Raw genomic sequence first — 121,896 nt, 5'->3', positions numbered from 1 at the left:
CAGTCTCCTCCCGTTTAATCATCATGTACATTCCCCCCCCCCCACAGAGCTATTTTGAGAAACATTTAGAAAATGGCTTTTATATGGCTAGATAGATATACCCCTTATTTATACCCCTCAGAAACGGTCTCTCTGTGTTTAGCAGCAGATGGGGAGGTGTTTTTGTTGTCTTCCTTCCCCTAGTTTGCTTTCCATCTCTGGATCGAAGTTCCATAGGAAGGAAGTCAGCCCGCTCCGCTGCCCCTGGGCGGAATGAACCCATCCCCTCCGTCCCCGGCGGGGCCAGACTCAGGCTGTGCCAGGCACAGTTCCCGAGGACCTGAGGGGCCACTGCAGCAGCAGGATGACCGCGGAGGGGCCGGCCCCTAGGCCTCACGTGTTGGGAGAATCAAATGTGAGGGCCCTGGTTTGCTTCTCCCAACAAGACCAACCAGGGCATCCCACTGGCCTCCAGTGAACAGAAGCTAGAGCAGAACCCCCAATCCATCGCCCAAGCAGGGCATCCTCTGGTCTTGCAGGATGCAGCCACCTGCACAGTTGCCACGGAGACTGCAGAGCCCGCAGCTCCGAAGGGCAAGGGGGAGGAGAAGGGAGCTGGAGAAGGCACGTAGTGATTGTTCTGGAAAAGTCCATCTGCTTCCATCCTCCCAGGAAACCAACCAGAAAAGGAAGGCAGGGACAGCTGGTGTCTGGGCAGAGAAAAGGCCTAAGATGCCCAAGGGTGGGCAGCTTTCCTGGCTTGCTGCGTGCTCCTTCCCGCTGGCAACCCAAGTCACTGACAAGGACAGAGCGCTGGCTGGCCTGGTGGGCAGCACCCACACTGGAGCCCCTGGGCAGGGTTCATTGAGGGCCCCAGGCCTCCGGCTCCAGAAGTAGCAGTCCAGGGAGGTCTCCTATCGGCCACAGCACGACGACTTCTTGGCACAGGTACTGACCTGGATGGTATCCTCCTTCACTGTGTCTTCTTGCTCCTTGAGGATCCTGGGAGAACAGTGAAGTAGGGTCAGGGGTCGAGAGGTGCTAGGTCCAGGACTACAGGCCCACTGGGAAATGAGGAGGGAACTCAGCCAGAGAGAGGAGTCAGCCTGCCCCGGGGGAGTCCAGGTTCCTCACTCTAACAGTAAGGCCAGAGAGTTCAGTCAATATGGCCCCTCCAGGACACCTCCTCCTGGAAGCCTGCTCTGATCCTCTAGGCTGGACAAAATGCCCTGTGCCCTCCCCTCTGTTACAGCCCTTCAGCCCGCATGGCAATGGGACCCATCCCTGGCTTCCTTCCCCACCAGAGCCAGCCGCCGCCTGCCTGAGGCCTGGGGCTGCATCCTTTGTCAGCTGAACCCACTAAGAAGCACACAGTGGAGGCTCCCGGGAGGCATGTGTCAATTGTTCATCCCAAGGGGGCGTGGCTCCAGATTAAAACTACGAGGTCAGGGATTCACTGTCACCATAAGCATCTTATCCCTGCTTGACCCCTGCCAGGCAGTGCTGTCACCTTCAGTACCCTCCTTGAAGCCCAGGACAACCTGAGAATGGGCCAGGGGATGCAGGTGTGACTGACAGGCCTATGAGACCAACCAAGCTCAGAGAAGCAGGGGGCTTTGCCCAGGGACGCTGTGACAGAGAAGAACCCAGAACTTTTCTCCAGGGTGCTCTGCAGCCCCACAGCCTCTCCAGGGTGGATTTGTTGTGAGTTCAAATACATAAATTGTCAAAAAGCATTTTAAATGTCTCCAAAAGAGTGCTGGGCGCAAAGTGGGCGCTATTCAGCATTAGTTGAGTGGGTGTTGGATGGGTGGATGCAGGGAATGCCCAGATGGATGGATAGATGGATGGATGGATGAAAATGGAGCTCAATGTGGTTCCCCCCAACCCCCTGAATTCTGGCATAGGGCTGCGGGAATCATTTTTCCACAGGGCCTGTCTTTTTGCAACGGTACCCTGAGTACGTCTGATTCGCACCACTCTTCCCACTGGCTGCTCGCTCCTGCCCCGCCCATGGGCTAGACCTGGGATTGGCAAACAGTGCTCCCTCCATACATTAAGTCCAATAAAAAAAGTAAAAGATATTATTCGGATAATGATGATTTCGCTTATTTGCAAAAATGTATTTATGGCTCTCAAATAATTCTTAAAATTGTTGCGAGGGACAGGAGCAACTTTTCTGACCCATGCTATTGCCCCATCCTGGCTCTCAGCTGGCTGCCAACCTATCCCAGGGAAGGCATTTCCTAGTGGCGAGGAGCCTGCAAGATGTATGACCTTTTCCAGGAGCATGTGTGTTGAAAGTGGGTCCCAGGGATAACGCCAAGCCTTAAGACTAAGAAGAAGGGCCCTGCCAGGAGAGGGAGACTGGTAGGGAAGACTTTCTTTTCAGTCTTTATTAGGTTGTCCCTAACCCCTAAAATCCCACACAAGCCACAATCTCCTGGGGTGCTGGACAAGAAGGTCCCGGGCAGAGGTGAAGGCAGGGTCTCCCACGGGACCTGGCCCCGCTGGATCCAGGAGCTGCTGCCCCTGGTCAGGTGTGTCTGTTTTACCTGGCTAGATGGAGCAGGGACTCCTGGGCATTGTGACCGGAAGAGGCACTGCATTCATAGAAGATCAGACTGTTTTCCTAGAATCGTGAAACACAGGGCTGAAAGGCGAGTACTGGGCTGTGGGGAGTAAGGTACACCCTGTGTGCAGCTATGCACCCCCCTACTTCCTCTCTCCCACCATGGAGTCGTCTCCGACTCAGCAATCTATAGACCTGCCCATAAATCTTTATGGGAACAGGCAGCCTTACCTTTCCCCCATGGGACGACTGGTGGATTTGAACCTCTAACTTTATAGTTCGCAGCTGTGATAGGTTTATTAGGCAAACCTAGCCAATAGAAGCATGTGGGATTAATCAGGTCGCCGTTTTATTGGAGGGCAAAGAGATAAATGACTTGGCAAGGCCTGCCCCTGCTCTCCTCTCTGGTGATCGGACCAGCCAGAGGCTGCGTTAGCTAGTTTTCTGCCTCAACTTGTGAGCTATACTACCTGTAGGACAGCCAACCCATGGATTGTGTCACTAGGGCTTGAGGTTCCTTTGAGACCTGCTTCCACACGTTGCTGGTGTGTGCATCGCTTGAGCTTGATGCTGGTGGATCCTGTCATCTTGCATTGCTTGAGTTCCTATATCCCATCTGCCCCTGCTTCGCTAAGCTCCTAAGCTGCTGATTGTTGGTGACCTGCCCTGCTGTTTGCTGCCTGTGGGCACACTCTGGCTGTATTGCCCAAGGGAAGTTCAGTTGTAAGGTGAGCAGATTTTCACATTGGTAAAGCAGGACATCATTGATAAAACTCACATCCTGGTGAAATAGCCACATGGCAGCCGAAAACCGTATACCTTAGCTTGTCGTGCATTCTTTCGAAAAAGCAGGACTTTTTTAAAATGCCGCGGGACGCAGGAAAAATTGTTAAAAATCGGGACTGTTCCAACAAAAGCGGGACGTCTGGTCACCTTATCTTTGACCTTGGACCTGGCAGCCATCATGAGTTGAAGGATTTCCAGTATATTAACTTCCACCGAAGTGAGTTGAACTGAGCCCCTCTGCACTGCTGTGTGGACTAATTAGCTGTTATATTCCTTCACGCTGTGTAACTCTATCCTCATAAAATCACAAGTGTCCTGGTTGTGTTTCTCTAGAGAATCCTGCCTAACATAGCAGCCCAGTGGATATCCCCCAGTGCCAATCCTCTCTGCCCAAACCTATGACCATTGGGTCACTTTTGAACCCTAGTGGCCTAGAGGATGGAGTAAAACTACCCTTTGCAGTTTGGAAGACTATCCATCTTTAAGGGAGCAGACAACTGCTGACCTTGTGGTGAGCACCCTAAGACATAACCCACCAGGCCTCCTACCCTCTCCCAGTCCCCCTTCATACCTCGACCCCCACCTCCAACTCTGTGCATGGTTGGCTTCTGTCTCCTCCGGCTTCCCAGAGAAGGTGAGCCAGACAACCCTCCCCCAGGGGAGCGGCAACAGTTGTCAATCAAGGACGCTGCCCACGGCCCTCAAGCTCTATAGTCCCACACCATTCTCAGGGTCAAGCGACCTCGCTTCATTTTTCACACCTGCCCTGGGAGGCAGCAAGAACGCACAGCCTGGGGCAGGCAACCCACTTTGTGCCGTATATCACAGTCAGGAGGCTGTGCATGGCTGCCCGGGTGGGCCACACTGTCCCTTAATGGCAGGATGCCGATGATGTCCATCCAGAGTCTCTCCTTTGGGAAATCTCCTCTCAGCAGCTCAGCAGCACTCGCTGCCCAGGTTGTCAGCACTGGTGCCCTAGAAACAGTGCCTGGCAGTTCATTCGGCTGGGGTTGGGCTGTGGGCATGCGGGAGCCCTGGCCTGGGCTCACTGTATTTCATCTCACTGCCCTGAATAGGCTTCCAGCTTCAAGGACAGCAAGGAGGCTGGCGCTTTGGGAGAGACGTGGGCTAGTCTGGCACGGGCCCACCCTCTGTGGCTGCAGATTAGGAGGTCTACTTCTCTGGTCCTTGCCCAAGAGGCCTGGCTGCAGCCTCCACCCCATCACCAGCCCCATGACCCACCTCTCTCCCCTGTCCACTTCTTTCAGAACCTGGCTGTGGAACAGAGTGAAGCTGGGGGCGGCAGGGGGCAGGGTGGAGGGATGGAGAATGCAGAGGGCCACAGCAGAAAGGTGAGAGTTGTCCTCTAGCCTCCAGTGCTGACCACATGAGTTCTGTGCTCTTTTGAATCAGCCACTAACTTCTCCAAACTCTACTCTTCCCTGTGCGGAACAACAAAAAAGAGAGGACAATGGGACCATAGCGACACAGGTCTCCACTTCCTGACCCCAACCCCCCGGACACAGGTGTGTTTTGCAATCCTGTACACTTTCGATCAGGGGTCCTCAAACGTTTTAAACAGGGAACCAGTTCACTGTCCCTCAGACCCGTTGCGGGGCTGGACTATAGTGTTTTTTTTTAAACACTATGAACAAATTCCTATGCACACTGCACATATCTTATTTTGAAGTAAAAAGGGGGGGGGGGCAAAAACACCCGGCGGGCCGGATTAATGTCCTTGGCGGGCCACATGTGGCCCGCGGGCCATAGTTTGAGGACCCCTGCTTTAGATTCAGGAAAAGCCAGATGTGAGCACACTGCAAATCAGAGGGCTTTGGTGGTACAGACAGCTGATGTACGTGGCTGCTAATCAGAATTGGGGATCTGAGTCCACCCAGAGGCACCTCAGAAGCAAGAGCTGGCATTCCTTTTCTGGAAGGTTGGCCATTGAGAACCCCTTGGAGCACAATTCTATTCTGACAGGCATGGCCACCATGAGGCACAGTGGATGTCTTGGGGACTGGCTTTACACTAAGGAGCCCTGGTGGCATGGTGGGTTATGCACTGGGCTGCCAACTGTGAGGCCGGCAGTTTGAAACCACTGGCCTCTCTATGGGACAGAGAGGAGGATTTCTGCTCCAGGAAAGAGTTACAGTTTCGGAAACCCATGTGGGTAATTCTTCCCTGTCCTATAGGGCTGCTATGAGCCAGAATCAAGCTGAAGGCAGTGAGTGAGGCTTTGAATTGTACTTTATCCAGCGTGCTTGGTGGATCTGGGGCAGCATTCTGAAATCCCACACATACATAGTCACAGACATGTAACACATACTTATACACATAGACATATCACAGGCATAGCCACACACACACAACACACTTCTATCAACATGCATATAACACATGCATATCCACATACATGTTCAGCTACATATAACACATAGATATTCACATACATGTAACACTTTTCATATTCACACAAAGTGAAATACATCAAAGCCATAAACGGGTGCATTTCTGTTCCGAGCTGATTATCATTATTATTAGTTTTTGCCAGCTGGATGGTGAAAAAGCTTTCTGTTTGCAGAGCTTTTTGGACTTAGGAATCATGGACGAGGTCTGGAGGACATGTCATTTCCTACAGACCAGAGGAACCCGGACACGTGAACGGCCTCCAGTCCCCTCTTCCTCCTTGTCCCTCAACTCTTCACGTGTGTGCCCGTCGCCCAGGGTGCTGAGGGCCTGTGCCGTCAAACTGCCAGGCTGGAACGTGCCCCTGTTCTCCTCAGTGCGATAAAAAACCCAGACCGCGGAGAAGGCAGAGAGCGAGCACTTCCGGTTGTGCCAAGTGCGATTTCCATTGAGCCCCAAGGCTCCATCTCAGGCAGGAGCACCCCTGTCACCCCGCCATGTAGCTCGTTTGGAGACCTCATCGTTATAGAAAGGGTGAACTTGCCCAAAGAACAAACTCCCTTAGAGGCAGGGAGCCTTTCTTCTCTGAAGTTGATTCAAGTACCAGATGAGGGCCAGGATAATTTACATTTCTGTGTTACACGTAAAGAGAGTTTGGGGCAACTCTCCAGGCCCAATGGGTCCTAACTGCCTCTATCTTGTAACTTGCTGCTTTCTGGGGGAAGTTCTGATTTCATCAAAGCAGAGTGTCTGCCCCCCGGGATGCAGGACACTCTACTTGCCCAGTTGCTCCCTTCCCGCCATCTTCCAGAGGAGGTTCTCACAAAGGTCCCTGGGCCTCACTGCCCCGGCAGAGTGCCACCCGCCTCAGATCTCAGTGCCCGCTCTTTACCTTGGCAAGCTGCTCTCCGAGGCCCCGGGGCACCTCACGCTCCTTCTCCTTGTCAGTTTTATTGCCCAGCAGAAGGACAGGGATGCGGTCGCCTACAGCTTCCTGCAAAAGAGAGGAGCCCCCACCTGAGAGAGGCGCCAGCGGGCACTCGCGAGCAGGGGCTTCACCATGCATCTTGAGAAGCCCTGGCTGCCCCCCCTGGGATTGGTTATCACAGAATCATCCAGAAAGCAGAGACGAGTGGTTGGCCCTCTCAGAGAATCTCCACAGCAAAATACAGCTTTAGAAAATTGGCCTGCCTTCAGGCTGCACCCCGTCCCCATTCAGGCTGCACCCCATCCCCATTCAGGCTGCATCCCATCCCCATTCAGGCTGCACCCCGTCCCCATTCAGGCTGTACCCCGTCCCCATCCGACACCTCTCTGTGGATGCTGGGGGAGCATGCAGGCTCTCCAGGTGTGCAGGACAAAGGGACAAGGGACATTTCTAAGCGATGGGCCCTTGGATTCCCTATGGGCATTCTGAAGTGCCCAGACTCCGTTTAGGTGGCCGGACTGCACCACGGGCTTCCTGCGGCGTGCTGGCCGCTTGGAGGCCGCTTTGATGCGAAGGAGCAGCTCCAGGTCCTGAGTTGATGGGGCTGGATTCTCAATACTAGCCCAGTGGGCGCTCGGTGGATGAGTGCCGGGAGCCTAATTGCAGGTCCTTCCGTGAGGCCCAACCGCTCCCTGTTGCTGGATGCCTGGCTCTGAAGAACAGTGCCCGTGAAGAGTTGTATGTGTGAGCCAGACCTTCTCAGCCCCCCAGCCTACTGATTCCTCCAAAGGCGTGGGAGCCTGCACTCCAGAGTCTTGGTCTTGTCAATGGGGTGTCTCTTCAGAGGGTGAACAGAGGGCCCGGGACACACAGCTGTTGCGTGTGTAAACATGATAAGGTTCACAGGTGAGTGGGTTGATACGTTTACGTGGTGAAATATTTAAGTAGGCCTTTGAATCATAACTTGCTAACAAAGATGTAGCCCCGGCAGCTAAATGATGTACCAAATGGAGGGGCCGTGGAATAACTGAAGCTAACATGCAGCGAGGGATTTGCCAATTCTTTAGCTTCTGTACTGCCCCGTGCCCAGTAACAGTACAATGCCCACTTGGAAGGGTGTGCCCATTTTAAGTGTAAATGGCGCTGTTTGAAATGAGCTCTGGGGATGGCACGATGCCGGGCAGTGCACTCAGGGTCACTGTGAGTCAGAACTGACTCGAGGGCAAAGACAACAGTGTGGGAAACAGAAAAGTGATTACCCAGGCGGTCCCCCCTCCCCAAGAACATACGCCAAACCTAAGGTGCTGTTTGCAAACACATGATCACAGAGCATACACTTGGAGGTCAACTGCTGAAAGGTTCTCTGCCTGAAGGTTATCAGCCATCTAGAGCCATCAGACCCAAAGTCTGTCCCTCCCTTCTGATAAGGATAATGGCTGGGTCCCCTGAAGGAGAGCCCAAAGACACCTCAGGTCCAGCCGACTCAGGGACGACCACAGTTAGGCTGCCATCTTGACTCCAGAGCCCGCCTATCTTGTTACGTGCATACCTTCCCGTCACGTGTATGTCTGTTATAACTCCTTCCTGTTCGGCACGTGTATATAAGCTTTGGTTGGACATATATTCTCTCTTTCTCTGTATGGATCTGGCTCCTCAGGTCCTGATGGTCCCGGAGGGGAACACGCACATGCTTTATCTTGTCTGATGTCTCTTTAATTTCACCCCTCAATTACACAGCCACCCCCCCGCACCCATTCGATTGGGGAGGCTGGTACCCCACACAACGGTATATGAGCCCACGCTCCACTAGCCTTTTTTCTCTAGATTCTTATTTTCCATAAAGGTTCTGCTATTTATTATCATAATAATCGGAACTTTCAACAAAAATGGTCGTCCCCGTGTCCATGGGAATTCATGTTTGCCGGATACAGCATTCCGGTACTCAGATCTGTTGACCCATTTTCACCAGAGAGATGTGGCCGTTGGCTCAACTGGATGGGGCAGTTCACTCCATCCTATCAGCTTACCGTGAAGTGGAATTGACACGATGGCAGGGAGTTTTCATGAAGACTCAAAGGCACTACAAGACCTTACTGTGTCTTCCGACCCATCAAAAGTAGATTACATGCTGTGTGCTGTGAAGTGAGCCGCACCTTGTTTCGATGATGTGGCATTGAGAAGCCCACTTGTGCTGTGTCTAGGGTGCCATTGCTCCTGATGAATCAGAGGGTTCCGTCTTGGGAGTCCCCCATCCCCTGCGTGTGCGGTGCAACAGAAAAAGGAGGGGGGAGCATGGAAATGGGCCAAGAGGCTTGTTTGGAGCACACGACGGAGGGATATTTGTAGACTGATGTGTGAGGCGTGACTAAGGCTTGTGGGATTTCTTGACATGGAAACATCTGAGAATAAGAGCAGCAGACTGGAGATCCCAGACAGAGTTCTACCCCAGATTTCAGTATTCTTTGGACTGGTGACGGATTCGGTTCCTCCTCTTACAGCTCTAGGGGGTGGTGGATCCTGCGTGGCGGGCTCAGCTGAGGGAGGCAATCTTCAGCGGCCTCTGCACCACAGGCAGCAAGGCTGCCGCGTGAGAAAAGAAGGGGCCGTCTTCTGTCTCTAGGAAAGCAATTCCCAGATATTCCAAGGCAAGCGCTTAGAAGGAGCGGGAAGGAAACCAAGTGAGGAGTTGGAGCTGTGGTTTCTCTTCCTGAAACTATTTTTCCTTTCACAACTCTGGGCAACCCCCTTCCCCTCTCGGGAGCTGCTCTGCCACCGAGCAGGGAGAATTAGGCCTCTATGCAAACATGTGACAAAAATAAGGGAAACACACATACGGCCGGGCAGAGGGAGTAATGACCACAAACGGCTAGCTGGCATCAGCCAGGCTCAAGCCCTGTCTCTGACCTGGGGGCATGGGGCTGAAGGATGGAGTGGGTGTCTCCTGGTCCACTCTTGACTTTAACCTCACGATTCCTCAGCTGGCCACTCTCTCACCTCACGAGGTTTTCATCATGTGTCACTTCTCACACACACCAAACCAGTCCACTCCAAGTGGGTTCTGACCCACGGAAGCCCACGTGTCTGCCCCAAGCCTTCCTTCATAGGAGCCTCTGGGTGGATTCAAACCACTCACCTTTTGGTTAGCAATAGAACACTTAACCAATCGCACCACCCAGGGACTCTCTGCACAAAGATGTTCATCGCGAGCCACTAGATGAGATGCAATGCTTCTTTTAAAGGGCCAGTGTACACCTCTGGTGTTTGGGCGCTGGAGTCGAAGGCGGTGACTACCAGTCTCCACTGCTGCTATCTTGATCGAGGCTGGTAAAATCCATGATGCACGTGGCAGGTCAGAGGGAAGAAAGCTTAGTTCCTGAGACACCCCCACCCCATTTCCATTAAGAGGACTCTGCTCTGGCTCTGCCACCATCTTGCGGGGGGCTCGCCCCGGTCACTTCTCTGCTACCCATCCTCTGATCTGTAAGCCAGGCCTCCCTCCTGCAGCTTGTGTCTGCTCTGTGCCTCTGACATTGAGGCCTCTCCACCCCTTCCATCATTTTAGTTGCCTTTCTCTGAACTCCAGCTTGTTGGAAGACAGACTTGTTGAAATTCAGAAGGTTACCCGTCTCTGACTTTCAATAACAAGTGCTGTCAACTCAGAACCGAGCGCTAGCATTCATTTCAGAGGGTGCAGCTGTGGGTTCGGCTGCTTGTCTCGTGTGTGTGTGTGTGTGTGTGTGTGTGTGTGTGTGTGAATATCTGTTTGCTGGGAGGCAAGCAAAAGCACTTAGCTGAGAGAGTGCCGCTGTTTCTCTGGAGGCAGAATGAAAAATTTCTCAGCACATTAAAGCATGCCGTGATGCTAAGGGGAAAAAGTGACTGCAAAATTATATCTTGGGGGGGGGGTTCCATATTTATCCACCCCCTGGACGATGAGTCAAAACAAGATTTATTTGTGTGGTTTGTTTTAAACTGCCAGCACTTCCAGCTCAACTTGGAACATGGGGGGGTAGGGGGGGAATCAAACTGCGATTTTTTTTGCTCTGGGCTGTGCATTGTCCCCAATGACAGCAGGAATTAGCTGGCAGCCCAGGGAGGCAGAGGGAGCGAGCCTGGCCCCTTGAGCTGGGAGGCTGTTTTCCTTCGAGACTGAAGGGAGAGCACTGCCCAGGAAGGGAAGGACCACCTTCTCGTGGGCAACACCACCGGGCCACGCGACCAGGGAGGAGCATCCTGCAGAGGCAGAGCCCTAGATTCTAGTGTTGGCTGTGCCACAATCAAGCTGCTGGGGCCCGGGAACCAGTCACTTCCTCTCGCTGGTGTTCTCATTTATAAATGAGAAAGTTCCCTTAGCTTAACCCCAAGTGCATTCCTAGTTCGAATGTTCTGTCACCCACAAAGAGGGTGTTGTTGGTAGCTGCCATCCAGCTGGCTGTGACTCACGGCGACCTCTGGGCAACAGGACTCTATGAAGCATGGCCCGGCCCTGTGCCATGCTCCCCATGGCTGTGAAGTGCGAGCCCATTGTTATAACTGCCATGCCAGTCCTCTTCTCCACTGACCTTCTACCCAGCATGGGGAGTCCGGCTGGGGCCGCAAGGTTACAAGTTGGGCTGCTAACCACAAGGGTAGCGGTTTGAGCCCATCAGCTACTCCGTAGGGAAAGATGAGGCTGTTTGTTCCAATAAAGGCTTCCAGTCTCTGAAACCCATCGGAGCAGTTTGACTTTGTCCTATGGGGTTGCTATGAGTTAGAAATGACTCCAAGGCGGTGGCTTCCGGTTTGATGCTACCAAACATGATGTCCTTCTCCAGGAACCGGTCCCCATTGATAAATGTTCCAATGACGAGAGACCACGTCTCACGATCTTCTCTTCTGAGGAGCTTTCTGGGCATATATACTTCTTCCAAGACAGCTTTGTTTGCTCTTCTGGCAGTATGCTCAGGATTCTTTGCCAGCCCCATCATTTAAATGCATCAGTTCTTCGCCAGTGGTCTTCATTCCTTGTCCAGGATGCACAAGGAGCGATGGAGAGCGACAGACACCGGAGGAGCTCAGTGTTATCAGCCAGAGCAAAGTCGGGGCCGACTGCAGAACAGACTGGCAGTTGCTCGTATGCAAGTTCAAGTAGAGCTGACACAAAATGAGAGCAAGTCCACAGAGGTAGAAAGGAATACAAAAACCTGAAACCATGGCTGTGGATTTGATGGCAACTCATAGCAACTCGAGAGGACGAACTACAACTGCCCCATAGAATTTCCAAGGCTGTAGATCTTTACAGAAGTGGGTCAGTGGGTGCCAAAATATGAACCCTCTATGAACATCCGTTTTAGGTGCTATGTCACAAGGACCCCTTTGAAAGGGTACAAAAGAGGCAAAATAAAAAATACCTTGGTCTATTTGGCCTAAAGAGCATCACTACCCCTAAGCCCACTCCAACATCCTTTGACTTATAGTCTTAACTGTAGACTGTTAGAATCACATGGAGGTCTAACAGAGCAATTCAGACCAGAGACTCTAAGGACCAAGAGTCTTAAGAGTCTAAAGCTCAAGGAAATGCTGCCTGCGTAGTTTTGTGCCAAATTCCATTTTCTCTACCCAATGCAGGCTCCAGAGCCCTCGGAGGTCCTGTTTGCCCTGTACCCTAAACATGGGAACCCTAAGGCCCCCAAGAGATTCTTCGCCAAATTGGACTGGTTAAGCCCAACTCACTCAACAGAGATTGTGAGGATGTGGGAGTCGGTGGGGGATACTGCGCTCACAGCAAAGATTCCCTTGATTCCTGGGAGATGGGTGTTGTTAGATCCTGTTAGTCCTGATTTATAGCGATCCTATGGACAGCAGAATGAAACACCGCATGGCCCTGTGCCATCTTCAGGCTTGCTCTTACGTTTGAGCCCGTTCTTGCAGCCACCGTGTCAATCCAGCTTGTTGAGGGCCTTTTTTTTTCTTTCCTTTTGACTGTCCCTCTACTTTACTAAGCATGATGCCCTTCTCCAGGGACTGATCTTTCCTGACAACATGTCTAAAGTACATGAGCTGAAGTCTCACATCCTTGTCTTTAAGAAGCATTCTGTTTGTACTTCTTCCAAGACATCTTTGATTCCTTGGCAGTGCTTTCAGTATTCTTTGGCCCGCACCACAATTCAAATGCATCCCTTCTTCTTCTTCGGCGTTCCTTATTATCATTGCCCGACTTTCACATGCATATGAAGTGATTGAAAATACCATGGTTTGGGTCAGGTGCGCCTCAGTCCTCAAAGAAACAGCCTTGCTTTTCAACATCGTAGTAAGTAGGTCTTGTGCAGCAGATTTGTCCAATGCAATGTGGCTTTTGATCTCTTGACTGTTGATTTCACTGATTGTGGCCCCAAGTATGATGAATTTCTTGATGGCTGCAACCTTTTCAGCATTTATCATGAGGTTAGCTGTCCATCCAGTGGTGAGGACTTTGGGGTTCCGTAGACTGAGTTGCAACCCATGCCGAGGGCTGCAATCCTTGGTGTCTATCAGCAAGTGCTTCAAGCCCTCCTCACTTTCAGCAAACAAAGTTGTATCCTCTGCGTATCACAGGTTGTTCATGATGCCACGTTCTTCTTCATTTCGTCCGGCTTCTTGAATTATTGGCTCAGCATACAGATTGAATAAGTAGAATGAGAAGATGCAACCCTGAAGCTACACTCTTGCTGACTGTAAAACATGACGCGTTCTCTTGTTCTGTTTGCACAGCTGCCTCTTGATCGTGCACAAGTTCTGTACGAACACAGTGAAGTGCTCTGGGGTCCCCATTCTTCTCAAGGCTCCCCGTTGTTTGTTATGCTCCACACAGCCGAGCGCCTTTGCGTGGTCAATGCAGCACAAGTCAACTTCTTTCTGGTCTCTGCTTTCAGTCAAGATCCATTTGACAACAGCAACGATAGCCTCTTCCGCATCCAGCCTGCACCTCGGGCAGCGCCCTGGCCATGGAGTGCTGCCACTTTTATTGGATGATCTTCAGCGAAAAACTTCACTTACATGTACTATCGATGATATTTTCTACCATTTGTGTATTCGGTTGGGTGACCTTTCTTTGGAATGGCTATCTTCTGATAAGTTGGCCAAGTCGCTGCTTTCCAAATTTCCTGGAATAGACCGGTGAGCATTGTCAGTGTCTCATCAGCTTGTTAAAACATTTCGATGGATACTCATTCCATCAGTTCCTAGAGACTTGTTATCCTGGAGCTTTTGGGGACAGTGACTGTGTATCTTTCCATCTTTTTTGGATGCTTCCTGCATCAGTCAATATTTTGCCCAGAGAATCTGTCAATATTGCAACTGGAGGCTCAACATTTTTCTTTAGTTCTTGCAGTTTCAGACACGCTGACCATGTTCTTCCATTTTTGGTTTCTAACTCTAGGTCTTTGCACATTTCATTGGAAGACGTATTAAACTTTCTTCTCGAGTTGCCCTTTGAAATTTTCTGTTCAACTCTTTGACTTAATCATTTCTTCCATTTGCCTGAGCTACGCTATGATTAAGAGCAGGTTTCAGAGTCTCTTCTGACATCCACTTTGATCTTTCCTTTCTTTCCTGTCTCTTTAATGAGCGTTTGCTTTCTTCATGAATGATGTTCTTGACGTCCTCCCACAGCCCTTCATGTCTTCTGTCATCAGGGTTCAGTGCAGCAAACCTGTTCCTGAGAGGTTCTCAGAATTCAGGTGCAATAGAGCCCAGGTGGTACTTTGGCTCTTTGGGACTTGTTTTCTCTTCAGCTTCAGCACGAGCTTACATATGAGTCTGTTCCAAGTTGACCCCTGGCCTGGTTTCAGCTGCTGATATTGAACTTCTCCTTTGTCTCTTCCCACAGATGTAATCAATTTGATTTCTGTGTATTCCATCTGGTGAAGTTCACGTCTTTTGTGTTGTTGATACAAAGTATTGCCTATGAACAACTTGTTGGTCTTACAAAATCCTGCCACGGAATCTCCAGCTTTGTTTCTATCACCAAGGCTGTGTCTTCCTGTGTGTGGTTTCTTCCTCTCTGTTTCCAACTTTTGCATTCTAATCTCCAACAAATATCCATGCATCTTTATTGTGTGTTTGATTAACTTCATGCTGATCATGTTAGTAGAATCCTTCACTAGCTGAATCACTAGCTTTAGTGGTTGGTATGTGTATTGAATATTAGTTGTATCGATTGGATTTCCTTGTATGAAGATAGATCTTTCCTATCAAAGACAGCACTGTGCTTGAAGATAGATCTTGCAATGTCCTTTGGACAATGAATGGGACATTCTTTTTGAATCTGTCATTCTGGCAGAGTTCACCTCAAAGCTCACTGCCGTTGAGTAGATGCCGACTTACCACTTGTCCTGGCCGAGTAAACAATATCATTTTCTGATTCAAAAGAACCAATACCAGTCCATTTCAGCTCACGAGCACCTAGAATATTGGTCTTGGTGCTTTCTGTTTCCTTTCTTACAACTTCAAAATTTCCTAGATTCATACTTCATATGTTCCAAGTTCTGATTACTGAAAAAAAAAATCTGCAGTTGTTTCTTCTCATTTTGGGTTGCACCCCCAGAGCACATGAAGACCCCAAGGCTTCGTTCCTCGGGCTTCACTCCATGCTCGTCGTTACGGTCAACTTCGCTTTGAAAAAGCTGTTCCTCCTCTGCCCTCCTTTGCGTGTCTTCCACCCAAGGACCAGCTTCTGGCACTGCCTCTGACGAGGTTCTGCTTAGATTCATGACGTTTTCAGTATCTGACAACATTTCGATGGTGTTCATAAAGTTTTCTGTGGATAATTCTTCACAAGTGGACAGCCCATTTTTTCTTCCAAGCCTGTTCTTCATTCAGAAGCTCTGCTGAAACCTATTCACTTTGAAATACCAGTGAAATTGTTTCCAGCATCCCAGCAATACCTAAGCCACCGCAGTGCGACAAACTCACAGACAAGTGTGTAAGAAACGTGGAGATGTCCAGGGAGTGTAAGGTGTTCAGAGAAGGAGCACAGAGTGTGCACAGGCCCAGCTTCAGCCTCTTCGGCCTCTTCTGTAGAATACCATGAAGCAGTGCTTCTCAATCTGTGGGTCACAACCCCTTTGGGGGTCTAACAACCCTTTCACAAGGGTCACCTGATTCATAACAGTAACAAAACTACAGTGATGAAGTAGCGATGAAAATAATTTTATGGTTGGGGGGGTGGTCACCACAACACAACGAACTGTATTAAAGGGTTGAGGCAGCAGGAAGGGTAAGAACCACTGCCATGAAGCTGCCTGGGTAGGAAAGGGACCGGGCAGGCGTAGTAGGAGAACAGTGTGGGGGGAGCAGTCTCACACTTCAAAGAGCAAAAAGTTCACTTGTGGCAAAGGATTTTGTGACTCGAATTGGGCTGTGATCCACAAGATCAGCAGTTCAAAACCACCAGCCACTCCTCAGAAGAAAGGCAGGACTGTCTACTCCCATTAATACTCACAGTCACAGGAGCAGTCCTGCCCTGTCCTATAGCATCACTATGAGTCAACATTTACTGGATGGCAGTGAGAACCTCATGGTCAACAGTTCAAACCCACCAGCCACTCCGTGAGAGAAAGATGAGGCAGTCTGCTGCCATAATGATTGACAGCCTCTGAAAACATATGGTGCAGTTCTATTCTGTTTGATAGGGTTGCTATGAGTTGGAACTGATTTAATGGCCAGGGGGCGGTGGTGGTAGTGTGCTAGAAGGACTGTCCCCAGGCTGCCTTATCCCATACAGCATAGAACTTGGAGATCAGAAAGACTCCTTGAGAATATCTGATCCCTTGCTTCACTGAGAGATGGGCCCAAGTTCCATGGTCAGCAGGGGTAACAACTTCCCTTTCAAGGAAACCCACTACCTCCCCGGGCACCTGCTCCTGCCCCCCTCTGCCTCTCCCAAGAATAGTCTTTCCCGTGTGTGACCCAGGGCGATTGAGGCCCTTTCTCCTGGTACTGCTTTTCAGGTTGAGGGAGGAAGGGGCACGGAGAACAGCCGGCCACCGTTCCCTTAATAACAAGGCATCGGAGTCTTGGAAACTGTTATTAAAGCTCTCCCTGCACCCTCCCTTCTCCAGGCGAGGGAGTTGGCAAAGGACTTGGAGCTTGGGGGGGGGGGGGGTAGGGAATAAGGTACTCCCCAGCTGTAAAGTACTTATTATCTTCAGACCCCTCAGCTCAAACGAGGTGTCAAGTTTTCATCTCACAACCTGACATCTCTGATTGCAGGTTGCCAAGGAAGAAGAACTTCGTGTTTTCAAGAATCTTCAGAATAATTGCATTTGTGACTTGGCTCTTCCACACCTTGAACACACACGCTGCCACCTGACACAGCCCCCCAGCCTCCTCCCCAACCCGTGCCACTGAGTGGACCGTGGGGCAGGCTGAGTGCCCGGCGAGCGCTAGCCATGGGGGTGGGTGCTCAAGAATTTCTCAGTCAGGGATCCCAGCTGTGCTGGAAAGGGATGGGAGATTTTCTCCTCTGAGTGTGGTCCCTGGTCTGGTGACCTTGGTTTCCCTTGCATATACCTTTACTTACAAGCAAGGCCCACTCTCCCGGCTCCAACCCAGACCTGCTCGATCAGAGTGTGCTGTTTTAACAAGCTCCCCCGGGAGACTCCCACACACATTTGCATCTGACGAGGACTTGTTAACATGATGAGAATCACCTCTACCTGAGGAGCTATTGCTTTTATTTATGTAAATCCTTCTCATCTCCAGGTCCATTCAAGAGGGAAAGCCCTGCCATCTGTTTGGCTTAAAAGCTTCACAGGTAGGTGATCCTGGCACCCACCCAGGTTTGGAGTCACTCTTTAGTTTGATCACAATGTGTGGCATCATTTTAAGAAAGGAAAAACTCTGTGGATTAAATGGAGAAAAAAAAATCCCACCCACTCTTCCTTTTAAGTGGTGGTGGCTGCACTACTGTGATATTTCAGATGGAGATCCTTTTGTTTAACAACGTAGTTAAACCTGAACCTCCAACATAGAAGGTGATAGAAGAAAGGAGAGGGTTGAGAGCCAGAATGAGGGTCACTAAGCATTTCCTTGGCCTGCCCCAGCTCCTGTTTGATCTTATACTTCAGGGAAGAGAATTCTGAAACCCACTGGATTAAGTAATCCCTAAAATCTTTTCTAGTATTTCAGTTCTGCTAAAAAAGAATGAAACACAGAAGCAGCATCATGCGTTTCAGAGTTTAAGCAGGAATCACTCCCAGGTTATCCATACCATTTGCTTCCGTTAAATTGGTTAGAGCTAATATGCTTTGTTTCAAGACTTACTCTACTAAAACACGAGTTCCGTGAAATTAAGAGCTCTCTCTCTTTACTCATTGCCGCAATCCTAGGGAGTAACCTGGGTGGTGAGAAATGAGAGACACACTTAGCTGCTAACTAGAAGTTCGGAGGCTTCAGACCACCCAGAGGCACTTGGGAGTTAGTCAACCAAGATCTGGAAGTAGAAAGTCAACAAGCTCAACATATCTTAAGCTGAAAGAACTGAGGAAAAAACCTCAAGCCTCAAGTTGCACTAGTAAAGGATTCTGTGGAAGAATATTGAAAGCTACAGAAAGGATCCAAAGAAAATAGAAGGAATACTCGCAGTGCCAAAAAGAACTGGTTGACCTTAAGCCATTTCAAGAGGTAGAATATGATGAAGAACTGATGGTATCGAAGGGGAAAAATACAAGCTGCACTAGCCAGATGCAAGGTCCCGGGAATTGATGGAATACCAACTGAAATGTTTCAACGAGCTGACGAAGCTCTGGACTCACTCACTGCTCTATGCCAAGAAATGTAGATGACAGCTACCTGGCCGACTGAGTAGAAGAGCGATCTATGTTTGCACACATTCCAAAGAAAGGTGAAAGAACAGAACGAGGAAATTATCAAACATTATTCATTTCACATGCAAGTAAAATGTTGCTGATTGTTCAACAATGTTTACAGCCCTACCTCAACAGAGAGTTGCCAGGAATTCAAGCCAGATGCAGACACGAGAGATATCATTGGTGACATCAGATGGATCTTGGCTAAAAGCAAAGAAGACAGGAAGGTCTGTACCAAGGCCTATGACTGTGTGCATCATAACAAACTGTGGCTAGTGCTGTGAAGAATGGGAATTCCAGCACACGTCTTTGTGCAAATGCAGCAACGATGCACAAACCAGGAGGCAGCCATTTGAAAAGAACAAGGGAACACTGTATGGCTTCATGGTTCAAAATCAAGAAGGATATGGATCAGGATTGTGTCCTCTCACCATACCTTATTTAGCATGTATGCTGAGCAAATAATCCAAGAAGCTGGACTAGATGAAGAAGAATGTGGCATCAGGATTGGAGGAAGGCGTGTTAAGGACCGTTGATTTTCAGATGACACGGTCTTCTTTGTTGAAAGGAAGCCTAGTTACTAGCTAAGTAGGCACTGTGGAAAAGCTTGCTTGCTTGGTGCTGGGTCTGGATCCTGCATCTGTCTCATCCACCTCCAGGTAGCTGATCTAGAGCCAAGGGTCTGCCATATTGCCTGCTAATCTTGGGAGCCATCAGCAGCCTGCACCTAACCTGCTGACCTTGGGTTCATTCTGCACCGTAGCCAGTGGTCTTCCTGCTGATCCTGGCTTCACCAGCCCCTGGAACTACACAAGGCAGGAGAAGTCTCCTGCTAAACATTGGACACAGGGACATGGAACCTGCCTGGACTTGAGAGCACCCCCAATTCTACAACCAGATGAGTCATTTTCATGATACAAATTTCTTTCTTTCTACCTATCCCTCCCCCCTCTCTGGTATTGTTCTCTAGAGAACACAGTCTAAGACAAGGACTAAAGTGGGCATTTCAGTCTCCTCATGTTCATGTGAAAGCTGCACAATGAGTAAGGAGGGCTAGAGGGGAATCAGCACATTTGAATAATAAATGGGATTGGTGACGAAAGCACCATGGACTTCCAGAAGTACAAACAAATATCTCTCGGAAGGAAGTACAGCCAGAACGTGCCCTAGACTGTGTCTTAAGTACTGTGGACATGTTATCAGGAGAGGCCAGTCCTTAGAAAAAGACATCGTGCTTGGTCAAGTAGAGCGAGACCCTCAATGAGATGGATTGACACAGTAGCTGAACAATGGGCCCAAGCATAACAATTGTGAAGATGGCACAGGACGGGGCAGTATTTTGTCCGAAGTACTCGGTGGCACCAAACAATCAAAGAGGTGCCTTGGAAGAAAAGCCTGGTGCTCTACTTCTGGGGGGAAAACCAGCTACGGAAAACCCTGTGGCGTACTGCTCAATCAGAAACACATGTGGTTGCCATTAATAGGAAAATAAAATCATTCCCAGAGCCTACAATAGTACCTTGCACAGTTTTGCTCCCCACCCCCACCCCCCCAATGGATGAATGATGGATTCTGCTGGTCAGAGTGATGGGCGCATGAGGCCCTGCAAAGAGAATGGCTTGTCCACCTTCTTTCTAGGCCATCAGAAGTCTACTTTCAAGTGGTAGAGGAAGCAAACTGTACTTAGGAGGGCAAACATTTGCAAGCCTGAATCAAGAAGCAGACTGGTGCAGATCATGTGGAGTTGAGAGGAACACGCAGTTACTCCTGCCACATGCCCTGGCCTTTGGCTTTGGGGTGAACCTGGAACTTGCACACCGTAGATCAACCTGCCCTTGTGTGAGGGGTTGTGACGGAGGCCTTAGAAACGAGGCACGGGGCAGCTCCTGGGGAGGGAAGAGCAGGGCCCATGGGGACTAAACAGATGTAGCAGAAGAGAGTAAGGAGCAGCGGTGGTGAGAATGCAAGGAGAATGTGGTTGAGGCTCAGTTGAAGCTAAGCCTTCCCGGCTGCCCACCGCATCCATCCCCAGAACATATCGGAATCGCAGTGGGCCAATAACCAGCGCAATCTCTGCTTCCCCTGCTGCCCTTCTCCTTGAGGACACCGAGCACACCCATCTCGTTTGCTTCTGGCCTCTCAGTAACTAGCCCAGCACTGGACCACCCGTTGAATGAATCGATGCTTGTGCCTGCAGAGGGGGAGTTCTGAGTCACGGGGTTGAAGTGGGGTGATGGTCAAGTGGGAGATGGGCCAAGAAGAAAGGGGAGCAGGAGTCAAGACTCAGAGTCCCCCGGAAGGCCATCAGCTCACCTCCACGCTGCTCAGCCACTGCCGGACTGACAGGAAGGACTGCTTGGCTGTGAGGTCGTACATGACGATGACACCATCAGCCTTCCTGAAAAACTGCTGGGTGATGCACCGGTACCTGCCACAGAGGGGCCACGGTCAGTGGATGCAGGGCCCTGGGTTGGGGTGGGGGAGGGGGAGGCACGGCTGCGACTGGAGCTGCTCACCTCTCCTGGCCAGCCGTGTCCCATAGCTGCAGGGCCACCCGGGACTCGTCCACAGTCACTGTCTTCACCCGGTAATCGATCCCTGCAAGGTGGAAGCAGACTGTCAGGGCTCCAGGTCAGAGACGTTATCTCCAGACCAGGAGCCGACACCTGCTATACGTCTGATCACATGAGGCCAAGGTCTGCCCTCCCTGTGCAGTTCTGGGAGGCAACCTGGGGTAATGGACAGAGTAGCAAGCAGGGAGGCATCTATCCTGAGATCAAGGTCAGTTCTTAGCTGTGAGACCTGACCAAATCACCTAACCCCTCTGAGTCACAGTCACAGTCTCCTCGCCACAATATAAGCCTGGTAGTTACATACTCTGGTGTCGATTTGAGGATTAATAGTGTAGGGGTGAAGTCTAGGCTGTCAATCAGGATATAGCCAATGAAGCCTCTGTGTGGGCATGGTCTTCCAGTAAGGATTCTGGGAATTCCTGTTTTCCTCCTTGGAGGCAGTAGACATTTTGCTCTCTCAGCTCGCTCCCTGGGAGACTCTGTACTGACAAGGTTGAGACATCCCTGAGGAGAAGCCACATGCACCTATCCTGATGTAGCCCTGGGTGCTGGAGGAGCCACATGGAGACCCCTGCCAGCGCTGAGATGCTTAAAACACCACTGGACCCAAAGACTTTCAACCCACTGGGCTGTGATCACCCTGTATTCGGCGTCATTGCATGTGTTTTCTGCACTCAGAAGAGGACTTTATAGAGTGGTATCAGATAGATGGGCTAATATAGGACTTATGGACTTGATCTGGACCGGGCTGGGATGTTTTCTCAATGCTCAATTCTTCTTGTACACAAACCTCTCTCTTAGATACATATGAGTTTCTCTGGATTTGTTTCTCTAGTCTATCCGGTCTAACACAAAGCCCTACCCCTGTGCGTTACTGGGTGCTCTAGTAAGGAACCAAAGAGCTCCCGTGGGTGAAGCCAACAGACCAATGCTTCAGACTCACCAGTTTCTTCTCTCATTGGGAACATGGAAGAGTGGCTGCCCCCAAATCAGTTTCTTTGTTAAAAATTTTTGCCTAAACACATTTCCAATCCCCCTCATAAAACTCAAGTACTCCTGTGAGTGGGTCGTACTTAAAGTCCCCTTCAACACGTCGAAGGGATTGAGCTATGGAGGGAGGGGTGGGGTGGCGAAGGCACCTGGGTTTCTAATGTACTCTGCATCGCAGGTCTTCACAATGAAAACCCAAGCCCACTGCCATCCAGTCAATCCCAACCCAGGGCAACCCTGAAGGACAAGGTAGAATTGACCCCATGGGTTTCTAAGACTGTCAATCTTTATGAAAGTAGAAAACCTCAGTTTTCTCCTACAGAGTGGCTGGTGGTTTCAAACTGCTGACCTTGTGGTGAGCAACCCAGCACACTACCCACTCCTCTACCAGGCCTCCGGAAAGCAGGAACAGGGGTGGCAAGTGAGTTCTATATCCTGGAACTCGCTGCCACTGAGTCAATGCTGACTCATAGCGACCCTGTAGGATGGAGCACTGCTCCTTCGGGTTTCCAAGGGCGTAAATCTTTGTGGGAGCAGGCAGCCTCAACATTCTCCCTTGGAGTGGTTGGTGGATTTGAACTGCCAACCTGGTGGTTAGCAGCTCAAGGCTTAACCCACTCTATCCTTAAAGACAAAGACCTGACAATTAGCCCCTTGATTGGGCATTCCTCTCTCCTACATCCTGTAAGAAGCTGCACAGATGTTTAAAGATGTTCAGAAGGTTCCCCCCCAAGGCTCAGACCTTGAGAGTACCCCCCTCCCCGCACCCACCCCCTCTCTCTGAGAGCCTGACCCTGGAAGAATCTGGAAGGGGAACAGAGAGAGCAGCGCGCTCAGGCAGCAGTGGAAGAGACGAGACACATCACACCGCGGCAGTAGATGTAAAGGTCACACCGACATTGTCTTGGACAAAGACGTGTGCATTCTGGGCGGGTGAGTGGAGGAGAGGTGGGGGGTCTTTCACTCTGCAAATGTCAGGGGCAGCGGGGCCTGGAGATGCCCTTTGCGTTACAGAGGAGGGCCAGAGAGAGGAAGGCAGCGACACCAAGTGACCGGCTCCCACCGGCAGGTAGATGGCTCCACATTCTCACCGTTTGCACACGCTCCCTCGCCCATGCACACGTGCACACATGCATGCACAATGAGAGGAAGAACCCCGTCCAGAGAGGCTGTGCCTGGCCCACACCAGCACCACTGGGCACAGGGAGGCGGCAGCTTCCTTCGGCTGAATCAGGCCTGAGTTCTCTGGGTGGTCTTCCTGGCCTGCCCTCAGGGAGCAGGAAGAGGTGGCCTGCTGTGAGCCAACACTCAGGAACACCAACACAGCCCCTCCACCTTCCAGTTGACTAGAGCGCCAGCCAGCCAGCGGATCTGCACAGAGCCCTCTCCTTGCTGGAGGGGCAGGCGGGCTCGGAAGGCTTGGCAGAGCCTGGGTCACCCTCAGCCTCCCTGCACTGCCTTGCTGGCTACTTGCTTTTGCCTGAGATTAGGGAGCTGTGTCTCTGGGAGGAGTGGGCGGAGCTAGGACCTTCTGGGCTGTGCTGAGCTGGCCAAGGGGCTCCCTACTGGCCATGGTGTTCCCTCCCCAGTCCATAGGCAGGTGCTGGGGAAACAGACAGAGGAGCCCACAGGGCCTGGGAACAGGAGGACAGGTGGGGCTACACACCAGGATGGAGGACCAGAGGGCCTGTGGTAGATATCTTTTTAAAACAACTGCCCGGGGGGCTAAGAGTCCAGACTGGGGATGGGGGGGGGGGAGGGAGGGGAACCTGTGTCCTGAGTTCCGGCCTCAGCTGGGTCACTGGTCAGCTGTGTGACCTTGATGGTACTGCTCCACCTCCTTCAGAGGGTCCTCATTTTCCTCCTCTGTCAAGTGAGGTGGGCAATGGGGGCCATCCTGGGTGGTGGACTCCGTGAATGAGCGCCACTAAGAGGAAGAAGGCTGGGGGCCTTGGAAGAAAGGCTTGGAGATCTACTTCCAAACAAGCGCAGCCAGGAACAGCTGTGCTGCCCAGAGCGATACTCAGACACGCCTGGGGTTGCCCGCGCTAGAATCGACCCCAGGACAAGTGGGTTTGGGTTTTGTCTTCCAGAGGCCAGGGAGGAGCCAAGTTGGGTGCTCGTCAACTTGACGATGAATTCGGTTGGAGCGTCGATGACATCCCCGAGGTGGTCCCCACTTGATACCCAAATGGCCGGCAGCCACCCGTCACCATGAAGGGTGCTGTGGAGACGGCTGATGGGCTGCAGGCAGCTGGCGCTGACCTCTCGGGCAAGACCGGGGCAAGCTGACTTCTGAAGGGGGCCTACGTTGGAGGGGGCAGTGCCAGCGAGTTGTCCTGAAGAAACAGCCTGCCGGGGCCCTCCACTGCAACCTCAGTGAAATGAGAAGTGGGTCAGAGGTGGGACTGGCTGGCGGCCACGGACAGGCAGAGGATGTTCTGTGCCATAAAGTTTGTGGGACAGACATCTTCCTCAAGGTTGTGACCCTAATTTCTCACCCCGGTTGGCTGCTCACATCAGACCCCAGCATGGGGACTGATTGCCTCATGTCAGAACTGCCAAGCCACATCATGCCAGAACTGCCAAACCACTGAGAATCGTGGCCCAAGGACAGTGACACGTATCTGGGGGAGGGACCAATTCGAGCCATGACACTTAGAGTCTAATTGAGTGTGGACCCCAATGACCTCCTTGACCAGGGGAAGGAGGTGAAGCACCACTCCCACGGTTCCTTCAGACTCCGAGGTTTTGCCCAAGCCATCATTTGATAACCTCAGGACACCCAAGGGCCCCGGCTCCTCGCTCTTGAAGGAATCAGCTGGGCCCTATGCACACACCACCTGGGGCCACTGTGATCTGCAATCAAAGGGGCAGCCACTGGGTGCCTGGCAGGGGTGCAGCAAGGGGTGAGAGGCCAGCTTCCAGGTCTTCAGAAGCCCCCAGCCCAGAGTGGGCCACTTAGCCACACCCCATGGTGGAACCATGCCCACCCTCTTCTTTGACGAAGGGTCCTGACAACGCAACCCCATTGATAGGTGAGGGGGGTGAGGCCTATGCCCACTGCTGCATTATAACAACTCACACGGTGCCCAACTGAGGACCAAGGACAATCATGGTCTGAGGGAGTGGGAAGCCAGGGCCAATGAGATTCATCAAGACCCTATAGGACAGAGCAGAACTGTCCCTTAAGGTTTCCGAGGCTGTAAAACTTTATGGCATAGACAGTTCCCTCCTTCTCCCAAGGAGCAACTAAGGGGCTCAAACTCTTGATCTTGTGGTCAGCAGCTCAACTATAGCCCCTTCAGCCATCAGGGCTCCTTTGGATGATGGAGGTCACTGTTTAAGGTCACTGTTTAAGAATCCAAGGAAACAGAGGAAAGTTCTAGGAAGCAAAGTTATAGATAGAGATATTAACAGAGGTGTGTGCGTATGTAAGTACATTAGTCCATAAAAACAGAGGTAATGGCCTATGTACGTATATTTATAAGGCAATACACTGAGGCTGCAGTCTGGCCTTGGGCCTCAGCTCATGCCCTCCCTCAATACAAGAACACTTAGTTCTAACAATATGGCATTCTGTGATGCTCCCCCCGCCCCCCACCGCTCCCCAACAAGATCACTGAAGACAAAATGGGTGCATAAGCAGATGTGGTGAAGACAGCGATGGTGCCCGGCTATTAAAAGATAGAGTGTCTGGGATCTTAAAGGTTTGAAGATAAATAAGCAGCCATCCAACAGTGAAGCAACAAGCTCACATGGAAGAAGCACATCAGCCAGTGCAATCATGAGGTGTCATCAGGACTGGGTAAACAGGCTTCAGAAGATTCATAACAAACAACAAACAAACAAAAATGCATTGGTGAGAATGAGGGCGTTGGAGCGGAAACCCAAGGCCCATCTGTGGATAATGGAACATCCCCTCACAGAGAGGTCACAGGGAAGGGATGAGCCAATCAGAGTGCAGTAGGGAACTAATGGGTCACACAATACTCCTCTGGTTCCTTGAGGCTTCCTCAACCCCCACTATCATGACTCCAGTGCTGGACTGGACAGGAACACGTACACGGGTATAGGTAAGCGATAAAACCCATGACACACAGAAGCCAGGAATAGGAATGGGAATAGCCATACCAAAAGGGTGGGGGAAGGTGGGGAGAGGAGGGGAGGAAGGGGAAACTGTTCGCAATGAATGTCACATAACCACACATACCCCTCAGGGGAAGAACAGAAACCAGAGAGGAAGGGAGACCGCGGTCAGTGTGAGATATGAAAATAGTAACAATCTATAATCTATCAAGGGGTCACGGGCGGGGGGAGAGGAGCTCATCCCAAGGGCTCAATAGAAAGTAAATGTCTAGAAAAGAACGATGGAATATAGGTACTAATATGTCTGACACAATTGATGTATGGGTTGTAATGAGTTGGAAGAACCCCTAATAAAATGATCTTTAAAAGAACAGCAGAATCCCTGCTCCGTGCCAGTGCCAGCGGGGCTGCTCTCCTGGTAGGCACGGTGTTTGGCCAGACCCCCAGCTGGGGTCGGACTGTTGGGTGCCCAGGAGCTATGACCCTGTGGCTCTGACCTCTTCAAAGGACACGCCTTTCCGGCGGGAGAGCCTGGCCCAGGAGCTAATGGGTGCTGCTGCCCCGGCATGTGGTGGAGGGCCTTCCCAAGGGGGAACCTTTGATTATTACCCGTTCCCTAAATGGTCAGCGTTTCCGTAATTGGCCTCCCGAGAAGTGCCAATCAGTCTGTGTTTTCTCTTTTGCTGCACTTTCCCTCTCAGGGCACAAGTGGCACATGTAAACGGACCCTGGTTTCATCGCCAGGGGAGGCACACAGCATGTGCTGCGCAGGCAGCTGTCTGAAGACCCCTCTCCCCCACCCCTCTCCCCACCCCTCAGGCCGTGTGGGAGCTGTGGGCTAAACGCTTTCCTGGGAAGGTGAGTCCCACCCCGCACACCGTGATGTCCTGAGCAAGGCCAGGCTCCCCTGGGCTCATCCTTCTCCTGGGATGCTCTCTGTGCTTGGGGGGAGTGGCAGAGACGGGATGGAGGGAGAGGGAGGAACGGCTCAGTAACATGCAGGGCACAGCCTGGGGGAAGAGACCCACCTGCAGGAGAGAAGGTGGAAGAAGAGGCAGTTTCAGATGAGAGAGAGAATGAAGTCTTCTGAGGCCGGGCTCCTTGGCAGGACCCTCTGTCTGCTGAGCCAGCTCGTCAGAGCCCAAGGCTGAAGGCAGTCAGCAGGCTTGGGAGAAATCTGGGGTTAGAAACCCAGTTAGTGACTGGTGGGACGGATTCTAGATCAGGGAGCTCTGATGTGGGCCCAGGTAGAGCTGTGTTCTGCAGGGCTACCTGTGGCTGATCTTTCAGAAGGAGGTCACCAGGCCTTTCCTCTGAGGTCCAATCAAACTTCCAACTTTTTAGCAGCTGGGCATGTTAAATTGTTTACATCACCCAGGGACTCCTAGACTTGAGTTACTCAACCCCCTTGTGCTTCTAACTGGAGCCCAACCAGAGAGCACTCCCCCCCCCCCCCCCCCCGCCCCAAGGCTGGGCAGTTGCTGGCGCAAGGCGGGATGAGGCACTGGGACTTCTGCCTGGAGCAGCCTGCCTGCGCCAACCTCTGCCCAGCAACTGAGGCAGGTGGCTCCTCACCACTCTACTCCTGGGGCACTAAGATCGTGTGGTTAGGGGTACTACACAGTGGCATGGAAGAAATAAGTAAGCATATTGGGGGAGGAATTAGCATTAACCAGCTGATGGGAAAGTGGGCAAGCCTTTAAGCTCTCTGGGCCTTGGTTTCCTGAGCGGTACACTGGGCTCACAACGATGCTTACCCCCCAGAGTTGAGGTGAAGACAGATTGAAGGATGATTATAAACGCCCTCTTGCATAGATACCTTCATGTGGCTTCTGAGGCTGTAAATCTTTATAGGGGTAGACGGCCTAGACCTTTCCCAAGAAGCTGCTGGTGGGCTCGAAGTGTCAGCCTGGCGGTTAGCGTCCAATGCTCACCTCACAGTGCCACCAACACTCCTTAAATGGTACCCTTAATGGACCTCACTTGTATCTGAGCGACTCAACTTCGTGGAAGCAGAAGGTCATATAACTAACTCCCGGGCATGGAGTGGATGCCGACTCATAGAGAATCCTCTGGGTTCCCGAGACCGTAACGGTTTACAGGAGCAGAAAGCCCCGCCTCTCTCTCATGGAGTGGCTGGTGGTTTCAAACTGCCGACAATGCAGATCACGGCCCAACGCATAACAGCTACATCACCAGGGTTCCTCCAAGGTCAGACCTTGAACTCAAACTCTTTCCCTCCTGGGTCTTGATGCGTATTCCGGTGCAATTTGAAAATTTGGATGAAAGAAGTAATGGTCTCCCTTTCCTTGGGAGAAAGAGGAGGCTGCCCGCTCCCATAAAGATGTGCAACCCCAGAAACGCACAGGGGCAGTTCTGCCTTGTCTGACCTAGAGGGTCACTGTGACTCAGAACTGATTTGATGGCGGTGAGTTTTGGGGGGGTACGAACATAAGCACATTAAGAGCATTTTCCCTCCTGGCCAGGGCCACACCTGCACATGCAAGGGGGCTTCAAAAAAGTTCAAGGGAAATCCCCAATATATTTCCATTCCATTTCTTGTGGAAGCCCCCCTCATAAAGGAAGAGGCAGGGCCGGGAAGCAGTTGGACCATTGTAGGAGTAGGGGATTGTGGTGAGCAGCTACAGGGAAATGTCATGGGTGAAACTGTGGCCCCCTTTCACCCACCAAAGATATGGTGAAGTCTAGTCCCTATAGCTGGGATGATACCTCTGTTTGGAAATAAGGCTTTTGTTACATTAATGAGGTTGTACCAGTGTAGGGTCAGTCCTAACCCTAATTCCTGTGGGAAAAGATGACATGGACATGGAGAGGGTTTCTCTCTCTCTCTCTCTCTCTCTCTCTCTCTCTCTCTCTCACACACACACACACACACACACACACGAACACAAACACGAACACTCATGGGAGGACCACCTACAAGCCATGGAAGGCCAAGAAACAGCCTGTCGTGCCCAGGGCCTTCCCAAGGCCAACAGCAATTGGGAGCTAGCCTGCTGGCTCTGTTATTAGTCAACACCCAATGGATCCCAGCCCTCGATTCAGATTGACAGACCCCCAGACTGGGAGGCAACAGCTCCCTCTTCTCTAAGGCATAGCAACACTAGGTAACTAGATCAGTGGGAGTCTGGTCAACCTGCTGAAAGTGGAGTGCAGAAGGGAGGCAGGTGCCCCGAGAGAGGAGAAAGGGGTCTGAAGTCCAGCAGTTTCCCCTCTGTACCATACAGGGCTGGTCATGAAGGGGTCAGAGGTCTCATCATATGGGGGATGAGTTAGCCAAGACTGTTATGAAGGACTTGAGCCTGCTTCTCCTAGCCTCACTCGTGACCCTGCCCTCTGGGCTCCAAAGACCCCCCTTCTCACCACTGCCCCCTGCCCCAGGGACAAGAACTCACCTACAGTGGCCGCCATGCCTGGGGCAAAGCGATTCTCACAGAACCTCCGCAGGAACGAGGTCTTGCCCACGCTGGAGTTGCCCACAAGCACAATCTTGAAGAGCCGGTCCGGGCTGGAGGGAGAACTTTCCTCCTGTGGATGGCAGAGAGGCAGCCCCTATACATCAGACTCACAGAAGCCAGGCCCTACAGGCATCTACAGAATTCGGGGTCCGGCTTGCAGACCTGCCCCAGGGAAAAGGTTCCAGTCTTTGAAGGTGGGTGACATTGGGCTTGGAGCTTGGAGGCCCTATTCCACATCAACAGGAAAAAGGGAGGAGGATCCATTTGACCTGCATCTATTGCCTGCCTACCAGGGGTATAAGGAGCACTGGTTGCGTAGTGGGTTATACATTGGTGAAGTAGTTAGTTTATGGTGCCAACCTGGCTGATAAACACATGTGGGGTTAACTGAAAGGCAGAGGGATAAATGGCTCGGTGAGCCTTGCCTTTCTAGTTCTTGGGTCTCTTGCTTTGTGATGGTCGCACCAGGGTGCAGCTGCCTTAGCAGTTCCCTGCTTCAGCTTGCAAGCTTGACTTCCTACAAGATATCCCCAAGGAGAAGCCACGTGGACCTACCGCGGTGTAGCCCTGGGTGCTAGTGCACCCCTGTGGAGACCCCTGCCAGCGCTGAGATGCTTACACATTCACTGACTCTGCTTTCCTCCTGCAGTCAGCATTATTGCGTCTGTTTTGTGAGATGGAGGACTTTGTGGATTGGTGTTGGACAAATGGGTTAATGTTGGACTTGTGGGCTTGGACAGCACTGGGTTGGGATGTTTTCTTGATGTGTACTTAACCTTTATACAAAACTCTCTTATACATGAGTTTCTGTGGATTTGTTTCTCTAGAGTACCCAGACTAACACCCTGGGTCACCTGGGAGCTGCGGCCAGGCTGGTGGAGGTCCTGTAGTGTGGATCCACAGTCACCGACTAGCCTTCCCGAACACTCTCAGCCCAGTGGAGCCATCTCAGGACTCCTGCCACACCTGCCGTCCGCCTATGCCAACCTGAGGTCAGCGGTCCCCCTCTCTGATCCTCCTCTGAAGGATTCTGTGCTCTGCCTTGCTGTGGATTTGTTTCTCTGAAGTACCCAGATTAACACAATTGGGTTGCCAACCACAAGGTCAGTGGTTTGAAACCACCAGTCACTCCTTGGGAGAAAAATGTGACTTTCCACTCCTGTGAAGAGTGATCGTGTCGGAAACCCATAGGAGCAGTTCCACCCTCACCTACAGGGTTACTGAGAGTCAGCATCGACCTGATGCTGTGAGTTTGGTCTTTCAGTTTGCTGTGATGCAGGTCCTGGGCTGGACCAGATGCCACCGTGAGAAGGAGGCAGGCCTGTAAACAAATGCTTCTGCTGGTGTAAGTAGGTTACACACTGGTTTTTCTCACTGAAAGATCGGTGGTTCAAACCCAACAGCTACACCTGGGGAGAAAGAGGAAGCTTTCTACTCCCATAAAGAGCTAACTAGCCTTTCAGAAACCCGCAGGGGGAGTTCTAGTCTGTCCTACAGGGTCACAATGAGTCGGAATCAACTCGATGGCAGTGAGTTTACTTTTGTATCAAGGGGCAGGGGCAGAGAGAGCCAGGCTGGGGCGCGGGCCTCTCATTCCTGCCCCATTGGTGCAGGATGCCTTCCCTCCCTCCATACTGCTCCTGTCTCCTCTCACCTGCTCTCACTTAGGCCCTTGATACCAGGCCCCTTAGCTGGCTTTTCTAGGGTAAATGGGTCACTTCTTTCTGCTGCTTCTCCTCCACCTGGAGGTTGGAGTGGGGGCCGAGAGTGGGGGTCATGCTGAAGCCCAGAAAGGAAAGGCACCAGGTCTACCTGGTACAGCAAGGGAGAGGCAGAGAAGGAGTCTGCCTTCCACCCTAGGGTCCTTTTGGTTAGACTGAAGGTTCTTTCCTCCCGAGAACTGCTGGCTGGCCCTAATGCTGCCTCCAGGCCCAGCCCGGCGCTGCCTGGACCAATGTGGGAGCTCCTTCTAATCTACTGAAAAGTGGATTTGGAGGACTTAGTTCTTCTCACTGAGCAAACACTGTCATAGAGTGGCCGCCGACATTAGCCATACTTGAGGTTCAGAGAAAAGCCATCAACAGTCTTTTGGAGAGGACTCAATTCCATGCAGTTTTTATGAGGGAGCCCAAGATCAACTCTAGGAATTTAGAGTAAACATAGAATTGCAACAAACCGCGCCCCCCAAGGGCCGGCCCCAACCCCAACTACTAAGTGGACACCTGCCCCTCCCCTCAGAAGAATTTATTTCAAAGGACGGCACTGAATCTACAGCTCCGGGAGAGGGATTTATCTGATAGGAGCACATGGGAGCAGATGAAGGGGGAGGAGGAGAGAGTGGAGCACATCATGGCCCACCAGGTCAGAAGGTCGATGTTTCCAATTAAAGCAGCCAGTTGACAGAGAGAACCACATGGCCGGCCCCACTATAAGACATGATGTCCCTCACTGACCCATAGCCCTACTGGGGACAACACCGGAGACACAGTGTGGGAATTGCACCTGATCTGATCCCGCCGCACTGAGGCATAACACTAAGAGGGTGCAACAGAACAGCAAGGGAATGGAGCGGTGAGATCCCCAGGGAATGCTGAAGGTGTACTTTGGGGTCAGGGCGTGGTGCCCCAACATACTAGACTGGAAAACACTCCTAAAGGCCAACAAACAATCCTTGAACTAACTATATGCTTTTCTTTCTTGTGTTTTGTTTTGTTTTTGTCATTGTTTTGTTGTAAATTGTTGCTTGGTTGTGCGCTGTCTTGTTTTTGTGCATGTTATTATCTCCACAGGTCTGTCTAAATAAGATAGGCTGGATGAACAATTGGAGGAGAAAACAATGGGACCGATAGTTCTGTGGGGACATGGGAGAAGGGGAGGTGGGGGGGAAGGTAGTGGTGTTAATAAACCCAGGGACAAGGGAACAACAAGCGATCCAAATCGGTGGGGAGGAGGGTGTGGGAGGCCTGCTTGGGCATGATCAAGGGTAATGTAACTAAGAGGAATTGCTGAAACCCTGGTGGGGACTGAGCATGATAGTGGGACAGGAGGGAAGTCAAAGGAAATAGAGGAAAGAGCTGGGAGGCAGAGGGCATTTATAGAGGTCTAGATAAAGACATGTACACATGCAAATATATTTATACATGAGGATGGGGAAATAGATCTATGTGCATATATTTATTCATTTAGTATTAAGGTAGCAGAAGGACATTGGACCTCTACTCAAGTACTCCTTCAATGCAAGAATACTTTCTTCTATTAAATTGGCATTCTATGATGCTCACCTTCCCGACACAACTGTTGAAGACAAAGAGGGTGAACAACTAAATGTGGTGAAGAAAACTGATGGTGCCCGGCTATCAAAAGATATAGCATCTGGGGTCTTAAAGCTTGAAGGTAAACAAGCGGCCATCTGGCTCAGAAGCAATAAAGCCCACATGGAAGAAGCACACTAGCCTGTGTGACCATGAGGTGCTGAAGGGATCAGTTATCAGGCATCAAAGTACAAAAATAATCACCCCCCTGATACGACTGCTGAAGACAAATGGGTGCATAAGCAAATGTGGTGAAGAAAGCTGATGGTGCCCGGCTATCAAAAGATATAGCATCTGGGGTCTTAAAGGCTTGAAGATAAATAAGCAGCCATCTAGTTCAGGAGCAACAAAGCGCACAGGGAAGAAGCACACCAGCCTGGGCGATCACAAGGTGTCAAAGGGATGAGGTATCAGGCGTCAACAGAACAAAAAATCTTACGATAGTGAATGAGTGGGACAGTGCGGAGTGGAGACCCAAAGCCAATTTGTAGGCCACTGGACATCCCCTTACAAAAGGGTATTGGGGAGGAGATGAGACAGTCAGGGTGCGATGTAGCAACAATGAAAAATACAACTTTCCTCTAGTTCTTAAATGCTTCCTCCTCCCCAATATCATGATCCCAATTCTACCTTAAATTTCTGGCTAGACCAGAGGATGGACACTGGTACAGATGGGAACTGGAAACACAGGGAATCCAGGGTGGATAATCCCCTCAGGACCAGTGGTGAGAGTGGCAATACTGAGGGGGGGGGCGGTAGAGGGAGTTTGGATTGGATAAGGGAGACCGATTTCAAGGATCTATATGTGACCTCCTCCCTGGGGGATGGACAACAGAAAAGTGGGTGAATGGAGACATGGGACAGAGCAAGATATGACAAAATAATAATTTCTAAATTATCAAGAGTTCATGAGGAAGTGGGGAGTGAGGAGGGAGGGGAAAAATGAGGACCTGATGCCAGGGGCTTGGGTGGAAAGCAAATGTTTTGAGAATGATGAGGGAAATGAATGTACAAATGTTCTTTACACAATCGATATATGTATGGATTGTGATAGGAGTTGTATGAGCCCCTAATAAAATTATTTAATTAAAAAAAGTGAAAGGATGATCTACAGAAAACACCCCCCAAACAGATGACTTTGCTCACCCCACCATTCATGCAACACCCAAAGCATGCACTGTGGGCCTCTCAGCCCGAGCCTCTAATGTCAGCCCCCTCCTATGGTCTCAAACTTGTGTGAGGTGGCAGGTGTGGATCCCAGCATGGGACCCAATGGCCCTGATGCCATGGTCCCTTTTTGGCCCAAAGGTAGTAGGTATGTTTTTTTTTCAGGCACAAAGGATACATACAGTTGTGGTCTGCTTTGATTGGTCATGCTGCGGGCCCACTGTCCCCTCTGAGCACAGCCCACCTGCCACATGCTCAGGAGATCTCCTCCTCCCTCCCTCAGCCTCTTTAGTAAGTCTTCAAACACTTGTATTCAGAAGTAATGATGCTAATTTAAAGAGTTCGGAAATGCAAAAGTACAAAGGAAAATAAAATTTATATAGAATCCTAAAACCCTAGCATTTTTCTTTATTTATATATAGCATTTTCCTCCACATATAAAAAATATATTTATATATAATAAAATGCTATATACATTGCATTTATATACATGAAGCACATATGAAGGAAATTATATATGTGTGTATATATATCACATTTTTCTTCACATGCACATAAGTATTGGACTGCTAACAATAAGGTCTGTAATTCAAATGCAACTACAGCCCCGCAGGAGGAAGACGAGGCCGCTTGCTTTCATAAAGATTTCATTCCGACCCCGATGTAGACAGGGTGGCGAATCTACTCAATGGCAGCGGGTTTGGGTGGTTATCTATATCTGAATCGATGCATCGATCTAAGGAGTCTTGTGACCGGCACTGCCGGGTAAGCTGTGGACTGCTGATTACAAGGCTGTTGGTTCAAACTCACCAGCTGCTTTGCGGGAGAAAGAGGAGGCTGTCTGCTCATAAAGATTTATAGCCCTGGAAACCCTAGAGGCGTGGCTCTAAGTGGAAACTGACTCAATGGCAGCGAGTTTGGTTTTGAGAAATACAGCTACAAGTATAGATGTAGACAGAGCTAGACCCCCCCCACAAAAAAACCAACACCATCACTGCCACTGAGTGGATGGCGACCCCTGGTGGCCTGGTAGGACAGGGCAGAGCTGCTCCTGTGGCTTTCCCAGACTGTCACTTTTCTATGGGAGCAGAGAGTCTGGTCTTTCTCCTGCACAGCGGCTGGTACTTTCCAGTTGCTGAATTTGCAGTTAGCAGCCCAACTCCTAACTACTGTGTCCCAGGGCTCCTAAATATACACAAAATACCTAAAATCTCTCCAAACTATCCTCTATCGATCCATCTATCTATCATCTATATATCCCTCCATCCATCTATCTACTCATCTACCTATCTATTGATTGACCGATAGATGAAAGATTATTGGGGGAGATTTTAGATATTATAGGTAACAATATCCTGCTTTTAAGAGTACTGGTAGCTATTTGCATGGCTCATTAGTGAGCAGGTCTCTGTGCGGTGAATGATGGTGTCCGCTGGATCCACAGCCCCTCATTCACTTTTGCCTGTTGTCAGACATTCCCCACCAGCCCTAACACTTGTCTATTTCAGACAACACTGACATTTGTCAGCTGAATTTTCATCTGCTTTTGATTATTCTCTGGCGGTGGGGGGGGGGGTAGGAAGGATTGCTCCAAGTGGAAGTGTAGGTTTAAAAGGGTGTGTCTTTAAGTGTTTGATTCATACAATGAAACCGCCACTGCTTTCTGCCCACCAGCCCCGACGAGCAGGTCAGACACAGTGGTTGCCACCGTGGACGCGAACATAGGAACTGATATAAAGAAGGCACGGGACCCGGCGGAGTGTCCTGACCCGGCTCGATGGCACCCAACAACAAGAGCCTCGTAGGAGAGGCTGCCTCACAGCCCCGAGAGCAAACCCTGGTTGGAGGCTTCCAGTCAACCCCACTCCCTGTCTGCGGCTGCGTCCACGAGCGGGAACATGGCGGCACAATACGGTGGAAAGAGAGGGCCCGGGGCCTCGACTTGCCCGCAGTGAAAGCGGAGAGTGAATTTCCGACAACTGTGAGGATAACACACTGTGGCAGGCCTTGGAGTGTCCTAGAGTATTTAAGATCCCTTCTGTAACAGGCTCTCTACTCCCACAAAGAGTTGCCATCTCAGAAACCCAGAGGCGTAGTTCTGCCCTGGCCTAGAGCCTCTGTGCGTCGGCCTCGATGGGATGGCAGTGCGTTGGCCCACTGCAGACAAGCGCAGGGCTGAGTGCTGAAGAGGAGGGCGATTGCACGTGGGAAGGCGGGGGTCCCACCATGCTGGGGCTTCGCGGGTCTCCATTCTCCCCTTGTGCTGGGAAGGCATCTTACGGGGCAAGAATCTTAAGCCAGGCCTAAGGAGCCAACCGTGTAGGGGCTGGGGAAGGCTTCCTGTCACACGGGCTAAGATGGCCGTTTGGAAATGGCCATTGGCCATGGCTCAAGTGTAAAAGGCTGTCACAGCACACCGGGGCCTCGCCCACATGGTCGTGGGCATTCTCAGAGCTGCTGCCGAAGGTCAGGTGCGGGGGGGGGGGGGGGGGCTTGGGGAAGCTGGGTCACCAACGGGGGAGGAGCACCATGACCAGAAGCCTCAGGAAGGCCCTTCAGGGGGGTCTTCTTTCCCCTTAGCAAGAAGACCCAGTGAGGAGTGCCGGCAGAGGGCGGGAGCCCAGGGCTACCCCAAAGGGGGGAGGAGCAGGGCCACATGGGAAGACAAGGGCGATCTTTTGGATTTGTTGATTAAGGAAGAACTGAGAAAAGCCAATGGTGTGCAGACTGGGTACAGCAGGATTGGCCCCGTGAAGAGCAGTTAATGGCAGGGAAGAAGTTCAATGTAAGAAGCAGATGACTTTTCAATGCTGGCAGCCTAGTGAGAGGGGGCCTCGCCTGAGCAGGGTGGTTAATAAATGCTCGCAGACATGGTTGGAGCAAGAGCCTGAGGGAGGGGATGGGGCCACCAGCCGCGGGGCCAGAAGGTTTCATCAGGAGCCTGTGGCCCTGAGCCACGAAGCACATGATGATCTTTGAAGGCCTTCAATGTGGGGATCACACAGCCTGAGCTACCTCTCAATTCCTGAGCTGTCTCGTGGGGTTCTGGGGCCCGATGCAGGAGACAGGGCATTCGGTTGATGTCTATTACCTTAGACAGGGCTTCTTTCCCAACAGGCTGCCCTCGGGGAGCTGTAGGGGTGGGTTCCAGGGGTGGGGCCTCCTGGGCTTGCCCTTCTCCCCGCTGCTCGGAGACTTCCTGCTCCTCCGGGCATCTGCTCAGCGGCCGCTGGACGCCGCCGTCCAGAAGCTGGGGCAGATGGTCTTCTTCAATAGAGATGATTCTGCGGAGCCGCCGAGGGGGCTGGACCCCAGGCCCTGGCTGCTCCCCGGCTCCCGGCTCCCCTTCTGAGAGGGGGCATCCACTCAGGCCCAGGGAGCTCCTCCTCCTTAGCATGCCAAACACATCCTCTTCCTCCTCCGATGGGCTGTTTGGGGTGGGGAAGAAGGAAGCAGGGGACGGGTCAGCCACCCCATCAGCATGGATGCAGAGGACTGCCTGAGAGCCAATGGAGTGGCAGCAGTGGGAGCAGACAGCGCCAGGCACAGGGCGAAGAAAACAACAACAAAACAGAGTCGGCACGGTCTGGCTCCCGAACCAACCCGCCACAGGTCCATGAAGTGCTGGATGGTGACGCGGCGGGGACGATGACCAGGCACTACACTAACGGCGTGGGCAGGAGTGGGCACTGTCCTCACGGAGAGTTTGGATGGCGGAGGAGGGGAGGCTAAAGCGACAATGACACCAAGAAAGACATTTTCCGCAGCCGTGAAGAGTGCTGAGAATCAGAAGTAGAAGGCATGAGGGAGGAACAACCCATCTTGGGGGGCAAAGCCGGGCTAACAAGGACCCTGTCCCTGGGGCCAGCGCTGGCACTAGCAGCCGTGTGTCCTTAGGCAAGAAGCTTCAACTCTCCAAGTCGTGGTTTCCTCGCCAATCAACCCCAGTCCATCTGCCCTGCTTGTAAGGCTTGATGGCAATGGGGTTACAGTGTGCCAGGGCTCATCGAAAGTGCAGCGGTTCAAACCCACCAGCCGCCCCGCTGGGAGACAGAGGTGACATGCTGCTTCTGTAAAGAACACTGCCTGGGTAACCCTTTGGGGCAATTTCAGTCTGCCCCCCAAGGTTATTCAACTTAGATTGACTTGACGGCAGCTGCCCACGTAAGTCGGGGTTGGGGCCTCGGGAGGAAGCCAGGGCTGCCTTGTCTCCCCTCCTCCTTCTCCTTCTCCTGGGGGGCAGGGCCAGGAAGAAGTGGCCACAGAGGCCCGGGAGCGTATTTGTCTCCAGCAGTACCTGAGCACCAGGTGTGAGGAGGAGAATCAGTCGGAGGTGCGGGGACTGGATGACTGGAGATAACACCAACACACAGGCTGTGCTTCCAAAACGTTGTGAGAGCCAAGAACCCATGGGTCCTGCCTAGCGAGGGAGCCCCCCTGGGTGCTTGATGAACAATGCAAGCCGAGCACAACTCCAAGGAGGGATCCCTGGTGGTGCAGTCTTTAAGTGCTCTGCTGCTAAGCAGGATGTCAACAGCGTGACCCCACCACTGCGCTGCAGGACACAGATGTGGCAGCCTGCTCCGGTGAAGATGTGCAGCCTGGAGTCCCCACGGGGCAGTTCTAGTCATTGCTTTAGGGTCACTAGGCACCACCGTGCAAGACGTCTTCTGGTTTATAATCTCACAGGAACAGACGTCGGAGAGGGAGAACATTCTGTCCAAAATGGGAAAAATGAAAACAGAAGTCCAACCAGCGGACAACAGCGACACTCCCTTAAGGATTAAGAAAAAGATGAAACCGGAATGGGCTGATGAGTGAGGGGATGGGGCCCGTGGAGAATGAGAGTGGAAGTGGTACCCTGTTATAATATGCATGACTCCGAAAGCCCAACAAAGGCCCCTGGGTGGCACACTGGTTAAGCACGTGACTCCTCCCTGAAAGGCTGGTGGTTCGACCCACCTACTCACTCTGCAAGGGACAGAGACCTGGGGCAAGACTGCAGCCAAGGACACACCCAGGGGCCGTTCAACTCTGCCACACTGGGCCACCCTGGCTTGGAACCCGCTCAGTGGCTCGAGCCACAGCAGAGGGGAATAAGCAGGAAATCCATGGATCCCCGTTCGGAAGTTGGCTGTGCTTGGTTCAGGTCCCCTGCCATCAAACCAGGTCCCCTGACATCAAACCAGGTCCCCTGCCATCAACCACACCAACACCTTGATGTTTACTCATAAACTCAATCGTTTTTAATAGAAGCCAAGTGCCTTATTTCCAAAGACCCTTCCCATGTATCTGTACGAGCCGGCCAGCCTTATCTCCTTCCGAAGGCACTTGGCTTTCCACCCACTCTGGCCTGCTCGCCTGCGGGAGGGCAGGTGTGTACGTGTCTGAGTGTGCCATGCACTGTAGCCCTTGTATGGTCTTGTAACCAGAAAGAAATGTCCCTGTCACTGGATCCTAAAAGGAAGCCTTTCTTGGGGGAGGAGGGGGGCTTTTATTGGGGGAAATGCTCAAGATCTATTGAGAACGGTGATACCTTCATCTTCGTGTGACTACATTCTTTTCTTGGTTTGGCCACCACGTGCTGTCTGCCAGTCCCCGAGGGGCCAGCCACCTCTGTCACTCTCTGAGTAGAAGTCAGGATTCATGGGGTGCTGCTGACTTGATGTCTCACGGGTGCCTTCACTTTGCAATAAGCCCCCTGAAGGTGAGGATGGGGTCAGTGGTGCTCACCGTTGAATACCCGGCATGCTGCGCAGGGCCTCGCCCGTAGGGGGCACCCCATGAATGCCTACTGAATGACATTTGAGACTGGATGGCAGGACCCGAGTCTAATTTGTCTTTGGAGACTGTACCAACTTCAGAAGATGACCCAAGGAGGTCTTCAACACACGCCTGTTGAGTGAATGAATCGACGTCTTCACTCCTGAGCGACCAATGGGCCTCCGCTGTTTAGACCTCGACCTTGACTCTGTAGCGGTGATTTGGGTTTTGGTTTTTGGTCCAGCTATTTAGAAAAGAATCCCTGGTGCTCTGGTCCAAAGACTTGACTGGCAAGCTGACTGGTGTCCCTTCTGCTTCCCTTGTCCTAGCCGGTTATGTCGTGCCTGCGGCCCCCAGAGTGTCCTAAATGCTTACCCATGTTCTCCCGCCCCCTCACTGCCAGTACTCTGGGGCCTGGCTGCTCTGCCTCTCTGTATCCATCTATTTGGATGGAACATGTGCCAAAAGGAAGAAGGAAGGAGCAGGGGGTCAGCTGGTCTTTCAAATGAACAATGAGCCAGCCCTTTGGGGAGCCAAAGTCAATCATGGCCTTTCCAAGAGCAGCAACACCTGTTATTGTTGAGGTCAATTAAATGCTAATGATTGAAACATCTTCCCCGAGCACAGGCCCCTTCTTGTCTGTAAAAGGAGTTCAACTATTGGAGAGTCCCTATGACACTTTAATTAACTTTCAAAGCCAACACAGCTGTGTCCCGGAAGAGCTCCACCTCCGTCTTCCTCTCTCCATTGACTGTCTCCTCCCCACTCTTTCCTGCTGTTCTTTAGCCTCCCTTTAATCCTTCAGTCCCTCTCAGTTGCCATCTTTTATCTAGAGTGGGCTGGCTTCCACAGACAGTAGCCTGTCTCAGGGGAGTTCTCTGCACAGGATGGAGCCGACAGAGAGGACATGCCTGTAAAATGTCAGGGCAGAGAGTGTGGCTGAATCCAGGCTTCCCCACCGAGGACCTGCTGCCCTGTAGGACAGTTGGCATCCAGCCTGGGTCCAGAGCAGGCTCGCGATGAGTGTGGGAGGAAGGAGCAGAAACAGAGGAGCACAGCGATGCTGACGTACCTTCTCAGAATCCCTCTGCCGTCCACATATTTGCCGATCACAGAGCCAGATCTCTGTTTCCAGCCTGCCTTGGAAGCAGCTGTGTTTGTCTTGGCTGCCTTATCTCTCTGTAAAAACACAACAAATACCCTCAGATCTATGCCGGCTGATTTGTTGCCCACCCCAAAGTCTAAGCAGAAAAGGACTCTACTTTCCCACCGAATTAAGCAAGCTCTAAACAAATCTCTGAAGTAGGCGAGTGGTCCCTAGCTTTTCCTCTTGCCGTGACCCTTCCTCCTTGAGAATTCCCCCATCTCCTCTCTAATCATCTCATCACATGAGTGCAGGCATCCTTTCGTGCCCGGGGTCCACTCCATTACCCTTCACAAGAGTGGCGACAATTGGCAAGAAGACAAAGATAGGCCGTCCGTGCTTAATGCAGAGGAACATATTTATGGGCATAAAAGACTTGGGGCATCTTTGACTCCAGCGCCTCTGAGTGGCTCCAATTCCTCTTTATCCCCAAAGTCTCAGATAAAATGAGAAAGAGCCGACTAACCAGGGCCCTGTGCATGGCTCCTAAGGCAGCTGAAGGTTTTTCAGATCTTTGGTGGAAGGAGCAGGGTGTAGATTAGTTGCTCAAACATCCGCAAGAGCGGGCCTGGGTGGAGTGGGACCTCACAATCCCCTGTGCCTGCGCCCCCTGATAGATGGCTTCTGGCAGTTGAGGGGTAATGAGATCACAGGAAGAATCTCTCATTAACCAGCCTTCTCCCCAATTCCCGGGGATCCTTCATGAGATGCGGAATAGCAGCAGAGCTCCCCGATCCCCTGAAGGTACGGCTATAATGATTCCCAATTAATCTTGAATTATTATTCAGCATGAACACGATTTTTATCACTCTTTCTTCTATTTCCCACTCGGTTTCTTCACTCCCTTCCCCTTTCAAAGCAAAATGTGTTTGGCAGGTGAAGGCAAGCGAGGTCGAGGGATTAGGATACCATTTGCCGGGAAGTTTTCAAATGAACTCAGTGTTGCTTCTAAAACAATTAAAATCATTATCATCATCAGACAAGCACATGTAGGCTTAAGCCGTGCTCTAATCGTACACACAGGTGGGCGGCAGCAATGGTGGCTGCCAGTGAGGAATATAGGAAGAATGATGTAACGAGGGCCGTGGGAGTCTGGTAGTCATAAACCAAGCTAGGCTTCATTGGGGACAGATGGACTGCCTTTTGCTGACTGCTGTTCAGGTAAAGGTCTAGCACAGACCACCCTGCTCCATTCAAGAGTTTCTGAAGCTTCCCTCTGCTGTAGAAAAGAATTAAAAATCAGGACTCCTGGTGGCATTGTTGGATGAACATTCCACTGCTAATTTCAAGGTCCTCTGTTCAAAGCCACCAATTGTTCCAAGAGAGAAAGATGAGGCTCTGTGCTCTTGCAAAGACTGACAGCTTTGGAAAGTCTGCATAGGCTCATGATGCATTGGAGTAGACTCAATGGCAGTAGTCTTTTTGGTGGGGTGGGGGGTGAAGGCAGTTATTCCGTTTACCAATTGGACAGTTGGGAGTCATTGTCCAAGGAGGTTAGTGACTTCTCCAAAAACACACCTAAAACCCTTGGCAGGAAAATTCTGAGAAGTAGGAAGTCCCATGAAGCAGCGAAGCCCCACTTTCCTGCCTCGTAGGGCATCTCTCAGCTACTGTTTAAAGGAACAGATGCACAGGGGACGTGGATGCTGTGGTTTTATGTAGTGCATCCCAAAGTGAAGATCTTTAAATAAATATTTTAAATAAGTGTAGGCTTTTTGTGCAAGGAGCGAAAGTATATAAGCATAACATCCAGGTATGGAAGGCGTGGAGCGCCCCAGAAGATGGGAAGAAAAAAGAGACGAACATCAAATCAACTATGTAAATTACAGAATCTACATTTTTGATTCGTTTTACGACACTGTAAAGAAAGGCAGACTTTTCATCAAGGGATAGACATTTCAATGAAGACGAAGAACCAAATCACGAGCATGTTGCTTGCAAGGTGACCATGGCATGTCAACCGTGCCATCTCCTGGCTAGAAAGACCATCGCCACATCTGCGGAATGTGTGCGGCCCTCCCTAGTCTGTAGTCGGGCCATGCCCAGAGGAGAGTCTCCTGTCTCCACGAGACTCCGTGGAAAAATCAGTGCACTGTCACCCAGCGGGCCGCCTGTGCATTTTGCTTGTTTTCAGAAAAGGACCGAGAGAACCCAGCGGCAGGACGTCCTTGGGTCAGTCCCAGCAGGCCTGCCCGGGGGAGGGAGCGTTAATTACCTGGAAACACATGTCCCGCTCATCTCGGAGGTGCTTGTTCCTTTCCCTGCGGACAATAAAGGGAAATCCGTTCAGACAGGAAACTTGTCTCTGCCGTTGGCCGTGGACCCATCCAATAGCAGCTAGTTTGTGGGTCCCCGGGAAGGCTTGGTGCAGAAGGACCAGGGAATGTGCAGAACTTCTTTCCTCGGGGATTGTGGTTAATGGCAGAGGGTGGTTTATATGTGGATTCACTGAGAGGAAGAAGGATATACAAAGCAGTCTGGAGATGCCCCAGAGCCTTCAGAATCCCCGAGCATCCTACACTACCTCGTTCATACCAGGAGAGGGTGTCCTCATAGATCAGGGCACTCCAGCTCCTCCAGTGGATCTGCTTAGCTGGCTCCCAAGGGACTCACTCCCTCACCCCCCACCCCCAGGATCCTTCTGTCACTCGTGCACTTAATCAGCAAATCTCTGCGGAGCACCAGATCTGTCCGATGCTGTTCTAGGTTTCAGGTGGCCTCAAAGAACACCACAAACATTCCCTACCCTCGTGTGTCTTAATGAAGGGGATAATTACTGCTGAGAACAATAAAGAAAGAACTTGGGATAAGGGGTGACAGAGAGGGTGGAGTGTTGCCTTAGTGAGTTGGAAAGGCTGACAGGTTGAGTTCACCCAAAGGGACTTTGGAGGAAATTCCTGTTGAGCGACTTGGGGGGTTGGGGGGGGGCACAGAAAGTAGCCACTGAAAACCCTATTGAGCATGATTCTACTCTGACTCAGTGGGTCACCATGAGCTGGCCGTGACCCCATGGCCACTGGCTTGATGGAGATAGCCTCCCGGACAGGGGGAATCTGAGCCGACGTGGAGTATCTCTCCGGGGAGGGGGTCTTCCAGCAGAAGAAGCGAGGGCAAAGCCTGCCTGCGTTGGGCCAAGTCCGGTGTAAGACTGAAGGTGAGGAGGGCAGGTGAGTGCTCTGTGGGAGTCAGGCAGGGAAGTAGAAGGTGCGGGGTTGGGGGGGACTGGCCGTGACCATTCACAGCCTCGTGGGCACTGTAAGAATTCTGATTTTACTCTAAATGAACTATGAAGCCACCTGCTCGTGGGGGTGGGGGAGAGTGCTCAGGCGCCTGGCAAGGGAGTGTTATGAGCTGACTCACCTTTTCCAAAGACCCTCTTAGACGCTATTCTGAGACTAGAAAGAGATGTGACCAATACTTTCAGCAGCAAGGGGCTCACTGGTGCCCTGAATAAGAGCTATGGGGAGGGGTTGGAGACAGCCCGAGCAGAGGGTGAGGAAAGGAACTGTGGACAGTGAGCATAAACAACTTGTCTGAGAAGTTCGAGGGACAGGGGCTACCGAAAGGGAAAGCAGAGCTGAGAGACAGGGCCTGCATTGCGGGGCTCTAGAAAGAGTGCGAAGTCTGCAGTTCGGCAAACCACAGAAATGAGGGTGAAGCGAGACAGTGGATGATCTAGGATATGAAAATAAAAATAATTTATAATTTATCAAGGGGTTCACGAGGGTGGGAAAGTTGGCAAGAGAGAGGGGAAAAGAGGAGCTGATACGAAGGGCTCAAGTAGACAGAAAATGTTTTGGAAATGATGATGGCAACATATGTATAAAAATGTGCATGACACAATGGATGGATGGATGGTTCTAAGAGCTGTGAGAGCTCCTAATAAGATTATTTTCATATACAAAAAAAGAGTATGGATTACAACTCAATGTAACAAAACCTCAACAGAACTGGTAACATCATGATAAATGGAGAAGAGATGGAAGTTGTCAAGGATCTCGTCTTGCCTGGATCCACAGTCAAAGCTCATGGAAGCCGCAGTGAGGAGATCAAAGGACGCATGCACTGGGTCAGTCTGCCACCCAAGACCTCTTTCACGTGTTGAAGAGCAAGGGTGTTATTTTGAGGACCGAGGGGCGCCTGCCCCAAGCCGTGGTGTTTTCAATTGTGTCACAATATGCATGTGACAGCCGGACAATGAATAAAGAAGATGGGAGAAGACTCGGTGCATCTGAATGATGGTAGTGCTGACGAAGAAGACCTCCAACATTCCAAACCTGTCCCGGGAGAAGCGCAGCCAGAATGCTCCTTAGAGGCAAAACTTCATCCCATGTACTTTGCCCCCGTTGTAGGAGAGACCAGGGCCTGGAGAGGGCCATCCTGGTTGGTAACGTAGAGGGGCAGCAAAACGAGGAAGCCCCTCAACCAGATGAATCGACACAGTGGCGGATACAGCAATGGACTCAAACCTGACAACAATTGTGAGAAAGGCACAGGACTGGGTGGTGGCTTGTTCTCTTTTGTTCAGGGTCCCCATGAGACGGAACTCACCTGATAGCACCAACAAGAATAACAAAGAGCAAACACGGAGGATGGAGATAGGGACCAAGGGCTGGCATGATATTCTAGAGGAAACAAGTTGGGGGTAGGGGTGGCCTTGGCTAGGAGCCTGCAGAGCCTCTCCATCATCCGGGAAGGCAGAGACGTAGATAGGGATAAGGGTGCTCTTGTGATGGTGAAGTAGTTTAAGAGTGAGGTGCTAGAGGCAGAAGCAGAGAGGGGTTTGGGGGCGTTAGTGGGCTCAGACTTGTTGTGACCCCAGGATGCATTGGAAGCTGATGGTTGAGAACTTCATCTACTGAAGCAGAGATGTTGAACAGGTCGACCAGATGACTTCAAAGCTCCTCCCCATCTGAGGCCAGGGGCCTCTGAAACAATCAGCACTTCCAAGGGGAAGGGAGGTAGTCAGTTTATTGTGCCAACCTGGCTGATAAACACATGTGGGGTTAATTGAAGGGCAGAGGGATAAATGGCTCAGTGAGCCTAGCCTTTCTAGTTCTCTGGTCTCTTGCTTTCTGATGGTCGCACCAGGGTGCAGCTGCCTTAGCCAGTTCCCTGGTTCAGCTGGCAAGGCTCACTTCCTGCAAGACATCCCTGAGGAGAAGCCGCATGGACCTACCCTGATGCAGCCCTGGGTGCTGGAGCAGCTGTGTGGAGACCTCTGCCAGCGCTGACATTCTTACACGCTCACTGATTCGGCTTTCCTCCTGCAGTTGGTATTATAGTGTGTGTTTTGTGAGATGGAGGGGGACTTTGTGGATTGGTGTTGGACATAGGAGTTAATGGGTTATGTTGGACTTGTGGGCTTGGGCAGCACTGGGTTGGGATGTTTTCTTGATGCACACTTAATCTTTATATAAAACTCTCATACATGAGTTTCTGTGGATTTGTTTCTTTAAGTACCCAGACTCACACAGGAAGGGAGGGCACAGTAGTGGTCCAGTCTCCTCATTACAGCGCAGCCATGTACAGATTCCCGTCACCGGCCGGACCCTTCCCTTAGTGATCCTTACATGGCAAAGGAACAGACACTGGGCCAGTCTGAGGTCTCATCCTAAGGGATTCTTTCGGCAACTCACCTTGAACACCCCACCCCACCACCCACTGCCATCAAGTCAACTCTGATTCTGAGTGACCCTATCGGGCAGAGTAGGATTGGTTTGCATTTCTGAGATTCTAATCTATGCTGGGGCAGGCAGACTCATCGTTCTCCCACAGAGTTGCTGGTGCACCACTTAATCCACTACACCAGTAGGGTTCCAAAACAATAGCCCCGTCTTACAGAGAATCCATAGGGATATGCTGAGGTTGCTTTGTGCCAATGCCCTGCTCCAAAGCCCGTGCTCCTGACTGAGTGCCCTGAAATGCCTTACATTTGCTTCCATAGCAGCACCCCCCTCGTCCTTGTCCCATCCCAGCCTCTGGCCCAATTGCACTGCCATCCTCCCCAACACTGCCGCGTCCCGATGCCCTCCCAGTCCACACCCAACTCTGGCCTGTGACTTCACTGGAGGAGAGAGTCTGCCTTGGTGGCCTTCCTTGCCATCTCCCCGGGGTTTTTATCCCGAGCCTGATAGCCACGAATACACAGGAAGGCTGCAGGCTTGAATGCTAGCCTCCCATTAGAAAGACCTGCAAGTGTTTGTAGAGTGCAGAGGGCTGTCATTCTCTGTCCGTTCGCTTAGAACCTACCCTTGTACATCTTTTTTCTAAGTAAGGAAAAGGAGAGGGAAATCCCACAGAAACAAAAATCGTGTTCTCTTCCTTCCACTAAAGGCTTCCTGAGAATCAAGACCTCTCAAATGGATTAGAACTGGGCCATCTCAGCAGGCCCTTCTCTCTCACCGTCTTCAGAGGGAGGCCTGTTGGAAGCACGCCCGGAGGGGGGTGAATCTGAAAGGCATTCAGTGGGAAGCAGCACTTTTCCCTTGGGTAGCCTCACAGATGCATGGCGCGGTGACCTTAGCTTGCTTTAGAAAGCAAAACAAAGTGAAACTTCCTTACAGACCTGGAATGTGATTCCAAACCACTTGGTGGTTTTTAAAGTCAGAACTCAAGTCCTGTTTCCTCACCATCACCCAAAAGGTGGTTCAGGGGCAGGAGATACCAGAATACAGGAAAGTCCATCTTGCTCCTCCCTCTCCTGGCTAGGCCCTGCCACCTGGGTGGGTTAGTTGGCTGGTTGGCTGGTTGGTTGCTGGTTGTTGGCTTGTTGGCTGGCTGGTTGGCTGGTTCGTTGACTGACTGGTTGACTGGTTGACTGACTGGTTGACTGGTTGGTTGACTGACTGGTTGACTGGTTGGCTGACTGGATAACTGGTTGGCTGATCAGTTGGTTGGCTGGGTGGTTGGATGGCTGGTTGTTGGCTGGTTGGATGGCTGCTTGTTGGCTTTTTGGCTGGCTGGTTGGCTGGTTCGTTGACTGACTGGTTGACTGGTTGGTTGACTGACTGGTTGACTGATTGGCTGACTGGATAACTGGTTGGCTGATCGGTTGTTTGGCTGGGTGGTTGGATGGCTGGTTGTTGGCTGGTTGGATGGCTGCTTGTTGGCTTGTTGGCTGGCTGGTTCGTTGACTGACTGGTTGACGGGTTGGTTGACTGACTGGTTGGCTGGTTGACTGTTTGGCTGGTTGACTGTTTGATTGGTTGGTTGGCTGGGTGGTTGGCTTACTAGTTGGTTTGAGCTTGCATGCATGGCAGTAAGGTTTAGAAGGCTGAAGATCATCCTTTATCAGTGCGTTCTTTGTGCTTCATGGACTCCTTCCACAGACAGCAACAGAATGTAACACAGTAAGAAGGACCAGCCAAAATCAGGTGTGAATTCTGGCTCCACCCACGGGTAGCAGCATCACTTCTGGTCAATGACTTAATTTCTCTAATATCAATTTCCTCATTTGTTAGTTTCCTGTCAATAATTGCCCTACTTGCCTGACAGTTTTGCTGGACATGAAAAATGTTCTAAATATGTCTGGCCTTGACATGACACTCAGTTAAGTTAGTCCCCCTCCTCTGGCTACCACTCCCCCAACAAGCCAAGGTCCTGAGAAGGGCCCTAGGGTGAATGAAGCAGAGCACACAGTAAAGAGAGGGAGGTGACAGGGGCATGAATGGAACAAACATCATGGCAGGGGTGTAGCTCAGGGGTCCAGACAGCATTGGGGCACTCTGGGGAACAAAGGTCTCTTTCCAGTAATGTGGTAGGGAAGACAGAGACACCTTAGATTGGGCCCTCCATGCTGAGGCAACTGGAATGCATGCTCACAAATACCCCCAGGCAGAATGACGCACCTCAGGAAATCCAGCTGCTTCAGGAGCCCAGACTTCTCCCGCTGCAGATTCTCCTTCACACGGTACACTTCCCTGCAAGGGAGGCAAGCACAGGAGTTGTGAGTGACAGCCTGGGGAGGGGAGGGAACTACCAGGGTGTGACGTGAACTTCCAGATCAGTTGCCCTGCATTGGGCACAGAAGGACTTACGGACAGTGGGCCATCATCTAGAGAACACCTAATATATGCAGGTTTTCCTATCTACCATCTTGGTAACCTCACAGAGAAGAGTTGGGAAAGGAAGGGAAGAGATAAAACAGGAATTGGATGACTTTAGGAAAGGAGGGGGTTGGTGGTATTACAGACATTTACAGACAATGACAGTCCAAAGGGGTGGATAGCTCTCCAAAGATTAGAGGCAGACCATGGCCATCCTGGGATGCTAATCAAAACCTCTCTTCCCAAATTCTCCTCAATCCATCACCACTGTGTCATATTGCCACCTGCACCATTTCCCCAGGTACCAAACAATCCTACCTTACCCAGACTTCAGGTGAGTCACAGTCAATGCTCTCCTCCAGCCTGATCTTCAAGGATGTGTGTAGAACTTCACACACACACACACACACACACACATTTTGTCCTCCCTCGCCCCAAGGTGCTGATTTTGTTTGTTTTCAAGAGCTCTGGAAGAATCTCTCCCCCTTCTCCAATCCCCCTCAATGTCCAAAATATCTTCACAGTTATCTGGAGTGTTCACTGTTAGGCATTCCTTTCTTTGACTTGTGTGGTTAGGTGCCATCCAGTTGGTTCCGACTCAGAATGATCTTGTGTACAACAAAATGAAACACTGCCCAGTGCTGTGCCTGCTCACACTGGTTATGTCTGAGCCCATTGTTGCAGCCACTGTGTCAACCCCTCATGCTGATGTTCTTGCTTGTATCCCTGCCCCTCCACTTTCCTGCCCATGCGGTCCCTCTCCAGAGACGAGACTCCTGATAAGATGTCCAATCACATATTTCTTTGAGGATGACTCATCTCTGGCCTGGTGTGTCATATGCACACACTCATTGAGATCATGGTGTGAACGCGTGATCATAGCAAGAATTTGGGGGAAGAGGAGAGAGAGACGCAGAGAGAACCTTCCGGGCTGACCACGGGGCAGCTTAGCCTGGGAGTCAGAGTCTGTGTGTTCCCTGTTTACATCTGTATCCTCAACAATGTGCTCAGCATGGGTTGTGTTGTGGAATAACTTGTGTTCCCTCAAGGTACATATCAGGCCAGACCTTCCATTTTGTAATGTGATGCAATTATCCTCTTGTGTTGTGAAGTCTACCCTCTATCCTGTTGACAATGTGCGGCTAGTGTCAATGATGCTAAAGACACAGGATGGAATCTAGAGGACTAGGTTGTCTCTTGAGTCCATCTCTTTTGAGATATAAAAGAGATTGAACAAGTGAGCAGAGAAGAGGAGGCTATACCGCCAAGGGAAAAAGGGTAGGAGTGAAGTGCACCCTTGGACCCAGCCTCCCAGAGCTGAGAACATCCAGACCCAGGGGAAATCTCTTATTAAGTCCCATGGAGACCTCTAGAGAATTCTGGGGCCGATGAAGACCCTCCTTCTAAACCGGGAGCCAACAGAGAGAAAGCCTGCCTCAGGAGCTGGCACCCTGCAGGTGGACGTCAAGCCAACACATATTTGAGAGAATAAATGTATGTTTGTTAAAGCCACTTACAGGAAGTCTAGACCACCCAGGCAGGGCTGTCATCAACATCCAGTCCCGGGGAGGGAGGGATGGAGGGAGGGAGGGCAAGAATGAGGAAGGAGAGAGAAAGGAATTCAGACAAAAAAAGACAGAAGGGGAGGTGCCCTGCACCACGGTAGAAGAAAGGAAAGAGACCAAGCAGGAGTGTGGTGACCTTGGAAAACTTACTTAATTAAGCAGACTTAATTTCCTAATTCTGTCACGATCCTCCCCCTGTATTCTTCATCGTGATTTAGAGAAAAATCAAATTGTCCCTGACTGCCAAAGTCCCACATGTCCAGCCACAGCCCGGTTTGCACCACACGGGGAGCATCTCCCAGCCAACGGCAACCCCACTTACTGTGGGCTGCTGGGGTAGCATGCCCACCAAGCTGGCCCAGGAGAGTCACCCCTGTGCCACCTCCTCAGTGACTTTACAGAGCTGGTAAACCCCCCGTGCCAGCACACCGGGTCTGTAGGACTCCTCCACCATCCTGGTAATAACCTGCTTCCTTCAGAGGCATCTGTGTGGTTTTCTCTTCCCCATACCAAATAATTATAAAATCCATTTGCAACCATCGCGGACTAAATCAAATTCTCAGTTCACCTCCGACAATCCTAATGAAGCAACAAAACTTCCCTGGCTCCTGCAGAGCTGCAAACTCCTAACATTTTATTACCAATTATATTTAATTTCAACTTGAGGGAAAACAATGTATTTCCCATTATCCAAACCAAGCTCCCAAAGCCCTACTGACAGCTCTGCTCTGATTGGTACTCCATAAGTGGGGCCACCTGGCTCTGACACTGAGGGGCTCCTGTCCCCAGCTTTAGGGTTCATCTGACTCAACCTTGGGCAGGCTTCTCTTGAGGGGCAGACAGCGTCTCTCCTGACACAGGAAACTGTTCATTGGTGACCAAACGTCCAGGTTCTCACAGGGTGTTGACTGAGTCACCAATTCCTACATAAGAAAGTGATCCGGTCTGCCTGGACCCTATCAATCAGCACCAACACCAAGGCAGCTACTGGAGCTAGACCAGCACTCACACTCACACAAATACGTTGTTGCTGTATGCTGATGCATCAATTCCAACTCGGAGGCTCCATGTGACAGAGCACCACTGCCCCATACGGTTAACTTGACAGTCATTGTGGTGGTTACAGAATCTGGTGCCAACTTGAGCTATGAAAAGTGAAGGGGTGGAGTCTAACCTGTCAATCAGGTCACTATTTGATGACCTCATTTGGAGGCGCTATGGAGATCAATGGCTCCCTGGAGGTGGGACACACACATTCTCTGCTTCGTATTGCTGATGACAAGACACATGGAGCTACTCTAGAGCCCTGGAGCTGGAGGAGCCACATGGAGACCCTGCCAGTGCTGAGATGCTTCTACCACCACTGGATCCACAAGACTTCCCACCCACTGACTGTGATCTTTCTTCCTGCATTCAGTGTCTTTGCATGTCCTGCATGCATCTGAAAAATTTATAGACTGGTAAGAGACATATGGGCTAATATGGGATTTATGGACTTAACCTGGACCAGGATGGGGTGTTTTCTTAATGTACAATTGCTCTCTGCTATAAAGTTCTCTCGTACACACATATCAGTGTCTCTGGATTTGTTTCTCTGGTCTACCCAGACTAACACAGCCATCTTCATGGAAACCAGGGACAGGTCTTTCTTCCCCAGCGCCGCAGCAGGATGACCTTTCAGTCAGCAGCCAAGTGTGCTTCAGTCATTGTGCCACCAGGGCTCTGTATATGGGCACATACACACACGTGTGACATGCTGATGCAGAACCCAACCCAAACACTGCCATGGAGCCGAGGCGGACCCATAGTGGCCCTAGAGGGAGGGGTAGAGCTGCCTGTTGGTTCCCGAGGCTGCAACTCTTTGTGGGAACCGAAAGCCTGGCCTTTCTCCTGCAGAGCAGCTGGGGTTGCTAACCCCCGACTTGAGGGCACAGCCCAACACAGGCATAGTTGGATAAATATATATCTCTTTGGATAAAAGTTTCTACAAGTATATGCGGTGATAAGCATTTTTTATGTTGTCCAAAAGAAAAGCACTCCTGGAAAAAAATGACTTAGCAAAACAAACAAACCAAAAACCACAGCGAAGACAACGAAAAGACAAGCTACAAACCGAGAGAAAATATTTGCAAAACACATTTCTTTTACGGGCGCGCTTATTTCGCGTTCACTTTTCATCACTCTGTCCTTGGTGTGCTCCATCACACTCGCAAATATATCCACAGCAAAGGCAAAGACACAGAGCCACACGTTCTCTATCCAACTGACACCCGCATCTGCGCGCATGCGCCCACTCTCCCCGTCCCACCAGCTCAGCCTGCACAGGGTCTTTCCAACTGCTGACCTTGTTATTAACAGCCCAGTGCACAACCCACTATGCCACCAGAGCTCTCCAGAGGATGGATGAAGGTACTATAAAGTCCCATACACGTTGTGGAGGGTTATTACTGGCTTCTGAGCAGCTAACCGAAAGATCGTCAGTTCAAAACCACCAGCCACTTCAAGGGAGAAAGATGAGACTTTCTCCTCCTATCAACAGTTACAGTCTTGGAAACTCACAAGGGCAGTTCTACCCTGTCCTCCGGGGTTGCTATAAACCAGAATCCCCTCGATGGCAGCGAGAGTGGAGTTTGTTCTTATTATCTCTTACCTTCCCCTTCCAGCACGTGAACACTAGAGTGGTCCTCTAGTCGGCGACCTGACCTCTCCCTGCCCCCTCCCCCCCACTCCCTCATGCCAGTAACCATTCAAGAAGGCTCCTTTTAGTGTGAAAACCTGTCTGTGACATCTCATGCTAGGGACCTCATACACATTTGTCCTTTTGTGACTGACGGACTACTTTCACGCCGCAGGACGTCCTCCGCATTCATCCGTGAGAAGACCTGCTTTGCAGATTCATGGGTCTGCACGGATGCTGTGCAGTTTTCGCTCAGTAGGATTCCATTGTGTGTACGGACCAATGCTTGTTTACCCATTCTTCCAGCGACGGGCATTTAGGCTGTCCCGCCTTTTTGCTATTGTGAAGAGTGTTGCCGTGAACATGAGTGTACCTATTCCTGATGCGGCTCTTATTTGCCCAGGACACACATGAAGCAGAGGAGTCCCTGGGTTCTAAGGTTTCTATGGTCTCAACTCTTTGAGGACACATCTGGTCACTTTCCACCGTGACTGCACTGTCCCTGCCCACCCCCCTCCACACCCCCAGTGTAGGAGGGTCCTAGTCCCTCTGCACCCTCAGCAGCACGTGGGTGTCTGCTATTTTGAACTGAACTGAGCTGTTAATGCTGGGGTGAGGGGATAGTGCAGTGCTGCTTTGACTGACAGCTCCCAAATGGCTAATGACTGTGAACACGCGTTCATCTGTTTGCTGGCTGCCTTCTTGGTGACGTGGCTGTTCACGTCCTCTGCTCAGTTTTAAATTGGATTGTCTTTTTTCGTGTGGAGGTGTCAACATGTTTTACACATTTTAGATATCAGTGAGGGGCCCTGGGGGTGCCATGGGTACACATTGGGTTGCTAACTGCAGGGTCAGCGGTTCAAAACCACCAATCTCTCTGCAAGAGAAAGATGAGGCATTGTACTCCTGGAAAGAGGTACCGCTATGAAAACCCAAGGGACAGTTCGGCCTTGTCCTGTAGAGTCTCTATGAGTCTGCACTGACCCCATGGCAGTGAGTTTGGCTTTGGCTTATAGATGTCAGTCCCTTGAACATCTATGTCATTACCAACCTCCCATCCCCCACTGTGGGTTCTCTTCTAGGGAAATCTTTTGATGCTCCTACATATCTAAGTTTTAAGTGGTCCCAGACATGGAATTTGTCTTTTGCTGTTTGTGTGTTTTCAGTCATGTTTGATATTTCTACCACGTATTAGGGACCCTGGGTTTGTCCCTATTTTTTCACGGAAGATCTTTATAGGTCTAAGTGTTTACATTTGCGACTTCGGTCCATCTCGAGTCATCTTTGTGTACGGTGTGAGGCACGGGCTTGTTCTATGCTGCTGCAAGTGGGTATCCCCTTTTGCCAGCACCGGATGTCAGAGAGACATACATCCCTATCCCCGTTTTGCTCAAATATCCCATCGAAGAATATGGATCATGTGAGAGAAACTGCAGAAAGGTTCACATCCTCAGGGACTCCAAGGTGTTTGGCTAAATGGAGGCTGGATGACCCCACCCCCACCCTGGCCCAGAACTGCTGCTCTCAGATAATTTTTAAACCTCCCACCAGAAATATCCCCTTAAACCATCCTAGAACCAAACCATCAGTTACAGTAACGTATGCCCTGGCAACAGTGCGTGACTTGTTGGGCTGCTGACTGCAGGAGAACCACTCCCACGAATAGTTGACAGCACTGGAAACCCACAGGGGAAGTTCTGTACCCCGTCTTAGAGAGTTGCGATGTAAGTCAGAAATTAATGCAGTGGCAGGGAGGTGGTTGTTTTGTGGGAGTTAAAAAAAAAAGTTGACGTTGAGCATTTTGTCCTTTAAGAACTATCTAGTTGGGATCAAGCTGTTAAGAACTTGACTAATTAGATAAGAGTCTTTGGGACTGTGTTAGCCTGGGCAGACTAGAGAAACAAATCCATAGACACTCATGTGTGTAGGAAAGAGCTTTATAGACAAGAGCAGTCAAATATTGAGAAAACCTCCCAACCCAGTCTAGATCAAGTCCATAAGTTTGATATTAGCCCCCGTGTCCAATACCAATCTGTAAAGTCCTCTTCAGACTCAAGGAACACATGCAATGATGCCAAATGCAGGAAGATCACAGGCCAGTGGGTGCAATGTCTTGTGTATCCAGTGGTATAAGCATCTCAGCGCTGGCAGGGATCTCCATATGGCTTCTCTAGCTCAGGTCACTAGCATAGTTCCCTGTGTCTTGTCAGCTGCTATGTCTCCTAAGGAGTGAGCAGAGAGAGTGTCTCCCACCTCCTAGGAAGAATACAGGAATTCCCAGAATCCTCAGGAGAAACCCATACCCACACAAAGGCCTCATTGTCTATCACCTGATTGACAGACTAGAATCCACCCCTTCACCCTTAATCCTCTCAAATTGACAATCAATTACACAACTGCCACAGGGAGCAGTGAGTTCAGGTCCCTGAAGGAGGACAACTCCGTAAAGGAGGGTGAGAATGGATGCATATCTTGAAGAATGTCACCAATGTCAACGTCATGCAGAAACTTGAATTGTGTATGTTTTTGTGGTGTTTAGTCCCAACAAAAGGAACCCTGGTGGCATAGGGAGTTACACAGTGGGCTGCTACTCTCAAGGTTAGTGGTTCAAAACTTCCAGCCTCTCCATGAGGAAAAGACAAGGCCTTTTACTTCCAGAAAGAGCTACAGCCTTGGAAACCCAAGGGGACAGTTCTGTTCTGTCCTAAAGGGTCATTTTGCAGTTATGTAAGCTCCTGCCAACTTGAGTGAAGGGGTGGAGATTGATGACCTCATTTGGAGGGACAGAGGAGATAAGTAGCTCACTGAAGGCTAGAACCAATTACTCTCTGCTTCATATTCCTGCTGCCAAGACACATGAAGCCATGCTGATGGATCCAGAGCGCTGGAGCTGGAGGCATGTGGAGACCCATGCCGGCACTGAGATGCTTCCATTGGACCCACAAGACTTTCTACTCACTGGCCTATGATCTTACTGTATTTGGCATCAATGCATGTGTTGCATGAGTCTGAAGAGGAATTTATAGACTGGTATCGGACATATGGGCTAATATCAGACTTATGGATAACTTGATCTGGACTGGACTGGGATGTTTTCTTAATATATAATTACTCTTTATATAAAGTTCTTTCTTATACACATATGAGTGCCCATGAATTTGCTTCTCTAGTCAGCCCAGACTGAGCTAGTAAGACATCATCAGTGTTATGCTTTAGGGTATTAATAAACACATTATAAAGATTAGAAATCAATAACAGGATATTGAAACAAGGAGGAGCATATAAAAGTATGATCTGATACTGGCAGGATCACTAAAGAGATAGTAGCTTCATGAGACTCCCAGTTAGAATATATAGACCTTGGCAGGTGATCAGAGGAGTACCATTGGTTTCCCAAGGCTCAGAACCAGTTAGAAGTAGGAGGCTGTAGGCCTAGTCATCTAAATGGCATCACAGACTGGAGGAGAACATTTAAGGTACATAGAGAGCATTAGCCAAAACAAGGCTCCAGGAATTGCTGGAATACTGATTGAAACGTTTCAATTCAATTCAGTTCACACTAAGCTGATGAGGCACTGTAAGTACTCACTAGTCTATACTAAGGAATTTGGAAGACAGCAACCTGGCTAAGAGATCCATATTTATACCCATTCCAAAGAAAAATGACATCACACTCCTGGTACCAATTGTGTTAGGCAGAATTCTCTAAAGAAACTATATATATATATATATATATATATATATATATATATATATATATATATATATATATATATATATATGATTCTCTAAAGAAACTAAATATATATATATATAGGTTTATACAGCAAGAAGGGATATAAAAGTTAATTAGTCCAAACAGCAGTACAAAGGGTTCAATTCAACTTACTTCCCTCGAACAGTTAATATACTAGAAGCCCTTCAACTCACATGGGCTGCTAGGTCCAAGAGCAAGGAAGCAGATAACAGAGTCCTCCCTGGAGCAAGGCAAGCAGAATCTGCCCACAGGCAGCAGGCAGCAGAGTGGGTCAGCAACAGTCAGTAACTCGGGAGCTTAGGGAAGCAGGCCTGGATGGGATATTGTACGCAAGCAATACAAGGCAACAGGACCACCAGCCCCAAGCTCAAGTGATGTATACACCAGCAGCATGGCAAAGCGGTCTTGAAGGAGCATCAAGCTCTAGTGACACGGGTTGGGTTAGCCCACAGGTAATGTTGCTCACAGGTTGAGGCAGAGAACTAGCCAAAGCAGCAGCATGCATGCTCCAGCACACTCCAGCATGCTCCCATCACCAGAGAGCAAGACAGGGGGGTACAGGCCATGCTGAGCTATTTATCTCTTTGCCCGCCAACCAAACTGAGACCTGATTAATCCCACATGTTCCTATTGTCCTGGTTGGCACAATAAACCTAAATAAACAGGTTGTTATGGGTTAGAATCAACTCAGTGGTGGTGAGTGAGTCTCAAGAAGAGGGGGTTGCCCATTCAACCTGTCAACCACTCTGCTTCCTGCCTCTGGGAGAGAGCTGAGGCTGTCTGCTCTGTTGTGATTTGTGGTCCCAGAAACCTCAGGGAACAGTTGTGCGCAGTCCTATAGGGTCACTGTGAGTCAGAGTTGACTCCGTGGGGGTGGCGGGTTTCATCTTTCAGGAGGCACACCACCAGTTCTTTCTCTGGTCCCACACACTTTGTGGAGCCCCTCCTATAGACTGTATCCCTGGAAGGACCCGCAAGAAACTGACTGTTGGTGGGGTGCCCTTATGTTGGTGGGGGTCCACCCGGGGCCATAGGGGAAGGCATATCCCCTTTTCAGTATATAACCTTTGTACCTTATCCTAAACTAATATTCAAAATTCAAGTGAAACTTTAAAAATAAATAAATAAAGAGATGGTGCCTGTTGGCTGACCTCCACCTTTCTATTTTCTCTCTCTACTCGATAGTTCTTCCTTTATCTCACTATAAAATCCAGTTCTCCTTCCCGGAGCAACATTGGCGAAGAGGAGAGTTGATTTCTGCCCATTCATACGTCTAGCTGGTAAGTGCATACATCTGTTCACCTCTGAACTCTGCCCTTTCCCTCCCATGGCTCGGATGCAACATTAGCAGCAGGATACTGAGAGGGTGTACGGTGGGGCGGGGCACAGAAATGCGTGCCGGGGACCAGGTCCACCCCTATGTTCTGGCACTCACTAGCTGTGTGGCTTTGGGCCAGTAAGGACACCTCGCTGAGCCTCCCTTCCTTCACTGATAAAACGAAGGAGCAGGATTACTGCAGCGAGGTCCTCCCGGGACCACAACTTGGCCATCGCCATCCTAGTCTGCAGAATTTGGGCCCTGGCTCCTTGGGCCGGACGCATTGTCTTGAGCTCCAGCCAGCTTTCTGGCTGCCTAAAACACTGCAAGCTTGTCAGAAACAAGTCAGGAAGGTCCCAGAGTCATATTGCTTACCTCCTCCCAGCCCCACCTTCCCCGTCTCAATTCCCCGTCCCTAGGGATTAAGCCTCTGACTTGGTTAATTAAGATCAGACTTCTGAGAGATTCTAATCCTCTGCTGTGAGTTGGTGCTTCTGCAATGAGTGTTGCCTTCCCCTTACTGCCCTAATGCCTGCGCCTTCAGATGTTTGCTGCTTTCGCAAGTGATTGGACTCTAAGAGTCGGGATCTTTAATTCTGTTGGTGGAGCTAAACGCCTGTGTCTTGTTGACCTGCTCTCCATGAGGAGGACGTGATTTCGCTCGTGGACAGTGAAACACACTGTCCTTGTGCACTGGTCCTACAAGTTGGGCTGCTGACTGAGAGACCAGCAGTTCGAGCCCACCAGCCGCTGCACAGGAAAAGATCCGTCCTCTGCTCCCTTCGTGGTTTACAGTCTCAGAAACCCAACAGCAGGGTTGTTATTTTCTGTCCTAGTCTGCTCCACACCAAGCTGAAGGTAATTTCTTATGACATTGACTGCAGGAATGCTGTCATTCATAGTGTTTTTATAAAAAGACTTCATTTTTGCTACCCTTGATAGACCTTGGGTTATCATGTTACAGTATTGAAATGCATCAACTTATTAAAAAGAAATGGATTCTTTTATTAAAAACTAGAGAGAATGGAAGGGCTTAGTTTGTTTTGAGTTTCAATCAACTACTTTAATACCTTTTTAAATTGTTTTTTTAACTGGGTGAATTTTAATCGGGTAAAATTTCAAATCCAAACTCATTCCCTCCTTCCACCCGAGGCAAGCAGGACATTACCCATGAGCCAGCCAGGCAGAGCAGTGTGACTTAGTCCTCTAGACCTGGAGACCTGGACTCTGTTAGAAGTCAACAGAGTGAATGGCTTTCACTCTTGTGCAAAGGGACTTGCACACACTCCTATGTAAAGCATGGAGGGACCCTGGTGGTGCAGTGGTTACAAATTGGGCTGCTAACCACAAGGCCAGCAGTTCGAAGCTACCACCAGCTCTGCAGGAGAAAGATGGGTCCTTCTGTTCCCATAAAGAGTTACAGCCTTGGAAACCTACAGGGACAGTTCTGCTCTGTCCTACAGGTTCCCTCTGGGTCAGACTCGACTTGAGGGCAGTAGGTTTGGTTGGGTCATGTAACGCACTAAGCTTCACATGGGTAAGACTGTCTTTCCTGATAGCAGACTTTTCCTGATAGCTGGCACAAAGTTGAGCTCTTTGAAAGAAAAATCTATGAGTAAGTGAATAAATGAGTGAATGCTGGCCAGTCCTCCTCTTCTGTATATTTTGTCAAGGGAATAGGAGAAAAATATTTGGATGCCCAATATAGGGTAAGAGTTGCACATCCAGAAGATATAAAGGACTTCTACAGCTCAACAATTAAAGACACACAACACAATTTAAGGCAGGAAAAGGCAAAGAAGTTGAATAGACATTTCTCCCATGAACTACATAAAAGACCAATAAGCACATGGCAAGATGCTCAACATCATCCAGAACCAAACTCCCTGCCATCGCATCCATTGTGACATAGCAACCCTATAGGACCGCATTGAACTTCCCCTGTATAAAAATGTAACTCTTTATGGGAATACAAAGCCTTGTCTTTCTCCTGCAGAGAAGCTGGTGATTTTGAACTGCTGACGCTGAGGCTGGCAGCCCAATGTGTAACCACTATGCCCCTTCCAAAAACCAAGCTCACTGATGCCAGGTTGATGCCAACTCATCAAGACCTTTGGGGGCAGGGTAGAGCTGCCCCTGTGGGTTTCTGAGGCTGTAGCCCCTGTGGGAGTGAAAAACCCCATCTTTCCCCCTTGAAGCAGCTAGTGGTTTGAACCACTGAACTTGTAGTTAGCAGCCCGATGCATAACCACTGCACCACCAACTACAACTCAATGAGATATGCTGCTTCTCACCCACTAGGGCAGCTATTATTTTTAAAAGGAGGAGAAGAAGAAAAGTAAAACACAAGAGGTAATGAGAAGGTGGAGGAAATCAAATCCTCATATATTTCTTGTGGGAATATAAAATGGTACAGACATGGTGGGAAACTGTTTGGCAGTCTTTCAAAAAGTTAAGCATATCATTATCTTGTGATACAGCAATTCCACTCCGGGGCACATGCCCCAGAGACTTGAAAGCAGAGACTGCAACAGATATACCCATGTTCATTGCCTCAAAGGAGAGAAATAACTCAGGAGTCCACCAGCAGGTGCACGGATAAGGGAAACGCAGCATACCCACACAATGGAGTATGACTCAACTATAAAGAAATATAAAGTCCTGGGAGATGCTACAACCTGGATCAACCTTGAAAACACGATGCTGCGTGAAAGGGGACAGACAGAACAGGAGAAATACTGCTGATCGCAGATGTTCTGGAGCCAGCAAAGCTGGGTGAACCTTGGAAATGACTGTCCTGAGATCATCTTGAAAGCCTTATGAGAGCTGGATTGTACCCCTTGACCTCTTCTTAAAACCATACCATAGTTTAGCTTAGTTAGTCAAGAACGTCTGCCCTGAGCGTTGTGCTCTTTCAAGACCTATGTCTATGGGATCACCTGGAAAGGTTAGATAGCTCATGGGAATGGGGAGGAAAGAGTCAGAAAAGGAGGCTGAGAACGGTCACCCAACTCAAAGAACACCATCGGTGTCCCTGAGTTGAAGATGCAGGACGTGGTGAGTTGGTGTGTGTTTTGCCGTGTATATTCTCGACAGCAAAATAAAATGGAAAAGAAAAAAAAAAACCTCCTTGAAAATGGCCATCTAAGGCACAACTATTGGCCTCCGCTCATCTAGCACAAAAGAGAAAGAAGGAAATCAGATACTCAGAGAAGAAGCCATTCTACAGGATTGACAGTCTACATGAACCATGACTTTATCCCCTCTACGACCATCAGAATTCGGTGGTACCTAGTGGATGCAGGGCCACAATAGAGTATGCTGGTGGTCCAAACCTAATATTCTCAAGGCAAGAGAAATGGCTGGTCTCAGGGACTCCCCTAGATTAAGGTCGAGAGGCACCCCTTGACCTTGCCTCCGGTTTGCCACTATCTAGCAAGGTGAACCCAACAGCCGGGGACTGGGAGCAGTACACTGGGAAACCCTTCCCCGAGGGACATGGCTTTTGCTGGCTGGGCCCCCAGTCTAATCAGAGGAAGACCTATCAAATAAAGGGGCAGGTAGAGAGCCGGAATGACGGGATGGTTCCACTGGCGTGTAACAGACCTGCCAAATCCACCGCAGGTCTTCGAAGCCTTCCCCGCTTCTCTCTAGTCTAAGTGACTAGTCTACAGCGGTCAGGGCTGCTCCACCCAGCCTCTGCTCAGAGACCACTTGATGTGTGTGAGCTGATTGATGCCTTCTTGATCATCTACATGGGAAGTCACCGTGGATACCAGCAGAACAAATCAGCTCTGTCGTGGAAGAAGGGCAACCAGAATGCTCCTTAGAGGCAAGGATGGCCAAACTTCTCACACTACTTGGGACACGTGGTCAGGAAAGATCAGTCCCTGGAGAAGGACATCAGGCTAGGTACAGTAGGTCAGCCGAAAAAAAATAAGCTAAGAGGAAGCCCCTGAATGTGACGGACTGACACCGTGGCTGCAGCACTGGGCTCAAACAGAACCGTTGTGAGGCTGGCGAGGGACCGGGCGGAGTGGCATTCTGCTGTGCTCAGGGTCATTCGGAGTCAGAATCGACTGGACGGACCCGGCGACAGCAGCACTTTTCCGAGGACAGACACTGTATCATTCATGTGGATCCCTTGCCCTGCTTGTCAGCATAGAGTCCTGCTCAGGACAGGCATGCTCTATTAAGCCAGAAGAGTGAAATCATAGGACAGGGTTGGAAGAAGTTTCGGAGAGCGGTGGGGCCTGAGTGCCCATTCCCTAGGCAGGAGGCACGGTCTCCCTCCATGAGCGGGGATGTGGGCTACTGCAGAGGGGGGCGCAGGAGGACCCGGAAGGAATGCACCCAGAAAGCCCCCACTCACATCTCCTTCTCCTGGTGCAGTCTGCAGGCATCCTGCTGGAGGCTCTCCAGCTGCCGCTGAGTGGCCTGCAGCTCGCGGGTGGTCTGCTCCAGCTCCCGGGCCAGCTCCTGATTGGTGAGCTTCAGCTTGGTGTTCTCAGTTTTGGTCTCCTGCTTGTCACTGTGGAGAGAGGTGCACTGGCCCTCCAGCTGCAGGGGAGGAGGGGGGACGGGGAAGAGAGGGGGGTGGTGAGCCATTGCCACCAACCAGGCTGACCCACCTGACCTGGCCTTGCCTTTCCAACTGGTGGGCACCCCCCCCCACTGTTCTACCTCAGGGCCTTCAAGCCTCATCCTGTTTCCCAGTCCTCACATACTAACTTCAGCAGCCAGGAGGAGCTTGGGGCACATCTGGTCTCTCCACTAGCTGCAGTGGGCCACTAAGGAGCCCGGGGTGAGCAGCTGCGCCATCCAGGGACCCCCAGCAGAGGAAGTCCCACAGCCCACAGTGCCTTTCATTCCAGAGCCAAACCCATCTTGAGCTCTACCGGAGCTCTCTCCTGCTGTCCTGAAGTCCCCTTCTTTTCCCTGGCCCTTTGTGGAGACGGAGAGCAGCTGCGGGGCCTTTGCCATCGCAGACCCTCCTCAGGCCTGATTCCTGAGAGTAAACCCATTGACTGCATCTCTCCGTGGAATATGCTCCTTATTCTCCCGTTCCTTTAACCCACGGGGGCTGCGGGGGGAGCCAGGACCCCTGGGCATCCTTTGGGAAACGGGGAAAATCAGGTCAAACGGAACGCATCTCTTCCTCGCACCCCCAAAGCAACAGGAACAAACGCACGCAAACGGGCGGCCGTTTGATCGCCCCAGCTTTTCCAAGGGGGCGGGGGGGGGCCAGTTGAGCCTAACGGCCTTTCTGAGCCTCTCACTGGAGGAAGAGCCAAAGCAGGGCAAATGCGTCGTCATGAATTTAGTCTGATGAACGTGGCCAGGAAGGGGAGGAGGAAGCCACAACACGGAATTTCGTGAGTCTCAAGAGGCCCCTATGTAATCAGGCAAGCATGGCATAATTAAATCGAGTGGCAATCATTCATTTGAGGGATAAATCTAATTGGTAACAGCGTGATGCATAACAGGGAGGAGGAGAAGAGGCAGCAAGATGTGGCTGTGGAAGGGGTGGGGGAAGGCAAGCTGGCAGTTCCGGGGGTTCGATTCAGCTTGCTGCAGAAGCAAAGTGCCCCCAGTCCACAGCTTGAGGTGCAGCAGGGGTGCGGCTCTGCATGGGGTGTCTTGTGTCCACAAGCATATTTTCATGTGTTACTAACAATAGTCGTCTCCTTGCAAAGGGAAGCAATGTGTCTGGGTCTGTCCAGGGGTGGGTTCCAGCAGGGACTGTGATGGCCTGGCCCCTCTCTCCAGTGAGCCCTTGCTTTGCAGAGGAGGCCCCTGTGTGTGACGCTTGCCCAAGTGACCCATCTCCCTGGGGAAATCGGCCTGACTTCCCTGCCACAGTGGGCCCCGCCCTGTGTGCCCCCTGGGGGCTCGGGTGCATCCGAGAAGATGCTTCCTGTGCCACCTGCAGGGTGTGGGAAGGCTCTCGAAGGAGACTCAGGACCCTCATCCAGGATGGACAAATGGACTTTGAAGATTCTCTATCCGTAGCCATCCGTAGTCTCTCCCAGAACCTCAGTGACTACACGGTGTCCCGTCAGTCCTGGAGCCTCTCTCCCTCCTTCTACAGGTCGTGAGACACAGATCCACGGGTTGGCAGGCTGGGGGTCCTGCGTGTTAAGTGTAGGAAACTGCAGATGTCTCATGGGGGTGTTTTTGGAAACTTTTCCCAGCTCAACCTCTGGCATTGAAGAATTAGAGGAGGTTAGCTCAGGGCCATGTGTGCTTCCAAATGCTCTCTTGCGTAAAGCGAAGCGGGTCTTCTTGGGTTATCAAAGAACGCTGCAGCGAGCGCCAGCGAAAAGCCGAGAAAGACCAGGAGCACACGGACAGCAGCTTACCCTTTTCTGTTTCTGGAGGAGCTGCTCCACTTCCTGCTCCTTAGCCGACAGTCGCTGCTGCAGGTCCTGACTGAGCGCCTTGAACCGCTCTGTGTCCTGCCGAGCCACAAAGGGGACTTGTGAAGCCCAGATGTCCCTGAGCTGGACATGTCCCCCCTCACATGAAAGCAGCCTCCCAGCAGATCCAGGACACCTCGTCACCATCTCAGAGCCTCGGAGGCGAGGCCCGAGCCCACAGCATCGCAGGCCTTCCACGGCCACCCAGCCTGCCTGCAAACAGGGAGACATGACGCAGGCTGGGTTCACACGCTGTCCTCCACCCAAAGGAGGTGCTGCTGCTAAGGGGGGGCAGGTTTGCAGGGGGATGGAGGGAGAGCGAGGGCAACTGGATAGGGAAACGGATTTGAGGCCTAATCTCAGGCCTGTGTTTTCTCATCTAAAAACTGGAAGACAGGATGAGATTGGTGGGGTAGGGGGGTGACCTCTGTGATCCCTCCCATCTGGAATATTCCGTCCCATGTTGGATGCTGTCATTTCATCCCTTTACCTCCCTTAAATGCCCTCGAAACACAGAGGGGCTACTTCTTTCTCTTGAGGGTCTGAGACAACACCCCCCTCGCAAGTTTTCCCACTGAGTTTTCCCCAGTCCTGGTTTCTCCCCTCCAGAAACCCCCTTTCTTGAAAGCACCCCGCTTCAGAGTTGGGTCGCTGAGGGCCTGACTGCAGGCATGACGAGAGTTGACTGGAAGAGGAGGGGCACATGGTTGGTACCAGGAAGCAGGGCCCCCACAGAGGCAGGTCTGGCTTTAAGGGCCCTGAGCTGGGGCCTGGGCATTGGCCTTGCCCAGACAGCTAGCTGGCAGGGTTGTCCAGGACAAGCCCCCTATTCTTCTGGATTCCCATTCCTTTGTCCACAGAGTTGAAACAGAAACACCTGCTCCTGCCTCCTTGGGAATACCAGCCGCCAGGTCTGCAGTTTGAAACCACCAGGCGCTCTGAAGGAAAAAGACCGGGTTTTTCACTCCCATAGGGTGAGCATCTGGGGAACCCCCAGGAGGAGGGTCGATCCTTGTGAGCCATGGAGTTTGGGTTTCCGTCTCCTTGAAGGGGTCCTGGTGGTACCGGGGAAGCACTCAGCCGCAAACCCAGTGGCTTCACCTCCTGGACTTTTAGGGGTGTATGTAGGTAGGGGGGCAGGTGGGAGGCCTTACGACTCGCTCTCCTAGCTGATACAGCTTTGGAGCCCCTGGGAGCAGTTCTGTTCTGACCCACAGGATCGCTATGAGTCAACATAGATTCTGTGGCACTCAGCACCGGGCCCCCAGCCCCACAGCACACCCCCTGCCTGAAGGGGGAACGGTGATGCCGCACAGGAGATGGGCAGAAACTATTCTCGCCTCTCTAGAACTCCCTCCTGGCGTTCCCTGGGCTTCCTGTTGGCATGGAGTGCCCCTTTTCCAAGGGGGCAGCCTGCTGCCAGATGCTACCCTCCAGGGGCCGCTCTGTATGGTTAGCGCATCTGGCAGGTAGCTGGTAGCTGCAGCAGAGCACAGAGGCTGCTGGTCCTCTCGGCTTAATGCCCAGCTCTCTCCTCTGACTCACCTTCTGAAGAGGCTACCTGGTTCCTCTGTGCATTTCCAGGCAGATCAGGGAGAGGCTGTGACTGGGTCACTGCACCACATGCTGTGCCGAGGGGAGCTCTTACAGGGCAGCCCCCCGCTTGGCATGTTGGTCGCAGGGACTCTGCACTGTACAAGGTGCACCATGTCAGCATGTTGAGTGGTCTTAGAACCCCTGTGCTCACCTGCCGTCCCCACCAGGGCCCCGTGGGAGTCTTGCTGGCCGTGCCAGAATGTGGCATTGGGGGGAGGGGTCCAGTTTCCTGAGGAGTCCTTGGGGAGGGAGAACGGGGGCGAAGAAGCCCGGCTGCTCACCAAGTCCACCCAGACGGCGATCATAAGGAAAGCTTGGCAAACCGTGTCCCCCAAGTCGGCTGTGGAAAACCCCAGGTACACAGTTCTACTCCCACCCCAGGAGTCTCCGTGAGTCGGGGTCCACTCAGCTGCCACGGCTTTGGTTTATTGTGCTAGATACAGGGGTCCTCAAACTTTTTAAGCAAGGGGCCAGTTCACTGTCCCTCAGACCCTTTGGAGGGCCGGACTATAGTTTAAAAAAAACTATGAACAAATTCCTATGCACACTGCACATATCTTATTTTGAAGTATAAAACAAAATGGGGCAAAAACACCCAGCGGGCTGGATGAATGTCCTCAGTGGGCCGCATGTGGCCCGCGGGCCATAGTTTGAGGACCCCTGTGCTAGAACATGAGGCTGTGGGTCACAAAGCACTTTCTGGACAACGACATCCACCACTGAATGCAGAGCCAGCATCCAGGCCCTGGTCAGAGGGGCCAGGCTCTCCCATGATGGCCCAGTAGGTCGTCCACGCTCCTCACTGCATTCCCACTCAGACGGCTGAGTATCATCTAAAAGCCTACGAGCACTGTCCACTGCATCTTCCAGTGTCCCTGTGGACACTGGAAGCCTAAGTCTACATCAAGCTTTAAAGGCACCCGGACTTGGGAAGCAAGGAGGAGGGAGAAGGGGGTGGGGGGCTCCAGCAGCACCGGGGCTCACAGAATTGCCTTAGGGGATGTTCATTTGCTCTTGCATTTTTTCTCCCCCTCCAACCTCTTCCCACTCCCCTCTGCAGCCCATTTCTTGGCCCACTGCTTGATTCTGGAACCATGGCTGGTTCACCCCCCCCCCCCACACACACACAGGATCTGTGGGGTCCAGAGGGAAGCCCCCTGCTACTAGAAAGAAAAAAGCAGGTGTCTCAGAAAGTGATGTCTGGCCTTCTAGGTGAGGCCTGTGTGCATTCTGTCTGCTGCCCTTTTACTCAGCTCTGCTGAGGGCCAGGGGCCAGACAGACAGGAGGACAGTCTGAAAATGCTGCGGAGCCTCCGGGAGTTGGGGGGCATGGCTGGCGTTTTTCTAAAAGGCATTCAGAGCTCCCCTTGAAGATGGCAGACATCTGTGGTAATACATGGAGCAGTGGGGCGGATCATCCAGGGGTGCAGAACATTAAAAATAGATTCAAATCAACCTGCATCAGGGAGGGGGAAAGGACTGGGGCAGTGGCCGTGATCAGCACTTAGAAGCAGGTCTGCGTGTGGGGGGGGTGGAGTGTGGGGGGGGGATAGGGGTGTATGGGGGTGAGGGAAGTGCCATTTAAGGCCAAAGGCAGGCTGTTAAATTATCCCAAAAATGGGTAATGGAGAGTTTTTGGACATTTTCCAGAAGGGCCTGGTTGTAGCGAGGTCAAGGAGAAGGTTCTCAGAGCCGTGGACTGACCCCCAGGGCAGAGGGCATGACTGGAGAGTGGGTAGGCTCCAGGTGACTAGGAACAAGGGGGGCAAGGCTTTGCTTTTCTCCCCTAGCGCTTGAGGAGGGTGGGAGGCTTTTGCCCTCTGCTATCCCATTTTCCTGGAGTCTGAGAAGATGGGAGGGGCAGCAATGCTCCCTGGGGAGTGGAAGGGGCAGGTGCCCAGGCCTGAGGAACGGCCAGCGTCAGTCCCAATCTGGACGCTGCCTTTCCTGGAGAAAGCATGCAGCTTTTCCCTTCCATTCTGTCTCCCAGGGGGCAGTTCCCATGGGCCCATCTCCCTTTACCCTGCTGCATTTCATCCACTCATTCACTCGCTCTTCCATCCATTCGGGACCTCTCTGTGGACTCTGTGTGACTCTGCTCGGTGCTGAGGCTACCTGAGGAAGAGGAAGATAGACCCCCTGCTCCTGGGGCTGTTCACACACTCGCAGGAGGAGGGAGGTCAGCAGTCGGGTGTCCTGTGTTGGAAGGTGACAGGGTCTTTGAAAAAGCAGCCAGAGGAGAGGAGAGGGGTGGTGGCGTGGATGGAGGGCTGCGGGCCTAACGGGGGGCAGGGGGTGGTGCTTGGAGCAGCTCTCACAGAGTAGCCAGCTGGCGGCTTGCGGTGGCCCTCAGAGCCCAGAGCCGAGCCTGGGGGGCAGCCACTTACTTTCAGCAGAAACTGCTCCTTCTCGCTCTTGATCTGCTGCTCCATCTCCTCGTAGAGGTGCTGGATTTCCTCATCATAGTCTGCGATCTTCCTACAGGGCGGTGGAAATAGGCGCTGAAGATGTGTGCATCTTAACTCCCTGGGGAGGCAACTCCTGCAGCCTAGAGACCAGGACCCACTGGGGGCTGGTGGGGCATGGGGGTGACTGTGGAGCAGGAATCAGTTCCTCAGGAGGAGTGACCCAGTAGGCCTACCTACGTTGGGTACTGGTACAGCCTCTCCTTGACCCAGATATTCATGTCTCTTGGTGCTCGGGTTCAAAGCGATCCTCAGTGAAGTTTTCCCAGAGTCTTCCATCAACCCAAGCTCCCTGGCATTGGCTGGACTCACCACTCCCCTTGCCCACTGATCTCTCTACTGCTTGGCAGAACAAAGCTGCATCTGGGGGGGCTTCTCCCAGGGTATCTTGTTCCTCTGTGCATTCTTGTTTGGCTCTCTGAAGGGTGCCCCATCAGTGCTGCCTAACCCTGAAACATCAGAGCCCCCCATCCTCCCCCAGAAAGTGTGGGGCAACATCTACAGGACCCATGTTTCTCGGCAGATTCCCAAAAGATGCCATGGCAGGAATGACTACCACCTATCCCAAAAGAAGGGAGCCAGGTTGGTCTGACCACCATCCCTCTGATCTCAGGCACAGGGCCACAGGTAGAGACTGCCAGGGGCAGGGCTAGTGTACAGGCTGGACGGACATGATAAGGGCATGTCCTCGTCCCCACTCCTGGGATCCCCACTGGACAAGTAGTCAGTGGTTCCTAAGCAGACACCAATAGCCATGGAGGCAAAATTTGTAGATCACCCCCAGGGACCCCCAACCTCCCTTTTCTCTGCCCTCTTTTCTCCCAGGACTACATCCCCCTTCTAACACTCCTCCAAATCCAAACAGGAAGGATCATACGTCTGCCTTTGAACTGCAAGGGGAAGTTCTCATTACCCAGGTAGTTGCAGTTTCAGACACTTTCTCTCCTGTGCCCGCCGCCCTCCCCCCCTCTCGTCATCTCCTGGTGAGGGACGTCCAGGCACCAGTGGGAAGATGACCCTGTAGCCCCCACACAGACCGCAAGCTTTGGCAGTTTGGGCGCCCTTGTCAGTCTAAACCTGTATTACGTGCTTTGGACCTGTTATCAGGAAGGACCCACCTACTTTCTCATGCTCCCTAAAGTAGAAGGTCAAGGAAAAGGAGAAAGAACTTCCTTGAGACCAATTGACACAGTGGCTGCAACATAGTAACAATTGCGAGACTGGCGCAAGACCAGGCAGGGTCTTGTTCTATTCCACATGGGGGGGCGGGCAGCTGTGAGTCGGAACTGACGTCATGGTACCTAACAGCAATGGCACCCTGAATTTGAATGATAGGCCAACCTCCAAATCCCCTGCCACTGAGTCAATTCCGACTCATAGACACCCTTTACGACAGACTAGAATGGCTCCCCGGGGCTTCCCGGGCTGTAAATCATATTATATAAGCAAACAGCCTCATCATTCTCCTGGGGATCAGATAGTGAGTTTGAATGGCCGACCTTGCAGTTGCCCCCAGGACTTTCAGCAAGCCTGATCAGGGAGCCCCTTCACTCAAGTAAGAAACATCAGTTATTGAGGAAACCGTTCTTGGAAGCGTGGGGGCGATTCTGAAGCAAAACATAATGGGGGACAAGAACATCCTGATTTTGGGGAGCCCCCTGCAGTTGGTACCCTTTACATTGACCTGAGGCTCCACATAGACGTTTCCTGCTGCCGGAGGCTTCATCCCACCGCACTCTGATGCCCCACCCCCTCCCCTGCTGGGGACACCTGCACAGTGTGCACAGGCTGAGCAGTAAGTCGGGAGTCAGGCCCCAGCGCCAGTGTTGTTCTTCCAGGTCTACAGAAGCATCGAGAGACTCAGACACAGGGGGCAGAGTCCCTGTTGGGAACACCAGCCTCTGAGTCTCTCTCTTAGCTCCACTCTGAAGAAGAGCAACCAGGGCCGGGCAACTATGTCGCAATGGCCAGGATGCCAGCCAGCAAAAGCAACAGACCGCCAAAGCCTCCTGAGCTAGGGTCCCACCTCTACAGGGGTGTCTGACACTCCAGGTGCAACACGTGTCTTTTTGGATAAACACTGGGCCTCTCATATTGGTACATGTTTGGGGTGTTCTACTTTTTTTTCCTCATCTCACCTGTACTGAATAACATAAAAATATGGAGGGAAAATAAGAGAAAGTGCCCTGTGCAGTCAAATAGAAGACACTTTTAGGGACAGAAATAGATGCGCCTTTGAAAGAGCTTGTAGAAAGAATCATGGCCTTCTCTTGGACTTTAAAATGATCTTCCTGTGCTCCACGGCAAACAGCGCCACAGAACACGCGAGACGTGCCGCCCAAGCACCCAAATACTGGAGAACTGAGAAAGAGATGTGAGGGAACTTAAAAAATGAATTTGGCTCGATTCAAGCAATACCAATTATAGTCATTCATATAAACTGTGTACCATTATGCATAATAACCATGTAGGGCATTAATTCTCTAATATCATTAAATGTGTTATATTAACTTTGCTCTAGGTTTTATTTGATTAAGTTAATAAACTCCATAATTTTCGAGCTTACACGTCAGTTTGCTGGTCGAAAAGTGAGTGGTTTTGCAAACCGCTACAAAAAAGAAAAAAAGGAAGACGGATGTAGGCTGGACTGGTGCCCCTCCCAGCCCTTCCTCACATAGCTGGACTCACACCGAAGCAGCCCAGACTCCAGGTGGGCATCAGTGGTCCTGGCCTAACCAGACGCAGGACACAGAAGCAAGTGGATGACAATGATTTGGAAAAAAGCTGGTCGCTCGGGGACTTCTCAGACCTCGGTAACTTGTGGGGCTGTCAATGTCTCCATGGCCACATGAAGCCTAATTCTGTGCTGTCTCTGGTCACTGACCTATGACAGTTACAAAGACCAATAACCCAAAGTCCCTGCCCCAGAGGGTGTGATGGACTCAGCCGGACCACCATCAGACACCCCAGTTCTGGGAATGAGAACTGAGTTGATGTTCACACGAAGCCAACCAGCACCCCCGGGATCAGAAGAAAGGCCTGGGTTCTGACCCAGAACCAACTGTGTCCTCATTCTCGTGCCCAAGTCGCAACAAGGTAGGCACGCCCTCTGCTCTTCCCAGCGCTGCCGGGAGCATCCATCCAGAGAATGCATGAGAAAAGCGCTGAGAACCTCCACACCCTAAATACACCCGGGGGGGTTATTTATTATTATAACGGTTGTTGTGGGCTGGAGAGGACAAGGGGCAGTGCCCTCTAGGGAGAGCGGGGTTCTCACTTCAGACACAAAAGGGCTGCTGGATTTGGAACGGGGCAGGGGCGAGCAGGAAGATGAAGGACAGAAAGGCTGGTCAATAAAAACCATCAGGCCAATCTATCAGCAACACGGGCTGTACCTATAGACACTGCAGAGCCCAGAGCCTGCACCTGCGGGGAGCGGCACAGCGGCGGTGGGAGCAGTCATCTTGAGAGGCACTCTTATGCATCTGCCCATGTGGCGGTTGGTGGTCCCGCTGGGATCACCATCTTCTGCCGCCAGAGGATAAAGGCGACGGATCGTGCCTGCTTATCATATGCGTGATACCTCTTCGCAACCAGTCTCCCAGCCACTCGCGGTGCCTGGCTACACAAACTTAGCCTTTGGCATCTTGTCTGTGAGCGTTTCTCCATCACTTCCTGTCCTTGATGAACCCTTCTCCAGACCCACCGTATGTCTTCATTTGAACCCGTGACATTTCAGTCTCAACTGCTTTGAAGAGCTCTCTCTTTGGGGTTCATAGGGTCTCAATGAGGCATTGAGCACCCACAGCTGGACCCCTCGATCTCCATCTTCAATGCCTTTCAAAGAAGGGCAAAACAGTAATGCTGAAAGCCTGTAAAAGGAAAATTTAGGGCTGCAGGTACCAAACCCAGAAGCTCATGGTCCATGATGGGAGCAACTAGACTCCATGGGAATTTTACCTCCCAGTGAAAGTCTTGCTGCGAATGTCCCCATCAGGTATTTATGCATAAACCAGGGGCACGATGGTGTAAGTGCAAGACTGCACACCAAAAGGGTGACACTTTGAACCTACCAGCTGCGCCAGGGGAGAAAAATGTGGCAGTCTGCTCCCATCAAGATTTACAGCCTTGGAAACCCTATGGGGCAAGTCTAATCTGTCCTTGGGGACCGCTATGAGTTGGAATAGATTTGACCGCAGTGCACTTGGTTTTGGTTTTAGGGGGAAACACTTGAAGTAACGGGGAGCTTGCTGTCTCTCTAGGAAATTCTATCATCTTGGAATACTTTGGAATTCCAAATCCCTCTCTCCTTGACGCACTCCCTCTGCATAAAAGCCCCTCAGACATCAGTAATAAGACTTCAAGACATGACTTTGAACTTAGGCTAAGCCTCCTCACTTCCTCTAACACACGAATTATTTGGGGTGGGAGGCTAGGGGAATGGTGGCGGTGACCAATTCCTTCGCCATTTCCTTCACTCTCCTCTCAGTGGGCTCTCGTTTGTCTTTCTCAAGCATGAAGACTCAACCTGGACAAATGCCCACCGTGTGCGGCTGACCAGTACAGATGAGAGCCGACTCCTTTGTTTTAGGTGCTGCGTATCTATTCCTGAAGGCTAAGTTCCATTTGCTGTCTTGGGCAGCCACATTGGAGTTAACAATGCTGAACCTGTTTGTCAACACAAACCACAAACCCTAATGTCTGAGTCACTGTTGCTTTTAAAGATGGTACAACTGAACCAGACCACCCCTACAGTCTGCTTTTGCCCTTAAAGTTTTGGACTCATCTCAATCAAACCTAATTTTGTTGGATCTGATGTTTGTTAGATTCCGTCCATCCTTCTACCAATCACTGTCTTCCTGGATCCCAGTGGGTCACTCAATGGCCTTCCAAATTTTTGTTCATATTTGGAATCTTCCCTCAGAATATAAACTAGCCTATAAGCTAAAGTGATTGCTTTGATGATTTACTTGATCCAAATGTGATTTCTGAAATTATAGACTAATGATTTCTACTTGTCCTGAAGTCAAAGGGACCTTCAAGAAGTTCAGGGGAAAAATGGAGATGAAATGATAATAGGAACCCTCCTGAACTGATAAGGAGGGATATTTATTTTCTGGTGTTTATTAACTTTTCCATCATAGACAAAAGCATGCCAATGTTGCATGATTCCTATGAGAAACAAGTTATTCTGTTTGTAAGGTACGCGATTCCGTATGCATTTCTTAAATTAAGCTCTATTATTTCATTTGAGATAATTCACTGCTTATTTACCTTTTGCCTGACTAATGTGTCAAGTTCCGAAATACGTGTGTTCAAGTCTTCTAGATTTTTGCTTTATCGCGTGTTCTTTGTTTTTCTGACAATTTCTGCAATTTGCTGCTGTGTTACTTGGCGCATAAAGGTTTGTAGCTGTTGTATCTTGTTTAAGCCCCACCCGCCCACTGCCCTCGAGTATATTCTGACTCACAGCAGCCCTAGGGGCAGAGCAGAACCGTCACATAGGGTTTGGGAGACTGTAGATCTCTGCAGAAGCAGTCTGTCACATCCTTTCCCTGTGGAGCAGCTAGGGGTTCAAACGACGGCCCTTTTGGTTAGCAGCCAAGCATTTACATCTAGTGCCACCAAGGTTCCTTCTCTTGTTGAAGGAAGCTACTCCTTTCTACTACAAAATAGTTTCCCTTCTCTCCTTTGTTCATGCCACTGGTATACCGAACAATGACAAGGACCAGCACATCAACAATAAAGAACTCGCTGAGCCGTTAATCAATATTATGTGGTCATCCCTATTCAACCTGTCTTCTCTTAAACACTCTCGAAACACCATCCCAAGGCAGGGCCTACTTAATCCTTTCAATCTCTCACATCTCACCCCACTCGTTCTGAGCTACGAGGGAAAGCGTAAGGAGAGAAGAGGTAGACCGTGGAAGAGAGGAGGAAAAGGCATGAGTTCCTAGTGGAACAGAAGGACAGGTGTATGGAGAGCGTCAGCCAGGGTTAACAATGGTCACAAATACTACAACCTCCCTCTCCTTTATCTTTCCCTGTCATGGCTAAGATCACTCCCCTGGCATGCTCTAGCATAATCTAAGTCATAACCTGACTGTAGACACAGCTATGGTTGGGTCAGAGCTTACAAGACACCAAGTCAGAAGATCTGGGCTCAATTCTTGGCTCTCCTATTTACAAGCTGCAGTAGCTATAGAATCTGTCAACTTGCGAAGGGGTGGAATCTAGCCTGCAATCAGGTCACAGCCCACAAGACCTCTGTGTGGGCATGGCCTTCTCTTGAGGATTCTGAGAACTCATGTCTTCCTCCCTGAAGGTGGGGCAGACACATTCTCTGCCTGTCTCCCTGAGAGACATTCCTGTTGGCAAGCTACATGGAGTTATGCTGATAGAGCCAGAGCCCTGGAGCTGAAGGAGCCACCTGGAGACCCACGCCAGCGCTGAGATGCTTCCATTGCCACTGGATCCACAAGACTTTCCAGTCACTGGCTTGTGATCTTCCTGCATTCAGCATCATGTATGTGTTGCATGTGTCTGAAGAGGAATTTATAAACTGGTATCAGACATATGGGCTAATATCAGACTAATGGACTTGAACTGGACTGGGCTGGGATGTTTTCTTAATGTACAATTGCTCTTTTTATAGGAAGCTCTTTGTTATCTACACATGAGTGTCTATGAATTTGTTTCTCTAGTCGACCCGGACTACCACCCAAGCCTCCTGGCCTTGGGCAAGACACATTACCTCAGATAGCCTAGAATGTTCTAGGATTTTCAGATCTGGGATCTGAAAAAATCATGAGGGCAAATTTAAAGAAAGTTGTGAGAATTAAATAGAATCATGTACGAGAATGTGTCATAGCTAGAATGGAGTTAATAAATTCATTCTCTGTAGTTCTGTAGGGGCTTATGAATCCTGTTCAGAGTCACTGCTCTGTAATTTCTTTAGAGACCAGCCAAGGGGCAAGTAGAACCTGGATGTGAAGCATGGGACAGTTTGGTGTATACAATGGGGTACCCTCTAAAAAATGGGGAAAATGTCACTGGTGGAGCTTCGTAGCACACAGATTTCCTGCTATGTGAGCATCCAGAAACTCACTCTGAGTTGGCGCACCAAGTGGGAAGTTTCTCTCTGGTCATAGTGGATTTTTTTCGTAAAAGCAGTTTTGCTCAAACTTCTTTTTTTGTGTGTGTGATGGCCGATTTAAGAGAAGAGCATGCAGCTCTGAAATTTTGTTTCCTGCTTGGGAAAAATGCCACAGGAACTATTGTGATGTTGAACACAGCTTATAAAGACAACACTATGGGGAAAACTCAAGTGTATGAGTGGTTTTCTCATTTCAAAAAGGTAAAATCTTGATTTATGACAAACCTTGTCTGGGCATCTGTCCATCAACTTCCCAAATGGATGAAAATGTTTACTTGTAGTAATACATTTGGAGTGTGTTCCACCAGGTCAGACTGTTAATCAAACTTTCTATTTAGAGGTTCTGAAAAGATTGCATAACAGTGTGCAACCAAAAAGAGGCCTGATTTATGGCAGACATGGGATTGGTTTTGCCACCATGACCGTGCACCTGCTCATGCAGCCATCTCGGTGCACCAGTTTGGGGCACAAAACAGCATGCCTCTCTTGCCCCTTGCACCTGACTCACCTGACCTTGAACCCTGCAACTTTTGTTTCCTCAAATGCAGAGGGATCTGAAAGGACAACGATTCGACAACATAGAAGAGGTGAAGGGGAAAAAAGGAGGGACATGGTATCAGCCATCCAAACAGATGAGTTTGAAAAATGTTTCCAAGTTGGAATCGCAGATTTGACAAATGTATTAAGCGTAATGGAGAGTACTTTGGGGGGAGAGGGGGATTTAAATATGTAGCTTTGAAAAAAAAAGATTCTGGATTGCTTTGGATACCCCCTCATGTGGTGTGAAGCCCTGTGCAGAAATGAGGAAACGTGGTGCTGGGATGGGACAAGGTAAAAGGACATGGGGTAGGGTCAAACCCTGGGGTGGCTCAGAGAGGAGACTGGGGCCTATAGCATCATTACCTGCCTTAGAAAATGCTGATTAAGCCCTTCTTGAAGTACTTTTGGGTAAAACAACGTACGTTTTAAGTTAGGCACTCTGCCTACCAGGAATTTGGCATCTAAGAGCACCAGGTCCAGTGATGAAGTGGCCCAGAACTGAGGAACAAGGAGGAGAGGCATGCCCATGAGGCTGGACTCCGCCTGCGCTCTGTCTGACTGGAGCTGTGACCTCAGCGCCCCAGCCGACAGGAAGTGGGGGGGGCTGTCTGCTCCACTGGTGAGAGGACGGCAGAAATCTTAGGGGGAAACATTAAGAAAAGATGAATCCAGAGAAGAGAGGCTTTTGGCAGCTGAGGGGAAGGTGTAAGGGTTTTTCCCCCCTGAAGATGTCTTCAGGGCAGTGATGGATCTGAATGTGCAAGTCCTCCTGAAACCTAGGTTAAAAATCCCAGGGCTAATTGTGTGGGCAAACGGTCACCCAGTGTGTCTGAATGTGGCAAACGCTTTCTCTATAAACGATGGTGTGTGTGTGTGTGTGTGTGTGTGTGTGTGTGTGTGTGTGTGTGTGAGAGAGAGAGAGAGAGAGAGAGAGAGAGAGAGAGAGAGAGAGAGAGAGAGAGAGAGCAGGGCTTCTGGAGAGCTAGGGGTGGGATGGAGAAGGAATGTATGAGAAGGAAGGATAGTGAAGGAGTGATTCAGATACAAATACTAGACCTCGGTTCTCAGAAGCCTCTGCAGACTGTTCTCGGGGACTGGAAGGTGAGATGTAGTTAGCAATAACTTAGCCTGCCAGCCTCCCACAGGAACTGTGAGAATTAATTAACCTTCACAGAGTAGTGCGCACACAGTGAGTTACAGCGCTACCCTGGACAGGAGCATGATGCTAGATACCAACAGGCCTCCGGCTAATGGTCCAGCCCAGGACATCGCATTGATGGATCCCTCCTTGGTCACAGCTTTTCCTCCTGTTCCCCCTCTCTCACTTTGGAAGGAAATGGATTGGAACTTCAGGGGGCCTCATAAAGTCATCTAGTTCATTCCCCAATGTCTAGGCAGGAGTGTGCTGAACCTATTCCAGGCCAAACAAACAAACAAAAAAACCCAACCCCAAACCAATGCAGCTTCTTCCTTTCCCAAATGAAGGTATATGGTTTTGACCTTGGAGAGAAGAAATGACAAGTCTCTAGATTTTAGAGGCTGAACCTAAAGGCAGAGCTTTGGAGAGTAACCATTGTGAGCTCAGAGGGAGAATTTTGACCAATTCTGGAGGAGCCTAGGGGAACCCGAGAGGGGCAGTGGGTAAGTCTTAGGCTGCTAGCTGCAAAGTCAGCAGTTCGAAACTACCAGTCGCTCCTCGGGAGAATGATGTGGCCATTTGCTCCCATAAAGAGTTAGTCTCAGAAACTCACGGGGACAGTTCTTCCGTGGCCTGTAGGGTCGCTATGCATCGACCTTGACTTGGCGGCGGTGAGTGTGGTTTTTGGAGCCCCTCCACTCTGCCGGCAAGCCTGCTGCTAGCAGTGCTCAGCGTTACAGCTCCTCAAGCCAGGAGGCCACAGTCAGAGACTGTGGCTCGGAGGGCCGTGATCAGTGACTCGATGTCCCACAGGGGCAGGTCAGGAATGGGGCTGTGCTGCTGGGGAGCGACATAAGAAGGGTGGCTACCTATCCCGCCAGTGGCCACGCACTGACCCCAGGCTGGGGAGACAAGACATGCCACGCCTGTTATTTGTTCAAGCAGAAAATGAGGGTAAGCTCAGCTCAGCCTGCTGTGTACTTGGGATGAGAACGGTAGGTTAGGGATTCCAACTCACCACTGCCCCCTGCCAACTCCTCCAGGCTGCTGCAGTCTCTGCACTGAAAGGAGAAATTCCTAGGGACAGTTTTGCTTTCCCTGAAACCAGTATCTCTGGCTTTTTCCGGCTCTGACTCTGACTCTGTCTCTCTCTCACACACACACTTGGACGACTGGAGCAGGGCAGAATAAAGAGGAAATCTAAGGGTGTGCAAAAATGCCAAGGCTGTGAAATCGCCAATTGGATTCTTAAGATGGATGGTTCGTCAGCTAATTAGATTCTGCTGCCTTGTAGAAACCAGCTTTGCAGCGTGAGTCCATCCCATAAAGGAAACCATTTTTCATCAGCCAGGTTTACCCAGCACGCCCAGGATGCACCTAGAGCACCAACAAGCCCCGCCTTTCCCTTTGCCCTCCGGGCCATGCAGAAGGGTGCCTTGGACTCAGATAACAACATGCATACACCGTCTGGGCCTGGTTTCCCCACAGCCCTCCCAGAGGCCTTCTGGCCTCCTCTCTGGAAACAGGAGAGGAATGGCGGACCCCAAGGGTGTTTGGGGATTAGCTGTGCCAGCTGATAGATACATATTCTGAGTGAAAAACTCAAAGCAACTCTTCTCACAGTGGGGTCGATGAGTGGCCTGCATCAGACTCACCCAGGATGTGTGCTCAGCTGCCGAGTCCTGGGCCCTCATGCCTACAACACGGATTTAGACTCCATGGGAGCCAAGTCTCGGAATTGATCATCAACACTCAACGACCACAGTCAGGGTTTCCCCCAGGTCCTTGAGAGCCTGTGGGTCACGAGGGCTACTGGCCCCAAGGAGGATGCTTTATTTGCTGACCTGAAAGAGCAGGGCAGGGGAGGCGCTCAGCTGTGGACCAGATGGTGGGAGGTGTGAGCGTCCCCAGAGGCAGCCGGGAAGAAAGGCCGGTCATGGGTTTTGGAAAACCAGCCATTGGACACCCTCTGTAGCTCTGCTCTGGCACAAATCAAAGCTGCCTGCAATGCTTGCTCTTTGCCGCCCTAGCTGCAAGGGATCCCGGGGGTGCAGAGGGGGGAGCACTGGACTTGCCAGTGCAAGGTTGGGGCCTCAAACCCACCAGCAGCTCTGCAGGGGGACGATGAGGCCGGCTGTCTGCTACTGGGAACACAAACTGCCTCAGAAAGCCTTTGGAGAGCCGCTGTGAGTCAGAACTGACTGCTGGCCGGGGTGTAGTGTGGGTTGGGCCCTATCGGGGGTCAGGCCGAGAAGCCCTGATGCCATAGTGTTATGTGTTGGGTTGCAATCCGCACGGTTGGCAGTTTGAAACTACCCGCTGCTCCTCAGGAGAGAGACGGGGCTTGCTACTCCCATCAAAGAGTTCCAGCCTTGGAAACCCACAGAGACGGTGCTCCCCTGGCCTGTATCGGAATCAGGAACTTGGTTTCTGGAGGTCAGGCCACGGAAACGAGGGCCTTTCCCTACAGCCCTTGTCAACGTGGCCTGTTCCGAAGCTCCACACCCGCGAGTAGCAGGTCCTTGGCTGGTGGCTGGGAGCCGGGTGCCACAGTCTGGCAGTCCATGACACCGCTCCAGGTAAGAAGCAGCTGGAGGGGGGCTGTCTCATAGGGGCCTCCTAGCTCTGAAGATGCCGCGGGAAGCCCAGTGCCAGGGGACGGGGGAACACTGGGCAGATGATGACCTGGCTCCAAAGCGGGAGGCTGAATTCCCCAGACTGGCCTCATCCCTCCTCCCCTAAAACGCGGGTGAGGGTGGCAACCACAGACTGCATCGTGGCAGTGAGTTGGGGCGGTTGCTGGGTTTTTCCTGACTGTGGCCTCCGACACTCTGAGAATGGGTCTCCTGCCATGGGCTCTCGGGAGCTTTCCCCAAGCACTCAGTTCAGCTCCGCTGCCTCCCCCTTCCTCCCCAAGTCCCAGGAGGACTGCAGAGACTGCTTCCTGCAGCAAGACTGGTGACCCTTGAAGGTCAAGGCCCCTTGCTTAGAAATCTGGGGACAGGAAGTCTGCATCCCTCCTGGCCAGGCTCAGGTCCCCAGGTGCTGGTCCCATCTGCTCTGGGCTCTGAGAGAAATACAGCAAGGTGTATGGTTTGGAAAAGGTGGGGAAACTGAGGCAGCCACCACCACCACGGCCACCAGGAGCACATCCGATGCTTCAGCTGCATGGGGGTTAGGGGGTGGTTAGGGTGGGTGTCGCTGGCCAGCTTTGTGGCAGCTGCAGTTTCCTGTGGGTTGGTCTGGGTCTGAAAGCTCTACCTCACCAGTAGGATGGTAAGCCATCCAAGAATAAGGACTCTTGTCTTCTGTCTTCTGAACCGAGGACAGGCACAGCGGAGGGGTTCAGGTGGTGTCTCACCCTGGGTGGGGCACGCAGCGGGATGCTTGCTTCCCGGGAAGGGAAGCTTGCTTCGCAGATGGAGCGGCACCACCCCATCCTCTGGAAGATGCAGCTCCTGGAGGAACCTACGGGCACTCGCTTCCCATCTCAGGATTCCTCTCTGACTGCACCGGGTCCTGCCTCCCAGCTTCTTCCTTCTGCCCTCAGTAAGGCCTGGATGACCCGCCTGCCTCCCACAACAAGCTCATGCTGTCCAACGCCTGCCTCTTCTCCAGGAAGATGTCCCAGGATCACTGAAGTTCACCTGCATCCATTTTCAAAGACCAGAATCCCGTTTAAATAGGCAAGACCCTACAGATGAGGAGACCTGGCGGCATGAAAGTGAAGTCCATGAGGTGGCCGCTGGATCTGCTCCCATACGGATACTATCTCCCCAGGAATCCCATGGGCAGCTGCACTTGCCCCGGAGCATCACTCTGAGTTAGAATGACCTTGACTCAATGGAAGGGCACACACCAACAGCAGCGCCTATACAGTGGGCGCTTTCTGAGCTACAAGGGCCCTTTGAGGTCATCCTATCCAGGTGGTGCTCAATGGAGTGGGACTCACGGTGTCCCTGTGGGACAGGGTAGAGCTGCCCCTGTGGGTTTCTGAGCCTGGGACTCTTCACGGGAGTAGAAAGCCTTATCGTTCTCCCTCCAAGTGGCTGGTAGTCTCCAACTGCTAACCTTGTGGTTTGCTAGCCAACAAGTCACCACTTCACCCGAAGAGGACAATGACCCTCAAGGGACCAGAGTGGCTCCCAGCTAATAAAGACAAGGTCTGTCCACGGAGCTTCTGTTGCAGGGGCGCACACGTGCAAGTGGGTGAGCGTCAGAAAGGAATGTGCGTTTCTCCCCGTGACTTTGAATCACAAAACGTTCGAAACACACACACACACACACACACACACACACACACACACACACACACATCCAACTCTCGCAGGAAATGGATGGCCTGGGGTGTTCAGCGAGCGCTGAAGGTCGCACAGCACAGCCCCTGAGCAAGAACTCAGAATGCTCCTGACCCCAACGCCAGTGGCCTGCTCAGGATCTGCATCCAGAGGACAAGAGGAAATGGGACTGGCCGGGGAGCTCAGCATCAAGCGGTCACCCCACCCCTCGGAGTTCCCCAGCTGGGAGTGTGCATGGATCAGCTGACCCCCCAAGGCTGAGGGAACCCACAAGGATGTTCACACGGAGGGAGGACGGGTGGGGAGGTGCTGGGAAACCTCAGCTAGTTTTGCACAAGCTGCCAAGAGTGGCCTTGACTTTAATCTCAAAGCCTTTGAAAGGCATTCCTGGATTTGTGTGAAAGCCCCAATAGAGGCTGCTGCACAACAGATGGACCCAGAGCTGGAGGCTCCTCAGTCGGGGTGGGGGAGGGGGTCACTCATCTCTCCTGGAGAAAGTGTGGGCCTGGCAGATATCAGCCTGCAGAGACCATTCCAGGCCATGCCTAGGTGAGTGTCCACCCATTCAGGCTGTGATTACCCTCCTCTCTGGGAGTAACCGCCTGAATTCTGGGGTCCCGCAGGCAAGCAAGGATCAGTGTGGGGGTGTTAGGATGAGGTGAGGGAAATAAACACATAAATGAATCCACCTCCTTTATTTTAGAGGGGAGCAACTGAGGTTCAGGAGAGATCAAGTCACTTGCGCAAGACCAGTAGGCTAATTGGTTTCAGAGCCAGGCATGACTCAAACCCAGGTCTCTAATCTACCCAGGCAGTCCCAAGACACACATATTCAGAGAGGCCTGGGAGCCTGCATTTCCAAGAGGTTTCCACGTGACACTGAAGCTGTTGGGCCAGAAAGTACACTTCGAGTAGCCTAACTACACCTGGTGGCAGAGTGGTTACCCATTGGATTGCTGACCCCAAGATCAGCAGTTCGAAACCACCAGCCGCTCCATCAGAGAAAGATGGCCAGAACTCCCTTAAAGAGTTACAGCCTCTGAAACTCACAGGGCCGATTCTGCCCTGTCCTGGGCGATGACTATGAGTCAGCATCGACTGACTTGGTGGCAGTGAGTTTTCTGAAACGCTCCCTTGAATGATGTCATGGTTCAAGCTCTCTGCGTCAGAATGACAAACCTACTTATTGAAAGCAATAATACAATGTAACTTATCATAACGATCAGTGAGCACTTACACACCAGCGATGTTCCAAACCCTCACCGACATAATGAGATGCCATCTTCAAAACAACCGCTAGGTAAATACTCTCACATCCCTCGTTTACAGTGCAGAAAGCCGAGGCTCAGAGAGGTGAAAAGGCTTGGTCTAAATCACCCAGCTAAGTAAGTAGCAGAACTAAGATTTAAAGTTGGCTCTGTCTGACTCTACAGCATCCTCCACAGGCACTAACCAAAATGCCAGCAGTCAAACCCACCCGTCGCTCTGCAGGAGGAAGATGTGCCAGTCTGCTTCTGCCAAGGGTACAGCCCTGCAGGCCCCAGGGGGCGACTCTGCTCCATCCTATAGGGCTGCGATGAGTCAGCATCCAGGCAACAACACAGCGCCACGCCCTCAGCACTCCTTTGGCCAAACCCATGGAGCACTTTGGGGCCTGGTGCTCAAGATGCCTTTCCCTAGGTCTCTGCAGACCCAGAGGGACCAGGTGGTGGAAAGGTTGAGTGCTTGGCTGCCAACCCAGAGCTGGGCCATGCTAAGCCAGCCAGCTGCTCTGCAGGAGACATGGCGATCTGCCTTTGTGAACATCACAGCCCAGGAATCCCGCTGGGCCATTTCACTCTGCCACTTGAGGCTGCTAATAACAATGATTTCTGCTCTGACAACACAATGCCCAAGCAGTGGTCACCAACACGTCTCTGAGAGTCGGCATGGGGGAGGCACAGAATGGAACAGAGCTGGGGCTCAGGGGACTGGGTGGACAACGCCAAACTCCAAGCCGATCTCACCATCATGCTGTCCATATGGAGTCAGGGCGGTCTCCTGTGGGTTTCTGAGACTCTTAACTGTTTACAGGAGTAGAAGGCCCAGTCTGTCCTCATCAGAGCTGCTGGTGGTTTTGAACCACTGACCATGCGGATTGCAGCCCAACATGTAACCGCTAGGCCACTGACCCATCGTGGCCAACTCTGTGGACGCCAGGGCCGTGTGCTTCCCCCAAGCCATTTCAGCATACCATCTGAGGCACCACCCCCCAGAAGGCCCCTCAGAGTTTTTCTGGGAAGCAGCTTCACAGAGGGGGAGTAGTCTTCTAGCCATGGGATTGCGATAAACAGAGCCTGTGCCCATCCGTGGCCAGGGGAAGACTGCCTGAGTGGGGGATGCCCGGGAGAGAGGGCCACTCTGTGGCTCCCTAGCTCCACTCGAACCCAACTCTGTATTTTGACCTCCCCCTGGCGGTTATCCTGAAAGGACTTGGATAGACACGGCACAGCTCATTCCACGTCTCACAACATGTGAGCCCGCAGCTGTGATCCAGCCTCATGCCCCGGAGGGCACGTGTGTTCTCCTAAGGGCTTCCGTGTCAGAAGTACCTTTAGGTGTCTGTTCAAAGGGCTGTCCTGTCTCCTCCAGGGAAGGAATCGTGAAGATCCAGAAGAGGACTGGGGACAAAGTGGCAGCAGAAGGGTTTGGTAAGGAGGGCTATGAAGTCCCTGTGTTAGGTATATAATTTGCTATCAATTTGAGAGGATTGCAGTCTAGCCTGTCAATCATTGTATAGCCAGTGAGGCCTCTGTGTGGGCATGGCCTTCCTCTGAGGATTCTGGGAACTCCTGTCTTCCTCCTTAGAGGCAGGAGACACACACACACTCTCTCTGCTCATTCCCTGAGAGATGTTCTACTGACAAGACACATGGCACTATGCTGACAGACCCCGTGCCCTGGGAACTGGAGGAGCCATGTGGAGACCCCTGCCAGCACTGAGATGCTTTTACTGCCACTGGATCCATAAGACGTTGCACCTACTGGCCAGTGATCTTCCTGCATTCGGTTCATTGCATGTATTTCGTGAGTTTGAAGAGGACTTTGTAGATTGGTATTGGACATATGGGCTAATATCAGACTTATGGACTCGATCTGGGATATTTTCTCAATATTCAACTGCTCTTATATAAAAAGCTCTTTCTTACACACATATGAGTATGTCTATGAATTTGTTTCTCTAGTCTGCCCAGGCAAACACACCCCCTCACAGAAGCGCTACCTCAGGCAAAGCAAGCTGGTCTGAAATAATTCAGGACAGGCCCAAGGTGCTGAGGTGTTTCTGCTCAGAGACAGAAAAGCTCCAGGCTTCAGGTAGCGAACGGTCGCTCTCTGAATCCAGGCTCTGCCACTTCACGACAGCGACAGGCTCGCCGCCATCGAGTCAATACTGACCCTGCAGTGCAGAGCAGAGCTGCTCCTGGGGGTCCTGAGACCATAAATCTTTGTGGAAGTAGAATGCCTCGTCTTTCTTCCAAGGAGGGGCTGGGGGTGGGCAGGTGAACAGCTGGCCTGTGGTCACCAGATCAGCGAGGGATCCACTGGGCCGCCAGGGTCTACAAACTGCAATATGTCAGTTAATCTTCCGGTGCCCTGAAATGCTTGTCTGTAGAACTGCCCCCACCTGAAAGAGCTGTGGAGATTAATGGGTTAGCAGAGATGCCATGTTTAGAACAGTGCTTATCATCTGTTGAGAGGATAGTCCAGTGGGTCTCCACCTTCCTAATGCCGAGACCCTTCATACAGTTCCTCCTGTTGACTTTTGTTGCTACTTCATCACTGTGATTTTGCTACTGTTATGAATCAGGCAAGCCCTGGGAAAGGATCCGTTGACCCCCAACGGGGTCGCGACCCACAAATTGAGAACCGCTGGGTTAGTACATGTGAACAAGACCTTAAAAAAAACAACAAAGATGCAGGCATCACAGAAGAATCACCTGTATCTTCAGTGGCAGATGTAAGTGTTAACGATGTTTCACACATATGTCCCAAAGCGGCTGAGCATGGGTACCTACTTTCTTAGGGCACATTCCAGCTCGTTCTTCTCCTCGTGGGCTTCTTGGAGGTGGGAGAAGATCCTGGCCAGGAAGTCCTCAAAGTTGGACAGTAAGTGCGGTTCCTCCTTCCTCAGCTGCAGCCACAGCTGCTGGACATCACTTTCACTGCAAAAGGAGGAGGACCCGGCTGTGGGCTGTGGGCCACAGAGCTTCCCAGGTGTGAAAGTGGCAGTCGGCATCAGCCGCATGGAATGACGTGTGGAGGGGCATCTCAGAATGCCAGGGAGAAGAGAGGAGGGTAGAGGCTGCCAGCACGGGAGGACAAGTTCTCTGGCCCTTAAGGAGAGAGCTTGTCCCCACCCCTAGGGGTGATGGTACTCACTCCTGAGAGGTAAAGACATGCACTGATAGACGGTAGGAATCAGCTGTCCCAGAGGGGAGTGGAAGAGACTGTGCAGCACCCCACTGGGGCCTGGCATGGCTGACAGGCACAATGAAAGACAGAGAAAAGCTGAGAGAGATGGTGCATGCATGGAAGGACCAACAAAGAGTCTGGAGCGGTGGAGGCAGGCAGAGTGGCAAAGACACAGGGTGACGTGCACAGAAACAAGCCCCCACAGACATACTGGACACCCATTGGCTCAATAAGCAACAGAGACTCATAAGACCACACTCCTCCCCAAGAGAAGGGACACCGTGAACCCTGTTCTTCCTTCTGAAAAAACTCAAAATCCTACAGTGAACGGTCAAGTCAGAGAGGAACCCAGTTTGCACCCCATCGAATCCTGAAACCAGTATGCGTGGAGGGTGACAGAGACCATGAACCCTCAGAATAGAGAATAAACACCTCTCTACCTGGGCAACTCGAACTGCATTGCAGGTGCTTCCCTTCCTTTGAAGTGATGTTTGATAATGCCATGCTGGCAATGACCTTGGCCAACAGAGGTGAGTCTCAGCACTCAGCACCAAAGAGGCCCACGAGGAAATGAACCCACCTCTGGGTAGTGACCCAGCCATCTCTCTACCCTCCCTGCCTCCATCCTTCCCTCTTTCCTTTTCTTCCTCCTTCTAGTCCCTCCTTCCACACTCCTATCCAAACACCCACTTTTCACCTAGATGACATATCCACCCACCCATCCATCCATCCATCCATCCATCCATCCATCCATCCATCCATCCATCCACCCACTCATCCATCCATCCATCCATCCATCCATCCATCCATCCATCCACGCATCCAACCACTCAGTCACCCACCCACCCATCCAATATGTATTTATTCTTATCTCTTGGAATCTGAATCTTGTACTGAATGGTAAAGGGAGGATCTAGGAAAGAAGAGAAGGTGTAAGTTTCAGCCAGTCCCCCAGAACATGTGATGGGCATCCAGTTTATTGTATGACATGAAATGTAGCCAGCACCAATAATTCATGGTTAGAGAGGACTTGGTAGACAGGATGATGACCGATTGCTTCTGAAGAAACAAATGTCTTATGAAACCAAGGTACACCTGACCAGCCTGCCTCTCTAGTCACATCTGTCAGTTCCCTATTAGTGTATTGGGCTAGCACACCCCTTAAGGTGTGCCAGCTCACCTGACTCTCTCCCAATGCCCCTTGAACCACTTAATCATGACTGTATCACCTTCCCCCAGAGTGCTGCAGAAAGGGCAGGTCTTGAGACCCCTGATTAAAAATAAGGCGCACACACACACACCTCACTGCCTTAGAATTGATACCAAGTCATTCTCCTGTGGAACTGCTTGTGGTTTCAAACTACGGACATTGGGGATCAAGGGCCAATGCATAACCACTATGCCACTATGTCACACACAAAATAAGGCAATGCAAAACAACTCACTGCTATTGATTTGGGCCAACCTTATAGGGCAGAGTAGAACTGTCCTGTGAGTTTCTGAGACTGTAACTCTTTACAGGAGTAGAACATCTTTCTCCCAAGGAATAGCTAGTGATTTTAAAGTAAGGCAAGACCCATTCCATTTGATAAAATCAGTCAGTCAATTAGACCACGTGATAGTTAGGTTTATTGTGCCAACCTGGCCAATAGTAACATGTTGGATTAATCAGGTTGCAGTTTAATTGGAGGGAAAAGAGATACATCGCTCTGCAAGTCCCCCACTCCACCCCCATCTCTCTTGCTCTCTGGTGATCGGACCAGCATGCTTGCTGCTTTAGCTAGTTCTCTGTGCCACACTACCCGTGGGTCAAGCCAACCCATGGATTGTGTTGCTAGAACTTGAGCTTCTTTTAGACCTGCTTCACCATGGTGCTGGTGCGTACATCACTTGAGCTCGAAGCTGGTGGATCCTGTCACTTTGCATTGCTTGAATTCCAGATCCCATCAAGGCCTGCTTCGCTAAGCTCCTGAGCTCCTGACTGTTGCTGACCTGCCCTGCTGTCTGCTGCCTGTGGGCAGACTCTGCCTGCCTTGCCTGAGGGAAGACTTCGCTATCTGCTTCCTTGACCTTGGACCCAGCAGCCCACATGAGTTGAAAGACTTCTAGGAAAGTGAGTTGAAATGAGCCCTCTGTACTGCTGTGTGGACTAATTTGCTGTTATATTCCTCTTCACTGTATAAATACATATATGTGTGTGTATAAGTGTATATATATATATATATATATATAATCTTAAGTGTCCTAGTTTTGTTGCTCTAAAGAACCCTTTAAAATTTGATTTCCAGTGTACCACTTCTGGACCACACAGAGGAAATCTCTTATGGAATACTTGAAGTATATACTCCCACCAAGTCCTGGTGGGACTTGTGTTAACCACAAGGTTGAAGGTTCAAACCCACTACCCATTCTCTCTAAAGGAAAAAAATAAAGATGAAATTATCTGAGATTTACAGTCTTGTAAACCCTATACAGGGCCACTATGAATCAATTAAAGGCAGTGAGTTTAGGCTTGGGCTATAGTTATGGGCTAGGAAAAATTGTGAGAAGTCAATCAACCCATCATGCTGTCTCCAGGGCCACACACAAACCATTTTGGTGAGTGGACTATTTAAAGACCTGAGATGTCTTTGTAGTCTCATCTGTTCCCTGCTCTGGGTCCCATTGTCATGAGTGTTTCTCTCTTGCTGCCATGGAAGCCCATGTCCTCAGTGTTGTGACTTCAGTGAGAAAGGAGATCTCTGGCCACCATATTCTGCATTGTAATATCCCACTCCTGAAACACCCTCCACCCCCAAAGTCTTCTGTCCAAAACATCTCATTGTAGCTCGAGTGTGCACAGGTGTTTCACACTAGACCCCAGAGCAACTTGTGGGGAGCTCAGATCTGAGAGTTAGCACCGGAGAAGTGCTGGGTGCATGGGGAGGCATGGGGTTTCTGTAACAGTGCCTTGGTGAGCCAGCTCTGCTTCTTCTCCTCCTGGTCCAGGAGGCTTCAGGGGTCACTGGTGGTGGCCACTGCGCTCTAGCTTCATGAACAAGTGAATCAGGTGTCAGATTCACCTGAGCCTGAAGCCGAACCCCCATGAAGCCAGTGCTGCCCACATCGATCCTCTCGTGGCCCAAACCTGCATCCATGCCCTCTAGTCCGGCAGCACTACTGCTGCAGCAAACACACGTATTGCCCGCCCGGTGCTGCGCAGAGGGCTCTCCTCTAGGTCTCTGTCCCTGGTGCAGATGTCGCTAGCCATTCTTAGTGCTGTCACGGTCGACCAAACCACCCGCTAAAAATCCAGAGCTGCAGCCACTTTGTGTGGTCTCTTCTGAGGTTGCTTCCTTTCCAACCACTGCCCACGACAGTCTCTTCTCCGCCTCAGCTCCCATCAGAAGGCCATCCCACCCCACGTGAGCACACACATAGCCCAAGACCTAACTGAAATGATCCGCTGTCCAGCCAGCCCTACCTTGTACCGACCCGGTGTGTGCCCAAGTTCACGTGGTTTTCGGTGACTGCTCGTGCCTTTTCAGAAGTAGATCACCACCCTGTTCTCTTGAGGTGCCTCTGTGGGGACTGCAGTCAGCAGCCAGACGCCTTCAATGTTGGTCCCACCCAGGGACTCCATCCAAGACCTAGTTCTGTTGTCGTGGGCTGTCAAGTCTACCCTAACTCTTCGTGAGCCAATGTGGCAGTAGGATTGTCACATAGAGTGGCCTAGATTGTAAGTTGCATGAGAATGGATCCCCTGGTCTTTTCACCAAGTGAGTGGAACCACGGCTTAGCTTAGCAGTCAAGCCCTGAACTACTGTGCCAGCGGGTTCCTTACCCAAGACCTCAAAACCCCCAAACTCCTGCCTTCTGGTCAATTTGGATTCACAGCGACCATGGAAGACAGAGTGGCCGTGCCCCTCCTCCCTCAGAGCATCCGGGGGTTCAAACTGCTGACCTTGCAGCTAGTGGCCCAGCATGTAACCCGTTACACCGCCGTGGCCGGAGACCCAACAATGAACATGAAAAAGGCAAGGGGAAGAGAGAACAGAAGGTGTCGTATGCTTTTCACGCCCGTTGTCCGGTTTCCATTAGTTACCACATCACCCTTAAAGTCCTTTCACATTTATTTCAGGCCTGGGACCCATATTCCAAAGAACTTAGGGGGCATACTTCAGGGTAAGTACAGTTAGGTTGAAGGCTGGGACATTCACACGACCACCTTAAAAAAAATCCATCTGAGCTACTGGTCATCCGAGGGGTGGGCTAGGAAAACCGGGTGCATTTCCCACCTCAGCTTCCCAAGCAGGTTGGGTTGGGTTGGGCTCAGGGAGATAGGTATAAGCACTTCCCCAGTAGATGTCCTTGCTGGGGCATGCCCATGGGTGAGGGCGGCAGGGAGGCTCTGCAGCCCCAGAGGAGCACAGTTGGGTCCAAGGGATGCAAAGATGTGGTGGAGATGGCGGTGTTGAGTGGCAAAGCCCCCTGAGGACCCCTTAGAGTGTGGCACAGACCCCGGAAGTGTGAGCACTCCTTGGGGAGCAGTGCAGTGCCACGGGTGTTAAAGCAGATGCACCACAGAGAGGGAGAGGAGCCAAGGGTGGGGCAGTCAGATACGAGCATTTCTCATGGGCCAGTCAGAGACAGAACCCCTCGACCACAGACCACAGGCAGTCCTTGCGAACAGCAAGACACCCTACAAACGTGGGGAGGGGGAGGGGGCAGGCTGCTGAGCTGGCAGGACTGAGTCTCAGACAAGTCCCAAGTGCTTAAGAATGGTCTGTCGGCGGAGTTGTGCAGCCAGAAAGGTCCCACTGAGATGCCATTCCCCCAAACCACTGTCCCAACTTACTCTTCCAAAATCTTCTGGGCTCCCAGTCTGTCCATCAGCAGCTGGAACTGGGCCTCCTCGTCCTCCTCAGTGCCACCCTGCTCCTCCCCTCTGGACTGATACACCTTCCCTTCCTGGAGCTCGGCCGCTGGGTCACCGGCCTCCGTCTGACTCGGATGGCTCTGGCTGTAGAAGAAGTGACCTAGGGAGGCACGGCACAGGGGGCTGAGTGAGGCAGGACCCCCCCCCCCCCCCCCCCGCCCGGGAAGAGCTTGGTTGTCTCAGTCGCCAGGCATCCTTCAGGTGCGATCCTCCAGGAGAAGTCAAAAGGCAAAGCCCGATAGCCCGAGATCGTTGGACACCATGTTTTGGATTTCGAGTCGAGCTCTGTCTTTCCCACTTCCAGGAGCACACTGGGAGAGGCTGGGGCCTGGGAGCTGTGACCGCTATGACAGCACCCCTGAGAGGCTGCCTCTGAACCCACCTTCTGTGATACCGCCCCTAACCAGCAAGACCTTTCCATTCACTACCCTCCACCAGCCTGACCGCAATGATCATGCCAGCCACCGCCACCACCATCACGGGGCTGCCATTTCCACGTCAGGGAACTCCACAGTTTGGACGACACTTGTTCCCTACTTGCATGTCAGGGTTGTGCTGTCTCCTGATCGTTCTCAGTTGAGGAGGATAAGTTTCTGAAAGTCGGGGAAGGGGTCCAATACCTTCAAGCTGCCTAGCCAGCCTAGTGACATTTGCCTGTGGATCTATGTGATCACAATCTCCTCTGATCAATGCCCGGCCGGTGTCTGATCTGAAGGTAGACCTGATGCCTTTATCTTCCTCACAGATCAGTTCTGCCTGCTGATTGCCTTCAGAAGGACTCATCCACTCAGATCCTCTCAATGTTCCTCTGATGGCTGGTCCCTCCTGCAGATGCGGGTTGGAATGACCCATGCCACTAGTCTCTCCGCTTTGTCATCTACTGCTTTCAAGGCTGAAAAGCAGAGGCCTCTCAGCTCCTCCAGGTCTTCCCACCAGGGCTCCCTTCAATCCCTCATCCCTTCTTGGGAAGGAGGACCTGGGAACTGCAGGGCGTGGGCACTAACAGAGATGTGGGGTAAGCCGATGAGCTGCCCTTGGCAGGGACCCCAGGAATTCACAGCTTGCAAACTTTGGCTCTGGATCTCTCAAAGTTCATCCTACATAGGACCCTAGAAGGGACAGTCCTGAATTTTAACAATTTTTCGCATCCCGCAGCATTTTTTAAAAGTCCCGACTTTTGAAAAGAATACACCACAAGCTAGGGCATACGGTTTTCAGGTGCCATGTGGCTCTTTCGCCAGGGTATGAGTTTTATCAATGGTGTCCCACTGGTGTCCCGCTTTACCAATGTTAAAATCTGGTCACCTTACCCCAGATCAGGAAAGAGCAGGGAGATACCTTGCGCAGCTTTGTGCAGACCCAGCATTCAGGAACCCCCCAGCCTCCATCAGCACTTACTAAATCCAGAAGTAAACTCCGCTGGGGTCAGAAAGCCATTGCCATCAGCATCCAAGGCGTCAAACACATCCTCCAGATCCTCCAGGCTGAGGGGCAGCTCCTTATGGAGCCTCTGAAAGCAACCCAAACAGCACCGTGAACACCCTGATGATCGTGGACGGCTGTCCTGTTCTGAACCCCAGCGCCTTCTGCCCAGTGAACGCCTACAGCTGGGTCCATGCCTATCAAAAGCCAGGAGCAAGGTCATGCCTTCTGACTGATGTACCTCTTTCTCCTTGGAAGATGAGAACCTCTACTACTTCATGGGTGCCAACCCATGTGCAAAGCAACTCACAGTGTGTATGTGTGTGCACATAGACATATCAATATATCTATAATGTGTATGGCTTATACCTATTCTATATGGATGTATATTTATTTGCATTTAATTCTCATGGCAGTCTTTGAGGTTGGCCTTATCAGCACCATTTTACGGATAAAGCATGAGGCTACATTACCTGCCCCCATGCCAAAGACTTTACTGTGTGCCCCCCGGCCCCCATATGGCTTGCAAACAGTAATCTCTGTGTCTGAAAAGGCACACCCTGTGTAGATAAACATGTTGCTGCTAATGGAAAAGTCAGCAGTTCCAACGGAACTTTTCTCCAGAGCGAAAGTCGGGGGCGATGTATTTCTGTAAAGACCACAGCTTTGTCCTAGAGGCACAGGAAAGGACGGAACCGACGCTTTGGCAATGGGGCTGGGTTTTTTGTTTTGCTGAGATGCCAGCTGCCTTCTCCCACTTCAGGTGTCAGCCCTCTCCGGGGATCAAACCCTACCTGGGCTTTAAAGGTGGGCTGGATACTGATCATAAACAAACACTGCACATGCACCCTGGGCTGACAAGGAGCCAGTGAGGAGGGAAGGGCAGCCAGCCAGTCACTGGGGTGAGCAGCACAGTCGCCATGCTGTGTCCGCTCCTTCTGGCCTCCACCACAGGTGTAGTGGTCCCTGGACAAGGCTGGCTTGCAAACTTGGAGCCAGTGTCCTCTCGTCCCCTCCAAATCCAAACCTCCCAGTGAGGACTTCCCAGGGGAGCTCATTGCATCCCAGATGGCATGCCTCCTTTCTCCCAGTTGCCCGAGGGGCAAGGGAAGGCCCTGCACAGAATTGCTGGTGGGAAGGGGACTGACAGCGGAGGGCCATAAACGCAGGGCTTTGTGGGAAGGCAGGTGCGTACCCATGTGAACATAAAAATGAGCTGACAGGGGTGAAGGCCCATAAGGCAACTTAGGAGAACACGTGACATGGTCCTGTGGCGACCTTCTGGGAGCTGGGCTGTGTGGATAAGGGAGACAATGGTGCGTCACAAAGGGGGGCGTTAGGATGACAAGGAAGCCATTGGAAGAATGAAATGAAACAGGAATGGGTTTTTAAAAATGAGAAGAAGAGTCCAAGCGTGTGCAAACATTCTAGAGGTGCATCTGCTTAGCGTACAGCAGAATCTCTGGCTTAGCAACAACCCATCAGCCAGGTGTCTCAGACACCCCAGAGAGAGAATATGGGCTGAGGAGGCGGTCCACTGTGTGGGCAAGGTGATGCTTAGCTTCATGAGGAAGACAAGGCATCGTCCTGAGGGAGGGTAAGACTCTCGTTCCTTCCCACCTAGATTCCAGGCCTTCATGCTTCCATGCATCCTTCCTCCCACCCCACCCTCATTCTATGAGTGGCCACAGGCTCCATCCCAATGCAGGGGGACCCGCTGCATCCCAGGGGTGGACTGTGCAAAGCCATGACCTTTCAGAAGTCTACCTCAGGCCTGTATTCTGAGCAGCTTCTGGGTGGGTGCAAACCGCAACCATCGGATTGTCTGTGCCACCCAAGAGACCTCCTTCCTCGGCTTCCCAGCAAACCAAACTCACTGCCACGGCATCGCTTCCTGACCCATAGCAGCCTAGAGGACAGGGTAGAACCACCCTGTGTGGTTCTGAGACCGTCCCTCTTGACGGGAATAGAGAGCCTCCTCTTTCTCCCTCGGGGGTGGCCGTGAGCAGCGACAGTTGTCAAAGGTTCCCTCAAAGCACATTGACTCTGGCTTCTCATGTGGCGTGGGGCTCTGGGAGTGGGTCCTGGTGACAGAAATTTGGGGGGACCAAGGATTGAGACAAGGGTGAGCTGAGCCACTTGCAGGCCCCTGGCTCTCTGCCCGAGTCCATCAATCAGTTGGTGACCTCAAGGAGCAGGAGGAAAGCACCATCGCTCTGGCGGGGGCCAGAGAGCAAGCGACAGGTCACAGCCCTGCTCCTTGGCCTCCCTCATCACCCCCTCACTCCCCTGCCTCTGGCTCCAGGTAGAAGCAGAGGTGGGATGCGCCATCCCCTAACTCAGCTCTCCTGTTCTCTATGAACAGAGAGCTTACACAAAGCCACGAAGCCCCCAGCAACCCAGGCACGCAATACTCCCCCAAAACTCCAGACGAAGCGAGGGCTTCTTCAACGTTTTCCACTCTCTTGTGCCCAAGAAATGGGCAACACAGGCGAGTAGGTGATGCCAGCCATGCCTAGGATTTACTTCCCGCTGTCACCGTCCCAGGCCCACATGTTGCCTGTGGCCTGCGGTTGAGTTACTCCCTTCACAGATTTCCTGGCGCGGTAACACCTCCACCGCCACAGCTTGAGGGACTTGCAGCCAGAAACTGTTTTGTTTTTGCTGCTGGGCTTGTTTGAGACTGACAAGGCCCAGGATTTGTTGATTTGTGACTTCTAAGGCCCAGGAGTGACACAGCAGAACTGCTCTCTGCCATTCGGGGAACAGGTGATCTGCTACCTACCACTGGGCGGCATCCAACCACCCACTTTGTGGTCACCACCAACCCAAACCAAACTCACTGCCATCAAGTCGGTTCTGACTCACAGCGGCCCCGCAGGACTGAGAGAACTAACTGACCCTGTGGAGCTCCATGACGAACTCTTTTTGGGTGCAGAAAAGCGTTCTTCCCCTGGGGGGCTCGATCTGCTGACCTTTTCACTAGCAGCCCGGTGCGGAAGCACCGGCACCACACAGGGACCTGTGCGGAACTGTGTTGGCAGCCAAAGCGGAGAGGCATTAGACTGGGGAGGATGGGCAAATCACATCCCCGGGCGAAATCCACTCCGTGGCTTGCTTTTGTAAGGTCAGTGAGGTAAAAACGGCTTTTCAGATTCATCGGGATGAAAAGAAATATCGAAAAGAAGGAGACTGTTTGTGATACATGGGCATTCCCACTGTCAAGTTCACAGATAAGGTCTGACTGAAACCCAGCACCTTCACTCGTTCACAGTATGCGTTGCAATGCTGTACGAGAGGGCAAAGCCTCGGGCTCCAAGTGCAGGTGACATTGATAGGTCCTCCTGGGGCAGAATGTATACTTAATCATATCACAGCGAATGAGCGGGAGTGCGGAGTGGAGACCCAAAGCCCATCTGTAGGCCACTGGACATCCCCTTACAGAAGGCTCTCAGGGAGGAGATGAGCCAGTCAGGGTGTGATGTAGCAACGATGAAACATACAACTTTCCTCTAGTTCCTAAATGCTTCTTCCTCCCCCACTATCATGATCCCAATTCTACCTTACAAATCTGACTAGACCAGAGGATGTACACTGCTACAGATAGGAACTGGAAACAGGGATTCCAGGGAGGATGATCCCTTCAGGACCAGTGGTGAGAGTGGGGATACTGGGAGGGTGGAGGGAGGGAGGGTTGGAAAGGAGGAACCGATGACAAGGATCTGCATGTGACCTCCTCCTTGGGGGCAGGACAACAGAAAAGTGGGTGAGGGGAGACGTTGGACAGGGCAAGATATGACAAAGCAATAATTTATAAATTAACAAGGGTTCATGGGGGAGAGGGGAGCAGGGAGGGAGGGGGAAAATGAGGAGCTGATGCCAGGGGCTTAAGTGGAGAGCAAATGTTTTGAGAATGATGAGGGCAATGAATGTACAAATATGCTCTACACAATTGATGTAGGTATGGATTGTGATAAGAGTTGTTTGATCCCCTAATAAAACGATTAAAAAAAAAGACTTCACACTACAGGCAAACCCTAATCCTAAGAGATAACTCACTCACTGCCAGCCAGTTGGTTCCGACTTATATTGATCCGGTGGGTCAGAGGAGAACTCTCGGGCCAAGTAGAGACCCTCTAGGTCAGGGTGGAGCTTCCCCGGTGGGTTTCCGAGACTATAGCTCTTTCCTGGGAGTAGAGAATCTCCTCTTTCTCCCTCAACCTGAGACAAAGAAAGCCAACCCATTTGGCATTCCAGGTGGGTAGTTCAGTCGGGGCCCACTTACCTGCATATCCCTCCTGGCGATGAAGCCCTTGCCCTCAGTATCGCAGGTCTGGAAGAATTCTTGGGCCTTTCTCAGCATGGCCACCTGGCTGGGCATCTGCTCCTGGGGGGCCTTCCAGTCTGGGCTGTCCAGGGGACTCGAGGGGGTCCCACTCCCCTTTGGCACCCGGCCAGGTCTCTGGGGTCTGGAGACCACCCTCTTGTTGGGGGTAGCCATCCTGACTCAGGGCTTCTTCAAGTCTTTTTGGAACCTGGACGTGGGAGGCAGAAGAGAGAATCAGTGTGGTGGCGATGGAGGAAGGCTGCAGAAGGAGGAGAAGGGACAAGAGGGCGGCAGAGAGTCACTACCCAGTGTTCCATGCCCCGACCTTTCTTAGCCATCAAGCTCAGGGCAACGGGGGTGGGGGTGGGGGGGTTAGGAAGGGATGAGAAAGCACACAGACACGTCCAGATGGAAAGGAGGGGCCCCAAACACCATGTCTCCTATTGTAGACCGACAGACAGACGGACACCACCAGCCCTGATCTTGACAGGCCAGCTGCCATGCTCTGGGCATACCCTTAGATGCAGGAAGTTCCTGGGCAGTGTGATGGGTTACTGTGCTCAGAGAGGTGCCTCAGAAGAAATGTCTGGTGACCCACTTCCCAATAATCCTCCCATGACAGCCCCATGGGACACAGCTCTGCGGGGTTGCCTCCTGATGCCATGCTCTCTCTGTCCATTCTCTGACTTAATTCCCGTCTCTCCCATATACAGTGGAAGTGAAAACGATGTTAAAATGGAGCCCTGGTGGTGTCGGGATGACCCGTTAGGCTGCTAACTGCAACATCAGCAGTATGAAACCACCAGCCGCTCCCTTGGGAGAAGGAGGAAGCTTTCTACTCCCCTAAGGTGTTACACGTCCAGGAGGCCAAAGGGGCAGTTCTACCCTGTGTGACAGGGGTCCCTATGAACCGGAACCGACTCAATGGCAGTTGAGTTTCCCCATAGAAATAAGAGATAGTCATCTTTCTGCTACCACCCAGTGAGGAACCAAAGCTGAGAGAGATTGAGTAACTTGGCCAAGGCCACTCCGAAAGTTAGTGCAAAAGTTGAAATGTCAACCCAAATTCAGCTAGCTTGCATTGGGTCCAAATCCCTTCCCGGCAGGACTCCTCTGGGTTTCCGGGGAAAGGACTTCCTGCTCTCATAAGCATTCTGTCCACGTCACTCACAGGGCCCCTGCTGCAGACCTTGTCCAAGCAGTGAGGGCTGGGCCGAGGTTCCAGCAGGCCCAGGCTTCAAGGAGCTTCCTATTGGACTGGCCTCTCTGACTAGGGGATGCCCCAGGCGGACTTCAGCCAACAGAGGTTCATCCATCACACACTTCCATCAGATTCTTAAAGCCCCTCAGGGGGCGGGTTTCAGACGTATCTTGCAATGTGGTGTCAGGCATGCAGAAATCTGGCCTCTCACCTAGACCCTGCAATTGCCACTACTCCAAGCCTCAATGTCCCCATCTGCTCATCTGCACAGGGAGAGGCCAGGACCAGCCTGCCTTTAAGATCACATTGAGTGCCAACACTGCAAGTCAGGGCAGCTCTCAAAATAAGAAAAGACTGTAGATGAAAAATTAGATTCATGGGATAAAAGGAAATAGTGATATCTTTGGACTTTTTTTTTCTTTTCCCATATGGAGACTCTTTTAGAAGGAGACAAGGTTCTAATTCTAAATATCAGTTAATATTTCAGTTGTTTTTTTTAACCTAGCCAAGTCCTACGCTGCATTTTGTGGGGCGTCCATGTTAGTGAAGAGGGTAGACAGTCCCCCGGAGCCCAGGTGGGTTTCTGACATTGACATTTTCAGATGCTAGGCCTGGGCTTCGGGCCCTGCTACATGGTGACTCTGGAGCGATTTCAGACTCCTGTCAACTGCCTGCAATGCCTACAGGACCCAGAGCTGTGGGCCCAGAGCTGGGAGGCTACTGCCGGCCCCAGGAAGCAGCTCTAGATAACGGAGCCTCCACAAAGCAGCCTTCACCCAGGCTGGCCAGTCCACTCCCTCCCCGACTCCCTTGATCAGCGTCTCACCTGGAAATGGCCTTTCGCCCCATCCCTACATGGTGCGACCTGGCTGTCACCCGATTGTGTGAACATGGTGAGTCTGCCTCCCCCGGGGCTGCGTCCATGCAGAAGGCTTGGCACATTTCCCAGTGCCTCCACATGCAGGACCAGGTCTGAGAAGGGCTCCTGGGTGATGATGTAACATATGAGCTTTCCCCCATACACAGCGTGGGCACAACAGCCTGGTGCCTGCCCAGGGCGCTGTATGGCCATGTCCCCATCAGACCCACCCCACTCTCACCTTCTGCTCTCATCAGATGAATGCCTCTTCTCTGAGTATTCTCTCTTGCAGGCCCCTGATATACTTCATGGTATGAAAAAGCCAAAAGCAACTAGCAAACAGGCTCTAGTCATCTTTGATTTTAACCCCTCTTCCCGGCTCAGAACATGGCATACGCTATGTGCTTACTGATTGATTATGGAACGGACACAACATTTTGCTGAATTCTTGATGGGGAGGCCTGGACACGTCTGTGCTTCGCTCGGCTCGATCTACGCATCAGGACTTTAATCTCAGAAAGAAGAATCATAATCCCGATTGAAACCAAACTCAGATGGAATGTCTATTTTTTTTTAAATGGGTTGCCAGACACTGGGCATCGTGCAATAAAGGCCAGGGATCCTCGTGTGGGGCTGGAACAGGTATGAGCTGTGTGAGTCTCTGTAGTCTAAGGGTTAAGAAGGCATGTGTTCAGGTGTTAAAGCCTGTACTTTGGCAGCCCGGACACTGAGGACAGTGAAGTGCTCAGCTCCCAGCAAGGAGGGAGCAGCTAGAGTCCAACCAGAGATGCCGAGGGAGAAAGACCTGGAGATGTGCTTCTGAAGAGCGGACACTGAAGAGCCTGGGGAACTGTCCGAGTCTGGCAGGAGGTGTCCCGAGCCAGAGCCCACTTGAAACAATGGCGGCAACGGTGAGCCTGCTCCTTGCAGACCCCTGAGCAGGGGGAAAGCAGCAGGTTGAAAGAAAGCGTTTAGACCAAGATACACTGTGGTGACACGAGTCAATAGAGAGCTGCATGTTACTTTTAAGATTAGACCAAGTAGATCCTGGTGTACAAAATATGAACAGGGATAAAATAATCTCATAATGGGGAAAACGGTCAATTTCTCAAGAGGACATAAGAAGTGAGACATTTATGTGCTTAATAATACATTTTCAAATTCACGAAGCAAAAACTGATAGAACTGTAAGGGGGAAAATAGACAAATCCACAATCACATGAAAAGATTGCCTCACTCAATAATTCATACAATAAATGGCCATAAAAGTGTAGGGAGCTAGAAGTCTTGAATAAGCCATCAGTTCACTTTCCCTGTGGGATCTTTGTAGGGCACCCCACCCGACAGCGGGACACAATTTCTCTATAAGTACACAGGCAACATTCACCAAGACAGAGCGCACTCGGGGTTATAAGTCTCGGTAAATTTAGAAGGATTCAGTAATGCCGTGTCTGCTAGGATGTGATCCCAGTTATGTGACATCAGGTTGGTCCCGACTCACAGCAGCCCGGTGCATGACAGGATGGAATGCCCCTGCTCCCACACCGTCTGCACAATTGTTCTTATGCGTGAGCTGCACTATGACCGTAGTGGGATCACTAGGACCCGACAACAGTAACACCTCTGGGAAATCCCCACATACGTGGAAACTAAACGACATCTTCTAAATAAGCCATACATCACAGAAGAAATATTTAAAGGGACATTTAAAAATACGTTGAACTCATAGCGATTCCAAAGCAAAGAAGTCGAAGGCACAGGGAACCTGTTGTTAGAGGCTGACTTGGTGACCCCTGTACACAGAATCGTGTGCCTGCCTGGCTCTGCCCCACCCTCACGGTCATTGTGTTTGGGCCCCTGGTGGCGGCCACTGTGCCGGTCCATCTCACTGAGTACCTGTCTTGCCCTCACCGACCCTTGGCTTGATCAGGATGGAAAAGTCCCTGGAAAAGGACACTATGTCTGGCACAGTGGAGGGTCGGCATGGCAATGGAACAGACGGAGCACAATTAAGTAGAACGCTGACACACTGTGAGAAAGGCGACTGATGCGACTGGACAATTGTGTGGAAACTGTTAAATGGGAACATGTCAGGTACACATTCACCGACAACTCCATGTAACACTGTTTGAAAGAAGAAAAGCAGGCTAGATCAAAATGTGTGGATGCTGTTAAAACCGTACTTAGGGAACCATTAAAGAACTATACATACATATTAGAAATAAAGTCTCAAATCCATGACTTCGACTTGCACCTTAAGAAAACAGAAAATGATCAAATCAAACCCAAATAAGGAGGGGAAAGGAAATGATAAATATCTGAGCAAAAATCAATGAAATATAAAAATAATAGAAAAAGTAAAGACCCCAAAAGTTAGCTCTACCTCTAGCAAGATTGATTGTGGGGAGTGGGGAATAAAGAGAAGATACAAATTGCAATGATCAGGAGCATGAGAGGTGGCATCCGTAATGATTACAGATACCACAGGCATTCAAAATGGATAAGCAAGCAACTCTGTGCCATGAATATGAAAAGTTACATGTAAGGGATAAATTCCTCGAATGCCACTAAATATCAAAGCTCACTCAAGCAAAACAGAAACGTGAATCACCCAGTACTACTTAGAGCAGTTAAGCTGATCGTCTAAGACCTTCCCAAACAGAAGAAGCTATGCCCTGCTGTCTATCGAATGGAAGAGATCTATCAAACACTAAAATCAATTTATTATAAGCTTTTTCAGAAAATTCACAAGTCAAAAAAAAAGAATATTCACAAGTAATGACCTCCTAACATATTTTGTAAGTTCAGCATTACCCTTACACCAAAATTGAATGATATCACAAGAACAGAAAACTACAGACCAATATCCCTCATGGATACAGATTCAAAAATTCTCTTTAAATACATTGAATCCAACAACATATATAAAAAGAATAACATATCCTAACCAAACAGTGTTTATCTCAGGTATGCAAGGATGGTTTAATACTTTAAAAATCAATACTACAACTTATCATAATAACAAATGTTCAAAGGAAAAACCTTATAACCATTTCAATGGATAGAGAAAAAAAGCCACAGTTGGCAAATCCAACATTCCCTCCTGATGAAAACTCTCAGCAAATTAAAAATAGAAATGAGCTTGCTCAACTTGAAAGGGGGCATCTAACTCCATGGTGGAAGGCCAATTTCTTTTTCTCTTAGATGTAGAGAAAACAAGAATGTTCTCTGACAGCTATTGAACATGGTGTTGGAGATTTTGGCCAGTGTAGTGGGGTGAAAGGGAAAATGGGAGGGAGAGAGGAAAGCGCACCTGGATTGGAAAGAAGTAAAAATAATATAACTGTCTTTGCAAAATGGATGATCGAATAAATGAAACAGCGCTGGAACAAATAAGTTGGCTTGGCAAAATTGTAGGAGCAGGCTCTAAGCACAAGCATCGATTCTATTTCTATAAACCAGCAACAAACGATTGAAATTGAAATGCCATGAATATTAGCATAAAATAGAGATACTAACGATATATCTGACAACAGATATGTGAATCCCTATACATTGAAAACTATGAAATATTAAGAGAAATTAAAGAAAGCAAAATAAACGAGATATTGTGTCATGTTCAAGGTCTAGAAGATCGACTATTATCAGCTACATCTGTAGATTCACCTCAGTCGCAAATGAAATCACAGCAAACGTGTCCTCTGTGGAAACGACAAGCTGATCTAAATGATGTGAAAACGCAAGTACCAAGAATATCCCAACCAAATTTGAAAAAGAACACAGTTGCAGGATTAGCACCACCTGGTTTCATGATGAATTTAATGCTACAGTAATCAAGACCATGTGGCATTGGCATAGACACAGACCACTAAATAAATGGAACAGAAGAGAGAGCAGAGAACCCAGAAATAGATCTGGACACACACAATGTATTTTTGACAGAGATGCAAGGACAAGTCAAGGGAAAAGGATAATCTTGCCAGCAAATGGGACAGGGACAATTAGCTACCCATTTACTAACGAGGAATACAAGGGGAGTTTAATTCAGACTTTGCACCACATACAAAATTAACTCAAAATAGGTCAGAGGCTCAGTGTAAATCCTAACATTTCTGGAAGAAAACACTGTAACCACCTTAACCGAGACAAAGATTTCTTAGGTACAAGAACAACGACGCAGCCCATTAAGACAAACCAACCTGATAAATTGGACTTCATCAAAATTTAAAACTTTTCCTCTTTGAAAGACACCATTAAAGGAAACTAAAAGCAAGTCGTAATCCTGGGGGAAATATTTGCAGAACAGAAACCTGACTGAATATTTTAATCTGGGTGATATAAAGAGCTCTCAGACGCGTTTGTACAAAAGACAATCAACGTGATTTTTCAAAACAGCCAAAATATTTGACTAGGCATTTTACCAAGTAAAGTATATAAATGTTAAGCAGTTACATGAGAAGCTGATCTACAATAAAGGAATTAAACTATTGATCCAAGCAGTGATTCAATGACTTTCAAATGAATGAAAGAAGTCAGTTTTTGTTTTGTTTTTTAGTGCATTGTATATGATTTCATTTATGGGAAACACTTTAACATGAGAATGAACCTACAGTGAGAGAAAGCAGATGGGGGAGAGAGGCGAGGTCAGAGGGTGAGGAAACTCTTGGGAGTGACAGACGTCTTCAACCTCTTGACTGAGATGACGTTTCATGAGCATGTGCACACACAAGCACACTCACACTCAAAATCTTACCAAATTATAGATCAATAAAGCCGTTACAGAAAAATAAATCCAAGTTGCACATCAAAGCCACCCCAGGCCGTGCAAGTCTAGGACACCCTAGCTCTCCCCCATTTTCAAGTCATCACTAGCAACTGTCATATAAGAATTCTTCAGCCCCTTAGAGCAGGGACTTGAACGCAGGCTGAAAATAAAGGAGTGAGTGGGATGCCCCCATATAGTCAGTCCCACCCGACTCCAGCCCTCTTTTTGTAATCCCATGACTCCCTGGAGTCGCCTGCAAGCTTTGCTGGGCACCCGTGGGACTTTCAGGGAGACAAGAAGGCAAACCACAGCAGGACGGCTCCCGTCCATTTCCAAATAAAGCAGATGACCTTTTGGGAGCTCAGCCATGTGTTCTTTGAGAAGCTCCCTCGTGAAGCTTTTTTTGTCTCAAAGACTCCCCTTCAGCCACAGGTCCTCCACCTGTGAAAGGGGAAATGGTGGGGTAGATTCCGCACACCAAGGGGAAAGGCCGTTATAAGAAGAAAAAGAGAAATTACTTTTTTATCTTCTCTCTACGACAGCTTGCCATACAGACCGCTCTTCTCCCCTCAGAATGGAAATTAGCATGCTCGTCAATAATTCCAGGAAGATTTCCCAGACGTCCAAAATAATTCTATCGGCTCATAAACCACTGCTATCAGAAAGTTCATAGATTAAACCAAAATCCTTCCTAAAGGTTCCAAGCTACTCTGGGCTCAGGGGTGATGGAGCCCAGCTGGCACCTTCCTCCAGAACATGCCCTTGGCACACTGGAAAGCAGCCCCTAAGTCCCCAGCCCTCCTGCAGCAGACAGGAAATCAAAAGGCCAGAAAGGATCTTCAGGATCTGTACCCATCTTCTTAATTTCCCATGCTCCAGTGGGAAGAGCACTCGTTCGGCAGCAGGACCCAGAAGCCTCCACAGTGAATTCTGCTGCATGATCAATGCCACAGGAAGGCAAAGGGGAAAAGGCGGGTCTTGTCTCACCGCGCAGGGGCAGGAAGAGTGCGGGCAGAGGCTTTCCAGAGGCGGCTCTCACATGTTTGGGAATGAGGTACTTACCATGGAATAGTGAATAGTGGGCCTCTGGGAAGGAACAGAAGCAGCCCCGGGCCACACTGGTTAAGCAATTAGCGGCTAACCGTAAGGTCAGTGGTTTGAACCCACCAATCAATTTGTGGGGGGGGCAAACACCAGCGGTCTGCTTCCAGAAAGATTGCTGTTGTTAGGTGTCACTGGCTCGGTTCCAGTTCATTTCCCAGCATCCAGCTTGCGTGCGTGCCTGGGCTCTGGAGAAAGCATCCAGGCAGGGGCTCACTCCCTCTGGGAAGCTGCCCCAGCACCTTGCAATGGTCAGGCCCAGCGGGGGGTGCGGGGCACGGGCAGTATTTGCTAAGGGAGGGCTGTGTCAGGAAGACAAGGAGTAGACTGGACATGCCTTCAGCCCTCTTTGGGGATGATGACGTGGAATGTGAGATGGTGGAAGGCTAGAGAATGGAGCAGAGACAAGATCAGAGCCATCTCGCCCTCTTCTTCCTCCTCAGGGAACACAGGAACGCCACCCGGCCACCTCTCTTGAGGTGGAAATCCAGGCCCCACAGCTTCCCAGCCGTGTGACCTTGGGCAAGTATGTGAATCTCTCTGTGCCTCGGTTTCCCCATCTCCAAAATTAACCATGACAGTACCTACTTCAGAGATCACCAGGACCAGGAAGTTAAAACAGGTGAATCCCCTAGAGCATAACACCTGGCTGATAGTAATCCCCATCCAAATGACAGTGAGGAGTCCTTGGGTTCTTATGGAGGGGCGGTGGCGGTATGATACTGCTGACTCAGAGTGGCCCTGGAGGACAGGGTAGAACTGCCCCAGTGCTGTTCTGAGACTGTAGCTCTTTATGGGAGAAGAAAGCTTCCACTTTCTCCCGTAGAGCAGCTGGAGGTTTCCAGCTGTTGATGTTGCAGTTAGCTCCCAACTCGTAACCACTGCACCACCAGGGCTCCTTACGCAGTAGGTCAACGTCAGCTCTTATGATTCGTTTTCAAGAACATCAGGAGTTCCCTTTCTGCTTCAAAAATGTGATGCTGAAGCAATTCCACGAATGGTGATGAAATGGTGAAAGTCAGATAAACGAAGAACGACATAAACACCTTAAACTTTGCAATTCAGAGAGTGCTGGCCTCCAGCCCCCCAGTCATTTCTATAATTACCCTTCCTGTGAAGCTGGGGTGGGTGGTATCTCTTTTGTTCACGAGCTGGTGCTGATGTAGCAAAATAAAAGCCCACACGTGGGTGCCTTTAAAGACCAGAGATGCAGTGCCTCATGGGTCCGGATTCTAGAAGTCCAAATCAGGGCTGAGTCCTTCCTGGCCAGTGGCCCTGAGAGCCCCTCAGTTTCTTGGCCTTCCCTGGTTGCGTCTCTGTGTCAGTTTCTCTCTCTATAACTCAGAAGTGATTAGGTTTATGACCCACCCCACTCGGGCATGCCCTCATTAACCTAACAAAAGGAAGCATCTATTTCCAAAGGAGGTCATGCTTACAGGTACAGGGATTAAGATTTCAACACAAATTGGGGGAGGGCACATATCCTACCCCTAGAGCATCCTCATGCACCTCCTTTCTTCTCATTAGCATACTGTTTTCCAGTCCCATCTATGCTGTCTTGTGTGTCAGGACTTTCCTGATGATCGAATAATAGTCCATTGTCTGAATGAGGTACTTAGTTTATTGTGTCAGCTTGTCTGATAAATACATGTGGGATTAATTGAAGGATGGAGAGATAAATGGCTCGTTGAGCGTCACCTTTCTTGTCTCTTGCTCTTTGATCATGGGACCAGTGTGTGGCTGCCTTGGTTGTTCTGTGCCTCAATTTCAAGCTACACTACCTGTGGGACACTTAACCCATGGACTGTGTTGCTGTAATTTGATGTTCCTTCAAGACCTGCTTCGCCACACCATTGGAATTTACATCTCTTGAGCTGGACTGTTGGTAACCTGCCTTGCTGTTTGCTGCCTGTGCCCGGATAGCCTGAATTGTTCTACAGAGGACTACCGGCATCCCTCAAGACTTGAAGGACTGCTAGTGTCTCACAACTGTCTCATGGGATTTGAGTTGCACTGAGCAATTTGTACTGATGTATAATTTAATTAACTGTTTATGTCTTATTTTATATAGCTATCTATCTGTATAAATGTATATAAAATAATTAGCGTTCTGGTTTTGTTTCTCTAGAGAACCCTAACACAATGCATAGGTCAAGTTTATTTATGCACTCCTCTGTTGGTGGAAGCTTGGGTTGTCTCCACATTTTAGCTACTATTAATAATGTGTATGAGCCTTTGTGGGCAGGCTTTTGTGTGGACAGGCTTTCATTCCTCTTGGGTACATATCTACAAGTGGAATTACTGGTTGACCTTTCAAATCACTGCCAGACGGTGTTTCTTTCATACTTTCAGCATTAGACAGAATTGCTCCACTGGCTGGCTATTTGGTCATCTGCAATACATCCTATGTCTTTCTTGAAAGCAGTGGCCCAGCACATTCCATCTTAGTAGGTGCAGAACAGATATTTGATCACTTGAATGAATCCGCCACCCATTCTCAGCCTGGTACATTTCATATAACTCGTCCTCAATGAATGCATATGTAGCTTCTTCACTGTCCCTTGAGAATGAGCAAAATGTGATGTTGAGTATTTAGTAGTCACTTCTCTAAGGTAGGAGAAGGAGGCTTAGTGGTGTAGTGGTTATGCGTTGGGCTGCGACCTTCATGGTTGGCAGTTTGAAACCACCAGCAGCTCCGCAGGAGAAAGACTGGGCTTTCTACTCCCGTAAATAGTTTCAGTCTCAGAATCCCACAGGGGGTCGCTGTGAGTTAGCACTGATTCAATGGAGGTGAGTTTGTGGGCTTTGTCTGTTTGTTTGCGGTCTCTAAGGTAGCGTGGGGGAAGCTCTGCTTTGTGTGAAGCTTCACATTTCCATGGTGTAAACACTTCCTCCGTGGCAGCAATCTCAAGCTGCCACCAACCAGTCGGCACTGAGAAAGGCCTCAGGAGGCAGGTACTTCTGCCCAGGAGGTCCCGAGAGCGTACCAGTGCATCCTTAGTACTGCTTGCCCAGGAATAGTAGCAGATGCCTCCAGCGGTTACAATCTATACTCAGCCCACCCTGCACTTAGGGGGCAAGGCCCCTTATTAAACGCATCTCAGTGATCAAGGACTTTTAACCAAATGCCAAGGCTTCGCAGGTGGCCTGCTAGTTATTCCAGCCTATGTCCCCACCTGCCTTCCCGATGGACTTGCACAAGACAAGGACAGTGTGGCAGATGTCATTGTCAGCGAGGAACAAGGATCCGGAGTTGTTATTACTCAGGACACCATTCGCTACGCCCGTGCTCAAGCTTAGACTCTTCCTCGTGGGAACCGAATCCATTCTGCATGTCACTGTTACGTGCGTCTCTGACACGCGGTGCTGGCGGGGAGAGGGGGCGGGTCTTTGAACCAACACCGCCGTTCTGTAGCAGACCTTTCGTTATGTTGGATAAGAGCAAGGGCTTCCCGGGCAGACTGCCTGAGCGCCCACTCACGTGCTGGGTGACCACGGGCAGGTTTCTCAAGCCCTCTCATGTGCTTCCTCTGTAAAATTGGCGGGTGGAGGGGAGTAGGAGTTTATACGTGTCAGCTATTGTTATTAATAAAACCGAATTGGATGCTCTCCTACCAGATTATGTGCCAACAACACAAACTGATAAGCGAGCCAAAATCCAAACAATAACAAAAATCACACACAGAAACACAATCAAGAGACCCACAAATCTTCCATGGTCTCCCCCATCATAGGGCACCAGAAAGGCCACCTGCCCACTGGCGCCCAGTTCATGGAAACGGGGGACTTCTATGGAAGCATCCTTGAGCAAAGAATCTTACCACCCAGCAGCTGGCTGTAGCCCACGCAGCCACTCTCTCCTGCATCCTTTCTCCTCAGAGTAGGTCCAATTTCCTTGTGCTAGCCTTAAGGGATCCAGGGAACAGCTGTCTCCTCCCTGTGCAAAACACCTCTTCCAGGACTGGACCACTTTCCTTAGGAATCCCCCTTCACAGGGCTCCTGCTCTAGTGTAAGACACATTAGAGGCCCCTCATATGGTTCGGGGGTCTCCATCAGAGGGCAGCTGTTCGCATTAATCCCTCTAATAACTAGAGGTTGCAAACTGCTTTGAAGATAAAAGGCATTTTGGAAGCGCTAAGTCATATCATATCAGCTTTCCAATAGTTCCTTGCCGACGCTGATGAGCACACATCAAAGGCAAACACAGTCACAGCATGATATCTGCTGGTTAATTAGATGTATTTCAGGCGGCTGGTATCGATTAAAGAAACTGCTGTAGCATTTATTAACATTAAAAAAAAGTGACTGCTTTCTTCCCAACACGAACCAGCTCCTTTCAAAGGCTTTTGGTGCTGGTGTCTGCAAGACAGGCACCCAGGAGAGGCCAAGTGCTCCCAGAGACTCTGAGCCTGCACCAGAGCAAGATGCAACAACACACCTGGCTTTGTACGATGCTGCCTCCTTGTCAACGGACTTCTACACACCCCGTCTTGTTTTATGGTGCATCCACAATCGCTCTGCCATGGAAGCAAAATAAAGTAACACCATCGCCCTGCAGAGATGAGGTCACTGCACAAGATGGTGGGGTTTGGGGCAGATGAGTGAGTGTGGCACAGCCAGACATGGTGAGGGCGAGGACCTGTGATCACGGGGACATTATCACGGCTCCGTCCAGATGTCCAGTAGTATCTGGGCACCCTCCCCCAACTTCTGGGTGCCCGAGCTGCCAGGTATATCTGCACCTCTGACTCTAAGAACACCTGCTCTTGGGCTGCAGGAGCTGTTTTGTCCACCAGGGGGAGAACGGAAGTCCGGAAGTCCTCCCACCCCCTCCAGAGAGCCCTGGCCAATAATGGAATGGCCCAGTTCCCCGTCTCCAATGGGGATGAACTCCCAGGTGTGGCAGACCAGGCCAGGCTGGAAAGTGGGCAGCTTCTCTGTTGACCTACTTCCCCTCTCCTTTCCCAGGGTCTCTGGGGAGCACTTCCGTAGTACATCACTTGCACACGAATCATCCTCTCAGGGTCCGCTTCTGAGGATCTCGTTCTAAGGAGGCAGCCCTCTTGGCTCAGAACTAACACGATATGCTGATATTTCCTATTGCATCCCCTTTACCAGAGTCAAACACCAAACCCTGAGTCAGATCCCGGAGCCCACGGCTGTCAAGGTGAATCAGGCTCATAGTCCCCTACAGGGCAGAGTAGAGCGACCCCTTTGTGTTTCGGCGGTTGTAAATCGTTAAGGGAGCAGAGAGCCTCATCTTCGTCTAAAAGAGTGACTGGGGAATTTGGATTTGAACCGCAGACCTTGTGGTGAACAGTTCAACAGTTATCCAACAGAGCCGCCAGCCACTGACCTATAAGCCAATTCTGACACGTAACCACCCTCTACATAACTTTGGAGGCTATAAAACTTCACTGGAGCAGAGAGCCTCATCTTGCCCTTCTTGGTGTGGCTGATGCGTTGGAACCTCCAACCCTGTGGTTCGTAGTCCAACACTTACCCAATAGAGTCGTCAAGGCTCTCCAGAGCCAACAGGGTGCCATAAACAAGGTCAACATGGGCTTCCTAGGCTTACCTGCTAATCTGTGGTGAACGGTGTCACATTTCCTCACCTCATCAAAGGATATGCTTCATGACGGGCATCTCTCTCTTTGCCAACCTCACCACAGTTTCTTAGAGAATCAAAGCCTCTTTTCAAATTGACCTTGGAATGGGGTACCCAGTAAGCAAAGGTAGCGCAGTCTTACTTATGCTTGCTGACTAAACGGTTGTGAACAGTTTCTCATGCTTACGCCACATCCTTGTTCGCTATGGATTTGAATGTAAGCTCACACAAGCCTGTGCTTGCTAGCTTATTGGGTGATCTGCCCCTGCCTCTATTGTCTGCATTCTAGACCTCCTCTCACAATCTCCGTCTTTTTTTGTGTTCATTCCAATGGCCCCGACCCTTTCCCTGGTCCCAAGTCTTCGTTCTCCCTTGGGTTAAGATGTTCCAACTTCTCTGCAAAAGTGAGTCCTGGGGCTCATCAACAAGGCAGGCGCTGACCCAGGCGGATGAGGAAGGGCATGTAAGGATAATATTTCAGACTAGCCTTTCCACAACGAGGGGACAAAAGACCAGCAGTAGAGCTGCAAGATGTGCTAACAAGTCACGTGTGTGCAGCTACAGAGGGGTGTCCACGAGCTGCGCCCTTCTTTGGTCACTCCGCACAGCGCGGCTCGGCCTCCCTTGTGATTGAAGCAGACGCTCCAATTTAAGACGAAGATCTGCTGTAGCAGAGATAATTTTTTTAAAAGGAGATCATCCCACAAAGAAAAGCTGGTATTTCATTCTGGCTTTCATCAGTATCATTTTTTAATACGCGGACCTCAGGAAACAGTTGCAGAGAGGTTAAGCAATAGGCCCTAGAAAAATGAGAAATTAGGGGTAGCATTTAGATTCAATCCTAAATCTGTCCCCACTATTTAAGACTTCTGTTTCTTTAGCTGGAATGATGATTCTTATTTTGCAGAATTACTATAAGAACTAAAAGAGTTTTATAGTATATCCAAAATACCTGGTACATAAAATATGATGTACAATGTCTGATAGATAGACAACAATAAAAACTCATCCTGAGTGGTTTCGTTACACCTCCAGTGACCCTTGAGAGGTTTTCGGATATTGCGACTTTTTATGGGAGCAGACAGGCTCCTCTTTCCCCACTCGGAGCATCCCGTGATCTTCGATCCACTGACCTTGTAGTTAGCAGCCCAATGCTTATTCCTCAGTGCCCCTATGGCTTCTCATCTGGTACACAGTCAGTGACTCCTATTATGATGACTGTTTTTATTATTAAAGTTCATCTCATTAAGTCGAAGAGTATTTTGTATTCTCCCTTTTTAAAGCTGTCAATACATATCACCAAATGGCTTTTTAAAAAAAGAAGAAGCTTTGTTCATCTTTGCTGTGGGTAGGCTTGCCTCTGCTGTAGAAATTACCCACAGCAAAGATGGACTTGTCTGTCCTGTCCTTTCCCATGATACACACACAGACACAGAGAGACAGACAGACAGACAGACGGCTACAAACGCCTCAAGAGGAAGGAGTGCAGCTTATTCCCTGTGCCTAGTGCAGTGAAGCACCTGCGTGAATACCTGCAGTTAGGAATGAACAAAGAATGAATGTAAGCATAGGCTTTCTTTGCTGCCCGAGGGGAAGCGGAGCATACAACAAAGAACTGCAATCTAATACACTAGGTGTTAAACTGAGGCGGTACAAAGGACCAGCGGAAGTCCCAAGCCACTGAGCTCCCCCTGAATTTCAATCTGAGGAGTTATGAAGTTCAATAGCACACTATTACCATAGGTGTGAAGTTCAATAGCACACTAGTACCGTGGGTGTGAGGTTCAATAGCACACTATTACCGTGGGTGTGAAGTTCAATAGCACACTCTTACCGTGGGTGTGAGTGGCTGGCAGCAAACCGAAGGAGAACAAGCACAATAGTGAGCCCAACCTGCAGAGACAACGCCAGTCCTTATCTCAGACCACGGCAACAGCACCACCACCGACAAAACTCACTGCCGTGGGTCCATGCCGACTCCCAGCGACGCCTGGGGGGTTTCCGAGACTGGAACTCTCGATGGGAGGGGAAATCCCAGTCTTTCTTCTTCGGAGATGCTGCTGGTGGTTTCCAACTGCCGACCACCCCACTGCCAGGGCTTAGTGACCGCTAAACCACTCATCCCCCATCAAACCCTGCGTCTGAGTTTCCTTTCCTGTCCCCGTCCTTGTCCATCACAGGCTTCTCTGTCAGCAGATGTGGAAGGAAGGCACCGATCAGGTGTCAAAAACTCAGGCTCACAGGTTGACACCATGGCCATGTGATCTTAGGAAAGTTGGCCAAGACCTGTTCCCTCGCTCCCTGGCCCCTGGGAGGAGGGTCGGATGAGACCCTGATTGTGAGGTCCCACTGCTCTGGGAGATGTTGGAAAGAGGAGAATGAGTGGGGGGCAGAGGCCAATGGGCACTGTCCAAGGTGGGACTGGCGCCTGTGAGTGAGAAGGGGCTTTGGAGAAGTAGTCCTTCTGAGATGATGGACACACAACCACACACCCACACCACCGCAGGGGGATGAACAACAGAAACCATGCGGGAAGGGCGAGAGTGGCCGGTGTGAGACATGAACATAATAATAATTTATGATCCATCAAGGCATCACGAGGGTGTTGGAGAGGCAAAAGACAAGCTGATCCCAAGGGCTCAACAGAAAGTAAATGTCTAGGAAAGAAGGATATTAACATGTACCATGATACGCGTGATACAATCGATATAGGGATTGTGATAAGAGCCGTAAGAGCCTCCAATAACATGACCTTTGAATAAAAAGGGAAAGCGAAAGAGGCCAGCCAATCCCAGGTGCTCTGGCCCTGTGTGACACAGCCAGGAAAGGGGACAAGCGCTCTCTTCCAGGGGCCTGCTTGAAACAAAGGCAAGAGGTGTTCGCCTAGTTGCTGGTCGGGGAGGAAGAGACTCCTGCCATCGGGAACTTCTGAAGCTTCCCAAGTTCCTCAGAAGAGCCGTTTCCCAGAGCAGAGGGTGTGCTGCAGAACCTCAGGAACGCGGACGGCAGCAGCCCTGCCACTGGTCCACGCAGGACCTGCAGCCAAGGGGCCACAGGAGGCGGGCCACGTGCGTGGCCGACATGCCCGCCTTGCCTTCCCTCCCTCACCTTGCTTGCTCTGGCTCTTCGGGGGACAGGTGATTCTTCACCTCTGGAGGACAATTTTGACACTGGTGGTTTGAATCCGCCCTAGGAAATGAACAAGAGAGGAACCTCACTCCCGTTGCTGCTGGGGCTCACAGAGCATGGGGCTTTTATGATGCTGTGGGGGAAACTGGGGAGGGGGGACACTTCCTCCCCAGCAGACTTTTAATATCCCTGAAGAAAACGACTTCTGGATTTTTGAAGAGGAGAAGGAAAGGTGTGAGGACAGCTTAGTTTTCTTAGCCCCCCCAAACCCTGAGATTGCCTAGCCAAGTCGGGGAAGACCCGTGTGTGTGTGTGTGTGTGTGTGTGTGTGTGTGTGTGTGTGTGTGTGTGTGTGTAATGGGTGGCCCAGCCCAGGGTAAACTGGACATGCTGTCCCAGAAGCCCAGCTCTGAGCAATATTCTTGAAGTTTTCTGCAAACAGTCCACAGATGGGGTACCTTACACCGTGAACACTCAACCTTGAGAGAGAGAGAGAGAGAATGAATTATACCAAGAAACATTTCCTTGCCTTTAGAAGAAACGTAACAGGACTTGAAGCTCTCAAGGATTTGATTGTTCTCTAATCGCCATCCATGCACACGGAAGCAACCGTCTAGAAATCAAATGGCGTATTGCATTGTTGAGATCTGCGGCAAAAAGACCTCTGTAACGTGTTAAAGAGCAAAGATGTTGCTTTGATGAGTGAGGTGCCTCTGACCCAAGCCATGGTCTTTTCAGTCGCCTTCTTCGTGTGCGGAAGCCGAGGAAGGAAAATGAAGACCGAAGAGAAGTGAAGGCCTGGGGGCCATGGGGTTGGTGAAGAACACTGAACGCGCCAGAAGAAGGGACGAGTCTGTCTGGGAGGAAGTACAACCAGAAGGCCGCCTTAGAAACGAGGGCAGCAAGACTTCTTCGCCTGATTTATTTTGGACACGCTGTCAAGGGGGGCCAGTCCCTGGAGAAGGACATTCTTCTTGGGAGCGGGTCAGCCAAGAAGAGGGATCCTCGGGAAGATGGATCGAGACACTGGCTACAACAATGTACGCAAGCATAGCAACTCTCAGGAGGCTGCTGCAGAACCAGGCGGTAGTCTATTCAATATTTATGCACAGGTTGCTATGAGTCAGAGCCAAGCCGACAGTCTCTAACCACAATACTGAATCTCACTAGCAGGGCAAGACCAAAGGCTGCAGGAAGACCCGGCTTGGGGACAGGGAAAGGAGAGGCCTTCCTGTCTAGGGCAGTTTGAAGTGTTAAGGCGGTGTACCTGGAGACAGAATGCTGTTTGGTCGTGTGATTGGAGAGTATAGTTGAGATGACAAGAGGTAAGAGTACTGATAGCGAAAGGGACTGGGGTCATTTACAGTGCTTTAGGTGAAGACCAAAGTCCAAACCTTAGCCGGAGCTCACAGAGGAGACATATATAGACAGTGACTCACCCACGGGAAATGATCCGCACCTGCTTCCAATCCCCTGTCCTAGTACAGCATTCAGCCGGTCACCCATCTATCCAACTGTTCATTCAGTATTTCCTGAGCACCTGTTACATTCAGGCAGGGTGTGAGGTGCCAAAATGACAGTAGGGGACAAAAACCAGCACAGCTTTTGCCCTCTTGCAGCTGATAGTTCAGACAACAAATGCATGCACTTAGTAGGTGCTGTTCAATAGGGAAAGCTCTTTCCACACTGAGCAACTGCCCAGTCACCCATCTTGGAAAGAACCCAGATTACAGGTGCCATTTTCACCATGGGTTTGCCACACTCAACAGACACACAAAAATCAGGTATTTCTTCTACTGAACCCGTGCATCCCGGCGGAATCCCACCCCTGGGATAACCCCATTGAGGAAGGCCGCCTGGAATGTTTAGAAAGCAGGTGGTGCCGTCTGGGGCCTTCCCTTCTGAGCGTATTAGGAGGCTTCCTGGATTCTTGAGACTGAGAGAGGACTCTAGGTCCCTCATCAAGGTCTCGGGCGCCTCTCTCTAACAATGCTGTGCAGAGCCAATGGTGTCGCTGGCCAACCAAGGCCAAACAAAAAGACTGGTTTCAGCCCTGAACAAGCTGGCGAAGGCTTCAAACACCTGCCTAGTCTGCTTGCCAATCCACTGAATTTTCACTGCGATGTATTCATAAACGATACTCAGAAAATGCCCGCTGCTGGCACACAGTGGGAACAGAACATTGAAGTTGGATTACGTCCCCCGTTGCCTTTGGATATTACAGGGAGGACCACAGCTGCAATCTGGCCTATAGTGAACCCGCTGGACACGCCATCGACTGGAAGGTGTTCAGAAACAGCCATCCACAAGGACTGCAAAGTTCGCTATGATACTTTAGAGTCTACAAATAGGCTTGTGATCTCCACATATCACTTATGAGTTAGTATCTTATTTACAACACACATATGCATTAGAAGATGACGTTCAATGATTGTGCCATCTTATTTGTATGATCAAATGATAGCAGATAAGGCTATCCAGTTCCCAGGGCACAGGGTATATCAGTGTAGTGCTATGTCTTTTTGTCAGTAGAGTGTCTCTCAGGAAGTCAGCAGACAGAGCACGTCTCCCGCCTCCAAGACGGAAAATAGGAATTCCCAGAGTCCTCAGGAGAAGGCCATGCCCACACAGAGCATCATTAGCAATGACCTGATTGGCAGCCTAGACTCCACCCCTTCACTCCTAATCCTCTCAAATTGACAACAGATTATATAACTACCACAGAACTACATGAATTGTTGACTTATACAGATTAAACTCTTAAGTGACTGGACACTATTTACACTGACAATGGGGGTTGGCGATAAGGAAAATCTTCCAATAATATTCACACACGGCAGCAGAGCCACGGCCACCAGGTTAGTACACGTCATAATGAAGCAGAGGCAATCCAAACTCACTGCCATCGAGTCAATGTTGACTCATAGCGACCCCCAGTGGGTTTCTGAGACTGTAACTGTTTCTGGGACTAGAAAGCCCAGTCTTTGTCCTGTGGAGCTGTGGGTGATTTCGAACTGCCGATCATGATCACAGTCAAATGCATAACCACGACACCACCAGGGCTTCTTTTAAGACCAAACCAGACAAGGAAAAAGCTCCTATGATATATTTCGGGTGGTGGAAGGAGGCCATTGAAAATCTTATGAACCACAGCAGAGTATTGCACAAATAGAGATAGTGCTGGGCGATGAGCAAATGCAGCAGCCAGCATGAAGATGGTAAAGATGGTAGAGGACCAGGCAATGTTAGACATAAAGTGACTGAGTCAGAGCTGACTTAAGGACATCTAACAACAAGGCCTTGTTATTTTACGATGACGATGATTAGAGAGAGAATAGTTCGGTGCCGTCCCATTACCTGAGCCCACAGACTAGGTAAGACTGTGCGAGACGGATATTCTCCCTCGTTCGCCATGAACTCAGTGTGCCTCTGGGAGGTGGGACTGAGCACTGTGGGAGATGGTGTCCCCCGCTGGTGGTTGGCAGAGTCACGCTTCTAAGCCTGAGAAGTTCACGGCCGTGGAAATCACAGGAGGCTATGGGGCACCTGAGCTGGGACTAATTCAAATGGCTGTAAAATATATCCCAGATTTCAAAGGCCTAACTTCAAAGGGGTGTAAGAATATATCATTAGTACTTCTTCAGATTGATTCCATACTGAAATGATTGTGGACTCTGTTGTGGTTGTTTCTGGATGCTGTTGAGCTAATGCTTGACTTACCACAACCCCGTGTGATGGAGTACAATTGTCCCATTGGGAATTCTAGGCTGAAGTTGCCTTTTGGGTTTTTTTTAACTGTGATTTGGGTGAAAGTTTACAGAGAAATGTGGTGTTCCATTCAACAACTGATGCACAGTTTTGTTGTAGGACAGTCATTGCAATCCCCTCAATATAACAGTGCTCTCCCCACTTCCTCCGAGGGTTCCCCATTTCCAGCCATCCTTCTTGCCGTCTGAGCTTTGCTTTTGGGTAAATGCTGTCCTTTTGCTCTCAAATAGTGGATGCTTCTGAGGAGTCCCTACCTCGTGAGTGTCATGGCCACTTTGATGGCCTGTTGCTTGGCTGACGGGTGATCTCCAGGAGTGGGCTTAGTTCCAGGTGTGAAGGTTGTCTACGATCCGTAGTCTGAGTGGCCCCACCAGTCTATTAAACCAATAAGTCTGGTCTTTTTAATGGCTTTCAGTTCTGTTCTATGTTTCTCTCCCATTTGGTCCAGCCCCTCCCGTGGTCCCCATCAAACCAGTTAGCAGTGGCAGCTGGGCACCATCTAGTTCTTCTGCTCTCAAAGGAGGCTGTGGTTCACCTGGCCCATTCATCTGTGGGTCTAATCATCTCCTCAAGTCTTTTATTTTCCTCTCTCTTCTTTCTTCTAGTCTGAGAGAGGCCCATAGTTGCAACGTAGATGGTAACTCAAGTTTTTAAGACTCTAATCTCGACTTACCACCATACAGTGTAGAGCATTGTCTTGGTGAACTATGTCATTCAGAGACTTAGCGATCTCCCATGGTAATGGTCCTAAGCCCCAAGACCACTGACGCATTCTTACAAGCTATTTGGTTGTGGCTAAGAAATTTTCATAACTTCGTATGCTCTACGATATAGATGGATCTATTTAGAGCATATACAAATATGCATGTAAAAATATTCTTTCAAATCTCAATGTGGGCCTGGATGGAGTCCATCCCTCTAGGTTATAATCTCTGTGGAAGCAGATCTCTGGCTCTCTCCCCCACTGAGCCGCTCTGTTTGTAGCTGAGTACTTACCAACCATTGTTCCTTTGGGTACTTTTTTGGGTGTATTAGATTCAAGAAAGTATATTATGAAATTAATTTCACTTATTTCCTTTACTTTGTTTAATGAAGCTACTGGAAAAACCTTAAATAATGTTGGGGGCTCACATGATATTCCTAATGCCTGGAGCTTGTCCACATAAGTCTCACTGCTGTGTTCCCAGCACTTACAGTCACATCTGACTGAGGGGCCGAAGCACTGAGGGACTGAGGGAGGGAAGGAGGGAGGGACTGGGTGACTGAGTGACTAAGCGAATGACTGCGGGACCGAGTGAGTAAGTGGCTGACTGAGTGAGTGAGTGAATGGGTGGCTGACACACTGAATGAGTGAATGAATGAATGATTGAATTACTGAATGAGTGAGTGAGTGAGTAAGTAAGGGCTGAGTGAGTGACTGGGTAAGTGGCTGAGTGAGTGAGTGAATGAGTGAGTTACTGAGTGAGTGATTGAGTGAAAGCTCACTTACTGAGTGAATTAGTGAATGAATGATTGAATTACTGAGTGACTGAGTGAGTGAATGAATAAGTGGCTGACTTACTGAGTGAGTGAATGAATGATTGAATTACTGAGTGACTGAGTGAGTGAATAAGTAACTGGATGAGTGAGTGACTATCTGACTGAGGGACTGAGTGAAACCAGAGAAAATTTTACAAGAAGCAGGAAGCAGTACATAAGCCAGTTAGGGACACATCCCAGGAGAGTTTGAATCAAATATAGATAAGGAAATTGAGGCTGGAAAAAATATTTAAAGTGTGTCCTAAGTCAGCTGGGATTCTAACCAAACATCCCAAACTTGCTTTTCCCACTAAGTCCCTTTACCTTACATTGGCAATGTAGAAATCAAGAAAGAAATTAGATTGGGGATTTATGAGAGAGAGAAAATATTATTGCATATTACTAGTAAATATTATTTCACATGACTAGTCACTTTCAGCAAGCCCCTTGCTCCTTGGGCCCTTGGATCCCAGGCTGCACCACGTCACCCATCAGGACTGCAGCAGTTCCGTTACTTGTTCAGAGCCATATGAAGCCAGGTGGCTTAGGCAAACCCAGGTACGTCCAAGTAGAACTGTGCTCCATAGGATTTTCAGTGGCAATTTTTTCACAAATAACCCAAACTGGCAAGGTTTTTTTTCCCAAGGTGCCTCTGGGCAGCCTGGAGCCTGCAGACTTTCCTTTAATGGCCGAGCACCACACCCTTTGTACCACTCAGGACTCCTCAATGATGAGCAAAATGCTCCCCCAAAATCTACTGTCTTCGAGTCTACTAGGATTCCTGTTGTTATTGTTGTTGTTGTTGTTAGGCACCGCCTAGCCGGTTCGAGTCATATCGGCCCATTCAAGGACTCACAATCAAAGCCGCACTGACAGTCCCGTGCCATCCTCACAATGGTCGTTCTGTTTGAGCCCATTACTGCAGCCACTGTGTCAGCCCAGCTGCTGGAGGGCCTTCCTCTTACTGCCCCTGATGTCCTCCTCCGGGGACTGGTCTCTCCTGACAACATGCCCAAAGTGTGTGGGATGAAGTCCCACCATCCTTGTCTCTGAGAAGCACCCGGCTCTACTTCTTCCAAGGCAGGTGTGTTTGTTCTTTTGGCAGTCCGGGGTACTTTCAAGTTTCTCCACCAGCACCATTGTTCAAATGCCTCACTTTTTCTTCCATCTTCCTTATTCAATGTCCGACTTGAACATGCCGGGGAGGCTGTTGAAAATACCATGGCCCTCAAGGTCACATCCTTGCAGTTCAACATTTTGAGAAGAATTCAATTTGAATGGCCAGCCTTCTATTGAGCAGAGAAGTGTTTAACCACTGCGCCACCACCCAGGTGAATGGAGAGGGGAAATACTGGCCCGGAAGTTCGTCTCAGTGACTGAACCCAGCATCACCCCCTCTCGCCTCGTCCCTTTACTATGTACCAAAGGGCTCTCTGGCCATCCTTCTACTCACGGTTTCTACCCATCACCCAAATCAGTGATTTGGGTCCCCATCCCCACGCCTCCCCTATCATTTCCTTTCATTTTATGTGGGTTTTAGATGCTTTTCTTCAGAAGCCAAAACTTTGTGTACTTTCTTCTTGCTCTTGTCAAGAAATTCCCACTGAGAAATTGGATTCTGGACACAAGTTCCGATGGGCCACACACCCTTGATAAATAAAGACCCCCAGCGAGCAACCAGCAGACCACACTCAAATGAACATCGCAGGTGGCAAATGGGTTTGCTTCCCGCATGTCTGTTTCCACAGTTCTGGCACTCCCCACCCCAAAGCACTTCTGCGTGTTGTTCCATGCACGCTTCGTCTCTGGAAGGTCTCCACGTCCCACCAGCCTCCCATGGTTCCCGCACATCTTGGAGGGATCCTGGGGAGACATTAACATTTCCTTCCTCTGCCAGTCCTGCCTTGTCCCCCCACCCCCCTCCCCACCCCAAAGTTCTCTTTTGTGTGCATGGCTTTGCTTTAACGGGTGGCCTTGTGGACTACATCCCCCTCCTGACCTGGTCTCAGCCTCCCCGCGCTGAGACTTTTGGAAAAAAGCCAGTGTTATTTTCACTCCCAACTCCAGCTCAATTGTCTCTTGAATGTTAATCGAAGCAACGAGTATCTTAGAGCCCAAACTGCCCTCTCAGAGATGACACTCTCCCCCACTCAGCCCTGGGCGGAAACGCCAACGCTGTGTTTTTGAGCCGAGGGGATGGGGCTGAAGAAAGCTTTGCCAGGACCACTGTGCCATTCTAAAGCGAGCCAGAGAGCACAGGGCCTTGGTCCCCTCAGAGGCTCCGAGCTGCTCTTCAGTACTGGCTGTGGCAGGAGCACAGCTAGTCGCTGGCCGGTGGGAAAGCCATAGAGGAGTCATTGTGGCGCTCTAGCCCCTTTCCCCTAGGAGCCTTGGTGGTATAGTGGTTATGCATTGGGCTGATAACTGCAAGGTCAGTAGTTCGAAACCACCAGTCGCTCTTTGGATGAAAGACAGGGTTTTCTACTGCTGCATGGAGGCCTGGTGGTATTGTGTTTATGGATTGGGTTGTGATCCTCATGGCCGGCAGTTCAAAACCACCAGCAGCTCTTCGGGAGAAAGACTGGCTTTCTACTCCCATAAACAGTGACGGTCTTATCTCGGAAACGCACAGGGGGACTCTCAGAAACTCACAGCGGCAGTTCTCTCCTGCCCTATAGAATTGCTATGGCGATGCAGTAGCAGTGAGGTTGGTTTTGAGCCCCTTCCCCCAGCCCCCAGCACTGTGGCCGACTGGCCAGCAGTTCCTATGTGCTCAAGGAATGGGCAGGAGTTTGCAGGTCTGCACAAACTTCACTGGGTGCTGGCTTCCAA

The 121,896-nt window shown here is 50.7% G+C and overlaps 1 protein-coding gene across 1 annotated transcript; it reads right to left on the bottom strand.

Moving 5' to 3' along the window:
• Nucleotides 1–893: 893 nt before the first annotated feature.
• CRACR2A (calcium release activated channel regulator 2A) lies at nt 894–97,288 on the bottom strand. Its single transcript, XM_075553385.1, has 17 exons — nt 97,073–97,288; nt 92,764–92,875; nt 91,285–91,465; nt 86,051–86,197; nt 68,786–68,876; nt 64,746–64,841; nt 62,756–62,943; nt 48,869–48,940; nt 43,234–43,279; nt 40,947–41,053; nt 37,203–37,539; nt 29,571–29,703; nt 21,019–21,100; nt 20,816–20,930; nt 6,639–6,740; nt 2,535–2,611; nt 894–981 (listed from the first exon to the last, which is right to left on the bottom strand). The coding sequence occupies exons 1-17, from the start codon at nt 97,286–97,288 to the stop codon at nt 894–896; spliced, it is 2,190 nt and encodes a 729-aa protein (XP_075409500.1).
• Nucleotides 97,289–121,896: the final 24,608 nt, after the last annotated feature.

The sequence above is a fragment of the Tenrec ecaudatus genome, chromosome 6 (assembly GCF_050624435.1).
Source record: "Tenrec ecaudatus isolate mTenEca1 chromosome 6, mTenEca1.hap1, whole genome shotgun sequence".
Taxonomy (NCBI): Eukaryota; Metazoa; Chordata; class Mammalia; order Afrosoricida; family Tenrecidae; genus Tenrec; species Tenrec ecaudatus.
The sequence above is the reverse complement of the archived record's forward strand: the minus strand, read 5'-3'. Positions and strand labels throughout refer to the sequence as shown.

Bases quoted from the DNA above. Each gene is read 5' to 3' on its own strand.
- CRACR2A (XM_075553385.1), bottom strand. From the start codon at position 97,288: ATGGCTACCCCCAACAAGAGGGTGGTCTCCAGACCCCAGAGACCTGGC. The intron at 68,877-86,050 runs GTAGGTACCCAT...ACCGCCCTGTAG, and splicing joins CTGGAATGTGCCCTAAGAAA to GAAGATCGCAGACTATGATG. The intron at 29,704-37,202 runs GTAATAGACATC...TGCCATCCACAG, and splicing joins GGAAAGAAGCCCTGTCTAAG to GAGGAAAGTTCTCCCTCCAG.